Raw genomic sequence first — 142,306 nt, 5'->3', positions numbered from 1 at the left:
CCAGTGCCCCAGTGCCCTGGAGTCAATATATTCTGTAAACCCGTATAGCCCCTCACTTGCAACTTTCTACCTGTGCCTGTCTCATCTCCTGAAGGCTTCAATAAATCTATTGTTTCTGTATCAACGTCTGAGCAACTGATTTGGAGAAGCAAACTCAGAGAGGGGGATCTCTCACATTAAGTTGCAAGTCCTTGCCTCTCGGACTGCAGCTGTACCGCTTTGGACAGAATGTCAGCCGACGAGGACACCACCCCTAACCCCGATGCCCCCAAGGAACCGGACGAGCCGGAGAAGCCGGACCCGAAGGAGGAGGGAGCCAAGCCAAAGAAACCGAAGGGTCGCGCCCCCGACCAAGATCGGGACGAACGTCCCCGGGGGCTTACTTATTGGCTGGACTCTCCCAAGGGCTGGTCGCTCTCGCGGACTGCGGCGAAGGATCGCCGGTTGGCCTTCCCCAGCACGGGACTCGAAGGGGACCCGGCCCGCAAAGAGGCCCTCATGGAGGAAGAACGAAAGCAGTGGCAGGAAGACCGCCGGGCTATGCAGGAGCAGATGGAGACCATGCAACGCGTAATGGGTGAGATGGCCACGGCCCTAGATGCGCTGAAGTTGCAACCTCCAGCCGGTGCTCCCCCAGACGGGGCGCCGGTAGTTCCGCCCGCAACCCCTGCCCCCCCGGCCCGTCGGGACCTGAAAGTCACGTATGACGGGTCGGGAGACCAGTTGACCTTTTTTATGGTCCAAGTAGACATTTTTATGCGGGAACAAGGCCGAACCTTCGTTTCTGAGGAGTCCCGGGTGCAGTACGTGGCTTCCTTACTGCAAGGGGAGGCGGCTGCCTGGATGGTGTTGCAGTATGAACTCCGCTCGCCGGTGCTGCGAACCCTGGACGAGTTCATGGTAGCGCTCCGAAACCGTTTTGAGGACCCGACTCTGGGTGAGCGGGCTAAAGCATCCCTGATGCAACTGCGCCAAGGGACTAAGTCGGTGGCGCAGTATGCAAGTGAGTTCCAGTCACTGGCTAGCCGAATTCTGGACTGGAGTGAAGCTACCTTGGTACAATGTTTCAGGGAGGGTCTCAACCCAGACCTCCAACATTGGGCCTTCATGCAAGGGAACCCCCCGGATGTGGAAGGTTGGGTTCGCCATGCTGCTGACATCGAGAATCGCAAACAACTCCTGAACTTGTCCAAGCAACGGCTTGGGCGAGACCCCAGGCCCCGAGGTGACCGTGGCCGGGAACTCCGGCAAGGGGGTGGCGGGGGTCTCTCGGCCGCGGAACGCCGCAAGCGGTTCGAGGCCGGCGTCTGCCTGATCTGCGGGGGAAAGGGTCACTTTGCATCGCAATGCCCCTCTCGCTCCGGCCGTCCGACCCCCCCCCGCCAAACCCAGGCCGAGCCGACGAAACCGGCCGCCGACAGCCAGCCTCGCCGCAGAAGTGGACCACTGAGCCGGCGCTCCGGCGCACCCTCCGCTCTCCACGCGCGCCCCCAGGATGGGGCATCCGACTCTACGGTCCCATCGGGGTCCCGGATTACAAATACCGTCTTTGATTCGGACGGCTCCCCGGAAGCCACCACCCCGTCCCCCTCTTCCAGCGAGGAGGAAGAGTGGGAACAGCCGGCAAAAAACGCCGTCGGTCTGCTGTAGAGGGGGCTCCGCAGCAGACCGTCCCTATCGTTGTGCAAGGAGCTCCACCGATGGTAAGCGCCCAAGAGGACAATGTATTTGTGCGTGTTCATCTGTCCCTACCCAAAGGGGGTCCCCCGTTAGAGGTCCCCGCGTTGGTCGACTCGGGGTGTGCCCGCACCATGATAAATGAGGAAACTGCCAAGAAGTTGGGTGTCCGGCGCAAGCGGCTTCCGGGACCCCTCCGTTTTTCCCAAATGGACGGGAGTGACTTTAAACGGGGCCCTGTGACCCACAGAACTGCAGCCGTGATTATGTCCGTGGGGGAACATTGGGAACGGTTGTATTTCACCATCGCCCCTATTGTAACCCCTGTGGTGTTAGGGATGAACTGGTTAAGGGGACACAATCCCTCCATTGATTGGGTTAAACGGGTGCTTTCCTTCCCCGAAAACCCCTGTGGGTTGCATGACAAGGAACGGGTACTCAGAACTCCAGCCGCCGCACTGGTAGGGTCCCCCGCCCCAGTCTCTCCTCAATTACCCTCTGAGTACTCGCAGTTTACTGATGTTTTCGATGTTAGAGAGTGCGACGAACTGCCTCCCCACAGAGAAACGGACTGTGCCATCGAGATTGTAGGGGAGGGCAAACTGTCCAAGGGAAAGGTTTACCCCATGAGCCCTAGTGAAAAGACTGTATTGCGAGACTATCTGGATGTCAATCTGGCGAGGGGTTTCATACGCCCCTCCAAGGCTCCTTATTCAGCCCCAGCTTTCTTTGTAAAGAAAAAGACGGGAGATTTAAGACTGTGTATTGACTTTCGCAGACTGAACGCAGTCACCCAGTCTAATGCTTACCCCCTCCCTCTTATTCCTGACCTTCTAGCACAATTAAAGGAGGGCCGAATCTTCACCAAACTGGACTTGGTAGAAGCCTACCACCGCATTCGCATCAAAGAAGGAGACGAACCCAAAACGGCCTTTTCCAGTTGTTTTGGGATGTTTGAGTACCTGGTCATGCCGTTCGGACTTTCGGGGGCTCCGAGTGTCTTTATGCAGTTAATTAATGAAGTTTTGCATGATTTACTGTTTCGGGGGGTGGTGGTATTTCTCGATGACATTCTTATTTACTCTGAGACCATGGAAGAACATGTGCGCCTAGTGCGAGAAGTGCTCCAGCGGCTGCGGGAGCACAAACTGTATGCTAAGGTGTCCAAGTGTGAATTCCACCAACCTTCTATTACATTTCTGGGGTATGTGATTTCCCACCAAGGGTTGGAAATGGACCCCGCCAAGGTCCAGGCGGTGCGGGACTGGGAAACCCCCACTACCCGCCGTCAACTTCAACAGTTTTTGGGGTTTGCCAACTTTTACCGGAATTTCATTCCCAACTTTGCCCAAGTTGCGCTTCCCCTCACTGCCCTGTTGCGTACCAAGGACAGGGGGGCTAGCGCCGCACTCCCCTCAGCCCGTCTGCAATGGTCTCCCCAGTGCCAGCAAGCTTTTGAACGTTTAAAGCTACTTTTTTCATCCGAACCCGTTTTAGCTCACCCGGATTGCACCAAGCCCTTCGTGGTGCAGGTGGATGCCTCGGATGTAGCCATGGGCGGGGCCCTATTGCAGAGGGATGAGGGGGGACGGTTGAGGCCATGCGCCTACTTCTCCAAGAAGTTTTCCCAGTCCGAAATCAACTGGGCCATTTGGGAGAAGGAGGCAGCAGCGGTCAAACATGCCCTTACCATATGGAGACACTTCTTGGAGGGGGCCGAGCTGCCGTTCGAAGTGTGCACAGATCACAAGAATCTTGAGGCTCTCAAGGGAGCTAGAAAACTCAATGCCAAACAGATTCGGTGGGCCCAATTTTTTGCAAAATTCCGGTTCACCCTCAAACATGTCCCTGGCAAAGAAAATGCCCTAGCTGATGCTTTGTCACGACTTCCCCAGTATCGCAACGATTTCGATCGCCCCGTCGACTCCCTGTTCACTCCCGAACAGCGAGGGGAAGCCCCTGGCTTGGCCGTCACCACCCGATCCCAAGCCCGCCAACCGGAGACCCCCCCTACGCTCAAAGGTATCCCGGAAGCATTCCAACAGCGACTCCGGGACGCCTCCTTACAGGAGGAGGAGCACCATCTCCTCCCCACTGGCTTGGAACGAACCAACACTTGGTGGGTGCAAGGGGGGAAACTATATGTCCCATCTTCCCTTCGCAAAGAAGTATTGGGACTTGTACATGGGGCCAGGCTAGCGGGTCATTTTGGTTTCATAAAAACGCTTCACCTGGTTCGAAGGCAATTCTGGTGGCCCGGTATGAGATCTGATGTAGAGTTGTATGTGCGCAGCTGCCCCACCTGCGCCACAGCCAAGAAACGGATGGGAAAACCCCCGGGGCTTCTCAAACCGCTTGAGAACCCCTCCCGTCCCTGGGAAGTCATCGCCATGGATTTTATCACCGACCTACCTCCAAGTCGGGGGAAAACGGTTCTCTGGGTTATCACAGACCTCTTTTCCAAACAGGTTCATTTCGTTCCATGTGCAGGTCTTCCTTCAGCCCAGGGCTTAGCTAAACTGTTCATCACGCACGTCCTCAGGCTACACTCGATCCCGAGGAAGGTCCTCTCCGACCGGGGGGTCCAGTTTGTTGCCAAATTCTGGCGGGCTTTCCTAAAGTTAATGGGAGTGGAGGAACAGGGCCTTTCTTCCGCCTATCACCCCCAAACGGATGGTCAAACGGAACGAGTAAATGCGGTAGTAGAATGTTATTTGCGTTGCTATGTAAATTTCCACCAGGACGACTGGGTCGACCTGCTGCCATTTGCCGAATATGCGTACAACAATGCGCCTCATTCCTCTACCGGCTTTAGTCCCTTCCAAGTTATATACGGGACGGATTTTGGCCCTTTCGGTTCTGCCCCCGTCTCGCCAGAGCTCCAGTCTACCCCTGATCTTCAGGAGTGGATTCAGGTGGTTAAATCCACCTGGCCATGGTTGCTCAAAAATCTGGAAAGGGCAAAAAGCAAGTACAAGGAACAAGCAGACAAACACCGGTCTCCGGGATGGGAACTCAAGGTGGGGGAGCAAGTCTATCTGTCCACCAAAAACCTCCGCTCTCTTCGCCCCTGCAAAAAACTGAGCGACCGTTATGTAGGACCTTTCCCCATTACCAGAGTAATCAACGAGGTTACCGTGGAACTGAGTCTCCCTAAGACTCTCAAGGGAGTTCATCCAGTCTTCCATATAAGCCTCCTCAAACCTTATGTAGCAGCTCCCCAGTTCCACCCCCCTCCCGCTCATGAGATTCCTACCGTAGTAGGAGGGGATACCCATTTGGAAATATCCAAGGTTTTAGATTCCAAATGGAAGAAAGGGAAACTGTTTTACTTTGTTCGCTGGAAAAACCTTGGCTCCGCTCATGACGAATGGGTAGCCGCACCCCACATGGCAGCTCCTCGCTTGGTCCGAGAATTCCACCTCGCTTATCCCGATAAGCCTCGTCCTCTCGGAGGGGGGCCTTAAGGGGGGCAGAATGTGAGAGTCTCTGTCTTTGTGTCTCTGCTTTCCATCACCTGCGGTGTTATCAGTGAACTCGTAAAAGCAGTTCACACCTTCTGGTCTCAGGCGCCAGGCCTGATGGCCCATGTATCTTCCCCCCCGCTGTTCTTCCTGCCAGTACTCCCTCAGGCCGGTGCGGCCTTGGAAGTGTGATAGCCGCACCAGACTTCCTGGGATCCGTCTGATGTTTTGTATTATGCCAAGCTTGTAACTTCCCATAACAATAAGTGTGAACCCCAGTGCCCCAGTGCCCTGGAGTCAATATATTCTGTAAACCCGTATAGCCCCTCACTTGCAACTTTCTACCTGTGCCTGTCTCATCTCCTGAAGGCTTCAATAAATCTATTGTTTCTGTATCAACGTCTGAGCAACTGATTTGGAGAAGCAAACTCAGAGAGGGGGATCTCTCACACCTAGAAGCTAAAATGACTAAACTGAGGCTATCGTATTTTGGTCACATTATGAGAAGACAAGAGTCACTGGAAAAGACCGTCATGCTAGGAAAAGTTGAGGGCAGAAGGAAAAGAGGAAGACCCAACAAGAGATGGATTGACTCTGTAAAGGAAGCCATGGCCCTCAATTTGCAAGACCTGAGCAAGGCTGTCAAAGATAGGACATTTTGGAGGACATTGATTCATAGGGTCGCCATGAGTCGGAAGACTCTAATCTGGAGAACCGGGTTTGATTCCCCACTCCTCCACATGAGCAGCGGATGCTAATCTAGTGAACCGGCTTGGTTTCCCCATTCCTCCACATGAAGCCAGCTGGGTGACCTTGGGCTAGTCACAGCTCTCTTAGAGCTCTCTCAGCCCCACATACCTCACAGGGTGCCTGTTGTGGGGAAGGGAAGGTTATTGTAAGATGGTTTGATTCTTCCTTAAGTAGGGTTGCCAGATCCCTCTTTGCCACCGGTGGGAGGTTTTTGGGGCGGAGCCTGAGGAGGGAGGGGTTTGGGAAGGGGAGGGACTTCAATGACATAGAGTCTAATTGCCAAAGCGGCCATTTTCTCCAGGTGAATTGATCTCTATCGGCTGGAGATCAGTTGTAATAGCGGGAGATCTCCAGCCACCGCCTGGAGGTTTTTGGTAATCAAATGCAAAACAACTAATGCCCTGGAGGTTGGCAACCCTATCCTTAAGTGGTAGAAAAAGTCGGCATATAAAAACCAACTCTTCTTCACTACAGCAATCACTGGGGCAACTGGATTTTCCAGTGTGGACAAGGCAGTCCAACTTCAAGATTGCTGGAGCGCCATTGACATCACAGATCCAAGGAAGTGCAGACGCCGACCGCTCTAACCACTACACCACATGATCAGAGGCGACTGCAAGGGACCGGGCCAAAACCCGGCTCCCCAATAAATGATGCTACTATGATACCGGACACTACTTTTACTTATAGAACTTTTTTGATTTATGCCACCATGGCTGCTCGATTGATATATGCAGCTAAATGGAAGACAGTTGAGATACCAGATAAAAAAGACTGGATAAAAAAGATGCCGGAATTGACTGAGATGGCGAAACTTACAGCTCTGATAAATCAGAATGATAATGAACAATTTTGGGGGGAATGGGAGGCTTGGAGAACGTACTGTGAAAACTACTTTTTAACAGGACCATTTAAAGCACTGGTTCCCAACCAGGGGTCCGTGGGTCCCCATAATAAATTAATATTTTCAATTAAAAGTTCTCTATTATAAAAATATATATTCAAATATTATTCTAAGCTTAATGTTTAACTAACAGTTATGATTAAAGTTTATTTTCAAATTCTCGGAATTTTTATTTTGAACCTTGGGGTCCCTGCACTGAACAAAAAAGTCCTATTGGTCCCTGGTCAAAAAAAGGTTGGGAACCACTGATTTAAAGGATACCCGTTGATCTAATCCACTGGTTCCCAACCGGGGGTCCATGGACCCCCAGGGGTCTGCGAGAACTAAATTAAGGTCCGCGAAACAAAGTTATAAACTCATAATAAATTAATATTTTCAATTAAAAGTTCTCTATTATAAAAATATATATTCAAATATTATTCTAAGTTTAATGTTTAACTAACATGATTAAAGTTTATTTTCAAATTCTCAGAATTTTTATTTTGAACCTTGGGGTCCCTGCACCGAACAAAAAAGTCCTATTGGTCCCTGGTCAAAAAAAGGTTGGGAACCACTGATCGAATCCCTTGTTCACATTTTGGGTTAATTTTTATATCAGGTCCTGATTTCATAATGTTGGATAGGACAAGAATAGACAAATTAAGATAATATTGGGGTGAGTCCTGTTAGCAAAAGATTATACAATTTAATTTTAGACGGGAGAGGGAGAGGGGGAAGTCATTTGATTGTTTTTTTAAAAAAATATTTTTTTATTTGTTTATAAAATTTGGGGGATACAAAAGGAAAAAAAAGGGAAAGGGTAAAACATTAAGTAAAAAAAACACACACAATATAATATATAAAATATGACAGGTAACAATTTCCGTTGAAAATTAACTCATCGTGTTCAAAATATTAATCATTTGTAGAGCACTACGTCTAAACAGAAGTCATTTGATTGTTAAACTAGAAAAACATTTTTTTCCTCTTTATTATTATTATATTGTTTTTATGGATATATTAAATGAAGAAAAATTAAAAAAAATGTTTTAAAACAACAACAACCACCCGGCTCCCCAACCCATCTTTCCCCTCCACCCTACAGCACTGCATCTCCCCTTCCCAGACAGCAACTGCAGGCTGCAGCAGCAGAGACCATAGAGCTCCGCTTTCCTAGCGATCACCAGGAAGCAGCCCCGGAGGAGGACCAGGGGGGGTTCGATGGAACCGGGACCTTCCTGTGTTCCCAGCAGCCCCCCCCCCCCCGAGCCGAGCGCCGAGCTCCTTGCAAAGCGCTGCCGCCGTGGCTGAGCTTTCTTTCTCTGCCTAGCGGAGGGGGAGAAAGATTTAAAAGCAAAACCGCCGAGGATCTCTTGCTCCCTTCTGCAAGTGAGTTGTTTTTTTCTCCCTCCCCCTTTTGCAATCGAGAGATCTGGCGGGGTGGGGAAAGAGACAGGGGAAAAGCATCGCCTCGGGCTGTCATTTGCAAAAAAAACGGGATCGCCGGGCGGGGAAAGGAGCATCCGGAGGCAATCCTGAGTCAATTCCAGTGGGTAGCCTTGTTAGTCTGTCTGCAGTCGTAGAAAAGGGCAAGAGTCCAGTAGCACCTTAAAGACGAACAAGAATATTTTCTGGCAGGGTGTGAGCTTTCGTGAGCCACAGCTTACTTCTGCATCAATAGAAAAGGGCAAGAGTCCGGTAGCACCTTAAAGACGAACAAGAATATTTTCTGGCAGGGTGTGAGCTTTCGTGAGCCACAGCTCACTTCTGCAGTCGTAGAAAAGGGCAAGAGTCCAGTAGCACCTTAAAGACGAACAAGAATATTTTATGGCAGGGTGTGAGCTTTCGTGAGCCACAGCTCCCTTCTGCAGTAGTAGAAAAGAGCAAGAGTCCGGTAGCACCTTAAAGACAAACAAGAATATTTTATGGCAGGGTGTGAGCTTTTGTGAGCCACAGCTCCCTTCTGCAGTAGTAGAAAAGAGCAAGAGTCCGGTAGCACCTTAAAGACGAACAAGAATATTTTATGGCAGGGTGTGAGCTTTCGTGAGCCACAGCTCCCTTCTGCAGTAGTAGAAAAGAGCAAGAGTCCGGTAGCACCTTAAAGACGAACAAGAATATTTTATGGCAGGGTGTGAGCTTTCGTGAGCCACAGTTCACTTCTGCAGCAATAGAAAAGGGCAAGAGTCCGGTAGCACCTTAAAGACGAACAAGAATATTTTATGGCAGGGTGTGAGCTTTCGTGAGCCACAGCTCCCTTCTGCAGTAGTAGAAAAGAGCAAGAGTCCGGTAGCACCTTAAAGACGAACAAGAATATTTTATGGCAGGGTGTGAGCTTTCGTGAGCCACAGCTCCCTTCTGCAGTAGTAGAAAAGAGCAAGAGTCCGGTAGCACCTTAAAGACGAACAAGAATATTTTCTGGCAGGGTTGGGCTTTCGTGAGCCACAGCTTACTTCTGCAGTCGTAGAAAAGGGCAAGAGTCCGGTAGCACCTTCAAGACGAACAAAAATATTTTCTGGCAGGGTGTGAGCTTTCGTGAGCCACAGCTCCCTTCTGCAGTAGTAGAAAAGAGCAAGAGTCCGGTAGCACCTTAAAGACGAACAAGAATATTTTCTGGCAGGGTGTGAGCTTTCGTGAGCCACAGCTCACTTCTGCAGTCGTAGAAAAGGGCAAGAGTCCGGTAGCACCTTAAAGACGAACAAGAATATTTTATGGCAGGGTGTGAGCTTTCGTGAGCCACAGCTCACTTCTGCAGTAGTAGAAAAGGGCAAGAGTCCGGTAGCACCTTCAAGACGAACAAAAATATTTTATGGCAGGGTGTGAGCTTTCGTGAGCCACAGCTCCCTTCTGCAGTAGTAGAAAAGAGCAAGAGTCCGGTAGCACCTTAAAGACGAACAAGAATATTTTATGGCAGGGTGTGAGCTTTCGTGAGCCACAGGTCCCTTCTGCAGTAGTAGAAAAGAGCAAGAGTCCGGTAGCACCTTAAAGACGAACAAGATTATTTTCTGGCAGGGTGTGAGCTTTCGTGAGCCACAGCTCACTTCTGCAGTCGTAGAAAAGGGCAAGAGTCCGGTAGCACCTTAAAGACGAACAAGAATATTTTATGGCAGGGTGTGAGCTTTCGTGAGCCACAGCTCACTTCTGCAGTAGTAGAAAAGGGCAAGAGTCCAGTAGCACCTTCAAGACGAACAAAAATATTTTCTGGCAGGGTGTGAGCTTTCGTGAGCCACAGCTCCCTTCTGCAGTAGTAGAAAAGAGCAAGAGTCCGGTAGCACCTTAAAGACGAACAAGAATATTTTATGGCAGGGTGTGAGCTTTCGTGAGCCACAGCTCCCTTCTGCAGTAGTAGAAAAGAGCAAGAGTCCGGTAGCACCTTAAAGACGAACAAGAATATTTTCTGGCAGGGTGTGAGCTTTCGTGAGCCACAGCTCACTTCTTCAGATACAGCTAGAATGTGAATCCATCTGTCTCTAAGTAGAGGAGAGTGAATTCAGACAAGCATTAGTATGTAAATGTTAACAGTATGTAAATGTGAATAGCGACTTAACGTTGCATTGCCCAACTGGATGCAATGCAAAAGGACTGCGGTGACTTGTTATGGCTCAGTTAAACCCCCTTCCTGGGAGATGCCCTCCTCCCCCAGTGATGGTCGTGTCCTTCTGTCTCATCGCGATGCCAACGGGCCGGTTGGGTTTTCTATTTCGGGTGCAAGGGGTGGTTTGGGAGGCCCTCTGCAGCTGTTTCGCTCCTGGAGGGGGGCAGTCGTCGTCCCCCCCCTTCTCCCACCACCTGCCTTTGCTAGCTGCCCCAGATGACATTGCTGCTTTCCCAAGATGCCCCCCCCCCCGAGCGACAAGAGAAAACTGTCATTGCAAACAAAAATATTTTCTGGCAGGGTATGAGCTTTCGTGAGCCACAGCTCACTTCTTCAGATACATGAGCTGCGGCTCACGAAAGCTCATACCCTGCCAGAAAATATTTTTGTTAGTCTTTAAGGTGCTACTGGACTCTTGCTGGTTTCTACTACTGCAGACAGACTAACACAGCTACCCACTGTGAATTATTGTCATTGCAAAGTTGTAGATGTGGGGCTGCCGCTGGCGAGAGCCTCGAGTCAGAAAGGTTCGGGGGTGGAGCCGAGCAAGAAGGGGGCAATTCTTCTTTATCCTAGTGGGCTGAGGTTGGACAGCACCAGCCATTTGTGCCTGGGAGGTTTTGCCTTGGGTTTGCCACTCTCTAGATGCACATTTTGCCCGTCCGGATTCTCAGAACTCAACCATAAGCCCCCGTGCACAGTTTTGAGAACTCGGGTGGGGAAAATGTGCACCCAGAGAGCGGCAAACCCAAGGCAAAACATCCCGTGCATAAATGGCCATGGCTGAGTTAGGAGAATTGGGATGGGGAAAATGTGCATCGAAAGAGTGGCAAATCCAAGGCAAAACCTCCCATGCATAATTGGCCCATACAGGCTTTGGGGGGGGGGGGTACAGAAGGGATGTCTTGTTTGTTGAAACTTCTTCATCTTCCCCATGGTCCTGGCTTGTGTTCAGCTGCATTGAAGGATGGGATGGTTCACTGATATAGCAAGATCTCTCTCCCTCCTCCCCGCAAATTCAGAATATTTCTCTGCTCGTCCTGTGTGGCATCTGGGTTTATGACAGGCAGGAAGTTCCTTGCAGAAAGAATGGCTTTATCCTGCTGCTCCATTGAGCAAAGTTTGGAGCCTTCCTCTTAAATGAGAGAACCAGTATGGTGTAGTGGTTAAGAGTGGTGGTTTGGAAAGGTGGACGCTGGAGAACCGGGTTTGATTCCCCACTCCTCCACATGAGCGGCGGAGGCTAATCTGGTGAACTGGGTTTGTTTCCCCACTCCTTCACATGAAGCCAGCTGGGTGACCTTGGGCTAGTCACAGCTCTCTTAGAGCTCTCTCAGCCCCACCTATCTCACAGAGTGTATGTTGTGGGGAGGGGAAGGGAAGGTGATTGTAAGCCGGTTTGATTCTTCCTTAAGTGGTAGAGAAAGTAAGCATATAAAAACCAACTCTTCTTCCTCTTCCTTTTCATGGCGCTTCTTAGAAGATGAGCCACTGAAGCTGGAAGGTTCCTATTAGGCCAATGTATGCGAGTTGCTAGAAAGGGGGATAGATCACGATGGGGAGTCGTGTTAGTCTGTCATTAGCAGTAGAAAAGAGCGAGAGCCCAGTAGCATTTTAAAGACTAACAAAATTTCTGGGAGGGTATGTGCTTTCATGAGCCACAGCTCACTTCTTCAGATAGATAGATAGAGGCGTCTAAGTAAACTTGCATCTTTGAACGTTCTGTTTTAAAACATGTGTTTTGTGGGGGTGGGGAAGGGGCATGGGCAGGCAGCAAAGAGTAATAGGAAGCATGCATTTTTTTAAAAAAATCCCTTAACAAATAAAGTTGTTCTATAGCTATGAAGCCAGCTGGGTGACCTTGGGCTAGTCACAGCTCTCTTAGAGCTCTCTCAGCCCCACCTATCTCACAGGGTGTATGTTGTGGGGAGGGGGAGGGAGTAAGCCGGTTTGATTCTTCCTTAAGTGGTAGAGAAAGTCGGCATATAAAAACCAACTCTTCTTCTTCTTCTGCAACCCACACTAAATGTGGATTTGTTGTGATAAAACTGCTTCCAATACAGTGTCTTGTTTGCATGCTGTCAGTCCAATGTACATGAGAAATAGCAGACGCTTGATGTGAGCAGGCAGATATTTTCTAGATGCCTTCACTTAAGAGAGTCAGCATGGCGTAATAGTTAAGCACAGCGGACTCTAACCTGGAAAATGATGCCAGCGTGATGTAGTGGTTAAGAACGGTGGACTCTGATCTGGAGAACCGGGTTTGATTCCCCACTCCTCCACATGAGCGGCGGACCCTAATCTGTTGAACTGGGTTGGTTTCCCCACTCTTCCACATGAAGTCAGCTGGGTGACCATGGGCTAGTCACAGCTCTCTTAGAGCTCTCCCAGCCCCACCTACCTCACTGTTGTGGGGAGGGGAAGGGGATTGTAAGCCAGCTTGATTCTTCCTTAAGTGGTAGAGAAAGCTGGCATATAAAAACCAACTACTCCTTCTCCTCTTCTTTGTGTGAGGAACCCCAATAACATGCAGAATAAGCACGTGAATCAGTGTTAGTGAGACAGACCGGGACATGGAGAGCCAGGGTCGAATCACCCCTCTGCTATGGATGCTTACTGGGTGATTTGGGCCAGTCACAGCCTAACCTGCCCCACAAGATAGTTGTTGTGAGGCTAAAATGGAGAAGGGGGAACATTGTTGTAAGGCACTTTGGGTCCTTATTAGGGAGAGGATGTGGGGTATAAATTAAAACAATTCCCTAGCCTGGCCAAAGAAAGGTTGTGAAGGGACTTGAACTGGATGCTGTTGCCCTGTAGGTAGCCTGGGATTCTCCTTGCCCCTGGTTTATTTTAGTGAGGTCAAAGAAACGCCATCTACCTGCATCACTAGAGCTCTACGGGGTCCTTACTAGAGGTGATGGAGGATGTCCCTACTGCAAGGGTGAGAAGCTGCCCTTGTCAAAACTCTCCTTCTCTTCTGCACAGTGATGAAAAGTGAATTAGTTGAGTAATTTGGGCAAAATGTGTGGCCCAAAGCTCAGATGTCCCTTAATGATAAACGTGGGCATTTGCAGACCCCTCTACAGGCAGGCAGATTTGAGATTAGGGCTTTACAGCAACACAGTATTAAATATCAGTAGGGGCTGCCTGTTCATTACTTTTTGCTCAGGTCAAGTAATACACGCCTGTTTCCCAGAAGAGAAGGCAAATGATTTCACTTGCAAAAGAGGACGGCGGGAGAGAGCTGATGAGGCTGCCTGGTTGGAAAGGCAAATTAGTTTTGTTTCGAATTACATCCTGTCTTTATACGTACACAGATTTTCAGCTGTAACATTACACGGGAATAGGGCCTCTGAGATGTTCCGAAATGCTCCTGCTTTAGAACAGCATGGTGCAGTGGTTAAGAGCGGTTCTGATTTGGAAAACCAGGTTTGATTCCCCACTCCGCCACATAAAGCCAGCTGGGTGACCTTGGGCTAGTCATACTCTCTCAGCCCCACCTACCTCACAGGGTGTCTGTTGTCGGGAGGGGAAGGGAAGGTGATTGTAAGCCGGTTTGAGTCTCCCTTAAGTGGTAGATAGATTGTTTATTTGCGGCCCTTGGCCAGATAAAGCAAGATACATGGACTAAAATGGTCTTACCGACAAAGGTTTACAGTCCGAGTCTTAATAACTTTAAAAAAATGACATCCAAGTTACATCTGCCATTTGGACTAAGACTACTCTGTGGCAACAAATTTTCATTGCAGCTGTACAAAATTTTGCTACCTGAGAGATGATTGAGGGATTATCTCCTTGTAGGAGCTTTTCTGTCTTTTCTCTTTCCCTGTCCGGTTCCATTCTCAGTATGAGGGGCTCAATAAACTTAGGACGGGGTATAGTGTAAAAGTTACAATTCAGGAGAACATGTTCAGTGGTTTCTAAATCCCCGGATTTACAGGGGCATAGTCTCTCTGCCCTGGGTATCTTCTTGAATTTCCCCTCTAACATAGCAGAGGGTAAGGCTGCGCACCTAGCCAAGGTAAAAGCCCTCCTATATTTGTTTCTCTCTAAGTAACGGAGACAGGCTGCTGGTGCAAGGATAAATTTGGGTGGGTGGGGGAGCCATAAATAGGGGCACTCTTGCTAGATCTACTTGTCGCTTGATATCTTTAACCCTTAAGTGGTAGAGAAAGTTGGCATATTAAAAATTCTTCTTCTTTAATGATGGGTGACGTTTTCAGTGTTGTGGAGTTTGCAAGTACCTGTATCAAAGGTTGCTTTGAGGGGCTGCGGTTGAAAATTGTCTCTTATCTTCACTCCCCCAGCATAAAACACTTGTCGGCCAATCAAGCAGCTTCTGGGTGAAACTCATCCCTTACCAAAAGAAGAAGGTTCTTCCCCCTGCTGACTGATTGCCTGAAGTTAGGGTTGCCAACATGGGGTTGGGAAATTCCTGGAGATTGGGGGTGGTGGTGTTGAAGCCTGTAAAGGGCAGGATTTGGAGCGAGGAGGGACCTCAGCTGGGTATCTTGCCATAGAACCCAACCACCAAAGCAGCTGTTTTCTCCAGGGGAATTGATCCCTGTAGTCTGGAGTTCACTCATAATTCTGGGCCCTAGCTAGAGGTTGGCAACCCTACCTTGGGTATAGAGGACTCTTCAGCCCCAGAGATCTTTGAAGCTCAGATTAGACAAGCCCTTGGTTGAATTAGCTTCTTAGATGGTTGACCAGAGGGAGTTCTATCACACTGAGCTTAGTTTTTGGTTTTAATTCAAAAGATTTAGGCTTTGGTCCTTAGGCCTCTGTGGGGGCTAACAAAATTTAAATTGATTTTATGTACATGGCATCATTTCTTTTTAACACTGTATAAAAATAGGGTTGCCAGGTCCAAGTTGGGAAATGGGGGGTGGGGGCTAGGGTTGCCAGATACAGGTTGGGAAACTCATGGAGATTTGAGGATGGAGACTGGGGAGGACAGGGACCTCAGGTGGGGTACAATGCCACAGAGCCCACCCTTCAAAGCATCCATTTTCTCCAGGGGAACTGATCTCTGTAGGCTGGAGATGAGCTGTAATTCTGGGGGATCCCCAGGTCCCACCTGGAGGCAGGCAACTCTACATAAAACTGTAGAATTAAATTGATAGGGAACCAAATAAAGAGCAATGGACATACTGAATGGGGGAGAGAGACCAAAACTAAAGCAGCAGTTGAGTGTTTGAATCGGTTTTGGGAGACCCAGGTTCAAATGTATAGTCTTCCTACATGTACCCCATGTGACCTAGGGTCACTCACTTTCTTCTCTGCTTCAGAGGGTTGTTGTGAGGGAAGATTCCACCGCATTAGCAAAACCCTTTGCCTTAAGCCTTCTGTAGATGTGTGTGGACACTTGAGCCTATGTTATCCTTGAAATATAAAACATGGTACCTGATCCTCACATGACATCAGCCATATTCCAGTAAGAGTACAAGAGTATTGTGTGCAGTTCTGGAGGCCTCGCTTCAAAAAGGATGTGGACAGAATTGAGCGGGTGCAGAGGAGAGCGATGAGGATGATCAGGGGCCTGGAGACCAAGACCTGAGAGGAAAGGCTGAGGGTGTTGGGAATGTTTAGTCTGGAGAAGAGGAGGTTGAGGGGGGACCTGATTGCTCTCTTTCAGTATCTGAAGGGGTCACTTAGAGGAGGGCAGGGAGCTGTCCCTGTTGGCAGCAGAGGATAGGACTCGCAAGAATGGGTTTAAAGTGCTGGCAGAGAGGTACTGGCTGGATATTAGGAAAAAAATTTTTACAGTAAGAGTTGTTCGATGGTGGACTCAGCTACCTAGGGAGGTGGTGAGCTCCCTCTCACTGGCAGTCTTTAAGCAGAGGTTGGACAAGCACTTGTCAGGGATGCTCTACGCTGATCCTGCATTGAGCAGGGGGTTGGACTAGATGGCCTGTATGGCCCCTTCCAACTCTATGATTCTATGATTTAAAATACTGCTAGGCTTTCCACCTGCCCTGGACCAGAACAGTCATGCTGTATATTCTATGAGCGGGATATAATTTGACCTGGGCAAATCTTGCAAACTAGTAGTAAAGGATGCTTCCTAACATGGGCAGATTGGATATTTGATCACTACCTTATAACTTTCATCTGTTTGGGATTACAGGGCAGGATTTTCAGAGTTAAGAATGTTGTTTTCAAGCCTTGAGCCCCGTTCTTGGTATAGATATTACCCTCTGTCAGAGGGAGATTGTGGATGAGCAGGGTAAGGTAGACCTCTTTGGGTTGGCATTGGAGGTAGCAGAGCATGGTTGCGAGGGGGAGAGGCTTTGAGACCTCAGGATACAGTGACCCTCTGGTTCTCTAACCCCCTCACTTGTATACCCTGTTGCTGACTCCACAAATGCTCCCCAATGTCTGATTTCAGCTTCTGTCAACCATACGACCCCAGCTTGTAAGTTTCCCACGATGGAGTGCGAAGACCCAGGGATTGTGGAGATCCACGACTCGGACGATGGAGGGATCGTGAGGCGAGTCTACATAGGTGAGAGTTTTGGTCCCCCTGGGATGTCCTTGCTTGGATCCTTTGAGGAACTTTTCCATGCCCCTTGGGTTATGTGGACATCTCCTTGAAAGACAATGCTCGGCTTCGAACAGTGTATCTAGAAGGCACTTTAGGATCATTACTAGGGGTGTGCAAAAAAAAAATATGTCAGGAAATTTTGGAAAGTTATGCAGTGCAACCCTGCTCGGACTGTATCAGACCCAAGCCTATGTATATTATAAAAGGTAAAGGTCCCCTGTGCAAGCGCCGGGTCGTTCCTGACCCATGAGGTAACGTCACATCCCAACGTTTTCTAGGCAGGCTTTTGTTTATAGGGTGGTTTGCCAGTGCCTTCCCCAGTCATCTTCCCTTTACCCCCAGCAAGCTAGTTACTCATTTTACCGACCTCAGAAGGATGGAAGGCTGAGTCAGCCTTGAGCCGGCTACTTGAAACCGACTTCCGTTGGGATCGAACTCAGATCGTGAGCAGAGCTTGGACTGCAGTACTGCAGCTTACCACTCTGCGCCACAGGGCTCCTTTGTGTATATTAGCACAATGCATATTCAGCTGTTGGTACAGAATTTTTAACCTGGATGCAATTTTGTTTTTTAGTACAGTGCTTAAGATTAGTGGGCTCTTTTGTGGAAGCTGCGAGTGACATTCGTCTGGTTTGTAGGTCTTATTTGTGCCTGAACAACATGGGTCTCTTCCTCCCTTACAGCTGATAGAGATGTAGCGAGTGAGGGCGAAGATTTCCTGGAGCATGAGCTCAGGCAGCCCAGCTGGAAGGGAGGTTCACAGCAGGATGGGTCCGAAGCGGAACAGCAACGGAGCCCGCTACTGCCTGGTAGCTATGACGACAGTGAAGTGGCGGTCGCGACCTCGGTGGTCCCGCATTCCGGCAAACAGCGCCCGTTCATCTGCAACGAGTGTGGCAAGAGCTTCAGCCACTGGTCGAAACTTCTGCGGCATCAGCGTACTCACACCGGGGAGCGCCCCAGCACCTGCTCTGACTGTGGCAAGAGCTTCTCGCAGAACTCGCACCTGGTGCAGCACAGGCGCACCCACACGGGGGAAAAGCCCTATGTATGCCGTGACTGCGGCAAGAGCTTCAGCTGGAGCTCCAATCTGATCCAGCACCAGCGCATCCATACGGGAGAGCGTCCGTACACCTGCGGGGACTGCGGCCGCAGCTTTACTCAGAGCAAGAACCTAGCTAAGCACCGGAGGACGCACACGGGGGCACGGCCGTTCCGCTGTCCTGAGTGTGGCCGTGGCTTTGCGCACACCGCCGGTTTGGTGAAGCACCAGCGCCTGCGCCACGACAGTGACTCCCCCATTGGTCACCCTTGCCCAGAATGCGGGCAGCGCTTCCGGGCCCCTTCCGAGGTGGAACGCCACCGTGTCGCCCACCACGGCGTCGCCCCCTCTGAGCCCTTCATCTGCGTGGAGTGCGGAGAGTGTTTCGCCAAGAGTACCACGCTTGTCCGCCACAAGAGAGTGCACAAGCCGATCTTTGTACATTGACCTCTGGCTCCTGCGGGATGGGAAACGATGACCGCATGGCCAGGCTTGTAGTCTGGAGTTTTCAGATTGTGATACGAGGAGACCCTTTGACTCTAGTCCGGGCTCTCCTCGATCGAATCAAAGTGGGAGGGATGAGCAAACCCACTGTAGTGAGGAGGAAATTGGGCTGAGAGCATAGATGTCACTCACTCAGTGGGAGAGACTGCTTGGAGCTGGATGACTTGCCCGTGGGGGCGAGATCAATGCGGAGTACAATTCTCACCGATCTTCTGCAAACCAGCACAGCCTGGGCTCTGTCACTGTACATAATGTGCGGGATATTCTTTAGTTAGAAGCCATACTAGAAATTACCAAGGGGTGAGGTGGGAAGAGATCCACTCTCCAGACAAAATAATCAGACTGTAATGGATTCTGGAGGAAAAGCATTTCTTAGCTTGAATTAGGTTGCCCCTGGAAAGAACATGGATTCTTCGTAACCTGGTTTGGGCTAGTTGGAGGGGGCGCGGAAGCAAGAGAGAGGGAAATCAGATTTGTGAAATAAATGTTTTCTGCCTCTCTTTATCTTGATGGGTTAGTCTCTCTCTCTCTCTAGGAAACTTATTTCCAGCTTCGTACCCATGTGATCGAGGGGGTGAAAGGCAATAGAAAACTGATCAAATTTTGAAGAGGTGCTGGACTGACATTGAGGGAAAGACTAGTAAGAGACTGGTGTGGTTAAGAGGTCAGGAAGAAAGAGATGTGTAGGCCTAAAACCATCTAAACCCAAAGGCTCTTATAAGCAGCGTGGAGTATAGTAAACCTGCACATCTCAGCTTCTACATTTTCCGGTTTTTAAAACTCCTACTCCTCACAGCTGCGGAGACTGTCATAGGGGGCACACAGGGGAGTGGAGGATGTGTACATGTTCACTGCAACATCACCATTGCCATTCTTTACAGAGTAAAGACCTAGGCCTTTTATGCATGGGTAGTTTCTGCTGGATATGCTGTTCTCCTGATGCACAGTATTTGAACTCAGATTCTCAATTTACTATGCACAGGGGCTTTTTTCCTTAAAGAAATTCCCGGAGTACTTGGGGTTAAATGTATGCATCACCAGGGAAAACGCGGAGCTTCAGAACTTCTCACTAGTGTTCTGGCTAGATACAAAAAAAAAAAACCTGGTTGATCCGGCTGAGGTCTGAAACTGATGACGCTGTGAAACTGACCAAATAATCAGCCATATATATCATTTGTGTTTATGTCAGTGTTCTCCCTAGTCGAAACAAAAAAACTGTTGGATCAAGCTGAGGTCTGAAACTGACCATACTCTTTGTGAAACTGACCAAATAAGCACCCTCATAGTATTCCAGCTTCGAGAGGCGGGGTTGGATGAGGGGAAAGGCAAGAGAGAGGGAGAAGCAAGAATAGGCATGGGGAGAAACCCCCAAACTGACAAGTATGCCCAGGACCAGCATTCAATTTGGGATCGAGGCAGACTTTAAATTTGGGGTAAAACAGCATCCACAAAATGTGGGGAAAATGCAAGGGGAGAGCGAGATGACTTCTAGAGGCTGGAAAATACATGCATAATGACGGTGACGGAAACAACCCATGCAAAAAAGGCCCTGATCTGAATTCAGATGGCAGAAAGGCAATGAAGCAAAGGGTGAGGAAAGCATCATAAGGGATGAATGTAGGGAAAAGGCAACCTTCCCCTTCCTCTCCTTGATCAAAGCCCCCCACAGAAGTAGAGATAAGTCAATTTGGAAGGGAGAAGAAACCCCACAGACATGTTCAGCGAGAGGCAGCGATATTAAAACTGGAGGAGTGAAGCTGTAAGGGGAATGAGCGGGCTGAGATCATACAAGAAGAAGTGAACAACAAGAGAGGCGAAGGCAGCAGAGTTCTGGCTAGATACTGGAGGGAAGAAAGCACTGTAGCCATTTGAAATGGGAGACAACAGCCAAAGTTTAACTGTAGTGGAGGGAAAGGCTAAATGCTTGCAGGGTTGTACAAGCAAAAGTGAACACCGGAAGCTGGCTGATACTGAACCAGACCCTTGGTCCATCAAAGTCAGTATTGTCTACTCAGACCAGCAGCAGCTCTCCAGGGTCTCAGGCGGGTCTTGCACATCACCTACTTGCCTAGTCCCTTTAACTGGAGATGTCGGGGATTGAGCCTGGGATCTTCTGCATGCCAAGCAGATGTTCTACCACTGAGCCACAGCCCCTCCCAAGTGACATGCTGTAGTTGGTCCAGTGGCAGAATGTCTTCTAGTAGCTGGCTCAGAACACCGTCCCAGTAAGGGATCAGCTGTGGGGCTGAGCTGACTTGCCTATGGCCATGGGGAGAAGGCAGCAGTGCCAGGCAGGTTAGTCTTCTGTCCAAAAGACTGACCACCTCCAAGCCGATCTCCCCTTCTATGGAAATAAGGACGGCAAGGAAGAAACCCACAGCAGCTCTCTACTCTCTAACACTACCTCCTATCCGCACAGAGAACCAAGAGGCTGGAGTCGCTGATGGCTTTTGTCTTGATCGAAAGTGCAAAGGAAGCAGACAAGAGGAAGGATTGAAGAGAGGGAAGGGGCCAGAGAAGGAAAAGGCAAAAAGATGGAAGTCCGATGCATGGAGGTATTGCTGAGAGACACCTAGAAAAGAGGCTAAAAGACAAGCCCATCTGGGGCAAGTCGGAAGTTCACGTAGCGGAACGTTGTGCCACTCACAGTGGTCAGTCAAGGGCCCAGACAAACTCCTGGCCCGGGCCAGAAGAGGAAAGGCCATCCCATTTTGGACCCCGTTATTTGATAACTTGGAGCAACGCTAACTTCAATGGGCACAGCAACAAGTATTTATTTGTGCAGGTAAACAGCGTGGGGGGTTCAGAAGTGGAGCGCGTGGCTCAGAAGACCTGGATCCTCCCCCCTTTTCTTTACTGTTCTCTGCGGCTTTATGCAGGTTTCTCCCAGCACAGGCCCAAGACTAGAAGTGAGCCAGCCTAGGAGAAAAAGCCTTCAAATAACAGAGCACAGTAAGGTAAGGCAAGACAACGAGAGAGAAGGATAACGTGAGGAAACCGCCACGTTCAGAGACAGTTAAATCTCTGAAACCCAGTACTGGAAGGCAAGATCAAGGGAAGGCCTCGGCCCCTGTGGGTAACGGTGCCACTATAAGAGACGGGACACTGGACCAGAATGTCCTCTGGTCTGATCTAGCAGGGCTCTTCTTATGTTCTTCTGAGGAAGCAAACAGAAACTGACTTTCCAAGATTACTTGGAAACAAGTGAAAGACAGGAAACTGGGGTTCATAAGACACAGAATTTGGTTGCAGAAACTGCTGTGGATACATTTGGTATATTTTATCCCCTCCAGCGAGCAGAGAGTACACTAAGGGCGAAACCCAAAGCACATTTCCTACAGCATGAGCCTCATTAAATTCTATGGAATTTAATTACAGGTGAAGCTTAGGATCATGATGCTACCCAGAAAATTTGCAATTCATACAGTACGGGTGTAGAGCAGCGTTTCTCAACTAGGGGTCCGTGAGAAATAGTGATGAATAGGCTAATCGTATGTAAATCATATGTAATCACATGTAGGGGTTCCCTGAGACATGAATATTATTTCAAGGGTCAAAAGGTAGAGAAACGCTGGTCTAGAGCTATCCTCCATCCCATAGTGCTCTCTCCGCTACATCTAATGCAGCAGGAGCTGGCCACCCCCATAACCCAGTTCTTTATACTCACCACTCAAGTTTCTCAAAAATCACCCAGTTATACCAGTCAATCCATGAGGGTTACTTGGTCAGTCACCTCCCCTTGTTTATTTTGTACAATTCCATTTTCAAGTGACAAGAAGTTTTCATGGAGGATTAAAATTAAGAACAACCTCACATTACAGCCAGAAACACAACACCCACCGAAGAGGATACCTGAAAGCCCATGGAACTGAGCAGATGGGGTCTCGGTGATGTTAACCCCAGAAAAGCTTTAAAGAATAGAATTCCTCTTGTGTTCAAACAAAGAACGCCCCCCCTTTCCTCTGGGGTAAGTTGGAGTGCTGCTCCCGGGGGGGGGGGGGGTTACGTCACTAAATGATGTAACTCTAAAGGGCACGTGGGTGGCTTGGTGCATGCTAGGCCTTCGCTGCCGTTGTCTGGGAAGCCCCCACTGCCGTGAGCTGCTGAATCTTCTGGCTCATCATCACCACGGCTGCAAAGAAGACACAAAGAGTCAAGAACTCATTTCAGTTGTTGCTGCTACTCCCAGATGATAGCATTGGCCCTTCTAACAACTCTCCTGCCCTCGGGGCCCCCACCTTGCTTCATTGCGTGTTTCTCCTGCAGCGCTGGTTGGATTTTCTCCATCTGTTTCGTCAGGAAATCGATCTTCCTCTTGAAGAAGTCTCTGGCGTTTTCCACGGACTGCAGAGATAAAAGAGAGCATGACGACCATACACAGCACCAAAATGAGGTTCCTAATCGAGAACGGCTGAGCTAGAGTCCAGCTTCCAGTAAAAGAGAATATTCCTGATCCCTTCAGCCCTTAACCTCCCCAGCATAGTCAGTTATGGAGCCAGCGTGGTGTAATGGTTAAGAGCAGTGGACTCTAATCTGGAGAACTGGGTTTGACTCCCTGCTCCTCCACATGAAGCCTGCTGGGTGACCTTGGGCTAGTCACAGTTCTCTCTGAACTCTCTCAGTCCCCACCTACCTCACAAGGTGTCTGGGGGGGGAGGGGAAGGGGACTGTCAGCCAGTTTTAGTCTCCTTAAAAGGTAGAGAAAGTCGGCATATAAAAACGCAAGTCTTCTTTCTCCTCCATATTCCATTATATGCCCATGGATTCTAATCTGTAGGGATGCATGCATATCCCCCAAAGGCTTACCCAAACTCTTGGCTTCCTTAGAAGCTCTTCAGTGGGACCCTGAGTGGGAACATCATTCATCTCCATGGATGCCATGTCCTACTAGATGCTTGCAATGTGGTGGTGGCTGGGAAAATGTGGATCAACCCTCATTGCTGCAGACAGTCTATACAGCAGCAGTCTGCTAGTGTGCAGACTTCCCCAGCTATTGGTTCAGCCCATGTGGCAAGCCAGTTACAATCATTGGAAGCATGACTGATGCTGGCAGTAACTGGAGTTGGGCATCTGCTGAGAGTCCCACCGTCCATCCCCACCACTGCTTCCTCAGGTACACAGGTGCGATTCTCCATCCCCACTAGCAGCAGGAAACTTTGGTGTGACTTACTACTCTGTACATTCTCAATGGAATTCATTTTTTTTAAACACAGCTAGAGTAAAATGGGACTCGGAGGGCCCACTGATAGTCTCTACTTCAAGTATCGAAAACCTGCAGCCTGCTCTACCTGTAGCCCCCTTTCAAGCCTCTGCCATACAGAAGCAAATTCCAAAGCAACAGGTGTACTAGTCTAGTGCGAGTCTAGGTCGCTGCTCCCAATCAGCCACCACGGAATACAAGAGTGTGACCTTGCAAAGGCAGTTACAGAATAGAAACAGTCATGCTTGGCTCAGGGGCTGATCTCAGTTCACTGTCTTAGGTCAGAAAGTCTCTGGCAAAACATATTTGCAAAACCTCGTCTATCCTGGGATTCTGGCATCAGCCTAGAAACTGTTAAGCATTAGGACCCAGGAGGCCAGTCTCCAGGCTGAACCTCTTGGTACCCAGACAGTTGCCTAGGAGGAGGAGTGTAATAGTCCCTCATCCTCTCCCTACTCCATGGATACAGCTGCAGTTCAACAGTGAGACTGCAGCTCACAGAGTTCACAGCAAAAACACGGCGAACACCCCCACACACATAACCTGGTGACGGGCCAGAACACTGCACCAGGTTATGTCATGTGCTGCCGCCTCTGTAGAGAGCAGCTAGCCGACCATTCACTTTCATGCAAACCTGTAGCCAGAGAGTCTTACCTTTTCTACGTAGTAGCCGGTCCCCACGTCTATTAGCACCTGGCCAACGTCAGAGAGCTTCCCAGGGACATACATCTGGAGGGCGAGGGTTAAGGAAATGCACAAGTACCAGAGAGAAGCCACATGGGAAGAATCAAATTTCTGGTTCAAGGACAAAGTATTCTGCCAATGGCAGTTGATATATGGGAAGCCAGGCTGGGGGGGGGGGGGGGTGCGTAATAGTTACATGCATTTTAAAACACCCAGTTCCATGTGTTGTTGAGCTGCCCAATAATGCCATACAGATATATAGATATACCCAGAAAAGACTTTACCAGCATGGTTTAATGGTTAAGAGCAGTGGTTTGGTGGCATTTGCCTTCTAGTAAGTATGTTTAGGGTGGCCACTGTAGATATGGTTGTCAACCTCCAGGTGAGACCTGGAGGTATAGAATTACATCTGATCTTTAATCAGGAGAACCGGTTTTGATTCCCCACCCCTCCACATGAGCGGCAGACTCTAATCTGGTGAACCAGGTTGATTTCCCCACTCCTCCACATGAAGCCAGCTGGGTGACCTTGGTTTAGTCACAGCTCTCTTAGAGCTCTCTCAGCCCCACCTACCTCACAGGGTGTCTGTTGTGGAGAGGGGAAGGGAAGGTGATTGTAAACCGGTTTGATTCTGCCTTAAGTGGTAGAGAAAGTCAGCATATAAAAACCAACTCTTCTTCATAATTCACGTTCTCCACTGCGCACAGCTCTTTCAGTGGTAGAAAAATGAAAAACATGTTTCTGGCCCTGAAGGTCAGGATAAAACTAAGTGGGAAGGCTCAGAAAACACGGTCACCTGTGTGCACCCTATGCAGTTGCTGAAGGGTCATCTTGGCTCCTAATCTCTCTACCAGACACTACCTCTTCAATTTCTGGGGAGAAAACCCACCCCCCAGGAAAAAGTCACGCAAGGTGAAGTTTAAGCAGATGTGCCACATTCGCCCTGAGCAACTCATGCGGCAGGAGGAAGCAGAATCACTGGGGGGGGGGGGGCTTTGAGCTACAGAAAGATCAACAGGCAGTTTTTTCCAAAAATCCCAGCGCTTTTGGAAACCTTCCTTACACGCAGCTGCACATCAATAATGTTGGTCAGCAAATTTCTGTTAAAGCAAGCAGAGAGAAAGTGGCACTCCAGAGCTACCTAATGCTATCCTCTCTGTCTAAAAAACACTGATTTTAAACCCTTTGCAACAGCTTCCCCCGCCCCCTACATGAGGGGGAAACACAAGAGAGGTCAAGGAAGAGCCTTGTGATGGTTTCCAATAAAGCCTGAGCTGAACAACCCCAATATCAAACTGAAAGAGATGCCAGCGACAGAGGGGAAAAGTTCAGCATGGCTAAATCTGCATCCCTCTCTTTCATCACACTTCCCCCTTGGGGCAAGGATACGGAACTGGAGAGTGGGACAAGCAGCTCTTTACCTAATGAGACAGAAAGAGAGGCCTTTCATTATACATAATTATTGTACTTCATTATTCCTTTCATTGTACATCATTAATCCTTACACACAAGCCTAAGGCAGCCAGCAGTCTTGGGCGGGGGAGTCCTGTCCCTTTAACAGAAGTTTAATGGGAAGTCATTTACCCACTTTCCATCGAAAGTTTCAACTGCGCATTTCCACACATAAAGAGGGGGCAAGACTCCCCCCCCCGGTTTTTGGTAGCCCTACACACACCTCACACAAAAGGTGTTTAGAGTGGTAACTGTTCAAGTCACAAGTGCTGAGACAGAGCTCCTTCAAGACTTGTTTCATGGCGGCGTCGAAGGCGCTTTCACGCCTGCTGAATAATGCGCTTCCAATCCACTTTTGATGCACTTTGCAACTGGATTTTAACTGTATGAAATGGCAAAATGTACTTGCAAATGATTGCTGGAGTGCACTGAAAAAGGACTGATAGTGCACTATTTAGCACATGTGAAAAGACAGGAGCACTCAACCTCGTTTGAGCCTGCAAGCATTTTGGGAAGTTGGAGAAAAGGTAGTTGGTGCAACAGCAAAATGCCCACTGCCAAGGGCAGAAGGAGAGAGCTATTTCCTGACCCATACATGTTTCTGAAATAAAGATCTGATTTAATGAAACATTCAGGAAGAAAAGTGGAAATGGTCAATTTTTGTAAGGGGTTAAGAAAACTTTTGCCTCAGCTTAGTAGGTGGAAATAAATTGTGGTTGGTTGCTTTGGTTACTGTCTACAAGTCTTTGTGGGATCAGGGACTCTTGATAGGGGAAATCCAGCTGAAACCAATACTAGGGTGTTCCCAAGCCTGTGTACAGTGGATTTCGTTTAAAGTGTGTGTGTAGGGGCAAGCATTCCCAATGTGTTCATGTATCCTCTGACAAAGCATTCTTTGGAAACAAGCTTGCCTGGGTGCTTCCGTAGGGAAGGGCCACGGCTCAGTGGTAGAGCATCTGCTTGGCACACAAAAGGTCCCAGGTTCAATCCCCGGCATCTCCAGATAAAGGGACTAGACAAGTCAGTGATGTGAAAGACCCTTGCCTGAGACCCTGCAGAGCAACTGCCTGGGACTCCTGGGAGCGGGGCAAAGGGTGGGACAGGACCATCAACATCTCATCTGGCCAACAACCTGGATAAGACATCAGCTGATGCTCTGGAAACTCTAGAATTTCCAGAGTGACAGCTGATGCGCTGACATCACATCTGTGTTTTTGGCTGGACTTGATGTCAATGCATGGCATGATGCTGCTGGTCCGTAGACAAAAACTCCAGAACAGGGCAAATGGCATGCCTGCTGATGACAGAGTGCATCACCCTCCCCCCCCACTCCCAAATTTAAAATTCTAGGATGCTGTATTCAAGACCGAAAAACGGATCGCAATTGTTTTATGTGTGACTACAGCCATGGCATCAGATAGAGGAAGGGTAGCACTCAGTCAGTGTATACAGCATATACTTAAGATGCACATATACACGGGTATAGAGGTGTTTGAGGAGGAAAGGCAGCATGGTACAGCCCGATCTCGGAAGCTAAGCAGGGTCAGCCCTGGTTAGTATTTGGATGGGGGACCACCAAGGAAGTCCAGGGTTACTGTGCAGAGGAAGACACTGGCAAACTACCTGTTAGTCTCTTGCCATGAAAACCTCATAAGGGGTCGCCATAAGTCGGCTGCGACTTGACGACACTTTACAAACACACACACATATTCCTTTCCCCACTCCATTACTTATTATACATGTGCCAAGTCCAAAAATAGTCCAAAACAAGGCTAAGGCCAAAACATGACAGACACAGTCATTCGTACATGTTCATTATTAGATTTTGGAGTTTTATCTTTCCATTGCTGTAACCTACTTTGATTTTCTCTTTTTGGAAAGGAGAAACTCAGGCTATCCATTTTAAATGTTAAGAAGTCACCACTTGCCTTCATTGCTTTTATTCAATACAGTCAAACAGTCCTTCGCTTCCACGTATTTTGTCTGTACCACCTTCAGTTGAGCAATGGAGGAAGAAAGGAACTCCACTTCCTACAGAGAGGTGTACAAAAATCCACAACTTCAGCCTGTATCATAAACTATACATGGATCAGAAATTCTGGACCCCTGGCAGGTGACCCGGCTGCTACCAGGGGGCACTGTGCCACATGAACTACAGTAAATCCCACTTGATTTCATGAAAAAGCATTGACAACTTTGTATGACACCATGATCTGGTTAAGGAGCAAGATGGCAAGAAAGCAAGTGGAGCTATCACGTTGCAAACAGCGGCAATGCAAAAATTTCATAGAATCATAGAGTTGGAAGGGACCAACAGGGTCATCTAGTCCAACCCCCGCACAATGCAGGAAATTCACAACTACCTCCCCCCCACACACCCCTAGTGACCAGAAGATGGCCAAGATGCCCTCCCTCTCATCATCTGCCTAAGGTCACAGAATCAGCATCGCTGACAGACGGTCATCTAGCCTCTTCTTAAAAACCTCCAGGGAAGGAGAGCTCACCACCTCCTGATGATGCCTGTTCCACTGAGGAACTGCTCTGACTGTTAATTCTTCCTAATGTCTAGACAGAAACTCTTTTGATTTAATTTCAACCCGTTGGTTCTGGTCCGACCTTCTTGGGCAACAGAAAACAACTCAGCACCATCCACCATGTGACAGCCCTTCAAGTACTTGAAGATGGTTATCATATCCCCTCTCAGCCTCCTCCTCTTCAGGCTAAACATACCCAGCTCCTTCAACCTTTCCTTTTGTTTAACTTTATAAAAGGGGAGCTCTGAGCGAAGTGGAATGATATCGCTTTCCCATATGGTCCACCGGTTAGGATTCCTGGTTTTCACCCAGGCAGCCTGGGTTTGGCTCCTGGTATGGGAAAGAATAATTTTAGGGGAGGGGCTGTGGCTCAGTGGTAGAGCATCTGCTTGGCGTGCAGAAGGTCCCAGGTTCAATCCCCGGCATCTCCAGTTAAAGGGACAAGGCAAGGAGGTGATGTGAAAGACCTCAGCCTGAGACCTCAAGAGCCGCTGCCGGTCTGAGTAGACAATACTGACTTCGATGGACCAAGGGTCTGATTCAGTATAAGGCAGCTTCATGTGTTCATATGATTCTAATATAGTACAATCTGCAGGTGCCTTATCTTCCTGTGGCATCACAAACCCATCCAAGATCAGTGGGACAGGCTTCCTCGGGAGGTGGTTGTGAGGGTCTGTATGCCTTGCCTTGGGTAGGCCTTTGCCTTGTATGTTCCCCCCCCCCCCTTCCTGGGCTCGTAAAAGCAGTCCAGGCCTCTTGACTTTCTTTGGTTCAGGCGCAGGGTCTGACGGGCCCCAAGGTTGGAATGTCTTCCCTCTTCCCACGTCCCTCCCTTGCTCTCACTGACTCCCTTCCACCACTGTGGCCTTGGTGGGTAGATAGTACTAACAAGCTCTGGGTTCTTTGATGTTTTGTACCATGCACAATTATCTTGTAGATTCCCATAACATACGTTTGACATCTGCTTCCCTGTAGGGGTTATAATTCTGTCTTTGTGAATCTGTATTCACTTGCAACTTTACCAGTGTGCGGCCTGTATCATCTGAAGCTTCCAATTAAAGTTTCTTGTTTCTGCATGACTGTCTGAGCAAGTGATTTTATGGAGTTTGCACAGAGAGGTCAGGAACCCTCACAGTGGTGAGCTCTCCTTCCCTGGTTTTAAAGCAGAGGCTAGATGGGCCATCTGTCAGCAATGCTGATTCTATGACAAGCAGATGATGAGAGGGAGAGTATCTTGGCCATCTTCTGGGCATGGAGTAGGCATCACTGGGTGTGTGTGGGGGGGAGGTTGTTGTGAATTTCGATGACCCTGGTGGTCCCTGCCAATTCTATGATGTGGTGATGGCTGCCAACTTAGAAGGCTTTAAGAGGGGAGTGGACATGTTCATGGAGGAGGGGGCTATTCATGGCTACTAGTCATGATGCAGGCCTATTCTCTCCAAGGATCAGAGGAGCATGCCTATTATATTAGGTGCTGCATGCCTATTATATTAGGAAGACAGGCACAATAATGCTGCTGCAGTCATCTTGCTTGTGGGCTTCCTAGAGGCCCCTGGTAGGCCACTGGGTGAACAGACTGCTGGACTCGATGGGCCTTGGCCTGATCCAGCAGGGCTTTTCTTATGTTCTTAGCACCGAGTGAAATTGTGGAATTCCCTGCCCCAGGATGTGGCGGCGGCGGCTTCCAACCTGGAAGGCTTTAAGAAGAGAGTGGACATCTTCAGGGAGGAGAGGGCTATTCATGGCTACTAGTTGAAATGGCTACTAGTCGTGATGCATACCTATTCACTCCAGGATCAAGGAGCAGGCCTATTATATTAGGTGCTGTGGAACACAGGTAGGACAATGCTGCTGCAGTCGTGTTGTTTGTGGGCTTCCTAGAGGCACCTGGTTGGCCACTGGGTGAACAGACTGCTGGGCTTGATGGGCCTGGGTCTGATCCAGCAGGGCTTTTCTTACGTTCTTATTAACCTCCTTTGTAAAGGAAGCTGATGCAGAATTCTCGGCCCCTCCCTCGTGTTAACGGTCGTCTCGTCCGTCCCCCCTCCCCCCTCCCGCAACGGCTGCAAGGAAGTCAGGGATGTATCCTCCCCTCCCCCCACCCCCGAAACTTCCGCGCAGCCCTCCAGACCCCGCTAGCAGGCGGGGGATGACCAGGCTCCCCATCCCTGGTAGCGGGGCCAGGGCAGCGGTTCATTAAAGCGGGGAAGGAGGGCGAGAGGGGCCCCTCGCTCTCTCTCACCTGGTCCAGCTGGCTCTTCAGCACCTCCAGCTGAGGCAGGGACAGCTCCGAGAGGTTGACTTGCTGCGCCATCTTGGCCGAGAGGGAGGGCAACGAGAGCGCCCCCTCCCGTCCGTCGCCCGCCACGCCGGTGCCCGCTCTAGGCGGAGGCGTCTGTGGTCAGTCCGCCGCGGTGGCGTGGGCGAGGCCCCGCCCACTTCCCCGGGGTGGAAGGAGCGCGCTCGCGCGCCAAGAGGAGGGGGGATTCTGGTTGCCCGTCTGCAGAATTGAATCACCAACGTTAAAAAAATGTATTGTAGGATTGACAGATTTGGTTTGTTATAATGAATTAGAACTGAATACAAAGAGAGAAACATGGATATTAAATGGACTGAGGAGGGGGAGAGGGGAAGTTAATCATATATACTTGCTTAGAGTTAAGATAGAAATCTTTTATATTATGTACTTTGTATTCAGTTCTAATTCATTATAATCAACCAATTCACAAAGAGAGAAGCATGGATATTAAATGGACTGAGGAGGGGGAGAGGGGAAGTTAATCATATATACTTGCTTAGAGTTAAGAGAAATCTTTTATATTATGTACTTTGTATTCAGTTCTAATTCATTATAATCAACCAATTCACAAAGAGAGAAGCATGGATATTAAATGGACTGAGGAGGGGGAGAGGGGAAGTTAATCATATATACTTGCTTAGAGTTAAGAGAAATCTTTTATATTATGTACTTTGTATTCAGTTCTAATTCATTATAATCAACCAATTCACAAAGAGAGAAACATGGATATTAAATGGACTGAGGAGGGGGAGAGGGGAAGTTAATCATATATACTTGCTTAGAGTTAAGAGAGAAATCTTTTATTGTATGTACTTTGTGAATTGGTTGATTATAATGAATTAGAACTGAATATAAAGAGAGAAACTGAGGACTGAGGATATTAAATGGACTGAGGAGGGGGAGAGGGGAACTATATAAACCACCTCTGCTCATCTCACGCCTGGCTCATGCTGTAGGATGGGTTGCCATGATCTGGTTGTGTCTTCACAGCATACTGTTCGTTTTAGAGAAAGGAAAAGAGTGATGGTGTGAAACATCCCCGACTCTCAAAAACCACCCCACGCCTATTATAGGCCAGTCTGCCAAGATCTGTTTTAAAATGTAAGTGATTAACCTCTTTCAACCACCTCTCATTTCAGAGATAGGCGGGAATTAACCACACCCTTAAAGGCAAGGAACACGTGTTTAGAAAATAAACGTTTAGCTGCAGGAAGTAAATTCTGCTCCCAATTTCACACGTTATGGAAGCGCAGCACACCTGTGCACACACACAAACACATGCACCTTGAGTGCTCTAGCGTTCTGATTCAGCCTTATTCTCTCTTTCTCCTGTTCCTAAGTCAATTTCTATTGAGCTATTACAGTATCAAACTGGGGATGTTTACTCCACGGCCAAGATGCGTGTCCTGCTAAGTCTGGGGAAGCTCTGAGACCCACAGCGCCCTGGATGTTTGTGCATCAGACAAGCCAAAAGGGAAGGTTTAAAGACACATTAAAAGCTGGGTAGCTAAGCAAGCAGATCCAGAGGTCTGATATGGTGACTCTCATTGTGTGTGTGTGTGTGTGTGTGTGTGTATTAAGTGCTGTCAAGTCGCTTCTGACTCACGGCGACCCTATGAATCAATGACCTCCAAAACGTCCTGTCTTTAGCATCCTTGTTCAGGTCTTGCAAACTGAGGGCTGTGGCTTCCTTTATAGAGTCAATCCATCTCTTGTTGGGTCTTCCTTTTTTCCTGCTGCCTTCAACTTTTCCTAGCATGATTGTCTTTTCCAGTGACCCTTGTCTTCTCATAATGTGACCAAAGTACGATAGCCTCAGTTTAGTCATTTTAGTTTCTAGGGTCAGTTCAGGCTTGATTTGATCTATAACCCACTGATTTGTTTTTTTGGCAAGCCACGGAATCCGTAACACTTTCCTCCAACACCACATGTCAAAGGAATCTACTTTCTTCCTATCAGCTTTCTTCATTGTCCAGCTTTCACACCCATACACAGTAATAGGGAATAAAGGTAAAGGTCCCCTGTGCAAGCACCAGGTCATTCCTGACCCATGGGGTGACGTCACATCCTGACGTTTACTAGGCAGACTTTGTTTACGAGGTGGTTTGCCAGTGCCTTCCCCAGTCATTTTCCCTTTACCCCCAGCAAGCTGGATCCTCATTTTACCGACCTCGGAAAGATGGAAGGCTGAGTCAACCTTGAGCTGGCTACCTGAAACCAACTTCTGTCGGGATCGAACTCGGGTTGTGAGCAGAGCTTGGACTGCAGTACTGCAGCTTACCACTCTGCGCCATGGGGCTCCTTAATAGGGAATACGATGGCATAAATTAACTTGATCTTGGTTGCTAGCAACAAATCCTTACACTTAAGACTCTCCATTACTCAGAGCTAGATCTCTGGTTCATGTTCCAAGATCAGAACGTGTGTTTTTTTAAAGTACTCCACAAGTTAAACCTTAATAACTTTAACCTTTATTTAGATTTTTCAACATAAACACACAAAATAGATTTAATAATTTAATATATAATCTCTGGGAATGCAATTCATATGCTGTGCAAATAACTGTATTCCAAAAAACGGCAGTGGGGTTAAAAACACTCCTCATTAAAGGGTAACTCAGACCTTCCATGGAAGACATAGCAAGGCAGAAATGGATGAGAGACACCCGTTCGCAGAAGCAAACATTTATCTCCTCTCTAGCAGCTATTTGCATTTTTAAAGGCCGTTCCAAAACCCAAGGACGATGCATTCATGCCCATCAGAAAACCAGGTACTGGGCTCTTTCCGTGTTTCCTACTGCAGAGAGACAGGCAAACCATAGACTATGGGGGCAGCTCCAATCATGTACTTGAGTCTGGGAGCTTGACGGGACTGTATGACATACTGGAGCAGAGGCGCTCCAGAGCCTGCCTTCAGCCAGTTCTTCAGAAGCGCCGCCATATAGCGATCAATGTCTCGGTCCGTCACATCCCAGAGGTTTCCCAGAGCTAGGGGACTGAAAGATAAAGGTTGGGTGGGGGGAGACACACAAAGTTAACCACCAAAAAGTCACTTTTTTAAAAAAGCAAATGTAGTAAGTGGATGTTCTAACACGGTATGAAGTTTCCTGAACCTGGTTTGTCCTGAGAGAGCTACGTAATATTTCTCCCACCTTGCTCCCCCTTTCCCTTGGGATATTTGAGACAGAATCGGCAAGTTAACTGCATTTTTTTGCCTAATCTCGTTTTAGCAGCTAGACAAAATTCCTTTCTTTAGGGCACCCCTCTGCACGTACATGGATAGGTCTGCGTCTCAGTGCTGCATGGGATCTCCCTACACTAATTTATACAAAACAGTAGCTATGCCACACCAACAACTGTAATGAAACCTCAAAATACAAAAGTATGTGGCTGAGGGATTTATATAATTTATCATATACAAACATTATGACTACCTATATACACTGACTAAAATACATCCAAGGTTACAATCCACAATAATTCTGCTGGCATACAATCAAGCATCTGTTGCAATCCTTTAAGTTTGTTCTTCCCTATGTCGTGGATATTTCTTCGATGATACAACACCGTAGATCACGTCTTAAATAAAGCTGTAAATCACCTCTTCAGTATCGGTAGAAAAATAGCAGTCAATCATCTTCTTAACTACTAAAGATGATGATTTATTGCTATTTTTCAGCCGAGACTGAAGAGGTGATTTACAGCATTATTTAAGAACTGAGCTATGGCGTTGCATTGTCGAGGAAATATCCACGACAAAGGGAAGAACAAACTTAAAGGACTCTTGATTCCATGCCAGTAGAAATATTGTGGATTATAACTTTGGATCTCCCTGCGCTAAACATGATAGGGTGATGGATGCATCCCACATGTGGGGGCTTAGTTTCTCAAGGGTCTTCAGCCTCTCTTGTAGCTCACCAGTTAGCCCCCCTGCCCCAGGCACGAGGGGCAACGGATTACGCTGATCCCAAGTCCCAGAGAGTTAGCCAATGGAGGTCACCGCAGCTCACTCACCACCCTGCCAGGATGAACTTGAGGATGATGCCCGTCCCTTCCAGGTTGCCCTGCACGGCTAGAGCGGCGCTACTGCAGCCGAAGAGCAGAGCCACGGCCCTGCAGTCCACCTTCAGAATGGAGTCCATGAAACGGGCACCTGCACCATGCCCAGCGTAGCTATGACAGAAGAAAAGGGTTGCGATTAGGGGTGTGCGTCCAGCAAAGCCTAAATGAACCTCCCCCCCTAAAAATACCTTATCTATAGCTTATGTGGTATAGAAGTTTAGAGTGCCAGACCAGGATCAGGTTCAAATCGCCACTGTACCATAGAAACTTGCTGGGTGTCCCACTCTCATAAGAACGTAAGAAAGGCCATGCTGGATCAGACCAAGGCCCATCAAGTCCAGCAGTCTGTTCACACAGGGGCCAACCAGGTGCTTCTAGGAAACCCACAAAGACGACTGCAGCAGCATTGTTCTGCCTGCGCTCCAAAGCACCTAATATAATAGGCATGCTCCTCTGATCCTGGAGAGAACAGGTATGCATTGTGACTGGTATCCATTTTGACTAGTGGCCATGGATAGCCCTCTCCTCCATGTACATGTCCACTCCCCTCTTTAAGCCTTCCAAGTTGGCAGACACCACCACATCCTGGGGCAGGGAGTTCCACAATTAAACTATGCTTAGCCTACCACATAGGATTGTTGTGAGGATAAACTGGAGGAGGGGCAAACCACATCAGCTGCTTTGGATTTCCAGCAGGGAGAAAAGCAGGGTATAAATGAAGTAAATAAAAAACAGTAGTCATTAGCACTAGATTTTATGGTGCTTCTGGCTCTGAGAAACAGTATATCTCCAGAAAAATAAATACCTGCTTGGGGGGCACCTGGGGAGGATATTTATTTATTTATTCATTCTTTAGATTTGTACCCCACCCTCCCTGGCACAACCAGGCTCAGGTGGCCACCTCTGTGTTCTGCTCGCAAGCCTTCCAGGGGTACCAGGTTGATCCACTGTGGAAAGCAGAGGAGGAGGAGGAGAATCATCATCTCTATCCCCACTAACAGCAGGAAACTTTGGCATGACTGAAGAAGAAGAGTTGGTTTTTATATGCCGACTTCCTCTACCACTTAAGTGAGAATCAAACTGGCTTACAATCACCTTCCCTTCCCCTCCCCACAACAGACACCCTGTGAGGTAGGTAGGGCTGAGAGAGTGTGACTAGCCCAAGGTCACCCAGCTGGCTTTGTGTGGAAGAGTGGGGAATCAAACTCGGTTCTCCAGATCAGAGTCCATCGCTCCAAACCACTGCTCTTAACCACTACACCACGCTGGCTCTCTGGACAAGACAAGACTTTTGGTCTGATTTAGCAGAGCTGCTCTTATGCTTCAAAAGATTCTTGCCACACACTCCCTCCTCCCCAACAATAACACAACACATTAAAGAGCTAGTGGAGAGATTTAGCTAACACCCATCCTGTCCACAATTACACTAAGGTCCCAGCCACCTCCTGTCCCATTTGCCTCCAGCTGGCTTTCGTGTACTCACATGTAGAGATCCCGTTCCTCAAGAGCCGACGGTACTTGGTCCGCAGCAGGGGCTTCACCCACCACTCCTGTCCAGCCAGGCTCGCTGTGAGACAACAGAATCGGAGAGGTAAGCCACGCTGTGCTTTGCGCAACTGAGCCGAATGTACAAGCCCCCGTCTGCGAAAGGGGCATCTGCTGGCAGGCCGCATAAGCTACTAGCTTTCCCCCCCGTGCCCAGGGATGCGTGAGGGGCTTGACGTGAGAGACGTGCACCTAGCGCCCATGTGCGCCAATACGCCTACCTCTGGAACCAGTCTTTGAACAGCTTCTCCGTCCCCGAAAGGTTTCTCTGCGGGTTTAAGACGTAGAAGGCACTGCCCGCGTTTATCCCCCGATGGAAGACGGATTCTTCTCGGTACTGTTAAAAAGGAGACAGCAAACGGCGTTGTGGAAGCAAGAAGGGGAAAGCAGGGAATTTGTGCTACATGCAGAACTCAGCACGTGAAGGTCTGGGTCACCCCACAAAACCCCAAAGCTAGAGCTTCGCACAGAAAAGGGGCATTTCTAGTGTGCGGCGATCCTTTCCCCATGACTAGCAGAAGCCTATAGGAATCCAGTCAAATGGCTTTCCAGTAAGCTGGCTTTCACAGACCACAGATCTCAGCTGTTCTGAGCATGATCCTGTGCGGTTACTCCAGGCAGTGGGCTTAGACCAAAAGGTACAAACTGTGCACACCACCGGATCGATTCAGTTAGCAGTTTTCAGTGCCTTAATTCCAGTCATTTCCACATAAAAGCTTGGGTTTTAAAAGATAATCTTGCTTAAATGTTAAGTATGCTTTTAATTGCCCGTCCCCATAAACTAAGGTAAAGGTCCCTTATGCAAGCACTGGGTCATTCCTGACCCATGGGGTGACGTCACATCCCTACATTTCCTAGGCAGACTATGTTTATGGGGTGGTTTGCCTTCCCCAGTTGTCTACACTTTACCCCCAGCAAGCTGGGTACTCATTTTACCGACCTTGGAAGGATGGAAGGCTGAGTCAACCTTGAGCCAGCTACGTGAAACCGACTTCTGTCAGGATCAAACTCAGGTTGTGAGCAGAGCTTGGACTGCAGTACTGCAGCTTACCACTCTGCGCCATGGGGCTCTTCCCCAATAAACTACCCCAAATATATATATCGACTGTCGGCTGCCCAACGGTTAAGATCAGTACCAGAAGCCCTCTTTGGTGTGTTCTACTGGGGGGTGGGCTAGGAACAAGGTCTACTTTGTGGTGGCACAGAGTTCTCTCCTTGTATCTATCCGCAAGGCACCTGCTCTGGAGCTTTAAGGTGCTGCGTGAAGGGGTTTTAAATTTCTGAAGTCTTTGGCAAAACTAATTTACTGATGGTCTTAAGTGTTTGTATTTCAGAAGCAGCAGAACAGTTAAAATTTATTTTGGATATTTTAAGGCTGCATTTCATCATGTGTTCATATGATGCTGCTTCAGCGGTGATTATATAAAACACAGTTTTGCTATGAAATCCGTTCTTAGAATCAGGGAACGGACGTCTGGTGCATGGTATTAACCGGGCAAGTCGTTCTTTACCTCTTTCGTAAGCGAATAGCTGAGCAGGAAACGCAGAGAAGGTAATCGGGTCACCGTCTGGGATTTCAGGCACGGTATGTTTTCCCAGGGGAGTCTCTGCAGGTGCTGGAAAGGAGAACTGGGAGTTAAGACCCTCCTCTATACAGCTACGCCCATGAAACAGTTTAAGAGGCCGAGCAGGCAAGCAAACAAAACCAGGGCTTTTTCAGTGGTGGCGCCTTGTCTGTGGAATGTCCTTCCCTTTTGAAGTCCGCCTGGCGCCTACATTACGCACCAGGCCAAACGTTTCTTTTTACCCAGGCTTTTAATTGAGCGGTCGATCTATTTAAATAGTTTTTATAGTCTAGTTCTATCCCAATAATTGTTTATGAGCATTATTTTAGGCTGCTAGATGTCTGTTTTATGTGCTGGCTGGGTTCGTTAGCTTAAAAAAAAACCCCACAATTTTGTCACATTACAGGTCCTCTGAGGAGGCAGCTTATAAATTTTCTAAATAGAAATAAATGTCAGCAGTGGTTAAATTGTACTGGCGTGGGCAAGGGGGTCCAGAGCCCTTTCCCAATGAAGTCTCTCTTCTCCCCTCCCCAATACTGCCAAGCTAAAGAAAAAATGGCAGGCCGCTTTACCAAGGAAAGCAGGAAGTTACCTCAGAGAAGCAGCAAGCTTCCATTTCCAGAGCACTGACTGAACACTTTGAGGGCGGCAGTCGCCAGACCAAGAGGGGCGTACAAAGTGCCCCTTCTCACCTGGCAGGAGCTCCCCTTCAGTAGGGTACAAAACAGTCAACGGTACAGGCCGGTCTAAACTGGCATAAAATGTACTTTAGATGGTATATAACGCCTAAAGATATTGCAAAGGCAAGTAAGGAATCTGATGGAAAGTGTTGGAAATGTCCAAGCACAGGTGCAACATTCTATCGTATGTGGTGGTCTTGTGAAAAAAAGAAAGAAAATACGGGAAAATGATACACGATGAAACACAAAGAATGTTGAAAATCAGATTTGTCCTAGATTCAAAGACGTACGTTGTTAAATATTTTGCCAGACAATATGTCAAAAATATATAATGAATGATTTAAATATATGGTGACAGCTGCAAGAGTGGAGTATGCAAGAAAGCATAAAGCAGAAGACTACCCAGATGTAACTGAATGGACAAATAAAGGAGCAGAATATGAAACTATTGTTAAGTTAATGTCTTTAGAGAATAATAGATCAATCTGATTTTTATGAAAAATGGAAAGTATTTCTTCAATATTAAAAAGGTAAAGGTCCCCTATGCGAAGCACCGAGTCATTCCTGACCCATGGGGTGACGTCACATCCTGATGTTTACTAGGCAGACTTTTGTTTTACGGGGTTTGCCAGTGCCTTCCCCAGTCATCTTCCCTTTACCCCCAGCTAGCTGGGTACTCATTTTACCGACCTAGGAAGGATGGAAGGCTGAGTCAACCTTGAGCCGGCTACCTGGAACCGACTCCCGTCGGGATCGAACTCAGGTAGTAAGCAGAGCTTGGACTGCAGTACTGCAGCTTACCACTCTGCGCCACGGGGCTCTTACTTCTTCAATATTAACATAAAAAAAACAGAATGTTAAAATTTAAGTAAGAAATACATCATTGAAAGTGCAATTATAACATTCAAATATTAGAATACAAGTTATAAAGTTCCAATATAATGTAAGAATGTGATGTGTATGTTTATAGGTTTTGTAATATCCTTTTGGAAAATAAAAAAACTTCAAACTAACCCCCCCACCCAAAAAAAACCCCCACACAACAACAACCGTACAGGCCGGACACAGCTCTAATGGCCGTCAGTTGCCCATTCCTGATAAAAACAAAACCAACCAAGGAATTTCGCCTACTTTGTCCAGCACGAGGACCAAGTGGCCACTTGATGCTTGGAGTGTACCGGACTCCACTTTTTCTACTGCCTCCTGAAGAAGGTCCCGAGCTCTCTCGGGCTGAGCTGGGCTGAGCCCCAACGCCAAACGCTGTATGTCTTCTGGGGCCAGGAGATGCGAGCCGGTAAGCATGACCTGTTGGATCAGGATCAAAGTTCAACGCGTGCCATTTCTGGGCCCAGGACTCCTATGCAATGCTAGGACAAGTTTGCCACAGGGTTTCAGTTTAGGGGGGGAAATGGCATCTAGAATCATAGAGTTGGGAGGGACCACCAGGGTCATCTAGTCAAACCCCCTGCACAATGCAGGAAATTCACAACTGCCCCCCCAACCCCCAGTGACCCCTACTCCATGCCCAGAAGATGGCAACAAAACCAGCAACCCTCCAGATCCCTGGCCAGTCTGGCCTGGAGGAAAATTGCTTCCTGACCCCAAAGTGGCAATCGGCACTATCATGGGCATGCAAGAAAGGGCCAAACACTGATGCAAACCTTCCTGTCCTCCCTCTCATGATCTACCTAAGGTCACAGAATCAGCATTGCTGACAGATGGCCATCTAAGCCTCTGCTTAAAAACCTCCATGGAAGGAGAGCTCACCACCTCCCGAGGAAGCCTGTTCCACTGAGGAACAGCTCTAACTGTCAGAAAGTTCTTCCTAATGTTGAGCCAGAATGGCGCCGAGCCATGCTCCCTGGCCAGTGGCGCCCTGCGGGGATGGCACTCCAGGCAAGCTGGCTGTGCTCCAGCAACAGCAGCGCCCGGGGCCACATCCTGCCTGCCTGTCTGGAGGGACTCGTCGGCGTGGCGAAGGTCGCAGGCTCTGCCTGGCCAGGGGGAAGGGAGAGGCGTGGCGCGGCAGATCACAGGAGTGGGTGCGCTGGGGCGGAGCCGGCCACTCCCGCGGAGTTCCTGGCCGGGCTCTCGGCATGCCTGTGAGCCAGGCTGGGCCCCGCTGCCTCCTACGTGCCCGGGGCAAGCAGGAGGAGGAGGAGGATTCCCCACCCGGCCGGGCCTTGCCGCCGCCTCCCCCACACCCACCCCCTTCAGAGGAGCTATACAGGGGCCCACCGAGCTGGCGGGGCGGGCAGCGCGCAGGCCGGCAAGGCCCTGGTGGAACCAATCTCGGCCGCCCCCTCAGCGTTGGCTGCGGAGGGGTCGAGCAGGGGGAGGGTTGTATAGGGGCCCACCGAGCCAGCTGCGCGGCCAGAGCGCAGGCCGCGAGGCCCAGCGGCACGAGTGTCGGCCGCCCCAGCAGCATTAGTCCGCGGCACAGGGGTGCGGCCGGGGGATTGTCCCGCCACACAGGCAACCAGGGAGGGGGAGGGAGGTTCAGGGCTGGCATGCACTTCTGCCTCCCAGCAAAGCCTGAGAGGAGGCCCTGGCTAGCGGTGGCTAGCTCCGTGGAGCTCCCCGCCTCGGCAGGCAGGCCATGGAACTCCCAGCCTTGGCAGGCGGGCCGGGGGGCCATTTAAAATGAGCTCGCGGGCCGCTTCCGGCCCGTTGGCCAGAGGTTCCCCACCCCTGCTTTATTGGCATAAAAACACAATACAGAAGGGTACAAAAGGTTTGTTGATTCTGCCATCTAATTAACTGTTTGGCAGAACTTTTAAAACAAACTTTGGGGCGAACGATTGTTCAATAAATAGGAAATGTTAAAGGAATCTGAGACATTCTGTCCGTTAACCAACAGGGGGCTTAAAAGTTCGTCACGAGATTCTGTGTAAAAACTACAATAAAATTACACACGAGCAACCGTTTCAATACAATTGTCGCCGCAAGGGCAAAGCCTGTCAGACGGAGGGATTTTCCGAAATCTGCCTTCGAGCAGCGCAGATGGCAAAACATTAAATCTGGCCAAAGAAATGGCTCTGCGCTGAGAAGGATCATACAGGTGAGATAAAGTATTAGGAGGTGTGATAAAAGTCAAAAGATACCCCTAAATTTGATGGGGAGCATGTTTTATTAGCAACGCTATTTAAGTCTTGAAGTCCTATATCTAAGAGTCTGCATTTTATCCTTTGAAAAGCTTCTGCCTCAGTAAGCATAAGCAAGGAGTCGAAGTTAAAGCCAATAGATTTAATTTTGCTCTCAATATGTTGAAGCCACTTAGAAGCATGTGACTCCATGAGCATATACCGTATATACTCGCGTATAAGCTGAGTTTTTCAGCCCAAAAAGGGCTGAGAAAGCCGAATTCGGCTTATACGCGGATCAATACGGAAGAGGAGTGAGGGGGGAAGTTACCGCCGTCACCGCCGCCGGGCCTGCGCACCTTTCCCCGGCCGGCAGCGGCCTGCAGGGGCCTCCTGCGGGCCCAGGAAGGCTGCGCAGCTGGGCCCACGCGGCTTCCTCCGGCTGGCAGGGGCCTCCTGCGGGCCCAGAAAGGCCACGCCGCCGGGCCAGCGCGGCTTCCTCCGACCAGCAGCGGCCTGCAGGGGCCTCCTGCAGGCCCAGGAGGGCCGCGCTGCCGCTGATTCGCCGCCTCTCCCGGTGAGTAGGGGGTTCAGGGGCTCTTCCCCCTCCCCCCCTTGGATTGCACTAGGGTTGGGGGTCGGGAGGGCCCGGGAGGGCGACCTGGGGCAGGGGCGAGATCATCCCTGCGCTCTAAAATGGCGGCCGCCATTTTAGACGCAGCATTGCCAGTAAAGGGAATTTCTTATTGACCCTCGGCTTATACTCCGGTCAATAAGAAATTCCCTTTTCTGGCCTCAAATTTGGGAGGGTCGGCTTATACTCCGGTCAGCTTATACCTGAGTATATATGGTAATAGATAAGGGAAGAGGAATATGCCTTAATAAAAAAGGTAGTTATGAGGGATTAATCAACCCTCCATGTGCAGTGGCAGCGCACCTCTGTAAAAAAAATAAATAGATGCAGTAGAAAGAAGGGATGTCCTCCATGCACTGATCTTGGCTTCCTGGGCAACTGGCCAGCCTCTGTTCAAAACAGAAGGCTGGACAACAGAGACCTGCTCAGCTCCTCACCTTAAGCAGTGCCGGATCCACCTCACAGCCACACTCCCCGAGACGCTTCCGAAGGCTAAAGGCTTCCTGCGCCACGGTTTGGCCCTCGCAGCCTGGCAGCAGGGCACCCCTCCAGCAGCCCAGCACGTGCTTCTCCAGGGACTCTATCAAAGCCTGTTGAACAAGAGAAAAGTTGGTTTTTATACCCTGATTTTCTCTACCTTTAAGGAGTCTCAAACTGGCTTACTATCTCCTTCCCTTCCTCTCCCCACAACAGACACCCTGTGAGGTAGGTGGGGCTGAGAGAGTTCGGAGAGAACTGTGAATAGTCCAAGGTCACCCAGCTGGCTTCATGTGGAGGAGTGGGGAAACAAACCCAGTTCTCCATATTAGCCTCTGCCACTCATGTGGAGGAGTGGGGAATCAAACCTGGTACTCTAGATCAAAGTCCAACTCTCCAAACCACTGCTCTTAACCACTACACCACGCTGGTTCTCATTACTGTTTCCACTCATTATGGCAGCACATGAATGCTGCCCCTCTCAGAAAAGGGTCCAGTCTCACGATCAGCCTCACGCCTCTCATCCCTTTAGGAACAGGAAGCCAGAAGGTTCAGCATCCAGGAAACCTTTAGTGCAAACGCTTCCCCCCCCCACCCCTGGACAGAAACATGTAAGAACTCCCAACCTTCATCCTCTTGTCCAGGGCGGTCCGGCCAAGCCACCAATCCTCTTTCTCTGTGAGGTTAGAAATCTCTTTCTGTTCCTGCAGAATGGCATCAAATTCGCTGAGTGCCGTGCTCAAGGGGACCTGGGAAATGGAAGACGGCATCATGAGAAAACAGAATCTCACTATGCGCTCAGGAGGCTGGAACTCCGGGGGGTGGGTTTTGCTTCCCTGCCTCTTACTTTGCTGTGCATTGTCTGTATCTGGAGGGTCACCGGGACGGCATCTTTCTCCAGCCGCGTCAGCAGGAGGATGTCCCCGACAGTTCCCGGCTTGATGCTCACCAGGGTCAGCACACACACTGTGACCCCTGCGAGAGAGAGACAGCAAGGCGGCTCCAGTTTATAAGCACACACTGAGTTATCTATGTTTAAGGAACATGTGACAGCTAAAGAAACAGACGCCAGCACCACGTCCAGAACTTGGGTTGAATCAAGAAGAGTTGGTTTTTATTTGCTGACTTTCTCTGCCACTTAAGGAAGAATCAAACTAGCTTACAATCACCTTTCCTTCCCCACAACAGACACCCTGTGAGGTAGGTGGGGCTGAGAGAGCTCTAACAGAGCTGTGACTAGCCCACGGTCACCCAGTTGGCTTTATGTGGAGGAGTGGGGAAACCAACCCAGTTAACTAGATTAGCATCCACTGCTCATGTGGAGGAGTGGGGAATCAAATTCGGTTCTCCAGATTAGAGTCCACCACTCCAAACCACTGCTCTTAACTACTACACCACACTGGCTCTCAACAGAGGAAACAGGAAGCAAGGACCTGTTGATGATTCAGAACTCTGGGCAATCTCACTGTAGACTGCCTTGTCTCTCCTAGAAGAGGAATTGGGGGGGGGGGTCACATCCTGTGTGTGCGTGTAAAGTGCCGTCAAGTCGCTTCCGACTCATGCCGACCCTATGAATGAAAATCCTCCAAAATGTCCTATCTTTGACAGCCTTGCTCAGATCCTGCAAATTGAAGGCTGTGGCTTCCTTTATTGAGTCAATCCATCTCTTGTTGGGTCTTCCTCTTTTCCTGCTGCCCTCAACTTCTCCTAGCATGACTGTCTTTTCCAGTGACTCTTGTCTTCTTGTAATGTGACCAAAATACGATAGCCTCAGTTTAGTCATTTTAGCTTCTAGGGTCAGTTCAGGCTTGATTTGATCTATAACCCACTGGTTTGTTTTTTTGGTGGTCCAGGGTATCCGTAGCACTCTCCTCCAACACCACATTTCAAAGGAATCTATTTTCTTCCTATCAGCTTTCTTCACTGTCCAGCTTTCACACCCATACATAGTAATAGGGAATACGATGGTATGAATTAATCTAGTTTTGGTGGCCAGTGACACATCCTTACACTTCAAAATCTTTTCTAGCTCCTTCATGGCTGCCCTTCCCAGTCTCAATCTCCTTCTGATTTCTTGGCTGCAGTGTTCCTTTTGGTTGATGGTGGAGCCAAGGAATAGAAAGTCTTGAACAATTTCAATTTCCTCATTGTCAACCTTAAAGTTGTTTAATTCACATCCTAGCCCCACCTAATATCCAACAGAACATCTCTAGGAAGACAGCCTGCAAAAAAATCTAGGCATGGCAATGATACACTGATCTACTAACTTGCTTAATATGAAGCCTGCATCAACCCAGATGGCACAATTTGTGTTCAGTACTCGTGACCATCTGGGGTATTGCTAACTTATATGATAAGTTTCACCTTTCTGTTACGCCAACCAAGCTCAAGTGTCTCTTTTAATTTCTGTGGCTTTCCCTGCCACAGCAGCAGAGTTTCTGCATTAAGGTAACAGGGAGAAGGCCCTCCTGACTGTCCCATCAACCAAAGTTCACCTGGTGGGCACATGAGACAGGGCCTTTTTGGTGGCAGCCCTACAAATACGGGACACCCTCCCCAGGGTGGTGAGCCTGGCCCCCCCACTCTCAACCTTCAGGAGGCAGTTGAAGACTGTTTTATTTAGGACCAGTTTGGCTAATTTTGTTATTTATTTATTGACAGTCCTAATTGTGATTTTAAATTGTGTATTTTTTTATCATTGTTTTATTTACACAGTAAAGCCACCTTTGGTTCCTCAAGTTAGAAAGGCAGCTAATAACCGCCACTCCTCATTTCCCACATCAAAACCAATCCAATACCAGCGGGGATCTGTCGCAGCTGTTCTCGGAAGTCTTCTGTCTCCAGCTTAGCGGGACTGGGACAGCCAAACGCAAAGAGGTTCTGCAGCTCTGCGAGGCACCGGAGCAGAGGATCAGCGTTCCCTGTCCACAGGCTCAGCATCTCCAGCTGCCTTGATGCATTGGCCACCGAGGCCTTCTTCATTTTGCTGAGGGTGAAATGAACAGCAAAGGTCATTTGAGGCACTGGTTTTCACAGGAAAAAAGGAGGAGGAGAGTTGGTTTTTATATACTGACTTTACCACTTAAGGGAGAATCAAACCGGCTTACAATCACCTTCCCTTCGCCTCCCCACAACAGACACCCTGTGAGGTAGGTGGGGCTGAGAGAGTTCGGAGAGAGCTGTGACTAGCCCAAGGTCACCCAGCTCGCTTCATGTGTAGTAGTGGGAAAACCATCCCGGTTCACCAGATTAGCCTCTGCCGCTTATGTGGAGTGGGGAATCAAACCCGGTTCTCCAGATTAGAGTCCATCGCTCCAAACCAACCACCAGACACCACCAAACAGGCAAAAGGTTGGTTCATTTCAAACGCTCAAAACTCTACATTCTGGCAGCAACAGCAATCAAAACCTCTGCTACACCAGATTAATTTGGTAGTTTACGGTTTCTACCAGCAAAGATCATTAATACATTATCATTTCAGAACAGATGAAATGAGAGGGATGTTTATACTAGGGAGATCCTGGAGGAACAAGTCTGCTGGGACAGCTTTGCAGGTTCGTTTGAGTTTCTCTCCAAATGCTCTTAATACCACTCCTGTTTTAAGACCAGAGTGACCAAACTGCGCGCCAGGCACAGTCCGGTGCGATGACAAATAAAGTAAAAGCTCCAGAGAGCGTTGGGTATCTACCCAGCTGAGGCAACGGCTTGCCACATCTGAATGAGTCACTGCTCTGTCTTTGCCTCCTACTTAGCTTCACAGGGGACGGATAATTCTGCCCCACTGAGTGTGATTAGGAGTGACGGATCAGGAGTCACTGACCAATCCTCCCCAAACACACAGCCAACAGCTACAAGGTCCTGCGTGAGTCTCACTACTCTGGGATTACCACCGTCTAATCAATATGCTTGCCCAGATCAGTGAGTCATACAGGAACACAAGGCAAGCTCCACTCAGAAAAGGTCATTCTTTACTTGTACACCTGCTAGAAGTAAGCCTTTTCAGGCCATCAGCTCTCAAACATTAGCAACCGGAGGACCCACGTTCTGATGAAAAATTTCCTGCGGATCCTCTCAAGCCTTTCTCTCCATCCCTCCGTGCCACAATCTCCCAGGAAAGAGCTGTTGGTTCCCAGAAGCCTATCAGCAAGCTTCCCGACTAGTTCTCGGAGGCAGTCTGGAAGCCAGCTGACATTTCTATGAGCTCCCGCTGTTTGAAAAAGAGCGGGAAACTGATTTCATCCCCTTCTCCTGCGGCGGAGCATCCCTGACCGTGTTCTCAGAAAATTGAGGTGGCTCCGTTTTCATGTCAGCTGGACGGGCCCAGAAAAGGGCTCGCCCTTGTCCTTATGAAGGACTCTCCTCAGTTTAAGAAATGCTGCCTTAAGGGACAGATTTGTCTCCTAGATCAGACTCGTGTTGCTGTTCTCTCCCCTCTCCCCCAGACCCCTTTTGACCAGCTTCTGTTGGTTCAGTACCTTCAACAGCAAAAGCTGTCAGATTTGTTTGAAAAGCACACCTGTACAGCTGTAACAAAGAGATCCCAGCAGCTGTTCAGTTTTCTATGTATTTCCCCATATTACAGGAGATTATGCAGAAAGACAGTTTTGCTGTAAAGTTTGTCAAGGGCGATCTTTAGGCAAACCAGCCATGGCTATGCTATGTTCCCTGTTTTTGTACACACCAAACCCCCTCCCCTCTTGGTAGGGGCTCTTACTCGAGTCTTTTGTGAATGGTGCTCATTATCTGATGGCGAAGAGTGACAGCGACCGACTCCGAAACCAGGTAGGCAGTAACAACGGGGTCCCGGCTCCCGACACACAGTGCCATGATTTGGCAGAGACGGCTGTAGAGGGCACCTGGGGGGTTATGGCTGATGGAACAGAAGGCGGCTTGCAGGATTTCATAGACGGAGTCCACGGAGAAGGAATCTGCAATAATCACAAGGGTGTGTGTGTCTAAATTCAATGCGAGTTTTCAAGGAAAATTCAAATAAACTTTGAGGCATAACATTAACTCCAATTCTTGTTTAATTTAGGACAAGTACAGATTTCAAAATCTAGTGCTCCATCTCTCCTGGAATGAGAATGGTCCAATCTAAGTGCATCTCTTCCAGGACTGGTCCCATTGGAATCCGGATCTGGACCCGGGGGGGAGATTTCCTCTCTGCCCAAAAGACTGGGTTGCAAACCAGGATCCCTCTGGCTCAAAAAAATCTCATTTGTGCCATGAACTCACCAGGAGGTGTTAAACTAACTACCATCTCTTCTGTCTGTAATATGGGAATAACACTAGATTACACTTGGAGGTGAGTGGGTTACTGAAGCACTTTTGACTGCAAGAAATCCTGGTATTACGAACTGAGCACTCTTGTTCTAACAGAGCTCCCCAGGGAAGCCCATTGAGAGTCCTGCTTGTCTACCCAAGGACAAAAGAACAACGGCATTCAGCATCTGGGTAAGCTCACCTTCCATTTACAAAATGGAAAAAAGGCAAGTTTCTAGTTTTCACCCCTGCAAAGGTAACTACTGAAGTGCAATGCTTGAGAAGAAGGGGGCGGGGAGAACTCAGAATTCTGGAGATTTTTCAGTGTAAACCTTAAGAACATAAGAAAGGCCCTGCTGGATCAGACCAAGGCCCATCAAGTCCAGCAGTCTGTTCACACAGTGGCCAACCAGGGGCCTCTAGGAAGCCACTAACAAGACGAGTGCAGCAGCACCATCCTGCCTGTGTTCCACCGCACCCAAAATAATAGGCATGCTCCTGATACTAGAGGAGCATACAAGGACACATTTTTACGCAGTTTTTTTTTGGAGGATAGGGAAAACATCAAGAAGTTCTTTCTTACTAGCAGCTACTTCTAGGGAAGAGGCAAGAGTGTGCAAATCAAATGGGTCTGTGGGACTTCGCTTCTCTGAAGCATGGAAAGTCTCCTGCAGAGCAGCACTGGCATCGCGCTGGAGAACCTCTTGGTCCTCTTCTGTGCCATTCGGTTCAGGAACAGGTTGCTTTCTACGTCCTGTGGAGACGGGGGGAGGGGGAATCATCACACCAAACATGCCCTTCCCATATATTCCCTTCAACGTCAAACATGCCCTCCCCAAAGATTCCCTTCAACATCAATGACCATGGGTAGCCAATAGGCACAGAATTTTCCTGAGAAGCCTCATGAAACCTTACTGGTAAGTTATTATAGCACAACTTTACACAGATTTCATTACCTGTGTCGAAGCAGGCTGTCCCCTGCAAAAGCTTCTGCTAAAAGGAAACCTTTTGTTCTTTAAGGTGGCACAAAGCTATTTTCGCTTGCAATGTCCTTAATGTGACACTATCTGGTCACTGTCTGTCTGTAATTGTGCCTAAAGAAGTGCGCTACAGACCACAAAAAGCTTATGCTAGAACGAAACATCTTTTGAAGAGCCGCAAGACAGAAATACACACAGCTACCCCTCTGGAAGTACCAGACAGACCAGACTTACTCCAATATCTGGCTCAGAAGGGTCATGTTCATGTGCTCGCCACCTCAGCTTCCTTCCCGCCACACAGAAGAACGTCCTTCATATTTCTACCACAAAGCTGCTCTCGCTGCCCCTCCCTGTTCCCCAGTCTGGCTATTTCACTTGAAAATAATCTTACATCAACATGTTACCGGGCATCTCCAGGAGACCAAACGTTACCTTCAGCAGCTTCCTCCTCACCTGAACCCTGCAGGACCTCACAGCCGGCCTTGATGTCCTCGACAGTCCTCAGAACCTCCTTTTCCTCTTCCCCCGGCTCATTCGGTGTTTCCTCCTCACAAGGAGCTTTGCTAATTTCTTCTTGCTGCCTCCCCTGCTTAGCAGCTCTCCTGCCACCTGGCCTTCCACGCCGAGGCGGTGCTTTTGCAGCGTGGGGGTGGTCATCCGAAGAGCTGGCGCTGCACCCCTCCATTTTAGCCAGGCTCGCCGCTGACTGTTTTCTGCTGGGGGCCGCTTTCCGCCCCATCCTGCGGGAGGAGGCTGCTGGTTCTTTGGCAGCTGGGAGCTTAGCCTCCCACGTAGCTTCTGGAGGACCTTCCAGGTCACTGTCGTCGCTGAACACAACCTGGGGACAGACAGACAGTTGCTTTCCCTCCAAGTGGTTTTACGGCAGTTTTTTAGCCACCACAAAATCGATAATTTATCAAACCCTTCCCCACTGGGGTACAGCACAGAGCGAAATCTCAACAGAGAGATCCAAGCTAGGAAGACGTAAGGATGAGGGCAACCAAGAGGATCAAAGGGCTAGCACTTCTTTCCTACAAGGAAAAGCATTTCGAGATTTTTAGGGTACAGGTTGGGGGAGAGGTGAGAAGAAATCCACTCACATTTGCCAAGACTCTGCTGTAGGAATTCAGAATGGCTGCAACTGTCTAGTGCAGTGGTATCAAACATATCCAATCCCTTGAGAGCTCTTATCTGGCCCGCGAGCCAGCCAAGGCAGCCACCCCACCCCCCACTCCCTATCTGGGCTGGCGAGGCATGGCTCGGCCCGGCCAAATGACATTTATGTCATGTCCACTCCTTGTAACAAATGAGTTTGACACCCCTCGTCTAGAGGAAATCCATCCATGCAAAGGCCTTTTCCGCAGCCGGCCGAGCCCTTTGGAATTCTCTTCCCCTGCCTGTGAACCTCTTGCTGCTGACCTTCTGTCAACATTTAAGACTTGCCCCCCCACCCCCATATTCCCGGAAGACCAATTTCCCACCCCGGCTCTGTTTGCCTCATGATTTTCCATACAGATTTTTGTTTTCTGTACCTGACAAAGTTGCAAGCCACCTTGAGCGTTTTTTTTTTTAAACAGAAAGGAAGCATAACGGAGGCATCGAACAACCAACGTTGAGAGAATACCTAGAGACGTGTGTTTTCCCTTCATCTGTCCTTCTGCTAATTAAGATTATCGCGTGATGACCCCTAAGTTCCAGTATTACTGTACAGTTTAACTTTTAGAATCCACCGCTTCAGGTGATGGCCACTATTAGGTAGGTTTAAAAGGAGACGCAACAGATGGATAGAACTGCTGGACTTGTTTAGTTTCCACAAGACAAGCAAGGCTGAATTGTTTAGGTTGGCATGTGGAGTGTATTCCGCAAGTTTGGCGTGTTTTGTTAGTGGGATGGCGTTAGCCAGACATTTTAATATTTTAATGTTAATATTTTATATTTGTTGCCTGTTTTATGTTGTTTTAAACTCGTTTCTACTGTTTTAATGTTGTGAGCCATTGTGAGAACCTTTGGATGAGTGTTGACTAAAAAAAACAAACTAATATAAATGAATAAATAATAGAAGCCAGCTAGCTAATCGGAACCCCCAATTTAATGGGCTTGTTTTTTAATCTGTGCACAAGGGCTTTATAATAAATATATTTCAGTGTTTTATTTAGGTCGTGTTTCACCCATCCTTTTGGGTACCCAAATATACTTCTGAGTACCATATACCAGGGCCAACGGAAGATCACCATCTTCACACTGTGCTTCCGGTTTCTCAAAAGCATCTGGTGAAAACAAGGAACTGGAGTAAATGGTCTGCTCAAGGCAGCCAATTTTATATTCTCGGTATACCATCCACCGCCCGTCACGCTCAGCTCCCAGCTACATCTTCGGTTACCTTAAGACGAGACTTCGTTCTTCTGGACACTTTGGGCGCCTTCGGGACTTCAGCCTTCAACCTCAGAGAAGAAGATTCCTCAAAAATCTTAAAGGGGGCCTTGGAGGAGAGGGCTGGTTTGGCTGCCGCCGACCTGCTCGTCCTGGCAGCTGTAAAGGACTTCTGTGCCGGGGTGCAGGGTTCTACGGGTAGCCTAACAACAAGCGGAGCAGCCTCCATACCGGAGTCAACCAGGGCAAGCGGGGCACTGAGGTGGATCACAGGAAGGGGTTTGGTTCCTAGGGCTCTCTTAGGCTTTGCTTTCTGGACAGCTTCTGGCTGCCTCTTGGTGTTGTTACTGTTCAGGGCCGCCGAAGAAAGCACTTCGAGCATCGTCTCTGCAACCGTCGGCATATTTTCTTTGTCCTCACAGAGGGAAGGTGGGTACTTCCAGGGCCAGGCACTAGAAAATATGTTTGCAGCGTAGCCCTCGTGACCGGAAGCCAGAACCGAGATGGCGGCTACTGCTTTGGTAAGGAGCAGACTGGCCTTTGAGTATTCGAGCCCTGGCAGCCGGGGCCTCTTGGAAGACAGCGTGGCCAGGCCAGTCTCTAGAAGTTTCCACAGTTTTTTCTCTGGTCGGTTGGTGTTCATGCTCAGTTTTGCCAGAGACACGTAGATACTGGCCACCAGGTCATCCAGGAGTCCAACTGCGGACAGATCCTGGTCAACGGCCTTCCTGCCGTTGCTTTGAGATGCTGATGCCACCACGTTGCAGATGTACGCTGTAGCAGAGGCGCACCGTTTCAGACAAGCCTCCAAGAGCGGCAGCCCTTCTCCTGTGCGCCCGAGGGCCAACTCCCCCTCTGCAGAGGCTAACAGCCACCGGAGGCAGACGCTCGAGAGGACCACGTCAGAGCAGAGCAGGCAGCGGCATCCGTCCAGGTGGGTCAGGAAGCTGGGGCGCTTCTTCTGCTTCGGCTTCAGCACTGGCGAGTCCGCGAGAGGGTTCCCCTTCTGCGTGGAGACCGTGTCGATAAACTCCAGGGAGGCTTCTCGCAGAAATTGCCGCTCCTCTTCAGAGGATTCCGCGCATGGGCCTGGCGGCTTCTTGACCTTTGGCCTGCCTTTCTTTGGCTTAATTTTCACATCGCCTTTTCCCGCTTTCATTTCAAACACTGGGGGGCAGAAGAGATGGGCTGGTTTAGCGTTTCGTTTTACTCCTTGGCACTGAACTTAGCGACAACATTGCCCCTCAGCAAGACTGCCCCCCCAGAGGCTTACATGACTATAATACAAGGGTGTCGAACTCAATTGTTACATGGGCCGGGTGTGACATAAATGTCACTTGGTCAGGCTGGGCCATGCCTCGCCAGCCCAGATCAGGACTGGGGGTGGGAGTGGCTGCCTCGGCTGGGTCGTGGGCCGGATTACAGCTCTTAAGGGGCTGGATCTGGCCCCCGGGCCTTATGTTTGACACCTCTGCTATAATACAAGCCTTTGCATCTCCTCCAATGGAAAACTGAGGTCTGACATACTAAGATATTTCTCCTTTTAGCTACTATGTAAATTAGGAAGAAGGCTATTATTTATGACCCCTGCTGCATTGTTTAAGGATGGCTACTGGGGGAGCCCCATGGCGCAGAGTGGTAAGCTGCAGTACTGCAGTCCAAGCTCTGCTCACAACCTGAGTTCGATCCCGACGGAAGTTGGTTTCAGGTAGCCAGCTCAAGGTTGACTCAGCCCTCCATCTTTCGAGGTCGGTAAAATGAGGATCCAGCTTGCTGGGGGTAAAGGGAAGATGACTGGGGAGGGCACTGGCAAACCACCCCGTAAACAAAGTCAGCCTAGTAAACGTCGAGATGTGACGTCACCCCATGGATCAGGAATGACCCGGTGCTTGCACAGGGGACCTTTACCTTTACCTACTGGGGGTAGGGATTTCCTTCTCTATAATTAGAGCAGTACCACAGGCAGGAGACCAAGAGTGGGACTGTAGACTCCTCAGCCTCAAACTTAAGAGGAGTAATAGAAATTTACCTAATCATCCAATACAGGCCACTATGCAACTCAAGATTTACTTCATTTATAACCCTGCCTTTCTCCCCAAAGGACCCAAAGCAGCTTATGTTGTTCTCCATTTCATCTTCACAACAACCCTGTGAGGTAGGTGAGCTGGAGAAAGAGCGATTGACACAAGGTAGCCCAGGGAGCTTCCATGGCATGAGTGAGGATTCGAACCTGGGTCTCCCAGATCCTAGTCCAACATTCTAGCCACTACACAGCAGTGGCCTCTCTATGCATTGGTAGGTAAGAAAATTTGAGCTACAGCTGCATCTGGCCAGGTAGCAAATCGCTCAGACTCAAATGTATTTTCACTAGTTGTACGGGAAATGAATTTGAACTTAGAACATAAGAACATAAGAAAAGCCCCGCTGGATCAGACCAAGGCCCATCAAGTCCAGCAGTCTGCTCACACAGTGGCCAACCAGGTGCCTCTAGGAAGCCCACAAACAAGACGACTGCAGCAGCACTGTCGTGCCTGTGTTCTACCGCACCCAAGATAATAGGCATGCTCCTCTGATCCTGTTCTTTTATGATAATGTTTAGTGCTTTGAAGTTTGCTTGGTTTTTTGTTTTAAATCCTGTACAGTCTTTTTCATCTTTTATGTTAAGATTGCAATGGCCTTTGGCTATCAGCAATAAATAACCTTGAATCTGAAGACCTGAATTTAATTCCTATAGCAACACTTCTCAGAGGAGGACCCCCAGTGGTCTCAATAATCAGTGCATGCTTGTTTTTCTGGCTTTTCTGGCTATCATGCACTCTTTGGAAACTTAAAGTGCATCTAGAGATGGGCATACATTCTAGCTTACCAGGGTGCTGGATCCTGGTCTCCAGTGCGGAATTCAGAATTGGAAGAATTGCTACTCATGCCATCGAAACAGCGATTAAAATTTGAATGGATGCTTTGGAAACCAGAAAGGGCTTCTAGCCATTGGGGTAGGAACTGAATTGCACGGCACACCTCCCCTTCTCAATAGCTGTTTTTCTACCAATCCCTGTTTTCCAGTTCTCCTTACCCCCTCCCCCTGCAAGAATGCGGAAGATGCACACTGCTGTAAAAAAAATCTGCACAGATTTGAGAGCTGAATTCCTGCTGTCACGAACTGGGATTTATTCCCCCAAGCAGGGGACAGACTGCAAACCTCACAGTAGAAACTTGCAACCACAGGCTGCATGACTGTCTGTAATGAAATAATCCTGGTCTCACCACTTGAGGGCGCGTAGTGTAGAAAGGAGGGGGGGAATTAAGGCTCACCAGTGCCCGATTCCAGGAGAAACAGCACCTGCTCAAGATCAGAGCGACACACCTCCAGGTCGCCGCGCTTCAGCTCCAGCTCGCTCTTCAAGACCAAAAACCGAGCACACCTGAGATGAAAATGTAGCCGGAGACAACGTTAGAGTGGTCCTGATCCACAGCCAGCAGCGGTCACAAGACTGGGCTTTGCTCTCAGACTTACAGTTTGCCTTTCTCAAGGAGACTTGAGGCAGATTACAAAATTAGAAAAACAAAGGAACACAATGCCACTTCCTGTCAGCAGACCGTTGAAACATTTGGCTCATACGAGGCCAACCTGATGACCCCCTCCCCGAACCATGCCACAGCGTTGCAGTTCATTAACTATAGCCCTCGCTCAGTTTAGTTACGTGGCTCCACCTGTGGCACAGCTCTATCAGCCGACGCTTCCCAAAAAGTGAATCATGAAACATGAACCGGCCTCATACTGAATCGGACCGTGTCCATCAAAGTCAGTATTGCCTACTGGCAACAGCTCTCCAGGGGCTTAGGCTGAGTTCTTCAAATAACCTGCAACTAGATCCTTATTGGAGATGCCAGAGATTGAACCCAGGACCTTCTGCATGCCAAGCAAATGCTCTACCATGGAGCCCAACGTAGAATGCATGCTACTAACAAAACTCCTGGGTCTGTACATTTTAAAAAGGTAACAGCCATGTTGGGAAACATTTATTTATTTGACTTCTATCCTGCCCTCTGTCCCAGCCGAAGCCGGGCTCAGTGCGGCTAACAATTAAAATATCATAAAATACAATACAATAAAAACATTCAATTCGGTATTGATTTAAAAACCAATATGTCGATTCCAGTTTATTATATTTTCCCCTCCCGCGGTCCTATCTATGCAAGAAGGCATTTGTTAGAAAGTCCTTACCAGCGGAGGGACTGCAGCTTCATGGAGATTTTGAGAGCTTCCAGGCAGAAAGCTTTTGCTTCACTCACAGTCTCGATCTTGCCGAGGAGGGAGACGAATGTCTCGGAACAAACGAACATGTCAGCCAGAACTTGCCACTTTTGCACCAGGTTGTCACCTGAGAAGGGGAAGATTGGGTGGGTGGGGGGGGGGAATTGTGCAGAGCACCTTAAGCTTAAGGCACTCCATCCCACCTAAAGGGTTTTAAGGATGTGCTGGCCATTTTGTTAATTTCAAGTAGATTAGATGGATGCTGAATTCCGCAACAAACACCAGATTCCACAACTGCATTTACTCCAATTGCAGAATTGTGGATTTTTTTTTTTTTTTTTGCAGAACTCCCCACCACCACCACATTTTTTGGCCCATCTCTTACGCCAGGTTGTTTGTATACAACGGTCAAGATCTTTTCTTCAAAAACCTGACCTTTCAGAGTGAACAGTTCAGAAGATCAATGTAGGATAGACAAAGGTGACTAGTGGTCAACTTTTCTGCAATTTGGTAGCAGGCTCCATGTCAAGCACACATGCCAAAGCGTATTCGCCACCGTTATTTTTTTAAAAGCAAGTAGATCTGACAGCGTTTTATACCTTAAGCTTAGCAGGGGTGTCAAACATAAGGTCCACAGGCCGGATCTGGCCCCTTGAGAGCTCTTACCTGGCCCTTGAGCCAGCCGAGGCAGCCGACCCCCCCCCTCAATCTGGGCTGGCGAGGCATGGCCCGGCCCGACCAAGTGACATTTACGTCATATGCGGCCCTTGTAACAATTGAGTTCAACACCCCTGCCTTACAGAGGCTTTGCCATCGTTATGGAAATGAGCATGTGAAAGCAAGATTTTTACTTTCAACCTCTGTGCAAGGAAAAATTTAAGAGACAAGAGTCTCGAGAGATGTCAAGAGAAAACAGGTCTCGTTTTTACCATGATCTACAAATAGATGGTCTGGGACATCTTTAGCAGATTTCTCACTGCCGATCAGCAAGAAGTTAGAAACAATGCTGCGGTAGAGTTTGTGGGCATCGCCCAAAGCAGTTTCGGGGGTCTTCCACCCTGTTGAGAGGGAGAGAAAAGTGCAGGGTATATTAGCACCGCTGATTTCCAGCTTTCGCGCTTCAAGGGAATCCTTTCCACAAGGAACCCGTGCCACAAGTATGGGACCACTGCATGTTACAGAAATTTGGGAAATTGAGGACACTCAGGTAATCCACCCAGAGCACAAGACAAGTCTACTGGGCCTAGCCCTGGCTACGCAATGGCACATGCTCTACACATGAACACACATGAAGCTGAACACACCAAATCAGACCCTTGGTCCATCAAAGTCAGTATTGTCTACTCAGACCGGCTGCAGATCTCCAGGGTCTCAGGCAGGGGTCTTTCATGTCACCTACCTGCCTAGTCCCTTTAACTGGAGATGCCGGGGATTGAACCTGGGACCTTCTGCAAGCCAAGCAGAGGCTCGACCACTGAGCCTCGGCCCTTCCCCAAACAGTGCACGCTATTCTACAGTACCTGCCAACACTCCAAGTGGCTGTATGGGACAAGGAGCAAGCTGCATTGGTAGGAAGGTTTTTATACCCCGCTTTTCTCTACCATAAGGAGTCTCAAAGCAGCTTACAATCACCTTCCCCCCACAACAGGCATCTTATGAGGTAGGTGGGGCTGAGTGAGTTCTAAGAGATCTGTGACTGACCTAAGGTCCCCCAGCAGGCTTCATGTGGAGGAGTGGGGAATCGAACCCGGTTCTCCAGATTAGAGTCCACTGCTCTTAACCACTACACCACACTGGACTGGCATCTTCAATACAAACTTGTCTGCCGTTGCCATTCTCTCATTGAGAGTAACTTCCAAGCAGTTATCAACAGTCTGCCAGTCTTTTTACAGGTTCACAAGGCAGCTCACAATCATAAGAATATAAATTTTAAAAAATTGAACGCTAAAATGTTAAAGTTAAATGAGTAACCACCAACATAAAGAAGCCTGTAATCACACACACATACATACACACACACACACACACACTCTACCACCCTCAAAAGACCATTTTTGGCAGATATTTATGGGGCAAAGCTTAAGAGCTGGCAAACCTTCACTGTGTGTGTGTGTGTGTGTGTAAGTGCCGTCAAGTCGCTTCCGACTCATGGCAACACTATGAATCCATGTCCTCCAAAATGTCCTATCTTTGACAGCCTTGCTCAGGTCTTGCAAACTGAGGGCTGTGGCTTCCTTGATTGAGTCAATCCAATCCATCTCTTGTTGGGTCGTCCTCTTTTCCTGCTGCCCTCAACTTTTCCTAGCATGACTGTCTTTTCTAGTGACTCTTTTCTTCTCATAATGTGACCAAAATATGATAGCCTCAGTTTAGTCCACTGGGAGGGAGTTCCATAAACAGGGCACCACCACCAAAAAGGCCCTCTCCCTTCTAGCCACCCATCTTTTTTGGAAGGTAGAAGCAACCTAGAGAAGGGCTTGTCCAAAAGATCTTAATTGCCAGGCAAGAACATATAAATAAGAGTTGCCCTTGATCATCTGTAAGTGTGAGCTCCAAGCCCGGGAGCGCAGCTGCCCTCCAAGGTTGTGTTATTTAGAAGGTTGTTATGACTGCTTGCTCTCCGTTAGTGTGATAACTGTAATCTATCGTGGGAAGCAGGCTTGGCTTGGTATCCAACTGTGCCTTTGGTTTTCTGTATATGTTCCATCCTGCTTGTTTCCCCCCCATTAAAGTCCTCGTACCTTTCCCTGTAAGTTCCTGCTACTCACCTTATGCTTCCCAAATAAACTAGCCTCTTAGAATACCCTGTCTGAACGTTTGGTGATTGGGATTCAACAGGTGAACTCAGACCTTACATTAGGACTCTAATCCCTCCTTTATTCTCATTTTGTTTCTTTTCTTTGTTTTGGATTTTGAGGAAAATGAGGTTGAAGCCTCTTCCCTAAGTTCTGCATGGTGGCAGAGGCTGAATTCACCTGTTCCCTTGGAGGGAGGGATGACGGGTCTTCCCAGGAAGGGAGACCCAGGACAGTTACAGCCAGAGAAGTGCTTCGCCAACTCCTCCGAGAGAAGGTGAGGATACAGACCCTGCGTGCCCGAGAGGAGGATGCGGGAAGGGACTTCCAGCGATCCATCCTGCTGTTGTCATATAACAGCTCCGTGCTCACCTTGAGTGTACAGTTTTTGCCTGAGCGCCGGCGGGAGGGTGGAAGGAGGCAGACCGAGATACAAGGCCGTCAGCTGGAGAGCGCCGGCTCGGAGCAGGTACCAGAGTTTAGACGGCTTTTGCAAAGCTGGGTTTCCCAGGGTTTCTAGCAGCAGGCCGAGGCCTTCTTCAACCTGCCCGTGAAAAGAGGATCAATGAAGCTAGCCACTCAAAAAGCAAACAGCTCTTTAGTCTCTAAACCAGGGTTCCCCACCATGGCACCCAGTACTTCCCAGTGAGCTTGTTGGAAAGTGGGTGGGGCCACTGTAAGACCGAGCTTTTTATCAGCTGCCCCTCATTGAAATAAAATATTTTTCTCTGGAGGATCAGGAGGGACTGCTAAGTACGTGGGCTTGCGGTAGTGTGTAGCTCCATTTCCCATGCAAGCATTCCTTGTTTCTAGGAGGTGTGAGGAGGGAGGTATTCCATTTGGTTCCGCCTCCTGCAGCAGACATTTTGGGTTTGGCGCCCCCTCTCGTGGCAGCCAGTCTGGGGTGAAACTCGCCCCCCCCCCTGAAAGTTCCAAATGTGCCTGCAGGCTTAGAAAGGCTGGGGACCCCTCATCTAAACCAAGATGGCTAGTGTTTAGTCACACATGGACACATGAAGCTGCCTTACACTGAATCAGACCCTTGGTCCATCAAAGTCAGTACTGTCTACTCAGACCAGAAGCGTCTCTCCAGGGTCTCGGGCAGAGGTCTTTCACATCACCTACTTGCCTAGTCCCTTTAACTGGAGATGCTGGGGATTGAACCTGGGACCTTCTGCATGCCAAGCGGAGGCTCTACCACCGGGCCACAGCCCCTCCCCATGCAGCAACCACCTATGGATCAGCCTACACATTATATTACTGACACAAAAGAAATTCCCCCCCCAGAATTTGTGAAGTGACTATAACTCAAAAGGCATATCCAAAGGGGGCAAATCTTGAACGAGGGAGAAAGGCAGCTTGGCTATGAAAAGGAGTTAGGCCTCACTGCTAGGATAAATTCTACTGGTGCCCCTTCCTTGCCTTGTTCAGGATCCACTCAGTTTGGGTAGCTTTGCTCTCACAGGTTGGCGCTCCAGCGGCACACGGACTGAAGAAACGAGTTGACCCCCATGAAGGCTCAAGGCCCGAAGAAGTCACCAACCCAGAGGACCCCTGGAATCAAAAGCTACTTTGGCAAATGGATAACATTGGACTTGGATGGAGGAGGCTAGTGTTCAAATTCCTACTCAGCCCTGACAAAAAGTTTTCAAAGTAGAGCTCAAGAAGAACAAGATATTATTGGCAGACATCTGGTCTAGAGTGAGTAACTGGACTAAGGGATTAGTTTCAGGATAGTCTCCCCCAACCCCACTGAAGACTTCGGCAGAGGCCAAAAGAGTGCACTAACATTTTTTTCCAGCCTTGCCTCTCCCATCTTCCTCTTCTTATCAGACACAAAGTAGTGTGTTCTTTCTTAAAAGCAAAAATTAATACTTGTGCACTAGATTCAGCGCTGTCTGAGGCACTGAAGGCTGCCTATCGCAAAAGCTACCTTGCAATTTGCCAAGCACAATCTGCTTTGGAGGACAGCTAGCATTTGAGTCAACAGCAAGGCGCCGTCTTTGCTTCGGTCAACGCCTCGCAAGCAGGACTCTGCTTCCTTTAAGACCATCTAGAAGAACAGGACAAAAAGGACGTTACCCACAAAAAACAGGCCATCCATTGGGACTGTTAAACTCAGCCTTCGGTTGACTTTAGCAATGGGAAGATTAGGGAACATGACACCCTTGTACCCCCCCCCCCCCTGCGAAATTCCTTGGAGAAGGGTTGGCATGAAATGCATCGAGAACTTGGCTCCTATTCTGTTAACGGAGAACGGGCCCCAAACACAGGAACTTGGAGCACAGCAGTTGAAGAAGAGTTGGTTTTTATATGCAGACTATCTTTACTGCTTAAGGAAGAATCAAACCGGCTTACAATCGCCTTCCTTTCCCCTCCCCACAACAGACACCCTGTGAGGTAGGTGGGGCTGACAGAGTTTGGAGAGAACTGTGACTAGCCCAAGGTCACCCAGCTGGGTTCATATGGAGGAGTAGGGAAACCAACCCGGGTCACTAGATTAGAGTCCGCAGCTCATGTGGAGGGGTGGAATGAAATGGATTGAGAATTTGGCTCCTATTCTGTTAAAGGAGAACAGGCTCAAAACACAGGAACTTGCACTGGAGTGCAGCAGTTGAAGAAGAAGAAGAAGAGTTGGTTTTTATATGCCAACTTTATCTACCACTTAAGGAAAAATCAAACCAGCTTACAATCTCATTGAAAGGGTAAGTGCAGAAGATGACTTAAAATTCAACTTGGGAATTATGAGGGAGTGTTGGCTTATTTAGCATAAGTTAAAATGCTTCCCCGCCCCCATTGCCACCAAACTGTTTTCTCATAGCCAGTACAATGACATCACAGTGTGAATAGTATTTAAGGTAAACGTTGGTACAGGTTGAGTATCCCTTAGCGGGATACCAGGTGTAGATCTCCCGGTGGGGAGGGGGGAGAGGCTGTGTGATGTTAGACTCACACAAGGCAACTATTTATTTATAAACAGGACTGGGCAATGGTCTCTCGGTCCCTTCTTGGGAGACCCGTTATTATCCAGCCACTCTCAAGGCTTACCTCAGCGTAACTGCAACATTCTAGCTGGAAAAAGAGCTTGGCGATCTGACACAAAGCGCTGGCCGTCCCAAGAGCGTCTGCAAGGGCACCGGAGAGTTCTGAGATCAGGAAGTAGCTCTCAATGGCTCGCAGTGGCTGCAGAACAAGAGACAGGAAACAGGGTAATGAGAAGAAGTTGGTTTTTGTACCCCAATTCTGTCTACCTTTAAGGCAGGGGTGGGGAACATCAGGCCCAGGGGCCATTTAAGGCCAGCAAAATTATTTGGTCTGGCCCTTCATGGGTCCTGGCAGATCTCTAGCTCGGAAGGATCTAAGACTGGAGATCCACCTCCTCCCGTGGACAGGAATTGCCTCTATTCAAGGCAGATGTGAATTTGTTTTGCCCACAAAAGGAACCTTTTTCCCCCCTTGCAGAAGAGTCATTAGCTATGGAGCTGCTGGGGCTGCCCAAGAAACTGTGTTAACCCTTTCCCACCCGGGCCATGGAGAAATGTATTCCCTCTGTACTACAAGAGGGCTGGGGGCGGAAGTGGCAACAATGGAGGGGTTAAAGGGGGGCAGGGCCAGAATGCACGGTGTGTGTGTGTGTGTTCTTAGCCAGTGTGTCCTCATTTTATCCCTGCAGGAGGAGGTAGCAGGAGCTGGCTGTAGAATCCGGACCCGACCATGCAGAGCAGGAGCAACTCCAGCATGCGGCTGGACGGCTACGCCCAGCTGGTGCAACAGACCATCCTGTGCCGCCAGGTGGGCGAGTGCTCCACCGGCTGGATGCCTGCCTGCAGGGATCTGTTCCTGTTGGCAGAAGAACAGGACTCACAATAATGGGTTTAAATTGCAGATGGAAAAGTATCAGCTGGATATTAGGAAGAAAATGTTTACACTAAGAGTTGTTTGACAGTGGAATTGGCTACCTAGGGAGGTGGTGAGCTCCCCCTCACTGGCAGTCTTTAAGCAGAGCTGGGGAAACACTTGTCAGGGATGTTCTAGTCTAGGCTGATCCTGCATTAAGCAGGGGGTTGGACTAGATGGCCTGTATGGCCCCTTCCAACTCTATGATTATAAGTTCCAGGAAGCTGAAGGGAACCTGAAAAAAAAAAAAGTTACAGACTTCTTCCCAAGGCCAATGCCCAGATTCCGTTACCTTGCCCATTATCCTGTACAGTGCGGCCATGATGTGCAGGGATGCCATCGTCTGCTCAACACTCCGTACAGCTGGGGCCCGGCCTTTGCTGAGGAGTTGCTTCCACAAGTCATAGGCGTCGTCCAAGCACTTCGATTGCGCTGAAAGGGAGATGTGGTGTTGGCCAGAGGGACTGTGAGTCCAGTTACTTCCCTCGAGTGCTATGCCTCCACACCCGATTCTCTAGACAACAGCAAGAACCTGAACCATCACACCTGGGGGCCCATTTTGCCATTGCAAGCTGCTAAAACAGGCCTAACGAGCAATGGGTGGAAATTTAATATTACTTTTGAGCAGTAAGATTCTTCTGGAAGAGTCGAGACATAGGGTACCCCTTTTTTGGCAGTAAACATTGAAATTTTATATACACACATAAAGGTAAAGGTCCCCTGTGCAAGCACCGGGTCATTCCTGACCCATGGGGTGACGTCACATCTCGACGTTTCCTAGGCAGACTTTGTTTACGGGGTGGTTTGCCAGTGCCTTCCCCAGTCATCTTCCCTTTACCCCCAGCAAGCTGGGTACTCATTTCACCGACCTCGGAAGGATGGAAGGCTGAGTCAACCTTAAGCCGGCTACCTGAAACCAACTTCCGTCAGGATCGAACTTAGGTCATGAGCAGAGCTTGGACTGCAGTACTGCAGCTTACCACCCTGCGCCACGGGGCTCTTACATACACACACACAAAAATGTGATATGTGATTAATATCCCACATGCACAGTTTTTAGTTAGAAAGTGTCAGGCTTAAGTGAGTGTGAACTGTTCCCTGAATCCTAGGTTTGAAGGCTAAGGACTCTGTGCATGCTTAGTGGCCCTCGTTGCTTGGGGAGTGTGAGCTTGGTTTGGCAGGGGTGGGGAGAATTGGTTCTCCAACTAAATTAGTAGTTTCAAACCTGCCTTCTAAAGCCAAGCACAGATTAATGCATATAAAAATTGCACTTGAAGAAACAGGCTGGACTAGGATGACCCTTCCTGGTTTCTAATCTCCATTTACAATACATTATACATTTTAACCCCGTCTCCCCCGCACCCCAGCTTGGCGACAAGCTCCTCACCAGAATCCGCAGACAAGTTAAATGTGATGCCGAGATACAGGAACTTATCATCCTGAGTCTTGTCCTCGTAGCCGAGATCGTTCGTCTCCACGCCTTCAAGAAGCTGGGAATTCTCTTGTCCCTGGGCATGACTGTTTTTGGTTCTCTGTTCCTCCTTAGTGCTCTGCAGTTAAGAAAAAGAGAGCTTTTATATAATGGTTAATTTAATCTGGTTTAGGTACCTGGATAGCTTGGGCTAAAAAGGTAAAGGTAAAGATCCCCTGTGCAAGCACCAGGTCATTCCTGACCCATGGGGTGATGTCACATCCCGACGTTTACTAGACAGACTTTTGTTTATGGGGTGGTTTGCCAGTGCCTTCCCCAGTCATCGTCCCTTTACCCCCAGCAAGCTGGGTACTCATTTCACCGACCTCGGAAGGATGGAAGGCTGAGTCAACCTTGAGCTGGCTACCTGAAACTAACTTCCGTCGGGATCGGCTAGCCCGATCTTTATCAGATGTCAGAATCTAAGCAGGATCAGCCCTGGTCAGTATTTGGATGGGAGACCACCAAAGGATAACCAGGGTTGTGACATAAAGGCAGACAATGACTAAACCACCTCTGAACTTCTCTTGCCTTTAAAATCCCACGGGGTTGCCATAAATCAGCTGTGACTGGATGCCCCCCCACCCCCGCAAAAGGTAATTATGCTTTCATAGCAGAGTGGAGATTCCAAACCTGGGTCTCCTAGGTCCCAGCACAACATACCACACTGGCTGTGAACATTCCAACTGTCTCTGCCCAGTGCTCTAAGTTCTTTGTGACATAACCCAATGTAAGCAAGCCTCATGATGCCGTTACATGTACCGTGGTTTTTCAGGTCAGGAAGCATAGTGAGGCTTGCTTACGTTGGGTTATGTCACAAAGAACTTAGAGCACTGGGCAGAGACAGTTGGAATGTTCACAGCCAGTGTGGTATGTTGTGCTGGGACCTAGGAGACCCAGGTTTGGAATCTCCACTCTGCTATGAAAGCATAAATACCTTTTGCGGGGGTGGGGGGGGGCATCCAGTCACAGCTGATTTATGGCAACCCCGTGGGATTTTAAAGGCAAGAGGTTCAGAGGTGGTTTAGTCGTTGTCTGCCTTTATGTCAGGAAACTCAGGGCTGAGTTTAAAAATGGTTAAATGGAATTTAAAAAGTATTAAAAAGCTTCGTGCACTTACATACAGCCCACCGATATCAACAGGACTTAAAACAAGGCAACATTAAAATCGGGAATAGGCATTGTAACTCAGCATAGAAGCCTTAACTGTGTTAACAGCTCCATATAAGGATGGCCTCACCTGGACAGCCCCAAGCTAGACTGATCTCATCAGATCTCAGATGCTAATCCTGGCAAGGTTTTAGAAGGGAGACCTCCAAGGAACACCAGGGTCGTGATGTGGAGGTAGGCAATGGCAAACCACCTCTGAACATCTCTTGCCTTGAAAACCCTACAGGGTTGCAATAAGTTGGCTGTGACTTTACAACAAAAAAGAGAGGGGATGAGCACCATAAAAAATTCAGTGTTTTTCAGATCCAGATTTCATGGAGGGCATAATTATCAATATTTCAGATTATTTGGGTCTCGAATACCAGGTAATCTAATAGACAGTCTACTAGCAGATCTAATAGACAGTCAGGGCCTTCGTAATGACTGTCTATTAGATTTGCTTGATACTGATTTAGTCAATAATAAAAGCCGAATGTTAACTGCTCTACTGTCCGATGTCAGGCCTGAAACAACTGCCACAGTTGCAAAATTTTTGGTAATTTTACTGAGACGGGGATCTATGAAGCCTGCCTAATATTTCAAGTTGCTGCTGTGATGTGGTTTATCTAGAGATTGGTCAATGATCATGATTATCATTGCTTATTATATCACAGTCTGGCTGGATGGTTAAACTATTTTAATCTTTTATTTTAACCTTTTGTTTAATCCCAAAATATGGTACATTTTATATATTTCATACTTAATTGTATTGTAAACTCTGTAGGGGCCCTGGTTTGTTCATCAGGGATTTGTGTGATCTGTTTTCGATCATGAAAATTTGTATGAGCTGTCTTTTGTACTATGCCTATTAAAGGTTATAGAATAGAATCATAGAGTTGGAAGGGACCACCAGGGCCATCAAGTCCAACCCCCTGCATAACGCAGGAAATTCACAACTACCTCCCCCCTCCACACCCCTAGTGACCAAAAGATGGCCAAGATGCCCTCCCTCTCATCATCTGCCTAAGGTCACAGAATCAGCTGACAGATGGCCATCTAACCTCTTCTTAAAAACCTCCAGGGAAGGAGAGCCCACCACCTCCCGAGGAAGCCTGTTCCACTGAGGAACCGCTCTAATTCAATTGAATTGAATTGAATACCAGGTCAGTATTTGGATTTGGGGGGGAGGGGTTCTGAAATTATTCAAATCCGTTATTCTGTATGGGGAATAGGCAGCATCAGCGATGCTGCAACTTTGATGTCATTTGGTCAAAAAACTGCCCCTCCAGCCCCCCAGAAAGATTCCCCGTACAGAATAACGGATTTTGGCACAGTAGCAGGTGGCATTTTAGCCTTCAGTACTGGGACCTAACATCCCTTGGGGCAGAAAAGCAAGCGGGAGCCAGTGGCACAGACTCATCTTCTCTCACCATGGGGACCGTGAGAGAGGAGCTAAAGAAATACTTCAGAGGCTGGTCTTCGGTCCCTTCTTTCCATGCCATGAAGACAGCGGGCTTCCTTAAGAAACCAGCACCAAGATACCTTTGCATGATTGTTCTGTAACGTGATCCTCCACGGAGGAGGAAGTCTGTAGCGCTGTACGCATAGTGAGCAGCAGCACACCAAGGCATGGCCTTCTTGACCACCACTGGGCCTTTCTTGAAACAAAAGCCTAGCAAACATTGTTCTTCCTCTTACTAAAGCGGCTTAAAAATCAGTTGTCTGCATCTTTACTTTGATCTACATCCCAGTACTGAAGGCTAAAAAGCCACCTGCAACTGTGCCAAAATCCGTTAGGCTAGCAAAGATCAAATCAGTATCATAAAAACGACAGGTCCTTTCAATACAGAACCACGATTGTTAGTGTTACTCTTCCTTACCCTATGCCTACCGTAAGTTTCTCTCAGCAGTTAGCATGCCCAGATATTCTCGCTTAAGTGCTCACGTGCATTTTTACCTCGACTACGTCAGGATTCTAAGCAAGCGCAGAAAGAATGCACCAAGTCGAATCAATGCAGCATGCAGCTTCCTTAGAATCTTGGCCTTAAATAAAAATACCCATGGAAAAATGTTTCTAGGCCTCTTGACCACAAAAGTACGCCTGGAAGTAAGTATGTGGGCAAATATGGTGAGATCTTAGAAGCTTAAAGGGGTTGTTTCAGTAAGGCTGCCAGCGGTCACACGGTTCTCTTAACCACCTGTTTTGAGTAGTCTGGCACAAAACTTTCATTTCTCAGCATACAGTATACGTGACCCAGCGAAATTCTGTCCTGCTTTCTTTCCTTCCACACACCTCGTGCATTTTGCTCTCAATGGTGCAGATGTAGAGCCAGAGCAGGGCTTGGGCCTTGTCATCCTGGAGCCGTTCCTCATTCTGGGGAGTTTTAGGGACCAAGTCCAGCAGCCGCAAGGCTTCATGGATGGAATCCAGGGCAGAGCTAAGGAAGAAGAGACTCGGCGTTAGCCAAGCGTCTGGCAAACATAGCCGGCGAAGAAAAGGAAGAGGAGGAAGAAGAGGAGGAAGAAGAGTTGGTTTTTATATGCCGACTTTTTCTACCACTTAAGACTCAAACTAGCTTACCATCATCTTCCCTTCCCTTCCCCACAACAGACACCCTGTGAGGTAGGTGGGGCTGAGAGTGTGTGACTAGCCCAAGGTCACCCAGCTGGCTTCATGTGTAGGAGTGGGGAAACCAACCTGGTTCACCAGATTAGCCTCCGCCGCTCATGTGGAGGAGTGGGGAATCAGACCCGGTCCTCCAGATCAGAGTCCACCGCTCCAAACCACTGCTCTTAACCACTACACCACACTGGCAAAGTCCTTGGGCACAAGTTGCGATGATCATTCTGCAGATGCAGAAAGCTAACCGAATTGGGACAAGCTGTAAACAGTTTCCAGTACAACTAACAGCTATTACCTTTATAATAAGCATTTTATCCTTGTCTAAGAATTATACCAGCCAGAATGAGTCCAGGGCCTACCAACTGCTTCCTGACTTTCCTGCAAACAGTTCTGAAGTCATGCAAGACCTTAATCAGGACGTAAACTTTCAAGTGACGCAGGGCTCACCTTGAAGGTGAATGTTAAGGAACTACAGAGGACCGTGTGTGTGTGTCAGTCAGTGTAAATGTATGCCTGTATCAAAAGAAACTCATGACCCGTCAATCCACATTTCTACTCAAAGGCTTTCCTTTTGAGCCAGCGAGGTGTAGTGGTTAAGAGTGGTGATTTGGAGCAATGGACTCTAATCTGGAGAACCAGGTTTGATACCCAACTCCTCCACATGAGCGGCGGAGGCTAATCTGGTGAATTGGATTTGTTTCCCCGTTCCTCCACATGAAGCCAGCTGGGTGACTTTGGGCTAGTCACAGCTCTCTCAGCCCCACCTACCTCACAGGGTGTCTGTTGGGGGGAGGGGAAGGTACAGAGTGCTTTTCTTCAAGGCCAGATTAAACGCACTGCCATTGGGGGAGTTAGGCAGATTTTCAGGGGTCCCCTTTTTCAAGCAACTTTGTGATTGTGGATTCGGGAGTTTGGACACTGGCATTTTTTTGTAGATTGTAAAAAGCATGATCTTGCCAGAGACAAATGGATCACAATACACATTCAGAGGTGGGGACCTGCCCTAAAGCAAGAAATAGTTGCAAAGTTATTGGCTAACTAGAGGCCCTCTGTTACCTATTTCCGACCAACCACTTGCATTAGTGGTCTTAACAGAGAAGCTTATTAGGAAATATTTACATTTTAAGCAACTGTGCCGATCCCAGGAATTACCCTTCCATCTCTGATTCCATGCCTACAATTCCACATTCTCCAGTCTCTTATTGGTTAGGAGAAGGAAAGGAGAATTCGGATATGGGAAAGATAGGGCAGGGCTCAAGTGAGCGGCGACAGTCATTATGAGCACAAGCAACCCCCTCAGGCCTCGTTTTTAAACTTCAACCTCCTGAGCTCCCACACATAGATGAGGCGCACTGGGCCTCAAGCATAGGTGAAAACAGCAGGCCCAACTGGTCCAGGCCACTCACCATTCTGTCTGCTCCATGTAGTCATGGTAACACAGCACCTGAGCCAGTTCTATCAGGATCGCAGCCCGCTCGTGGACAAAGCTGCTGCCCTCCGAGCAGATATCCAGTAGGTCACAGATCACGTTGAAGCGCTCTTGGCTGGTGTCGGCTCGCACACCTTTGTAGGCCTTCAGTTCTTCCCACAACACTTCCAGCAGGATCTCAGGGGCCAAGTGGCATCCTTCCAGGCCCTCTTTCAGGGTCCTGAAAACACACAATCCAGTCAGGAACACAGGTTAGAACAGAGCCAGGATGGAGGAACCATCGAAACCAGGGTTTCTCAACCAGGGTTCTGCGAGAAATTGCTAGGGGTTTCATGAGAAACAGTGATGAAAAGGTTAAGGTAAAGGTCCCCTGTGTGGTCATTCCCAACCCATGGGGTGACGTCACATCCCGACATTTTCTAGGCAGACTTTGTTTACGGGGTGGTTTGCCAGTGCCTTCCCCAGTCATCTTCCCTTTACCACCAGAAAGCTGGGTCCTCATTTTACCGACCTCGGAAGGATGGAAGGCTGAATCAACCTTGAGCCGGCTACCTGAAACCAACTTCCGTTGGAATCGAACTCAGGTCGTGAGCAAAGCTTTGGACTGCAGTACTGCAGTTTACCACTCTGCGCCACGGGGCTCCTTGATGAATAGGTTAATCATATGTAAATCATATGTAATCATATGTAGGGGTTCCCTGAGACATGATTATTATTTCAAGGGTTCCACAAGGGTAAAAAGGTTGAGAAACACTGATCTAAACACTGCAGGCTGAATCGTTCAAAGAACTTTAATAGGCCTTGCTGAATCAGACCAAGGTTCACCTGGAAAAGCTCAAACAGCTCAATCGCAATCTTACTTCAATCTGAGATCATCAGCCCCACTTTTGCTGGCATCCACCTTGACTTTGAGCCAGAAGGAGACCGGTTCCGCCATCCGTTCCGTGATCTCACTGCGCTGGGTGACCAGCCACAATACCACAGCCTGGAGGGCCTCCTCCAAGGAGCCCAGCTTCCTGTAGTTTTCCACAAGCAGCCTGAAGCAGTTGTGTAGCTGAGAGGAAAACAAAAGAGCATTTAAAGGAGGAGGGGAGTTGGTTTTTATACCCTCTTTCCACTACCTTTAAGGAGTCACTCCATCCAGCCCCCCAAGGTGACTTGGCACTCAGTGCTTGTACTGAGGCTCTGTCCAGCAATGCACTGCTCTCCCCAATCCAGCTGACTCAGAAGGGTTTTCCCGCTTCTCTCTGGTATTTCCACTGCCACCAGCTGGTCAGAGTGTTACTGGCTAAGAGGGCCAGCACACATAGGACTCCATCTGCCATGCCATTTAAAGGCTACACTTAAGTGCCTGCATCTCCCACTAACCAACAGTTGGTTACTGCTTAGGTTACATCAGGTGCACTCCCAGGGAAATAGCAGTCAAGCAACCGACTCCCTTTCCCCGGTGCATGTTTTACATAAATTGTTTTGAATGATGGAGATATATCCGGTTCAGAGAGCAACTACCATCATTTAAAATAGAAAAGGATTAACTGAAAAACAAAGGTCCATGAACATACTCTGAAGTGCGGTGGATCAAGCAAGGAATACAAAGAAAAGGTGCAAATGTGCAGTCCTCTGTCCCTCAGCCCTATAACGTATCCTAGCTGGTCTAATTCTAAGGTAAAGGTAAAGGTCCCCTGTGCAAGCACTGGGCCATTCCTGACCCATGGGGTGACGTCACATCCCGACGTTTCCAAGGCAGACTTTGTTTGCAGGGTGGTTTGCCAGTGCCTTCCCCAGTCATCTTCCCTTTACTCCCAGAAAGCTGGGTACTCATTTCACCGACCTCAGAAGGATGGAAGGCTGGGTCAACCTTGAGCCGGCTACCTGAAATCGACTTCCGTCAGGATCGAACTCAGGTCGTGAGCAGAGCTTTTGACTGCAGTACTGCAGCTTAACACTCTGCGCCACAAGGCTCCTTTAGGTCTTATACCAGGTCAGAAAGCTCCTTCTTCCAGGTGAAATCAGTCAAAATGGTCCCCATTCCCTCTGTGCCTGGGCAATTTCTCCTCTGTCTCACACCCCCCGTGGGTCAAATCTTCCCTTCCTGAGGTCTCCAGAAGTTACATTCTAGCCTCCAACATCCCAAGTCTCTGTTCACCTTCTAAGCATCAGATTCCAGCTAAGGTGTCCACTGGCTATATCACCATCTTCTGCTGGGACAGCCATTTGCTTTTATAGAGCATTAACGGCTGCATACTCAACACAGCAGTCGACAGGACTGACAGTACTTGGGAGAAATCCCCTTCCCCCCTGCCTTCTACCAACAGGAGATAAAAAACTTTTAAAACCAAAAGTGTGGTTTTTGCAAGCCTCAAACCGCGAAGGCCATTTCACCCCACATCCCCCCTCAGGCCTTAGATGCCACTGAAAGATCTCCTAGCTGACAGAACTTCTGAGCTCTACAAAATCCCACCGGAACCTTCTGTCATGCCAGTTCATGAAGCTACAAGGACAACCTTGCTTACCTTTTCTGCAGAGAATTCTGGATTTTTGAACAGCTCTTCCTTGCTCAGCCTCCTGCAGAAGAGCTCTACTATTGAGTTGGATTCAGCATACATCTTCTGACAGTAGAAGCTGTAGCCCAGCCGGGACACGCAGTATGCTGTCGAGAGAGAAGGTGGGGAAAAGCCAGTCTTAGCCCAAGCACCGGGAGAAGCAGGCCTCCTTTTGAAAGAAAGCCACTAGATCAAGGTCTCTAACTCATTTGTTACGAGGGTCAGATCTGACATAAATGCCAGTCAGTTGGGCCAGGCCATGCTTCGCCAGCCCAGATCGGGAGCGGTGGGGTGGCTGCCTTGGCTGGTGAGCCCGCAGTGGGCTTGCCAGCCCAGATTGAGAATGTAGGGGGTGGCTGCCTTGGCTGGCGGGCCTGCAGCAGGCTTGCCAGTCCAAACTGGTAAAGTGGCTGCCTCGGCTGGCTCAGGGGCCGGATAAGAGCTCTCAAGGGGCCAGATCCGACCCACGGGCCAGATGTTTGAGACCCCATGCGCTAGATAAACAGGCTTCTCCTTCATCTCCTGAAGACAGCAGACCCTTCCACATGATCTGCTAACCTCAGAGGTTGAAACCTTCTATGTATGACATTTAATGTGCTGAATGACTACGCTGGCCCAGCCCCCACCTATGCATAACCATTGGCTTGGGATCACATAGGAAGTGTCTATGTGTAGGCTCTGTCCCCTTGGATGAAAAAGCTTTGGGTTTTTTGGGAAGCATCCCTGTAGTGAGAGAGGGACAGGGGAGCAAGAGATGTCTGGACAGTTATGGCGATGGAAGGCGGTCCAGGCGATGCTGTGGCTGGGGAAAAGGTGCTCCCAGAGCAGTAGTTGCCAACCCTTTTTTCACCTGCATACCCCTTGGCAGCCCATTTCCATAAACTGTACCCCTCATGTTACCAAAATGTTTGTAATTAATATAGTTGCTGTTTTTTCAAATGCCTTTTCCCGCCATTCCATTTTTTTCACAAACCCCTAAATGTCCTGGTTCATACCCCTGGGGGTATGTGTACCCCAGGTTACGAACTATTGTCCTAGAGCATCATTTTCCAACCACACACCAGCCCTCTGATGTGTTAACTCCTCTTGATTGGAGGGTCCAGGTTTGGCGGGCTGGAGCCCCAAGGCTTGGTGCCCAGACTGGCTGAAAGCCCTAGAGCACACATGGGGTGGGGGGGTCTGGAGCATGGCTGTCGTCCCTTTGCTTGGGGAGAGAAGAGAGAAACTCTGGGGAGAGACTCTTGGTTCTGTGGTTGAGCCCGTGTTTTACCGCGAAGGATGACAGAGGAGAAATATGCTAAAGAGAAGTGCAGATGTACCAGAAGAAGAGTTGGTTTTTATATGCCGACTTTCTCTGCCACTTAAGAATCAAACCTGCTTACAAGAATCTTCCCTTCCCTACAACAGACACCCTATGAGGTAGGTGAGGCTGAGAGAGCTCTAAGAGGGCTGTGACTAGCCCAAGGTCACCCAGCTGGCTTCATGTGGAGGAGTGGGGAAACCAACCCAGTTCACCAGATTAGCCTCCGCTGCTCATGTGGAGGAATGGGGAATCAAACCTGGTTCTCCAGATCAGAGTCCACTGCTCCAAGCCACCACTCTTAACCGCTTTTAACCACTATGCCACTCTGGCTCTTAACCACACCACCACCACAACACCAGGGATGGGGGCATCCTGCAACTGCCAAACACCAGATTGTAAGGACTTTAATCAGCAACTATCCTTTTGTTGATTTTCCTTAGTGCACCTAGATTCTGTCCCTTGCCAAAACCCTGAGTTTGTGCCTTGTAGAAATAAAGTTTGTTTACCTTGAGAAAGTTTGCACAAGTCCTTACCCAACCGCCACGTGGCATGCTACTAAGAGACACCCTGTGAGGCTGGCTTTGGGCAACCCACGTGAGAGCGAGGGGGGCTGAATTTTACCCAACGTGGTGGCAGCGACAGTAAAGGGTTGGCAAAACAGTGGCTATTCTTGCCTCACTACATGACAGAGACCACGACAGTTCCCAGACGTGGGGAGGGAGGAAGCATATGTGTATACGCTTCATATGCAGGTAGACTCTGCGCTCCTGAGACAGAGGTTGCTCCAGAGATCTGCTAATAATAAAAGCGCCCTCGTTTTGTATTATAATGGAAAACAACCTCCAGCTGATGAGGATACAGAGAACCCCCTTGCTAGAGGAAGACGGTCTCTGATGCCAACCTGAGACATCCAGGTATTCTGCCTGCTCACACTGCGGAAGACCTGCTTGCATATCCAGCATCCAGGAAGCAATCTTTTGAAGGGACACCACCAGCTGCAGCATCCCTGGAGACTGTGGCCCCTGTGGAAAAGACAAGCTTTAGGAGAAGGAAACAAACATAGGAGACCCACACGCGCACCCCCCTCCGGCAACACTTCACCACAATGAATCTGCTACAGACAGCAAACTGCCACCTTGTTTGCATAACATCTCCGCAGGTATCTGGGGCCAGTCAATAAAATCAGCAAACCAACGGCGGGGTGGGTGAGAAGATGTTGCATGTGTATATGTTCTCCATCAGAAAACTCCCTGCATGTTTCACAAAGATGGCTCAGCTGAACTTGGAGCATTCACATGCTCCCCCCCCCCAACCATGGTGTTGGAGGAGAGTGTTACGGATTCCGTGGACTGCCAAAAAAACAAACCAGTGGGTTATAGATCAAATCAAGGCTGAACTGACCCTAGAAGCTAAAATGACTAAACTGAGGCTATCGTATTTTGGTCACGTCATGAGACAACAAGAGTCACTGGAAAAGACAGTCATGCTAGGAAACGTTGAGGGCAGCAGGAAAAGAGGAAGACCCAACAAGAGATGGATTGACTCAATAAAGGAAGCCACAGCCTTCAGTTTGCAGGATCTGAGCAAGGCTGTCAAAGATAGGACATTTTGGAGGACTTTCATTCACACAGTCGCCATGAGTCGGAAGCAACTTGACGGCACTTAACACACACAACCATGGCACAGAACTGAGGTCAGAAAAACGCTGTGAATTATACATTCATACTAAAACTGGAATGAATATGTATTCAGCAAAAAAAAATGCCTTTTTTTTTTGCAAAATCTGTTTGGTACAGTTTTAGTAGGAATGTATAATTCACAACTTTTCTAGTCAGGGAGGTTTATATACCACATATAAACCTTTCAGGCTTTTTTTATTAGACTTTATTCAAACTGTACATTCCTTAACCAGTGTTTTTTACCCTTTGAATCAACCTTTTTGGTTTTTCAATCTGTTGTTTTGATTTGAGTTTTCTCCCCCTGATTTTGCTTTCCAGTACAGGGGTCCGTCACAGTTCTCTCAGAACTCTCTCAGCCCACACGGAGGCAGGCAATGGCAAACCACCTCTGAATGTCTTTTGCCTTGACAACTCTGCGGGGTCGCCATAAGTCATTGTGACTTGACTTCACTTTCCACCACCACACAGGGGTCTACAACTTATAGCTGGCAACAGCCAACCAACCAGCATTTGTGATGGCCAGAGTAAGAGAGAGAAGACCCTACTCTTCTCTGAGTGAGGGCTATTGCTCAGGCTAAAAGTTGCTAAGGGGCCTCAGGGCTTGAACACATGAAGTTGCCTTCTACTGAATCAGACCCTTGGTCCATGAAAGTCAGTATTGTCTCCTCAGACCGGCAGCGGCTCTCTAGGGTCTCAGACAGACTTCACTACTTGCCTATTCCCTTTAACTGGAGATGCCAGGGATTGGACCTGGGACCTTCTGCATGCCAAGCAGAGGCTCTACCACTGAGCCACAGCCCCTCCCCTAGAAGTGCCAGCATCCCTCTCCAGAAGTGCCAGCATTGGCATCCCGCTGTACCCTACCCTTGCTGAGTTATGTCAAGAAGAGAACTTTGTGGTACCACACAGCCATCTTCTCCAGAATAACCAGTTACTGGGCTAAGAGTGCTTCCATGCAAATACAGAGAGCCAGAGTGGTGTAGTGGTTAGGAGCGGTGGACTCTAATCTGGAGAACCAGGTTTGATTTCCCACTCCTCCACATAAGCGGCGGACTCTAATCTGCTGAACCGGGTTGGTTTTCCCACACCTACACATGAAGCCAGCTGGGTGACCTTGGGCTAGTCACTGTTCTCTCTGAACTCTCTCAGCCCCACCTACCTCACAAGGTGCCTGTTGTGGGGAGAGGAAGGGAAGGCGATTGTAAGCCAGTTTGATTTTCCTTAAAAGGTAGAGAGAGTCAGCATATAAAAACCAACTTTTCTTCTTCTACAGGAAGCCACCATTAGTAATTGATTGTCTTTCCAACTTGGTTGGTAGAAAACAAAAGCTAAATGTGCCACATTGAACACGTGTATACGCTAAGTTACAAATGATGACTCTTATATTAAAGCAGCAAAATAAGTTAAGACTTCATAAGTAAGTGTTGCATATATTTCCATTTCCCCTCAAATTTCCATTTCCCCCCCAACTACATCCTTTTTTTCCTCTGTGGCTTCAACATTTCTGGAAATTTCATTCATTCAGATCATGAGTCCCCTTAGCCCAGCATTGTCTCCTCTAACCAGCAGGCAGTAGCTTTCCAAGGCTTTTCCAGACAAGGAACCTTTCTCAGCTCTTCTACAAGAAATCCTTTGACCGGGGAGGTACCAGGGATTGAACTTCAGACCTTACGCACACAAAACACAAGTCCGACCCCTGAACCAAAGAGCCTCTGCAAAATCTAGACCCTAGACCATGGGTCCCCAACATGGTACCTGCTAGCACTATGGAGCCCCGACACCTCTTCTATTGCCCAAGTGTTTTTAGGAAGAGGACGGGGCCAGGTAAGGCTTTTGCTCAGCAAGGCTTCTGATTGACCATTGGAGATTTGACTGTCTGTGCAGGTTTTTTAAAATGTTGCTTTGGCAGTAGCTGCCACCGAAGCACAAGTTACTGAAGTCAAGCGGTGGCAATCATTTTGCGGCTGGCTCTGCCTCCTGCAGCAGCCGTCTTGCGGCAGCCATTTTGTTGCTGCCCCCACCATGCCGTGTCAGAATTCCAAAAGTGCCCAAAGGCTCAAAAAGGTTGGGGACCCCTGACCTAGACCAATTAAGGATATTTATCCTGACCCCCAGGGGCCAAAGATGAAAGTCTCAACCTTATTTCTACACAGACTGGAGGATTCTCTGTTCAAATGTTCACAGGGCAGTTGCCACCGCCGCGCCACCCTTTCGGTTCCTCATACCTGCAGAGCCTGAAGGGAGTCGTATACCAGGGTGGTGTACAGCTGGGCAAAGTGGTACAGCATCTTCTTCAGAGCTTGCTGCTGTTTCACATTGTCTGGTGGGTCCTGTAAAGGGTGGGAAGAGGAGCATGAGAAGATGCTTGAAGGGCCCCAGGCCCCGTCAGTGCCAGGTCACTCATGAACAATGCAGCCTTATGCAAAGTTACTCCGGTCCGGTGGCAACAACTGGAATAACCATCTATAAGATCGCACTCGAAGCCCCGCATACCTGCTTCACATTTCTTAGGAGCCCCTTTAATGCCACCTTTTGTACTTGCTCCGCCCCGCCTCCAAGTATCCACTCAAGCAAGCATGAAGAATCACAGCCACGGGGTTAGCTATGCAAACAACGATTGCTAATAGCTATGCAAACGAAGGAATGAAGGAGCAGGCGAGTGCGGGGGGCGGAATTTGTTTCTCCTCTTGCATCGGGACTGTGAATAGTCATTCTAAAGGTCAGAATTTTAAAAATCAGCACAGAGCGAGGAGCAGATTCAACCCTGCATAAATGACCTAAGAAACCTAAGCTGTACAGTTTAGGGTTTTCTCCATGTATCACAGGTAAAAAGAAAATGCAATACATTGAAGATTTACAGGTTTTTCTTTGCATGCATTTCATTTGCATAGAAGAGAACGGTAATTATAAGACACCCCTGGGGGGAAAAAACACATCCAAGACGTTTTTGTGCACTCAGGCAGGAACAGCCGATCGGTGTCCTATGGGCTAGATTAGCCCCACCCACACAGCAATGTAACAGCCCTACCAAATTTTAATCAATGCGATAGCAAGCAAGCCCGGTGTGTTTAGTGTGAGACCCAGATTCAAAACTCTCGCAGCCCAATAGTTTCTTTTGTTCTGAGGATAAAACGGAGAAGGGGAACAAAATGTTGTAAGCGGCCTTGGGGCCCCCATTGGGGATAAAACGGGCATAAACACCTAGAGAGCCAGCGTGGCGTAGTGGTTAAGGCGTCGGGCTAGGATCTGGGAAAACCCAGGTTCGAATCACCACTCGGCCATAGAAACTCGCCGGGTGACCTTGGGCCAACCACACGCTCTCAGCCTCGACCCTGGCAAGTATTTGGATGGGAGACCTCCAAGGAACACCAGGGGCGAGAAGCAGAGGCAACGGCAAACCGCCTCTGAACGTCTCTTGCCTTGAAAACTTTATGGGGTCGCCATAAGCCAGCTGGGACTTGATGCCAATAAATAAATAAATACCCAAAACAAATAATAAGTGCCTATATGTTTTATATGCATATAGTTATATGAACTGGTTTGCTTTCTCAAACATGCTTGACAGGGCTATCGCTAAATGGCCTAATCTGTTCCTCGGCTCAACCCCAACTGATGGTCTTGTAGCCAAGCGCTCCAGACAGGATGACCTCACCACTCCGCCCCTCCAACTACATTCTACAGCAGGGGTGTCGAACTCAATTGTTACAAGGGCCAGATAGAACATAAATGTCACTTGGTCGGGCCGGGCCATGCCTCGCCAGCCCAGACTGAGAGTGTGTGAGGGGGTGGCTGCCTTGGCTGGCTCGTGGGCTGGATAAAAGCCCTCAAGGGGCCGGATCCGGCCCACGGGCCTTATGCTTGACACCCCTGTTCTACAGCATCAGTAGCAGCTCAGATCACTCTAGATCCTGGATCAGCTTCATAAGAATACAGGTTCACTGCCTCTTCTCCAGCGGAATGAGCCTGCATGCTTAGTTTACCTTGGGGTGGGGTATACAAAGGAAGCCACCATGAACTTTCAGGCAGCAAGGTATGGCTGGCCCTTGAATTAAGGAATATTGTGGAATGAAAGCATGGAAAGGTGGAAAAGCAAAAGCAGCAGGGGGGAATTGTGGGAAGATAGCTGCCAGCTTGTACGATCTAGACCAGGGGTGTCAAACTCAATTGTTACAAGGGCCAGATATGACAAATTTCGCTTGGTTGGGCCGGGACAAGCCTTGCCAGCCCAGATTGAAAGTGGGGGTGGCTCATGGGCCGGATAATAGCTTTCAAGGGGCCAGATCCATTCCGCTGGCCTTATGTTTGACACCCCTGATCTAGACTGAATGTCTGTCTCCTTTTGAAGATATTTAAGGCCGGCAAGTGGCCAGGGGAGTGAGCCCATGAGCACAAGCAGAAGAAGAGTCAAAGGGCTTTTGCCCTTTGGCTCTGAGCCTGAGGGTTCAAGCTTAGAGCTAAAAGGAAGAACTCCTAGCAAACAGAGCATTTGGTAGCCTCCCCATCTCATGAACACATGAAACTGCCTTATACTGAATCAGACCCTTCATCCATCAAAGTCAGTATCGTCTACTTAGACTGGCAACGTCTTTCCAGGGTCTCAGGTAAAGGTCTTTCACACCACCTACTTGCCTAGTCCCTTTAACTGGAGATGCCGGGGATTGAACCTGGGACCATCTGCATACCAAGCAGATGCTGTACCACTGAGCCACAACCCCTCCCCTCTCCTGTTAATTTGCTTCTTCTGTATCATTGCACTATATTTCTTGTTGTGAGTTGCTTGGGTTCCCCTTTGGGAAGAAAATGAACTTTACTTACAACGTTTAGCAGTTTGCCAAGCAGCTCAAAGTATCTTTCCATAAAGGCAGAGATCCCCAGAATGTCATGTAGACCGAAGAAGCTCTGTTTACTCTCTTTTGCGTATCCGTACAGAGGCATTATGAACAACTGGCTGCTTTCGATCGTCACTTTAAGCAGATGTACGTCAGCATCCAGCAAGGCGCTTAGGATCTCAGCCGCTCGGGCAAAGAGGGGCCCTACCGAGCAGTCACGAAGCGCCAACGCTCTGTTTAGCTCGATGCCAGTGGAGAGAATATCCAAACCCATGCTGAAGAATTGCCTTCTCTTCTTACACCTTCTCAAACAGCCCCGGCACTGCTGGAGGGCTTCCTTGCTTTCCGCGAAGCAGCCGCTCTTGCAGAGGTAACGGGACCTCATCACGGCAATTTCAAAGATACAGAGCGCGTCCTGGAAGGGCAAAGTCTCGCCCGCGCCCCTCTTTTCCAGAAGGCCCGCAGCAAGATAGCCAAACAGCTGCTCACTGAGGAAACAAGCCTCCTCCCTGGGCAGCGGGCTCCGCTGGGCCTCAAACACAGAAGCGGCAGCAGTGGCATGTTGGGCCGCCACGGAGGTAAAGAAAGGGGGTTCTCTGAGCAATAGGACGGGGGAGCCGTGCTCCAGGAGAACCAAGAAGCGCACTGCTTGCAGCTGTGATGAGAGGACTGTCCGGAACTGGGCAGGAGTCCGGTCTGTTTTAGCTATGGCGTCGGCGCTCTTCCACAGCACGCTGAAGGCACTCTTGGCAACGGCCGAGAAGTCATCAGCGGGCACCTCCGGCGGCTGGTGCTTCAACAGTTCGGCGTAGAGGAGGCTCGCCAGCCCCAGTCTGGTCTCCGATGGGCCCCGAGAAGCAGCGCCTCTCAGCAAGTGGTAGAGCAACCTTTCCAAATAGAGGGGAACGTACTGCGGCCGAGCTTCAATGTAGCCATGGCAGGCCCTCTCAGCCAGAGTCTGGAGACATTCCAGGTGATCTGGGTCACCCGAGCCTTCGGCAAACCGGTGGATGCAGGCCCGCAGGATTCCGTCACACGCTGTTGCCCGTTTGGAAGCTTGGCTTGCAGCGTCTGCGTTTTTGGTTACCGAGCTGAGGCATTCCTGAAATTTAGTTCATTTTTTAATTTCATTTTATTAAGCTTATATCTCGCCCTCCCCAGCAAAAGCCGGGTTCAGAGCGGCTCACACAACATAGATTAAACAGTAAACAGTAAAACACAATAAAAACATTAACACAGTGATTAAAATCTGCCCCATAAAATCAATAAATGGAGAACGTGAATCAGTGCACTTAATTGTGACATATAGGCCACAGAAGAAGAAGAGTTGGTTTTTATATGTTGACTTTCTGTACCACTTAATGGAGAATCAAACCTTCCCTTCCCCACAACAGACACCCTGTGAGGTAGCTGGGGCTGAGAGAGTGTGACTATAAATATCACCCAGCTGGCTTCATGGGTGGGTGGGGGGGGAACAAATCCAGTTCACCAGATTAGCCTCCACCACTCATATGGAGGAGTGGGGAATCAAACCCCATTCTTCAGATCAGAGTCCACCGCTCGTAACAACTACACTACGCTGGCTGCAGGAGGGCCTGCAGGTAACCCTAGCCCCCCATTAGATAGAATAAATTAAAGGGAGTTGGTAGGGCAGGGAGGCCAGCATTGATGGAGAAACCATAGCTGGCCTCAACCATAGGCATGGTGGAATAGCTCTGTTTTGCAGGCCTTGTGGAAGCCCTTAAGGTCCCGCAGGTCCCTTGCCTCACTAGAGAGGCTCTTCAGCCAGACAGGGGCCAGGGCAGAAAAGGCCCTGGCCGAGGCCAGCTGGACACTCTTTGGGCTGGGGACCACCAGCAGATTGGTATTCGCTGATCATAATGTTCTTTGGGGAACATACCAGGAGAGGCGGTCCCGCAGATACAAAGTGAGGAACTTTTAGGATCTTGGAGGCAGCACATTGCTGTAGATTAAGCTTTGCAAAGCCCCTCCCTTTTTGCAGCTGGATGGAAAAACTCCCATCAAAATGTACAAACAACATGCAGTAGCGGGCCAGATCCAGCGCACTGTCCCCGTTTTATTTCTTCAGTTTACTCTCCGTAAGAGACCTACTAGAATAGTCCTAGCGCCTGTTTTTCAACAGCAGTCAACCAAATGCTTCTAGGAAACCTACAAGCAAGGCTTCTCCCCACAATGGATATTGAGAGGTAATGCTGTCTCTGAGCATGAAGTTTTTGTTTGGCTCTTATGACTAAGAGAGAGCCATCAGGGTGTAGTGGTTAAGAGCAGTGGTTTGGAGCAGTGGACTCTGATCTGGAGAACCGGGTTGGGTTCCCCACTCCTCCACATGAGCGGCGGAGGCTAATTTGGAGAACCGGGTTGGGTTCCCCACTCCTCCACAAGAAGCCAGCTGAGCGACCTTGGGCTAGTCACACTCTCTCAGTCCCACCTACCTCACAGGGTATCTGTTGTGGGGAAGGGAAGGTGATTGTAAGTCGGTTTGATTCTTCCTTAAGTGGCAGAGAAAGTTGGCATACAAAAACCAACTCCTCTGCCTCCTTTGAGCCATTGATAGGCCTGTCTTCCTTGAATTTATCTTATCCCCATTGGTCACTGCCATGTCTTGTGGCAGGAAGTTCTTGCATGATGTGAGAACACAAACTCTAATCTATCCAACCACATGTATTTAGCGACAAGAGGGAAGGTTCTGGGGTTACACATAGCCTCAAACTCCTGCCACATGCTAAAAATACTGTTTTCTCCCTTTCCCTCTCTGCTTCCCGATTCACCCCTCCCCTTCTCCGTTTCTGTAGCGCATCTGTCCCTTCTGAATGAATTCTTGCAAACTAAATTGCTGCTAGAATCCAGATCACGCACAGTAGGCCCCAAACTACCTTCCAGTCTTCAGAAACTGCTCAGCAAAGGTCCAAATACCCAACCTTTGTTAAGGGAACAGGGCCCCAGAAAAGTGCACCCCTTTAAGGCGACCCCTGGGGAACGCAGAGAATACGGCACACTCTCCAAATGCTTAAGAGATTGATACAGAACTGGGAACGAGCTGCTAGCCGCAGCACCAACAGCGATTACACTCCTCTGCTCTGTGGGAAGCCATCTGATAACAGCAAGTCCAAGAACTGCTAAGGATATCATTCTCCTTAGAGACAGCCAACCAAGAAGTTGTACCTTCAGCTCTGACAATAAAGCCAGAGTCTCTTGGGGAGTGCTGGTCCGTGCCACGAAGTCCGTGCCTTTGAGGAACTTCATCTTGCATCCTGCAGAAAGGAAGAATGTACTTTCAGTCAAGATCCTACAAATAGATTGTACATGCGCTCACTGTAACGTTTGAGCGGGGCTAGGGGCTCTCCCAAAGTGTCAGGTCTTTCGCATCACCTGCTACCTGGTCCTTTTAACTGGAGATGCCAGGGACTGAACCTGGGACCTTCTGTATGCAAAGCAGGCACTCCACTGCTGAGACACAGGCTCCTCTCACGCAGCTATCCATATAATGGTATGTTGGCAGCAGTTGGGGGACAAGCACAAGGGAGAGATATAGAAAAAGAGTTGGGTTTTGCATGCCGATTTTCTCTACCTTTTTAAGGAGAATCAAACCGGCTTACAAACGGCTTCCCATCCCCACAACAGGCACTCTGTGAGGCAGGTGGGGCTCAGAGAGTTTAGAGAGAACTGTGACTAGCCTAAGGTCACCCAGCAGGCTTTATGCGAAGGAGTGGGGAAACCAACCCAGTTCACCAGATTGTCCATTGTTCACATGGAGGAGTGGGGAGACAGACCTCCAGATTAGAGTACAAGCCTGCAGTTTCCTTGGTTGTGTGAATGTCCACTCAGGCGTTCCTTCCCTTATGGCCATCCCTGTTCCGGGAACTCCAAGCTCCTTCATAACAGTACCTCGACCTAGTCTAAACCCTCTATAAGAATTTTGGAATGTAGTTTGCAGAACAGGTTTTTTAAATCAATAAAAAAGTATTTCCCAAGTTACACAAAAACCCCTCTAAACCCCATTTTACCTTTAAGAGCCCTTGCTGGGCCCCCAACCTTTAAGAGCCTCTGGGCACCTTTGGAATTTTGAGGGGGTGGTGAACATCACCCCAAAATGGCTAAGGAAAGGCCAGCTACTTACCTGTGTCACATGAACTCATGAAGCTACCTTATACTGAATCAGACCATCAAGGTCCATCGAAGTCAGTATTGTCTACTCAGACCAGCAGTAGCTCTCCAGGGTCTCAGACAGGGGTCTTTCACATTACCTACCTGCCTACTCCCTTTAACTGGAGATGCTAAGGACTGAACCTGGGACCTTCTGCATGCCAAGCAGATGCTCTGCCGCTGAGCTTCGGCCCTTTCCCTAATCCTTTGGCAGAAAACCCTTTCATTTGAACTAAGGCAGCCAGTAACCCCACCATGAGGCGGAAGCGACTTGACGGCACTTAACACACACACACGCACACACACACAGCCAATAACAAGGCCTCCCTTGCAATGGCCCTACCCGCTTTCCAAAATGCTTGGCAGGAGCCACAGTGCCCCCAAGCACCACAATGCAGCATCCCACTCAAATTATATCACTTTCAATGTACGTTTATACTACTAAATTTAAAACCTGTTTAACCACTGCAGGTCCCTGTGTGCACACACACACAACCAGGGGACTATAGGTCTGTAAACAAGACCAGGCAAACTATTTAACGCAGGGTTTCCAGGTCCCTCTTCACTACCGGCGGGAGGTTTTTGGGGCAGAGCCTGAGGAGGGCGGGGTTTGGGGAGTGACTTCAACGCCATAGAGTCCAATTGCCAAAGCAATCATTTTCTCCAGGTGAACTGATCTCTATCGGCTGGAGATCAGTTGTCATAGCAGGAAATCTCCAGCCACCACCTGGAGGTTAAGCAATCAACATATACACCACCGTACTACTACTCACAGTCAGGAAATAAGTACAGATTCGGCTAATCCAATTTAAGTCAATCACAATCACAATTCAGTTCAAGGTTCTCAAAATTTATCACAATCTAGTGACTTTCAGCCAACAATTGAGAAGACTACTCTAGATAGGATTATGGAGATTGTTACTTTGTGAGATTGTTACCTTGTAGGATTGTAAGCATAGGATTGTAAATAGAATTGTATGTTGCATGTTGTATGTCTTTCACTGCACTTTTGCACTAGACTGTGATAAATTTTGAGAACCTTGAACTGAATTGTGATTGTGATTGGCTTAAATTGGATTAGCCGAATCCGTACTTACCACCTGGAGGTTGGCAACCCTAATTTAACGGGGGGTGGAGACCTTCAGCCGTACAAAGGCCTACTAAATTTCAAAACTTTTGGCCAAGGTAGGGGGACCATAGCAGCTGACTCTGTTTGAATTAGGGACAAGGTTGGGGTAGGCAGATACAAGTAAAAAAAAAACCATTACCACCAACCAACCATTAACACCCAATTAGTACCAAAAAGTCTCTTTCACATACGACCCCTCCCCCTCCCCGCAAAGCCCCCCTACCTACCCGGCACTAGCGAGCTTTTCCGTTACCCGCTAACCGGCCACACTGGAAAGGAGGAAAAAGGAAAAGCGGCCCCGCGCCACGTTCAAATCCAGGCCTCCGACCAATCACAGGAGCCACGCTTTAACCCCGCCCCTTTTTTTCGTCCACGGCCTTCTGGGAACTGTAGTTCTTTTTTCCCCCACGCTATGGCTTTGCAGGCATGGGAGCCACGCTATAACCCCGCCCCTTTTTTTTCGTCTACGGCCTTCTGGGAACTGTAGTTCTTCCTCCCCACGCTGTGGCTTTGCAGGCATGGTAGCCACGCTATATCCCCGCCCCTTTGTTTCGTCTGCGGCCTTCTGGGAACTGTAGTTCTCCCCCCCCCCACGGGGGTAACAGGCCGGCGTGCGAGGCGGGAGGAAACGTCCCACGGAAGACAGGGAGGCTCACTTCGGGGGAGGGGGGCGTGGCTCAGTGGTAGAGCATCTGCTTGGCATGCAGAAGGTCCCAGGTTCAATCCCCGGCATCTCCAGTTAAAGGGACTGGGCCATCAAATGCCAGCAATGCCCTTCCACAATCTACATTGGACAAACCGGTCAGTCTCTTAGACAAAGATTAAATGGACATAAGTCTGACATCAGAAACCACAACATTCAAAAACCAGTGGGAGAACATTTCAACCTCCCAGGGCATTCTGTTGCAGATTTAAGAGTAGCCGTTCTCTTACAAAGGAATTTCAAAGGGAGACTGGAAAGAGAAACTGCTGAATTACAGTTGACATTCAAACTAAAGTCAATGCAAAATATTGTCGGAAGGCTTTCACGGTCAGAGTTCATTGGTTCTCGTAGGTTATCCGGGCTGTGTGACCGTGGTCTTGGTATTTTCTTTCCTGACGTTTCGCCAGCAGCTGTGGCCGGCATCTTCAGAGGAGTAACGCTGAAGGACAGTGTCTCTCAGCGTCAAGTGTGTAGGAAGAGTAATATATAATAATATATTAATATATAATATTGAAATTCATAAACATCAGCACAACTTTAACAGAAAAGAAGAGAGTTTAAGAATGAATAAGGCTTGGCTTCCTGTCCTGAAAACCTCCAGAATAAGACTACAGTCCACAATAGCCATTCAGATTAGCTTTGGATTTCACACATTAACAGATCACTTCAGGATACAATGGTTCCATATTAACATACCACACACTCATTAGCACATTATCATGATACTTACAGGACAATGGTTAGCACATTACCTTTGTTACTTTTTGCAGGACAATGATTCAGCTCAAACCCAACCCCTTTCTGACTATATATTACTCTTCCTACACACTGGACACTGAGAGACACTGTCCTTCAGCGTTACTCCTCTGAAGATGCCGGCCACAGCTGCTGGCAAAACGTCAGGAAAGAAAATACCAAGACCACGGTTACACAGCCCATATAACCTACGAGAACCAATAAAGTCAATGCATTTACCTGGGCTGAATAAAGACCTTGCATTCATGGCTCATGACCAATGCTGATTTCTCCACACCCATCTCGCCCCTGGACATCACAGACTCTTCTGCATATCACACCTAATCCCATCAAGCCTGCTATTCACCTTTACATACTGTTCACATTTACATACTAATGCTTGTCTGAATTCACTCTCCTCTACTTAAAGACCGACGGATTCACATTCTAGCTGTATCTGAAGAAGTGAGCTGTGGCTCACAAAAGCTCATACCCTGCCAGAAAATATTTTTTTTAGTCTTTAAGGTGCTACTGGACTCTTGCCCTTTTCTACTACAGCAGACAGACTAACACGGCTACCCACTGTGGACTAGGCGAGTAGGTGATGGGAAAGACCTCTGCCTGAGACCCTGGAGAGCCTTGGAGAGGGGCTGTGGCTCAGTGGCAGAGCATCTGCTTGACATACAGAAGGTCCCAGGTTCAATCCCCGGCATCTCCAGTTAAAGGGGCTAAGCAAGTAGGTGATGTGAAAGACCTCAGCCTGAGACCCTGGCAAGCCACTGCCGGCCTTAGACAATACTGACTTTGATGGACCAAGGATCTGATTCAGTAGAAGGCAGCTTCATAGGGAGGGGCCGCTGCTCAGTCTCTGGCATCTCCAGTTAAAGGGCTAGGCAAGCAGGTGGATGTGAAAGACCTCTGCCTGAGAGCCATGGAGAGGGGCCATGGCTCAGTGGTAGAGCCTCTGCTTGGCATGCAGAAGGTCCCAGGTTCAATCCCCCTGTGCATGCTTTTTAGGGAGTAAACATCCCACAGAAGACAGCTCACTCAGTCCCTGGCATCTCGTTAAAGGGACCAGGCAAGTAGGTGATATGAAAGACATCTGCCGGAGACCCTGGAGAGCCACTGCTGGTCTAGGTAGACAGTACTGACTTTGATGGACCAAGGGTCTGATTCAGTAAAAGGCAGCTTCATGTGTTCATCTGTTATGTCAGAAGGTCTTAGGCATAACCTCTTTGCAAAACCTCATGTCTATCCTGGGAGGCTCTGTCTGAATAGACAATACTGACTATGATGGACCAAGGGTCTGATTCAGTATAAGGCAGCTTCATGTGTTCAAACATGCCAAGGAGTGGGCTGTACAAGATCGAAACATTTCGTGGACTACCTGTCCCTCACCCTCCATGCTGACTGTGAAACTGTGAATGGCGTTTGAGAGGTTTTTACAAAAATGGATAAAAGAAGCTGAAAACTGTTTGGGTTTCCTCGTCGCCACCTGCTCTGAGGACGTGGAAAAAAGACACTTGGTTTAGAAATAAACACATAAAAAAAAGAGTCACATAGGGTGCTATGAAGTGCGTGCACCCTTGGCTATGGTCTTGTGGATATAAAAATACAATGCACTTGTTGTATGGAGACAGGAGCACCGCGTGGCTGGAAGTGCTGATTTTGTACATTAGCCATTCCTAACATTCTGTCACAATTATAATGACAATACAGAAATAAAAGGTCCAGGTTAGCACTATGCAGATGAGAGGCAGGCTATGAAAATAGCAGCTGGTAGAGTTGCTAGTTCTGGGTTGGAAAATACCTGAAGATTTTGGGGGTGACCCTGGGGAGAGCTGGGTTTGGGGAGGGGGAAGGACTTCAGGGTTCACCTTCCAAAGCAGCCATTTCCTCTAGGGGAACTGATCCCTGTTGCCTGGAGATTGATTATAATCCCAGGAGATTCCCAGTCACCACCTGGAGGTTGGCAACCCTAGTAGCTGGCCGCCTACACCTCAGCCAAACAGTGACCCAGATTACCTCCTTTCACAGGTATATCACTAGTATTTGTGGTAAACTGTGGTACTGCAGTCCAAGCTCTGCTCACGACCTGAGTTCGATCCCGATGGAAGTCGGCTTCAGGTAGCCGGCTCAAGGTTGACTCAGCCTTCCATCCTTCCGAGGTCAATAAAATGAGGACCCGGCTTGCTGGGGGTAAAGTGTTGATGACCGAGGAAGGCACTGGAAAACCACCCCATAAATAAAGTCTGCCTGGAAAACCTTGGGATGTGACGTCCCCCATGGGTCAGGAATGACCCGGTACCTTTTTAGGTATCACAACTGCTGCTTTCAGTCTCTCCTCCCACTCTCCACTCAGCAAGCAGGATCCATTGCAATCTCTCTCATCTTCACCCATTACTAAGCATATTACACATACTATGTTAGCAACTGGGGTAGTGTTGCCACATCCTGTTTACAAAAATTCTGGTACTCAGGATTGAGGGCTTCTGAAGTTCCTTTTCTCGAGGGAACAATCTTTATGAACAGTGACAGCAGGAACCCCATAGGTTGCCAACCCGGGGTGGCAAAATTCCTGGAGATTTTGAAGTAGAGGGACCTTAACAGGGTATAATCCACACTCCAAAGTGTTTTTTTTTCTCCAGGAGAACTGATCTATGTTGATTGGAGATTAATTTTAATTGAAGAAGAGTTGGTTTTTATATGCCAACTTTCTCTACCATTTAAGGGAGACTCAAACCAGCTTACAATCACCTTCCCTTCCCCTCCCCACAACAGACACCCTGTGAGGTAGGTGGGGCTGAGAGAGCTCCAACAGAGCTGTAACTTGCCCATGGTTACTCAGCTGGCTTCATTTGGAGGAGTGGGGAAACCAATCCCGTTCACCAGATTAGCCTCCGCTGCTCATGTGGAGGAGCGGGGAATCAAACCCGGCTCTCCAGATCAGAGTCCACCGCTCCAATTGCAACAGTCTTTGGGGGGAGTGGTTCTCGGTCCCTGAAACGTCTTCCGTGAATTCTCAGGTTGTCTGACCAAGGGAGAAGCTCCCTTGCCAGTTCGTTCGCAGGGCAGCTGAGAGATCAGTTCATTATCAATCTCTCTCATCTTCACCCATTACTAAGCATATTACACATACTATGTTAGCAAAAGGGTCCCCGCCACCTCCACAACCCATTTTATTAAGGTGTGGAGGCATGCCAGAGGCAATACGTGGGTGTGCAATTAGACCCGCCTTAAAATGGAGGAGCAACCCCATGTGGCACAGAGGACACTGCTCCTTGCGAGGGCTTAGATCCTCTTACAAACCCAGCAGAACGGCAAGCATCCCCACACCCCAAGCATACAACACAAACGTGCCTTAACAAGCAAGGTCTTCCCAGTCTGCATTCGGGCAACGCCGGCTCTATTTCTAACCTAGGGGGATGATGGATGGGTGTGAAGAATGCGCCCAAACGAAAAGCACCCGCAGCATGTGGGCTGACAACTTCTCGTTGGTCAGGTAATACTAGTCTGATGCTAATTGAATGCGTATGCTATAAAAGGCAGCCAGCCGCTGCTGGCAGTCGGGTTCGGAAGCAAAGCACTGCAACACCCTCAGATTCTGGGCCAGGGGGGTCGCACTCAATTGTTACCAGGGCCGGATAGGGCATAAATGTCACTTGGTGGGTCTGGGTGATTCCTCGCCAGCCCAGATCGAGAGTGTGGGGGGGAGCTGCCTCGGCTGGCTCATGGGCCGGATAAGAGCTCTCAAGGGGCTGGAACTGGCCCCTGGGCCGTGTGTTTGACACCCCTGTTCTAGGAGCCAGCGTGGTGCAGTGGTTAAGTGCGGTGGCTTGGAGCAGCGGATTCCGATCTGGAGAACCGGGCTTGATTCCCCTCCTCCACGCGAGCGGTGGAGGCTAATCTTGTAAACTGGATTTGTTTTCCCACTCCTACACGCGAAGCCTGCTGGGCCACCTTGGGCTAGTCACACTCTCTCAGCCCCACCTACCTCCCTGGGTGCCTGCTGCGGGGAGGAGAAGGGAAGGTGACCGTATGCCAGGTGGGGCTCCTGCCCAGCAGGGCTTCTTGATGCGCCATAGGGGATCAGATCGGCTGCACATATTAAAATGTTGTTTCAGCGGTAGCTACCACTGCAGTGTTGGTTTTCTTCTTTCTCACACTCCTTTGTCCCACTGTATTTTTAAAAATTACTCCTCATGGCTCCTGTTGCGTCTGCGGGACCCCTGGTCTATACACTGAACAGACTGGATGGGGGCAGAGGGATGTAACAGGAGCGTTTAACACATGGCTTTGTAAGAATCACTACTGTAGTTCTGAAAACGGAGGTGAAAGAGGCAAGATTAGAGCCTTCCAAGAAGCACACTCTACGGTTTAGCACAGTGGTTCCCAAACTTTTCGGGCCACCCCCCCTTGGTTCCACAAACTCAACCCCAGCGCCCCCTACCCTATTAAAAACATTATTCAAAACAGGGGTTTGCATGACTCACTAAAGATAATAAAATTTCAAAACCGTAACAATTAATTGCACATCTATTCAAAAATTAAAACTTTTTAGTTGAAATGTATTCAGCAAAACTGATGAACTTGATCCAGTGGTACCAGCGCTTTCCAGACTTTGGTCTGGAATTTTTTTTTTTATAGTTTCCACCCAATTTGCCAGCATGGTGCCATAGCTTGAGCTATTGTAAACTAGCGAACAACACACTTGAAAGGGCCCACCTTTGGCACCCCCTGCTGCCCCCTTTCCTCTTAGTGCCCCCCTAGGTAATCCCACCCCCCCCAGGGGGTGGTACTGCCCACTTTGGGAACCACTGGTTTAGCACATTAGGGCTATCATTGGTGTAACTTCAGGGCACATGATGCTACTAGGAAAAGGCGCATGCGTGTCCTGTGATTTCCGCCACTGCAAAACGTAGTGGGAATTCTCAAGCTATATGAATGCAATTCGTATGAAATCTTAATAACCAACATCTACCTTAGGCTGAATGCTTCCGGGAGGGAGACATCTTTTAAAAAGCTGTCGAAAGAAGCCACCTTGTTTACTAGTAAAGGGAAAAGGGTACGGCGTGTGCCAGAAACGCTACCAAGTTATCGCCTAGCTAAAACTAGGAGATATCAGGCTCCTGAAATTACCGTACAATACTCTAGGCCTTAAAGGCTGCACTGAAGAAAATACACTGTAACCTTCCCCTTTGGGGGAAAAAATGAGGACTAGAAACACAGCTTTCAATGGTTGTTTTCCCCCCCAACTGGAAGCAGGGAATCTGAGGAAAGAAATTTGTCGACTGAGACCCACACAGGACAAACGGCACCTAATATAACTGCAAAAAGAGAAAGCATTGAAAGACAAACAGCCAAAAAAAAAGCCCCCAACAATTCACAAATCAAAAACCTGGTTCTTAATAACCTAAAAGGTAACGGTAGTCCTCTGTGCAAGCACAGGGTCATTTCTGACCCATGGGGTGACATCACATCCCAACGTTTACTAGGCAAACTGTGTTTACGGGGTGGTTTGCCAGTGCCTTCCCCAGTCATCTTCCCTTTACCCCCAGCAAGTTATGAGTACAGAAATGGGATGCCCGCACCTGGGAATTCAAAATATTGCAACGGCAAGGCGGTGGCTCAGTAGTAAAGCAACTGCTTTGCACGCAGAAGACCTCATGCTCAGTCCCTGGTATATCCCGTTAAATAGATCAGGTAGCAGATGCTGTGAAAGACCTTGACCCAAGACTCTGGTGAGCTGTTGCCGGGGAGGGGCTGTGGCTCAGTTTGTAGAGCATCTGCTTGGCATGCAGAAGGTCCCAGGTTCAATCCCCAGCATCTCTGGTAAAAGGGACTAGGCAAGCAGGTGATGTGAAAGATCTCTACCTGAGACAGTGGAGAGCAGATGCCAGTCTGAGTAGACAATGCTAACTATGATGGACCAAGGGTCTGATTCAGTATAAGGCAGCTTCATGTGTTCATGTGACTCCACCTTTGCCTGGAGGCAGTGCATCTTCTCCTTTATTTACTTAACTTATAAAATACCTTTGTTATAAGGTACAACAAACTATACTGGTCGTGGACTGTAATAATAAAGAACTTGAAGGTACAACAAAGTATTGAAAGACAAAATGCTAAAAAAAAAAATCCCAACCACCCATAGCTCAAAAATTTAATAAAGGTAGTTTTTATTAAGTTTAATAAGTTTTATTGGTTCTGTGCAAGCACCAGGTCATTACTGACCCATGGGGTGATGTCACATTGTTATAAGGGACCCAGCGTGGTGTAGTGGTTAAGAGCGGTGGTTTAGAGCGGTGGACTCTAATCTGGAGATCGGGGTTTCATTCCCACTCCTCCACATGAGCAGCGGACGCTAATCTGGCGAGCCGGGTTGGTTTCCCCACTCCTACACATGGAGCCAGCTGGGCAACCTTGGGCTAGTCACAGCTCACTCAGAGCTCTCTCAGCCCCACCTACCTCATAGGGTGTCTGTTGTGGGGAGGTGAAGGGAAGGTGATTGTAAGCCGGTTTGATTCTTTTGTAAGTGGCAAAGAAAGTCGGCATATAAAAACCAACTCTTCTTCTTGTCACGTAGATTCACGGCAGATCCCACAACTAAGCAACAACTCCGCCAGCTACAGAGCCTTTCTCCAGCCTACGCGGCTCTTCTGTTGAAAGAAGTCTTCCAACCTAGTGGAACAGGAGCACAATAGTGGGAGGGACGCAGCTGCCAGTCCGAGCAGACCACATCGACCTTGCCAGACTCAGCATACAGCAGCTTGACATGAAATATTCCTTCACACCCGACCACACATTCCCAAATTAACATCCAGCCAGAATAAAAGATTTATACATTTTATTTTTAATATTTTTTAAAAAGCACAGGATAGACGATACGGAATCCGGCTGATATAGTGACCCAGTCCAATACTGATAAATATTGATACCTATCACCCCCACTGCTCATTTTAATTTTCTTTTTTTAAAAAGAAACAAAAGAGGCTGTGTCCTAATTTGCCACCACCTATCCTCTACAGGAGCTAGTGGTAGGAGACGGCCCTGGGGCTTAGCTAGCAGAAGTCAAGAAGCTCTTGGAATCAAGAACTCCAAAGTGCAGAGGAAAGCAATGTTTGCCAGGGATTTGACCAGTCTGCAGTGGACCCCCTTTATAGGAAAGAGCAAAAAAAGAGTGTTTTTTTTAAAGGATTCCTCCCATATGGAAGATACACTGTATTCAGCAGAGGCTCAACGTTCTCTGTGTAGAGTCCTCTCCAATACCCTCTACAGGCACATCAACAGGCGGAAGACAACCGCACTATGGCCGAGTGCCAAAGTCTGTTCCCCCGGCGCCATATCTCAGCGCACGAGATCAGAGTTCAGGAGAAGAGGCCTCAGTGTGACCTGGTGGGCTGGGCATCCGGAGTTCTGCATTGTTACGGACCACGGTGAAGAGGCTCACCACTGCCAGGAGGGCCATCACCATCATGACGGAGCAGATGGTGAACATGTTCCTGGTGCCCGTCTTGTAGTCACTGTCGTGGAGGATGAGCAGGCCGAGGCAGGCCAGCAAGTTGAGAGGGACCCGGAACCAGTGCATCACGCCAGCCTGGTCCTTCTCGGGGATCACCTTCTGCCGAAGGAACCCCATGGAAGGGAAGTAGAGTCCGCAGGACAGCTCGATGAGGAGGAAGGCCAAGAAGGATTCCAGAGGGTTCTCCTGGCCAGGGTTGGTCGAGAAAGTCAGCATGAAAAGGGAGAAGAAGACCATCAGGACCGAGAGAGAAAGGATGTGCATGGGCTGGAGGTGGTACTTCTTGGAGGTGGCGATGCGGTAGAGTGAGGAGCCCACCATGCTGGCTGCCATGAAGCTGGAGAAGACGATGCCCAGCGGTGGGTTGTGAGGGTCCAAGACAGGCGTCCAGAGGAAGATGAAGATGTAGATGACGCTTTCGAACAAGGCCTGGATGGTGCCCAGGAGCAGGACCCGGCGGTCAGAGAGGAGGCACTTCAAGCCGTCAGTGCAAGTCTTGGAGAGGGCCCGCTTCTTGCCGTAATTCTCGTCCCAGTTCTTCATAGCCAAGACGCCAGCCATCACCAGGAAGGGAATGGAGACCATGAAGGGAGCCACCGGGCCCAGGCCCAGCCACTCGGCAAAGGCGTTGGCCACCACCCCTGCTCCCACCGCGATCGCGCTGTTCCAGAAAGCCGCCTTGGAGAACGTCGAGGGGATCCACTCCGCCGGGAAGTCATAGCGCTCCACGTGCTCGTGCACGTACCAGGCTTCGAAGGCGGAGAACAGCAGGGCGGTGGACAGCCCTCCCAATATCCTCCCGAGGATCAGCACGAAATAATCCCAAGAGAGTTTGGTGAGGCAGCAGACGGAGTACGTCAAGGAGAAGAGGATGCAGGACTTCTTGCGGCCCAAGCGGTCGACCAGGGAAGAGGAGACCAACCCAAACAGGACAGTGGAGGCAAAGCCGCAGACATAGATGATGGTGATCTGAGCCTCCAGGAAGTGATAGTGTTGGTACAGTTTGTAAAGGTAAGGCCCTTGCAACCAATCAGCTGCAAGAGCCAAGAAGTAGACCTGGTAATAGTCCACCTGGAACCGCAAGAAAGCTGGGTTGGAGCAAGACCTGCCGGTGAGCTTGGAACGGCAGGCAGAGAATTCGAGGCCGACGCATATTACCAGGAGGAAAACAAAAGCAACGTAGGCAGCGGCCAGCATGGTGCTTCAAATCATCATGTGCGGCTCCCAAGATCTTCTCCCAAAGCACCTGTAAGAGAGGAACATGTGAGGCATAAGAAGGGCTGTGGCTTACAGGTAGAGCCTCTGCTTGGCATGCAGAAGGTCCCAGGTTCAATCCCTGGCATCCCCGTCTTGTAGTCACTGTCCCCAGTGAAAGGGACCAGGCAAGTAGGTGATGTGAAAGACCTCTGCCTGACAGCCGCTGCTGGTCTGATTGGACGATACTGACTTTGTCGGACCAAGGGTCTGATTCAGTATAAGACAGCTTCATGTGTTCAACATAAGAAGAGCCCTGCTGGATCAGAGCAGTGGTCCATCTAGTCCAGCATGTTGTCTCACACAGTGGCCAACCAGTTCCTCTGGAGAACCAAAAACATGGCAGAGAGGCTGAGGCCTTCCTCAATGTTGCCTCCTAACACTGGTATTCAGAGGCTGCCTGCCTCTGAACGTGGAGGTTCCCTTCTGTCACCACGGCTAGTAGCCACTGATAGACCTACACTGTGTGAATCTGTACAAACTCTTTCGAAGACATCTATGCCTGTGACCATCACTATGTCCTCTGGCAGCGAATTCCACATGGAAGAAACAACTAAACCAGCGGGCATGTAATAAAACCAATTAGAGTGAGTGGCTTTTCAACAAGACACAGAGAAGGGCAAAACACAGTTGTGCATAGCACACTCCTCTTTCCTAGCAGCTTGGCCCCAAGAGCCATGTGCTTGGTGTGTGCTGTTGCACATGCTGGCCCTTGTGTTTGCATGTTCTCCCACAACCACATTTTGCTACAGAACTCCCCCCTCCTCGCCAACAGGGAGAGGGGGTTGCCTTCAAGCTCTGCTACTGAGTGTCCTACAGGAAATAAGCTGGAGGGTGCTGGAAACAGAATAGTGACCCTTTGAACTGATTTAGCCCAATGCTTACGTTCATAAGTGATTTTTAGCAGCTGTGAATTCATTTGCAAGGCTAGCTAAAACAGCTAGTGACGTGCATGTGTTAGCAAGAACAAAATAGCAGAGAGTTTTATTCAGGGGAAAGCAAGTGTAGGTTAGATATGGGGATAGAGAGCAATGTAGGACATCTATGTTCCCTTCTTTCCTGTAGGGGAGCCTGTCCAATGCTCTACAGAGATAGCCTGACTCTATGAGGAGGGCTTTTAAAAAGAAGGCTGAAATTTCAGGAAGCTCCATTTCATTCCAAATACCAGATCCTTGCCTCAGACAGATGGAACATGCCCTGCCCTCGATTACACTGAACGGCCACCAAAAATGCTGAAACGTTTGGAGGGGACTATAAAATAACCTGCCCTCTCTAATCTTGACAGCCAGGCTAAGCTTCAGATGACTGCGGTGGTAACAGAGACTAGCTCTCAAGGATGATTTGGTGGGGGCAACAAGGGCAATGATAGAGTGTAAAGACAACGAGGGAGCTAACCCACATGGGCCCTAAATACTTGAGGTTATTCAGTGATGCTGGCATCCAACAGCTGCCCCGTCAGGACCATATTTTGGGGTGAAGGTCTGAGGTCCCACTCCATGGTCTCAACAGGGCTCACCCAAAGCAGGCTGCAGGTTCGCTGCTGAAATGTACATTATAATAGGGAGGGGGGAATTAGACCATTCAGCCCAGAGTCTAAAATTACATTAACTGCACCACTAAGCATTCCTCCTGGCCATTTCCACAGTCTCCAGGCACCAGCAAACAAGAATTACCAGTCGGTCGAGCCGTCTCTTCTCTACATAATATAGTTTGAAAGTGCTCTATGCTGGTGTTTTGCTAGGTTATAACATTGTCTCCTAGGGCTTTTTTAAAAAGAGCCTATCATTAGGAGTTCTCTAAGAACGTTACAACCTGAAAGGAGACACCATTAAGAAAACCTCCTACCTGAATCACAGCTTTCGCAAAACCCAGCCAATATGCCAAGGGTTAGCTCATACGTTATCGAACCCTGTAGCCAATCACTTTCCACATGCATCTAGCTAAAGACCTCCTCCATTCAACTCCCAACAGCCATGAATGAAGAAAACAGAAAGAGGCAAGTCTTCACAATGCCAGAATCTGCTTCCCTTTCCATGAACATTTTATACTGAACTAATTCTCATTTGGATCTCATTTTCCCCCATGTGATCTACTTCGGAAGACAGTTTTTGGCAAAAAAAAAAAAGGGGGGGGGGTAAAATATTTTAAAACTAGTAGCAACACATCACAGTATAATGTGGCTATTATTCTTTAATTATTCATAATTAAAACTGGAAGGGACAGCTTAAACTCTTCAGCACCCCTTGCTAATAGTATTTCTCAAACATTTCTATTATTTTGCATTAATTGGCTTTCACCATGCAACATCACTGACTTCAGAGAATATTATGGGGAAGTCCTTTTGTTTACTAGTCCAAGGTCTACTGTCAAAAAGTTTCTGCACTGGACTGAACATTTCATCAGCATCTCAGACCATTGGGCAACACCACTCAAGTTGAAAACTGGGTGTCCTTGGGCAAGTAATATTTCAGCTTCTGCTCCTGTAAAATAGGAACCATCTCTTAAAGGCTTTGGAGGACAAATATGGCTTAGCCTTAAGCAAAGCTTGAAAGGGTTATGTTTGGCTTATGAAAGAGTTATGCTTGGCTTTTATGATCAGATACAAGAGAAACGGGCAAGACTGACAAGTTGAAAACAACTCTACTCCCCCAAAAGGAAATAAAGACTGGATGCAAAAAAAGCACCCTACTAAATAAATCTACAAGCCACCCGTTGCAAGATGAAAGGCCTACAAACAAAAGAACACAAAAGCCACACATATGGAATTAAACATTAGTTCATAGAGTTGGAAGGGACAACCAGGGTCATCTAGTCCAACCCCCTGCACAATGCAGGAATTTCACAACTACCTCCCCCCCCACACACACACCCAGTGACCAGAAGATGCCCAAGATGCCCTCCCTCTCATCATCTGCCTAAGGTCACAGAATCAGCACTGATAGATGGCCATCTAGCCTCTCCTTAAAAACCTCCAGGGAAGGAGAGCTTACCACCTCCCGAGGAAGCCTGTTCCACTGAGGAACCGCTCTAACTGTTAGAAAATTCTTCCTGACGTCTGGATGGAAACTCTTTTGATTTAATTTCAACCCACTGGTTCAATCTACTGGGGCAACAGAAAACAACTCGGCATCTCCTCTATATGACGGCCCTTCAAGTACTTGAAGATGGTTATCATATCCCCTCTCAGTCTTCTCCTCTTCAGGCTAAACATACCCAGCTCCTTCAACCTTTCCTTATAGGGCTTGGTTCCCAAACAAAAGCATCTTGGCAAAGGAATATGCTAGATAGGGAGTTTGTGGAATCCTGGAAACACACCCGAGAAAGGAGCCGAATCTATACACACACCCCTCAAGACTGAACTGACATCTAGAGAAGGGTGCACTAAGGGTCGGGATCCTTTGTCCTTCTTGTGCATGCATCAAATGCACCAGACGGCTCCTGCCCACGAACACACCTGAAGTCTCCTACAGGTGACGTGGCTTTAGGACTAAGACCTTTTCACGGAAGGGAGATAACACACCTGTACAACGCCGTTTGCAACAAAAACAAACATGCTGTTTGCCAGTGCCACAAAACTCGCTGCTTCACGGGTGCACTTTCCAGAGCAGATCGCCTCCGAGCGTCAAGAAACCCCACCTGCACCCTCTAAGCCTCATCAACTTTGCCCCAGAGCCTAGGAGTCTTTATACAAGTTCATTCACAGTGGGTAGCCGTGTTAGTCTGTCTGCAATAGTAGAAAAGGGCAAGAGTCCAGTAGCACCTTAAAGACTAACAAAAATATTTTCTGGCAGGATATGAGCTTTCGTGAGCCACAGCTCACTTCTTCACCTGAAGAAGTGAGCTGTGGCTCACGAAAGCTCACACCCTGCCAGAAAATATTTTTGTTAGTCTTTAAGGTGCTACTGGACTCTTGCTCTTTTCTCCAAGTTCAGATCGCCTTACTCCATGCATGCATGCCCGCCCCGTTTGCTCAGCAGAAATGTGAGGCTATTTATGCATGCTAGGAAAAGTTGAGGGCAGCAGGAGAAGAGGAAAACCCAACAAGAGATGGATTGACTCAATAAAAGAAGCCACAGCCTTCAATTTGCAAGATCTGAGCAAGGCTGTCAAAGATAGGACATTTTGGAAGACTTTCATTCCTAGGGTCGCCATGAGTCGGAAGCGACTTGACGGCACTTAACACACACATTTATGCATGGGAGGTTTTGCAGTTCTCCAGATGCACGTTTTGCCCATCCGAATTCTCAAAACTTATGGTTGAGTTTGGGGGATTCGGATGGGGGGGGGGAATTTGCATCTAGAGAGCAGCAAATCCAAGCCAGAACCTCCCAGGCATAAATGGCCAGAGCTAAAAAAATAAGCCCCCATGCAGAGTTTTGAGAATTCAGATGTGGGGGGGGGGATGTGCATCTAGAGAGCGGCAAATCCAAGGCAGAACCTCCCAGGCATAAATGGCCAGAGCTAAAAAAATAAGCCCCCATGCAGAGTTTTGAGAATTTAGATGGGGAGAAAATGTGCATCTAGAGAGCAGCAAATCCAAGCCAGAACCTCCCAGGCATAAATGGCCAGAGCTAAAAAATAAGCCCCCATGCAGAGTTTTGAGAATTTGGAGGGGGGGAAATGTGCATCTAGAGAGCAGCAAATCCAAGGCAAGACCTCCCAGGCATCAATGGCCAGAGCTAAAAAATAAGCCCTCATGCAGAGTTTTGAGAATTCAGATGGGGAGAAAATGTGCATCTAGAGAGCAGCAAATCCAAGGCAAGACCTCCCAGGCATCAATGGCCAGAGCTAAAAAATAAGCCCTCATGCAGAGTTTTGAGAATTCAGATAGTGGGGGGGGGGGAATGTGCATCTAGACTAGAGAGTGGCAAATCCAAGGCAGAACCTCCCAGGCATAAATGGCCAGAGCTAAAAAATATGCCCCCATGTAGAGTTTTGAGACTTCAGATGGGGGGGAAATGTGCATCTAGACTAGAGAGCGGCAAATCCAAGGCAGAACCTCCCAGGCATAAATGGCCAGAGCTAAAAAAATTAGCCCCCATGCAGAGTTTTGAGAATTTGGAGGGGGGGTAGGTGGGAAATGTGCATCTAGAGAGTGGCAAATCCAAGGCAGAACCTCCCGTGCGGAAGATGCGGCTCTTCCTCCTCGGCTTTCAAGCCCGGCTCGACCACGCAACTTCCCACCCCCGTCCTCCCTCCCTCCACCGACCTGCCTGGATCTCCCACTCGGCTCAGCCTCTCCTCCGGGCTTCGCTCACGCTGCACCCGAGCCCTCACTTCCGGCCATGCTGGAAGAGCGTGCTGCCGGTCACGTGAGAAAGGATTCTTTCCCCCCCCACTCGTTTCTAACTCCCTGCGAGTGCGCATGCGCGCGAGCGTTGCGTCTTTAACTGCGACCAATTTGCAGGGGTGGTTTTTTTTTGCGGGGGGGGGCGCTGACCCAATTTCGGTGCGGCGCTATTCCCCCCCCCCCGTTGTCAGATGGGTGCATTCGTTGCATTGGGGAAGAGGGAAAAAAAAGATTATACTGAATGAGTCTGGTTAGTCTTTAGGGTTGCCAACCTCCAGGTGGTTCAACCGATTAAACAAATAAAGGCATCGCTATGCTTGGGCCGAAATAGGTTTGGAAATCAGCACAGTCGAGATGCAAAATTGCAAAATTATTATTAGTGATTAGGACACATTGCAACAAGAGCCATACAACAAATACTATAGTGCATAAGATTCACTTGATGTCAACCAGTGTGAATCACACTGAATTGTATCCCTTGAGGAACTATGAACCTGATTTGAAATAGTATTGGATCAATGACAAATTACCAGACTTTGGATTTTATAATGGGATTTGTGAGTATGAAATTTTATGTAAATAGTATACTTTGGTGATAGGATTTATTAGCAATATTTACATTGTATATTTGAATATAGGATTGGACATGGGGCTGAAGAAAACATCTTGAAACGGCCGTCCCCCCGCTCATTCATTTTGGATTATACCAATCATTGGATATCCTACTTGAATTGGACTTTTTCAACCATACTACAAAGATAAATTGCATATTTGCATCTATAACACAAAGAATAATTGTACACCTGAATGGTTGACATCAAGTGAATCTTATGTATTATAATAGTATGATAAGTATTTGTTGTATAGCACTTGTTGTAACTTGTCCTAGTCACTAATAATAATTTTGTAATTTTGTACCTTGACTGTGCTGATTTCCAAACCTCCAGGTGGTGGCTGGAGATCTCCTGCTATTACAACTGATGTCCAGCCGACAGAGATCAGCTCCCCTGGAGAAAAAATGGCCACTTTGGCCATTGAACTCTATGGCGTTGAAGTCCCTCCCCTCCCCAAGCCCCACCCTCCACAGGCTCCACCCCAAAAATCTCCCACCGGTTGAGAAGAGGGACCTGGCAACCCTATTAGACTTTAAGACAGGGGTGGGGCACCTTTTTTTTCTGCCAAGGGCCATTTGGATATTTATAACATCATTCGAGGGCCACACAAAATTATCAACTTAAAAATTAGCAGACCAAACCCCAAGCAGGCAGCTGCCCCAGATGACCCCCCTGCACATTCTGACCCTGCCCCCTAACCCCTCCATTGTCGCCACTTCCGCCCCCAGCCGTCTTATAGTACAGAGGGAATACGTTTCTCCACGGCCCGGGTGGGAAAGGGTTAACACAGTTTCTTGGGCGGTCCTAGCAGCTCCATAGCTAATGACTCTTCTGCAAGGGGGAAAAATGGTTCCTTTTCTCTGCAAAACAAACTCACATCCCCCTCCTGTCTGCGGGAGGGGGCGGATCGCCAGTCTTAGATCCTTCTGAGCTAGAGATCTGCCAGGGCCCACGAAGGGCCAGACCAAATGATTTTGCGGGCCTTAAACGTTCCCCACCCCTGCTTTAAGAGGAGTCTAGGGCTCCTGTTCAGTTTTGCTGCAACACAAATTAATAGGTAGGGTTGCCAACCTCCAGGTAATAGCTGGAGATCTGCTATACCAACTGATCTCCAGGCGACAGAGATCAGTTCACCTGGAGAAAACGGCTGCTTTGGCAATTGGACTCTATGGCATTGAAGTCCCTCCCCTCCCCAAACCCCACCCTCCTCAGCCTATGCCCCCAAAATCTCCAGGTATTTCTAAACCCAGAGCGGGCAACCCTATTAATAGGGCTACCTGTTGGGAACGATGCTGGATGCAGACATTACACACCTGGATTTCAACTGTTTTAGACAGGAATAACTTTCCATAATATTGCTATGCAATGTTACGTAGAGTTGCTCTACTAAAATCCATGGGCATAGACTGGAGTAACTGTGTGTGTGTGTGTGTGTGTATAAAATGCCACAGCTGACTCATGGCAACCCCATAGGGTCCTTCCCTGCCTCTACGTAGCAACTGGGTAAGAACATACGAAAAGCCCTGCTGGATCAAACTGATAGCATAGGAGAAAGAGAAATCATTTATTAAGAAATCATTCTCTTTATTAGGCAAGGCAGTAAGAAATACAGCCATGTAAAAATTAGCCCTACTGATAGGTCTCTGTGCAGCCTTGTGTTATAGATGAGAAGAGAGGTTTTGAAAGAATGTGTTCTTATGCAGGCTGTGGGAAGAGTGTGTTCTCATACAAAACTGTTCTGGTTTTTCCCCCTGCCTCCGATGGGCAGAAAAGGCACGCTTAATCAAAAGGAAGCCCCGAAGCAGTCGGCAGGGGTGACCGCAGGGAAACATCCCTGCATAAAAGGCCCCCCCGTGCGTGCCTACTCTGGAGGTTTCCTCCGCGCCGTAACAGCCCTTGAAGACCGCAGCTGCGCCAATGGAAGGCACAGTGCAGAGTTACTGGCATCTAAATTCCAGCCCCAGGCTAGACCAACTCTGCATAAGATCAGATTGTTACCAGGCTAACTTTTGCCACCGACCTGGAGCTATAGGAGGGAAACCGATCACTGCCCAGAAAAGGGGGGCATTGGCCTCTCTCCACCCACCAGCCAAGGGATTTCCCCCCTTCCGTGGGGGTTTCACAGAAGGGAAAAGCCCAGCGCTTATGAACAAACTGTGGCAGAGGCCAGAAAACTCCATCACCTCACACTAGGGTTGCCAACCTATAGGCGGTGGTTGGAGATCTCCTGCTAATTCAACTGATCTCCAGCCGATAGAGATCAGATCACCTGGAGAAAAATGGCAGCTTTAGCTATTGAACTCTATGGCATTGAAGTCCCCTCCCCAAACCCCGCCCTACTCAGGCTCCTGGGACCTGGCAACCCTACCTCACACACACTCACACAAAAAATACAGACGAAAACACATTGAATCTCAGCAAGAAAGGCCTTCCTCTGATGTTGCTTCCTGGCACTGGTATTCAAAAGTTTACTGCCTCTGAATATGGAGGTTCCAATCCATCACCATGGCAGGTAGCCACTGATAGATAGGGTTGCCAACCTGCAGGTACTAAAAAAAAATTAAATGATATTTCACCTGTACTGTACAGTAAATGTTTAGAAAAAAGCCAGCACACGGCTCAATTATGCAAATGAACTTCAAATTGTATCACAAAGCGGTGCAATAGTGAAAGAAACAAGTAACAGTGGAGTATGATAACTACAACTATAAACATAGAGTGCCCATATATACAAGTGTAAGACAATGACAACACAAAATTACAGCAATCCAAAATTCTTTATACAAGGCTAGCAGCTCAAAAGTTCATATCTTTGGATGTCTAAACAGACTGTTCCATATACTAGCGTCCCAAAATTGATAGGACTGTCCAAGATAGATGAAGCAAAGGGATCGTTTCCCGTGGCGGGAAGAGCTGGATATAGTTGGAAAAACGTCTTCCGGAATTAGACTGTTTTTCGCAAAAAAGCTTCTTCAGCCTAGGTTATAATCATGGGGGTTACCGCACTTTGTATTCCCAGCGATGTATTAAGAGTTTGAAAATGTTATAAAAAAACATCGCTTTAAAAGGGTTTTTGGATACCACGGCTTATAAATGGTTGGAAGACGTCTTCACAGCTAAAGGGGCCAAACAAAGTGCGAACAGTATTTTTTTAGAACATTTTCAAACTCTTAATGCATCAGTGAGAATACATAGAAAGTGCGAACAGTATTTTTTAAAACATTTTCAAACTCTTAATACATCGCTGGGAATACAAGTGCGGTAACCACCAAATTTTAAGCGCTCCGCATCGGGCTGCAATGTTACTTTGAGGAAGAATGCAGCCCGATGCGGAGCGCTTAAACTATATCCAGCTCTTCTTGCCACGGGGAACGATCCCTTTGCTTCATCTATCTTGGACAGTCCTATCAATTTTGGGACGCTATTATATGGAACAGTCTGTTTAGACATCCAAAGATATTAACTTTTGAGCTGCTAGCCTTGTATAAAGAATTTTGGATTGCTGTAATTTTGTGTTGTCATTGTCTTACACTTGTATATATGGGCACTCTATGTTTATAGTTGTAGTTATCATACTCCACTGTTACTTGTTTCTTTCACTATTGCACCGCTTTGTGATACAATTTGAAGTTCATTTGCATAATTGAGCCGTGTGCTGGCTTTTTTCTAAACCTCCAGGTAGTAGCTGGAGATCTCTTGCTATTTCAACCGATCTCCAGCCGGTAGAGATCAGTTCCCCTGGAAAAAATGGCCGCTTTGGCAATTGGACTCTATGGTGTTGAAGTCCCTCCCCTCCCCAAACCCCACCCTCCTCAGTCTCCGCCCAAAAAACCTCCTGCAAGTGGTGAAGAGGGACCTGGCAGGAGGTAGACCTGTGTGCGTAAAGTGCCGTCAACTCGCAGCCAACGTATGGCAACCCAGGAGGGTTTTCAAGGCAAGAGACCAATAGAGGTGGTTTGCCATTGCCTTCCTCTGCATAGCGAGCCCGGTATTCCTTGGTGGTCTCCCATCCGAGTACTAACCAGGCTTGACCCTGCTTAACTTCTGAGATCTGATGAGATCAGGCTAGCCTGGGCCATCCAGATTTTTTTGGGGGGGGGGGAATAAAACATCGCATTTAGGGAAAGGGGATCCTTCATTGACTGAAAAATCCCAGTGCATTTATTATTTTTTTGCAACAAAATTTTCCATGTGAAAAGAGAGTACTGGCGACTTGTGTTGTTTTTGTTACCCAGTATTTTTGTTTGTTTAGGTATGCCATTGCCAGCTGAGCGTGTGGGAGCAGGCAAACCACCCATACGCACACCTCTGGAATTCAAAGCAGCCTCCGTGTCTCCAAAAGCAAACAGCTTGTGATGGGAACCCCCACCCGGCTCCGTCGTGCCAACCAGCTGCAAAAACTTAGACTTTGGTTTCCTTCCATGGCTGCATTCCAGCTGCTTGCCAAGCTATCTCCTTCCCTCCCCTTAACTGAAGTATGTAGGGTGCTTCTAGCAGCTAGCAGCGCCTAGTCACTCGAAACATCAGTGCTTAGTTCGTCAGACATCAATCAATGGCCACTAAAGAAGCGTCTTTGGCAATTCCACTGTATCAAAGCCCAGAGGGAAAAGCCAGAGTGGTGTAGTAGCGAAGAGCAGTAGATTCTAGTCTGGAGAACTGGGTTTGATTCCTCACTCCTCCACAACTAGCGGCGGACTCTAATCTGGTGAACCGGGTTTGTTTCCCCACTCCTCCACATAAAGCCTGCTGGGTGACCTTGAGCTAGTCACAGTTCTCTCTGAACTCTCTCAGCCCCACCTATCTCATAAGGGGTCTGTTGTGGGGAAAGGAAGGGAAGGTGTTTGTAAGCCAGTTTGATTCTCCTTTAATCAGGTTGAGAAAGTCGGCATATAAAAACCAACTCTTCTTCTGGAGAAAATGGCTGCTTAGGAGGGTGGACTCTATGGCATTGTATCCTGATGAGGCCCCTCACCTCCCCAAGGCAGCTGGGTGACCTTGGGCTAGTCACAGTTCTCGCCGAACTCTCTCAGCCCCACCTACCTCACAAGGTGCTTGTTGTGGGGGAGAGGAAGGGAAGGTGATTGTAAGCCGCTCTTATGCCTTTTATGCAGGGACGTTTCCCCGCAGTCATCGCCACCGACTGCTTCGGGGCTTCCCTTTGATTATGCATGCCTTTTCCGCCAGTCAGAGGTCACCTTGCTCTCCCCACACGTTTTGCCTGCATTTTAGCCAGAATCTGGAAAATGTGGGCAAAAACATATATCTAAAACATACATCTAACTAAATTACATTATGCTAGTTACTTTCAGAGGGAGCAAACACATCCCCGGTCCCCACATCCGGGTGAAGTGCTTGGTCGTTTATGCATGGGAGTTTTACCTGAGGTTCGTTGCTCACTGGACACACACTTTCCTGTTGCGAATCTATGCACCAGCAGTCTCCAAGCTCAAATCAGGAAGCATTTGAGTCCCCGCCCCTTGAAACACTGCTTTGTAATTGGCTGTAGTGCTTACTGTGAGAGGAAAGTCGTCCCCGCGGAAACCCAACTGTCGTATTAAAAAGCATTAAAAAAACAAAACACAGAGCTCTCTAAAAGGAATGGGGGGGGGGAGAGAAACCCAAGCCTCGTTTTTAAAATCCTTTCTTCTGCTCAGAAAGAACTCCAAGGAAGCAGGAAGCATTTGGATCCCTGCCCCTTGACACGCTGCTTTGTAATTGGTTGTAGTGCTTTCTGTGAGAGAAACATCACTCTCCCAAGCTTCCATGTCCCGCGCTTTGCCTTATGCATGGGGATTTCACTCGGGCTGATCTCAGAAGAGGTTGAAGAATCGGGCTAATAGAGGAATGGGAAGTCCTGGGATTTGCGAGGGCTGGCCGCGAAGTCATCTCTAATGGACGGAAAACTCATGCATAGCTCCAAGGCAGACTGGGGGCGAACATGAATGAAAGTACCCGTGCATAAATGACCTTTGAATCCAGAACAAAGGAAGAGTTAACCTTTTAACACTTCTGCCTGCTTAGGTGACCACCCCCAATCCAGAGTTAGGAATCCTGCCTCTCATGGGAGCTGCTCTGCTCTCTGCCAATGGGGTCCCTTGGCACATAGCCCTCATCTCTCTCTACCTCCCTGATCAAATTTTGTGATGCCCATCCATCAGATCCCCTTTGGCAGAGAGGCCCAAATGGCTGAGCCACAGTTCCTGTTTTCCTGACTCTCCCCTCTTGGGGAAAAAATAGTTTGCCATGGGTTCAGGAACCCCAATCATAACACCTCCTGTCCCCCTTACCCAATTCCAGCTACTCCTAACCCTTTCTAGTCATAGGCATACAGTATCAGGTGGCATTTTTGGTTGCTAAGGCAACTCAAAATGCCGTCTTGTCTACTCCCTTCCTAACAACTTGTCTAAATGCAGAGGTCTCACTTTAAACATTTGGGGGGGGGGTGTTTAAAGCTCCAATTTTGGGTTGTTTTTTTTCCAAACAACCTTTTTTTTTTTTTTTTTTTTTTGCAACCTGGGGTTTATATTGTATCCTGGATGGCCCCATTGTGCTGATGTATTGATCTGCAACGGAGTCACACATCGCTATGACTGACCTATGAAGGAAAACAAATCCAGATTTTTCAAGATTTGCCAGCGAGTGTACTTAAGAAGAGATTTAAGAAGTTAAGATTCTTCAAAAGAAAGAGATGCAATACCGCTGGTTAGTACCTTGTGCTTTGGAAATTTTCCTACCATCAGGGGAAAGAACTATATCTAACATTGAGCAAGCTGATCTACTTGCAAAAGAGTTAGCATCTCAAGAAAGAGCTGAAAGGAAAAGAAGAAACAGGAAAGAGGATTCACCCACACACAGTGAAACTGCGGATAAGGAAGAGAAACCCATTGTGCTGATGTTTTGATCCGCAAAGGGGTCACACATCGCTATTTGATATAAGGATAGGTATAGATCAGATGTAGAGATGTTAAGAGTCATCCACCCTCGAAGGAAGCCACTCCTTGTGTTTCCATGTAAGTCACTGTTCTGGGCGCATTTCCTGATTGGAAGAACTAATAAGATCAGAAGTAGTGACTCATGCAGAGTTGCAACAGACATCCTCCTCTGCCAGTGGGCACTTTTGGCTCGGAGGAGCCTTTAGTTAATTAATGAAGTTACTTCTGAAGGCACCCTAGCAATTCTTCATCGAACACTAGGGTGCTTCAGTGTGCTTCAGCACACTGTTTAGAAGTTAACTGGTTTGAGGTCTTGGTAGTACCTCTCTCCATTTTCTGCGTGTTTTAATCTTCCTAGAAGTCTTTACCTGTTGGAATTAACATGAAACCCTTCTGGAGATCACAGACTGTGAGAACAGTACAGATTAGGTTGTTCTGTGCAAAAGTAGCCTAGTGGCTTAGAGGATGAGCTGCGAGCCAGGAAATCCTCCTTTCATCTGTGCCAGCAGAATATGAGGTTGTTTTAGGGAAAGCCCTCTGCTTGCATCCATGCTAGACTTTTAATGTGGTGTGCTTGTTAAGCACTGTCAAGTCACTTCCGACTCACAGCAACCCTATGAATCAGTGTCCTCCAAAACGTCCTTATCTTTAACAGCCTTGCTCAGGTCTTGCAAACTGAGGACCATGGCTTCCTTTACAGAGTCAATCCATCTCGTTGGGTTTTCCTCTTTTCCTGCTGCCTTCAACTTTTCCTAGCATGATTGTCTTTTCCAGTGCCTCTTGTCTTCTCACAATGTGACCAAAGTATGTCAGCCTCAGTTTAGTTTAGAGCCAGTGTGGTGTAGTGGTTAAGAGCGGTGGTTTGGAGCAGCGGACTCTGTTCTGGAGAACTGGGTTTGATTCCCTGCTCCTCCACGTTAGCGGCGGAAGCTAATCTGGTGAACTAGATTTGTTTCCCCACATGTACACACGAAGCCAGCTGGGTGACCTTGGGCTAGTTACACTCTCTCAGCCCCACCTACCTCACGAGGTGTCTGTCATGGGGAGGGGAAGAGAAGGTGATTGTAAGCCGGTTTGATTGTGCCTTAAGTGGTAGAGAAAGTGAGCACATAAAAACCAACTCTTCTTCTCTTTTTTCCTCCATTGTGGGAGTGGGGTTGTGGGTGATTGCCCCTTCCCCAACACAGGGCCCAGTGCAGCTCCCCCTGTTGACCATTGGCTAAGAATACCCCTTCTTATTACAGACAATCCACCAGATGACACTTTGACCAGCTGTGACATTCTAGGGATTGGCAGTCCCATCTTGGGAGAAAGTCCAGCAAGAAATAATGTAAAATAAATACAATAAAGTCCACATTTAACTAATCAATATCCCACTAACCATGCCTATTTGTTAATATCACAACTGCTTAAAATCTGAACACTGGGTTGTTGGTTTTTTTTTTTTTTAACTGTTCTTGAACAGCAACAAAATTTCTATTGTGACAGCCAGCATGGTGTAGTGGTTAAGAGTGGTGGTTTGGAGCTGTGGACTCTAATCTGGGAAACCGGGTTTGATTCCCCACTGGATTTGTTCCCCCACTCCTGCACACGAAGCCAGCTGGGTGACCTTGGAAAAGTTACAGCTCTGTTAGAGCTCTCTAAGCCCCACCTACCTCACAGGGTGTCTGTTGTGGGGAGGGGAAGGGAAGGTGATTGTAAGCCAGTTTGAGTCTCCCTTAAGTGGTAGAGAAAGTTGGCATATAAAAACCAGTTCTTCTTCTTAACTCCAGTGGTTTAATTTCCTGGGGTAGGGGGACACAGAAGGGGCAGCAAAAGAAGAGAGTGACTCAGCAAATCTACGCCTGGCAGGGATGTTGTCCAACCAGAAATATCTGCCAATATTGCTGCCAAACAGACTAATCTCAAGCAGCATTTCTGTGGGCGATGTTTCCACCAGTCACTGGATCATTATGCTTGGGTAGGGCTTTCTGGTTTTATATAAGCACAGGTCCTGTTTGCCAGGTAGCCAGAGGGCAAAACTTTGCTTGTACCTGCAGGTACGTAGAGCTGGGTGACTGCAAGGAAAAACCAGTTACTAGCACTGTCTGGAATGCAGGCGCTTGAATCAGAGTCAAGTCACGTTTTATCCACCCCCACCCTGCACGATAGGTTAGGCACAGCAGTGTGTGTGTAGTAGAGAGGATCAGAGGAGCGATCATGGGAGAGCCGTGGCTCAGGAGTAGAGCATCTGCTTTGCATGCAGAAGGTACCCAGTTAAAATCCCAGCATCTCCCGATAAAAGGGTCAGGCAGTAGGTGATGGGAAAGATGTCCCCCGGGACCCTGGAGAGCTGCTGCCCGCCAGAGCAGACAACATTGACCTTGATAAACCAAGTGTTTGGCTCCGTCAAAGGCAGCGTTGTGTGTATTCATGTGGTGCCCCCATCAGGTGTGAGAGAGGACAGAGCGATTACACCCAAAACCTAATTTCTGTTAAAACTAATAGAAACGACTGTAGCATAAATTGTATTAATGTTAGGATTAAAGAAGCTGCCTTAAGTTTTCAAAAGAACCGAAGAATCAACTCCAGTCTTCCCCTACTTCGCGCGCACCTAATGCATTTCAATTATTTCCAAGTTACTATTTCACTTTTCTCAGAGGCTCGTTTATTGCAAAAAATAAAAAATATATACAAACACAGCCTAAGCTGCGTACAATCATCACACATTACAGCTAAGTTTCAAATCGATGTCAGCACTTAACAAGGTGTGAAGTGTCTGGACTTGTGGGTCTTTTATGCATGGCTGTTTCACTCACCGTCGCCCCTCCGACGACTCTGGATCTTTGTGCTGGTTATGCGTGCCGTTTCCGACCATCAGAGGTCTCCTCGTGTTCCCCCCGCGTTTTGAGGGACCTGTTTTATCTCAAATTTGAAAATGCGGGGAAACGGGGGGAGAGTGAGGCGACCTCTCACGGTTGGAAGCGGCACACATAATCAAAAAATGCATAATCAAAACAAAGACACGGAGTCATCAGGGGTGACCACGAAGGAAACATCCACGCATAAAAGGCCATAGGGCCATGTTGGCGAACCTATGGCACGTGTAGCCCTCTCTGCTGGCACGCGCGGCTCAGCTGGGCGGTGGGGGCTTTGAACTGCTTCGTTCAAAGCCCCCCCCTTCCCTGGACTGCCCGCGGCCCAGCTGGGCGGCGGGGGTTTTGAACTGCTCAGTGCTGCGGAGCAGTTCAAAGGCCCCCCCCTTCCCTGGACTGCCTGCGGCCCAGCTGGGCGTCGGGGGCTTTGAACTGCTCTGCGCTGCGGAGCAGTTCAAAGCCCCCCCCTTCTCTGGACTACCCGCCGCCCAGCTTAGGGGCTTTGAACAAACATTAATTGTTCAAAAGCATGCCAAATGCAAACTTACCTTTCAATAAAAAGTTGTTTGTATCATTGAAAGCTCTGCTATTGTGTTTTTCTTTTAAGGCAAAAGATGTTAATGTATGTGTTGTTTTTTCTAAACTAAAACCTCAATATTCAGGTTAAATTGCCGTGTTGGCACTTTGCGATAAATAAGTGGGTTTTGGGTTGCAGTTTGGGCACTCAGTCTCTAAAAGGTTTGCCATCACTGCCATAGGGTGATACTGGAATAATTGCTGCAAACTCAGCTTTTGTCCACTAGGTGGCACACGTGACCCAGCCAAGTAGTTCAGGTCAACCACTTCTGTGGGTAGGTTGTGGTTTTTCTCTCTCCAGAGAGCATGCAAAGGTGTGGGAAGACCGGTGCTCTCGGCTATGTCACTATCAGTTTAACTGGGAGTCAGTGCTGATCTGAAGTACTGATTGGGACGAGTATATGACGCGTCGTCTGCCTAGGATACCTCTGGGAAGGCATCTGCATAGGTGTGGTCCGTACTTTTACTTCTTCCACTACTGCTGATTGGGCGACAGAGATATACAAGTATAAGGATTGTTGCAGTCTTAGACAACATGGCTGTTATGCCTTTCTAGCAGTTCCCCAACAGGCAAAAAACCATCAGTCAAAGCTTTTCCCATCACTGCCTCTGCATGCTGGGTACAGACCCTGCTTAGCTTCCGAGATCTGACGAGATCGGGCTGTACCACGCCGCCTTCCCTTCCCCTGCCCCTTTAGTAAGGGTTTAATGTGAAGGTTATTTACCAGGTGATGTCATTTATCTCCATGCCATTAAAAACCGGACAAGTTCACAGAATAAGCCTCTATAGAAAGAACAGAGCATTTTCTTCTCCAGGCTGTTGGCAACCCTAGCCCATGTTTCCAGCGTGACCTTCCGTTTCCCTATCCGCCCTTTCCTCCATCTTTAACCTGTTACCCAAAGCCTGTCATGGCCACTCAGTTTTCCGGGAGGAGGGAATGCATCCTTCCTGATCTCCAGACGACAGAGATCAGTTCCCCTGAAGAAAATGGCTGTCTTGGAGGGTGGACTATGGCCTTATACCTCATTGAAGTCTCTCCCCTTCCCAAACCCCACCCTCCTCAGGCTCCAGGTATTTCCCAGTCCGGAGCTGGCAACCCTAATTATAACCGAATTCCAGACTACAAAGACCAGTTCTGCTGGATACAACGGGCTGCTCTGGAATATCGACTGTGGCAGGGGTGTCAAACATAAGGGCCCGCAGGCTGGATCTGGCCCCTTGAGAGCTCTTATCTGACCCATGAGCCAGCCGAGGCAGGGCCCCCCCCCCACACACTGTCAATCTGGGCTGGCAAGGCAAGGCCCGGCCGGACCAAGTGACATTTATATCATTTCTGGCCCTTGTTACATTTGAGTTTGACACCCCGGCTCTATGGCATTGTACGCTGCTGAGGGCCCCCTCCCCAAACCCCCCTCCCTAGGCTCCATCCCCAAAATCTCCAGGTATTTCCCAAACCAGAGCTGGCACCCCCCCACACACACACACACAACATAAGAACATAAGAAAAGGCCATGCTGGATCAGACCAAGGTCCATCAAGTCCAGCCGTCTGTTCACACAGTGGCCAACCAGGTGCCTCCAGGAAGCCCCCAAATGACTGCAGCAGCACCATCCTGCCTGTGTTCCACAGCACCTAAAAATAGGACACATGAACACATGAAGCTGCCTTATACTGAACCAGACCCTTGGTCCATCGAAGTCAGTATTGTCTACTCAGACCGGCAGCGGCTCTCCAGGGTCTCAGGCAGAGGTCTTTCACATCACCTACTTGCCTGGTTCCTTTTACTGGAGATGCCGGGGATTGAACCTGGGACCTTCTGCATGCCAAGCAGATGCTCCACCACTGAGCCACGGCCCCTCCCTGGACACATGTCCAGTGCTAAAGAAATAAATGGAAAACGGTCACAGCCAGGGTGCGGCTCAAGGCACGATGCACTCTTGCTCTTTGGAGCAAAGGAAGGAAGGAAGGGGTTAGGTGAGGTTGTGCGGTTCCACAACCACCGCCTGTTTTCTGCAGCAGCCTCCAGCTTTCATGCCTGACCCAGTTTTACGCTGTGCCCCAGATATATTTAGAATCCTCCTGTGGAGTGTGACTTAATATGCATGCTCCAGACTTGGATCCTGCAAAGGCCATGGTGGAGGAGAGCCCCTCTTCCACATCAGGTGAGGGAGAACAATAAAAACATTCTGTCACACCGAAAGCGTTGCCACTCTGAGCCCAAGGACCTGGGCCATGTGCAGAGGCTAGGTTTGCCAGCTCTGGGTTGGGAAATACCTGGTTGTTTGAGGGGGGTGGAGCCTGGGGAGGGCAGGGATTGGGGAGGGGAGGGACCTCAGCAGGGTATAATACACTCCACCCTCCAAAGCAGCCATTTTCTCCAAGGGAACTGAAATCTGTAGTCTGGAAATCAGTTGTAATTCCTGGAGATCTCCAGGTGCCACCTGGAGGGTAGCAGCCCTAGCAGAGGCTGTTGGGAAAGTCAACCAGGGTTGCATCCACATATGGTTGCAGTAGGGTTGCCAACCTCCAGGTACTTTGTAGAAGACTGACACAGCGGCCAACAAAAAATAAACCCAAAGTAATATGTCTACACAATGAGCCCCATGGTGCAGAGTGGTAAGCTGCAGTACTGCAGTCCAAGCTCTTCTCACGACCTGAGTTCAATCCCAACGGAAGTTGGTTTCAGGTAGCCGGCTCAAGGTTGACTCAGCCTTCCATCCTTCTGAGGTCAGTAAAATGAGTACCCAGCTTGCTGGGGATAAAGGGAAGATGACTGGGGAAGGCACTGGCAAACCACCCCGTAAACAAAAGTCTGTCTAGTAAATGTCGGGATGTGACGTCACCCCATGGGTCAGGAATGACCCGGTGCTTGCACAGGGGACCTTTACCTTTATAATATGTCTACACACTCAAATGCTGTCATTTATCCATACCTATAATACACAATAAATGCAAATATAATGACTGACTCACAATCAAAGAACCTACAGTTTTAGAAAGTGAAGTGAAAGCTGCAAATGAGAGCAGTTGGAAGAAACAAATCACCACAAGTACATGGGATATCAACAGAAGTATTCCAAGCCACAGAAATGGAGTCCATCAAAGTCTTAACAAGAATATGCCAACATATACGGAAAACAAAACAATGGCTCACAGACTGGAAATGGTCAAATTACATTCCCATTCCGAAAAAAGGAGACGTCAAAGACTGCAGCAACTATTGGACAATTGCATTAATTTCTCATGTGAGTCAGGTGATGCTCAAAATCTTACAACAAATACTTTTACCATATATGGAGCAAGAAATGCCAAATGTCCATGCTGGATTCAGAAAAGCTAAGAGGCACTAGTGATCATATCGCAAATTCACATTGGTTACTGGAGCATACAAGAGAATTTCAGAAGAAAATCAGCTTGCATTTCATAGATTACAGCAAAGCTTTTGACTGTGTGGATCATGAAAAGTATGGTTGGTACAACCTATACTCTGGACAAGAGGCTGCTGTTAGGACAGAATATGGAGAAACAGAATGGTTTCCCATTGGCAAAGGTGTCAGATAAGGATGCATTTTATCTCCTTGTCTGTTCAATCAGTATACAGAACATATAAGGAAAGCTGGATTAGATTTAGATGAAGGAGGTGTGAAAATTGGTGGAAGGAGCATTAACAATTTGGGATATGCAGCTGACACACATTACTGGCAGAAAATTGTGAAGCAAAAAGTGCCAAAGCACGATTACAGCTGAACATCAAGAAGACAAAAAATAATTACTACTGGGGAATTACAGCTTTGAGGCTGACGATGAAGAAATTGAAATTGTTCAAGATTTTCTATTCCTCGGCTCCATCATCAACCCAAAGGGAGACTGCAACCAAGAAATCAGAAGGAGATTGAAACTAGAAAGGGCAGCTATGAAGGAGCAAGAAATGTTCCTTAAGTGTAAGGATGTGTCACTGACAACCAAGATCAAGTTAATTCATGCCCCAGTATTCTCCATTACTATGTGTGGGTGTGAAAGTTGGACAATGAAGAAAACTGATAAGAAGAAAGTTGATTCATTTGAAATGTGGTGTTGGAGGAGAGTTTTACATATACCATGGACCGCCAAAAAGACAAATAGGTGGGCTCTAGATCAAATCAAGCCGGAACTCTCCCTAAAAGCTAAAGTGACTAAACTGACGCTATCGTACTTTGGTCCCATTATGAGAAGACATAAGTCACTGGAAAAGACAATAATGCTAGGAAAAGTTGAAGGCAGCAGGAAACGAGGAAGACCCAACATGAAGTGGATTGACTCAATAAAGGAAACCAGGGCCCTCGGTTTTGAAGCCCTGAGTGAGGCTGTTAACAATAGGTCCTTTTAGAGGTTGTTAATTCATAGCGTTGACATAAGTTGGAAGTGACTTGACAGCACTTAACACTAGGTGTGTGCATATCGATAAACCCGAACTGAAAATAAACCCGAAATTAGCCATTTCAGTAAATTTCCAGTTCAGGTTTACCGAATGCAGAAACCTGGGTAGAAAGCTGAAGCGGAATAGGCAATTCCGGAAAAAGCCGAATAATTATGCCCATATTTACTGGTATGGGTATTCGGCTTATTCCGAGTTTCCTGAAAAAAATCGGGCCCAATAAACCCGAACCTGAAATTTACCAATTTTCTTATTTTTTGCACAGCGCTACTTAACACCACGCACATATGCCTCCCAGCACTTGCCTTCAGATTTCATCAATCCAAACCTGCATCCTCCAATACTACCAATCCACAGGAGCTTCTGCATTGCACCAGTTTGGAGCTGGTATGGTCAGTCAACTGCCCAAATCAAGCCTGATTTAAACATGATGCCAAGGAGGCACAGAGATCCCCTGTGCAATTAGCATGGGCTTGGGCATCATGTTTATACTGTGCGACCCACGCAAAACAATGATGCATGCTTAGTTTGCAAGCCACAGATTTGTAGCCCTTGTGGCTGCTGAGTTAGCATACCCTAGCATACAGTATGAATAAGACCAAGAGCTATGGTTGCCAACTTCCTGATGGGGCCTCCCAGCATTATAACTGTCCTCCAGTCCCCATTGAGAAAATGGCAACTTCAAAGTATGGGCTCTATGGCATTAGACCCCACATAGGTCATTTATTCATGGGAGTTTTATGTGAGGTTTGTTGCTTGCTGGACCCACACTAACATGTTGGGAGTCTATGCACCAGCAATCTCCAAGCTCAAATCAAGAAGTATTTGAATCCCCACCCCTGGAAATGCTGCTTCGTAATTGGCTGTAGTGAGATAAAAGTTCCCTCCCCCCCCCAACCCAATTGCGGCATAAAAAAGCATTTTAAGAACATAAAACGAAACCAAAAAAACTCCCAGAGCAATCTGAAAAGAAGTGTGTGTGTGTGAAATCCAAGCCTCGGTTTTAAAAAGCCTTTCTTCTGCTCAGAAAGAGCTCTGAGGAACCAGGGAGTAGGAAATATTTGAATCCCCGCCGCTGGACATGCTGCTTTGTAATTGGCGGTGTGCTTGCTGTGAGGGAAACCAAGCTTCGCTGTCCCGCGCTTTGCCTTATGCATGGGGATTTCAAGCGGGCTGAGCTCAGGGAAGAATCAGGTTAATAGAGAGACGGAAAGTCCCGGGATTTGTGAGGGCTAGCAGCAAGGTCCTCTCTCAAGGAGAGAAAACTCATGCATAACTCCAAGGAACAACCGAGACAGAATGGGGGTGAACGTGAGTGAAAGTACCTATGCATAAACAACCTTAAGTTCCTCTTCAAATGCTGGCTTTCCCAGGCTCCACCCCCAAATCTTCAGGAATTTCCCAATCCAGAGCTGACATCCCTACATCACCCATACAGGGCCACAAGGAGAACATATGTGCCTCACCAGCATCATGTTTAAACCAGGATTCATATGTGCACTTTCGAGTCATTTCATGATCACGAAGGAATCTCTTCACTTCAGTTAAGGCATGTTACCACTGTTCAAAAAGTTATGCTTTTTACGCCTCTTTCAAAGTATTCTTGCTGTTACAGTCTGGTCTGTTGGCAGTCTGAGCATTAAGGTGCAGGGAAATTTCAATGCATTTGATTAAATTTTATTCTGTGCTACTGGGAGAGGTTAGCTTTACCTTTGGGAGAGAGTGGAATATAAATTAATGGCTGCATGAATAAAGGAAAGCCATTTAATTTTATCTTCTACCGTCAAGGCAAGGGCGGTTAAACCTCAAGACTCCTTTCAGATCTCAAGAGCTCAGAATAATGCATTTGAGATCAGCTGTTTCATTAGGAGCTAGCACACCACACAGTTAAGTCAGTCTGAAGCCTCAAGGATACACAGGCTAAACCTTTTGATCCAGTGAGATGATTCATGGCAGGCACCTCTTACGGACTAAATACATAAACAGCTGCATGAAAAAGAGAAATGCACAGAAGAAGACGACGACGAGTTGGTTTTTAGACCCCTCTTTTCTTTACCTTTAAGGAGTTTCAAAGAGGCTTACAATCACCTTCCCTTCCCCTCCCCACAACAGACACCTTGTGAGGTAGGTGGGGCTGAGAGAGTTCGGAGAGAACTGTGACTGGCCCAAAGTCACCCAGCAGGCTTCATGTGGAGGAATGGGGAAACAAACCCAGTTCACCAGATTAGAGTCCACCACTCTTAACCACTACACCACTCTGGCTCTTCCAGGTGAGCCCTCCCCCACTGTATCTCTATGCCTGGAAAAGATTCACCTGTTGATTTCTGCCTGTTACACAGCTGTTCAAGGCACAGAGCCTCTGTCTTTTTTTTTTTTAATAAGGCGGTAAGGCCCAGTTGGCTCCCTGGCCTGATCCAGTGAATAGCCAATATGCCCATGCTAGGGTTGCCACCTCTGGGTTGGGACATTCCTGGATGTTTGGAGGCAGAGCCTGAGGGGAGAGAAGAGAGCTCAGTGAGGATGTGATGCCGTAGAGTCCACCCTTCAAACCAGCTAGTTTTCTCCAGAGGAACTGATCTGTGCAGTCTAGAGATCCGTTGTGATTCCAGGAGATCTCCAGGCCCCACACCAGCAAGCCTTTGGATGGTGACCATAGTGTTAAGCAGAAGCCTATGTGGGCGGGTACAAAGGATTTACAAAGAAAAAGTTGTGCAAACTTGTCGCCTCAGGATCACCATGACTGATGAAGCTTAAGCCAAATGGGACTTCACCGGAAACCCATCTTTCTCTTGGAATCCGAGGATGTTATGAATTGATATTATTTTTGTAAAGGATTTATGCAGAACTTTCTACTTGTATTGTGGATTTTCAGATAGATTTTGTATTCTTTACTGCTGGAGTGAATTATTGGAAAACTTACATACATAAATATATTTGTTGCTGTTTATAGCAAGACAGTTCTTGTTAATAAGGCCATAAGTGCTGTTTTGTTTTGCAATACCCACCTGGAGGTTGGCAGCTAGGGTTGCCAGCTCCAGGTTGGGAAATACCTGGAGATTTTGGGAGTGGAGCCAGAGGAGGGGGGGTTGGAGAGGGGAAGGACTTCAATGTCATAGAGTCCAATTGCCAAGGGGCCATTTCCTCCAGAGGAACTGATCTCTGCCACCTGGAGATCAGTTGTAATAGTGGGAGATCTCCAGCTACTACCTGGAGGTTGGCAACCCTACTAAGAAGGCTAAGGGGAAGTGAATTGAGGAAGATTGTGGCTGGGGCTAGGGAGATGGAGGTGGTCCAGATTGGGTGGGTAGGCAGCGTTTGGTTTTAGTGGCATATTCTGCACTTCTAATGCCAGTCTTCTTTGTAATAAATCCCACCCTATAATAGGGTTTCCAGGTCCCTCTTCACCACCGGTGGGAGGTTTGGGGGGCAGAGCCTGAGGAGGGTGAGGTTTGGGGAGGGACTTCAATGCCATAGAGTCCAGTTGCCAAAGCAGCCATTTTCTCCAGGCGAACTGATCTCTATTGGCTGGAGATCAGTGGTAATAGCAGGAGATCTCCAGTTAGTACCTGGAGGCTGGCAACCCTATCAGCAGCCCTGCTTATAAAAGACAGAAAGAGAGGACAGGGCTCTTGGCCTCCTACGGCTCTTGGCCCGTGCTAAGCAGTGCAGTGAGCAGAGGCCGCGTGCTGGCTCAGACGGCTTTAGGAGCTGGTGCTCTTGGCCTTAGGAAGCTATAAATATAGACAAGGCCACCGTGTCCCGTGGGCCTGCCGGTCCTGTGCCTGCCCTAGAATCCTCCCTGAGCCAGGACAGGCTCTTGGGAGCTATGGGGCTTTCCACCCAGGACCGTTTCTCTCGCTCCAGCAGCAAAACGACCCTCTGAGTTGCCGGGTTCCCCACCCTGCTGCCCTCACCTTCTCCCCGGAGGGTGCCTCCTCTCCCATACGCTTTGCCCATGTGCAGCGTCGGCTGCTGCCCGCCTCCCTGCCCCATGTGCTGCCCCGGCTGCTTCCGACCCCCCTGCCCCGCTTGCCACCCGCCTCCGTGCTGCCCCTCTTGCTGCCGCCCCCCCTGCTGTTGCTGCCCCTCCTCGGCCTGTTTCCGCCCTGGCTGTTGCTCCGGCGCTTGCCGGCCACCGGTTCCCTGCTGCTACTCTCGGCCCTCCTGGGGGGGCTTCGGCTGCTGCCCCCCTCCGCCCCCTTGCCCGGCTTGCCGCCCCCCGCCCCGTTATTGCGGCCCGTCTTGCGCAGCCTGTCGGAGGCCAGGGGCCCGGCTCAACACCAAGTGAGCGGCCCCGAAACGCCCAGGATGCCTCTCTCCTCCACGCCTCCAAGCCACAGGCCCCATGCGACCGGCTCAGTTCGGCCAGGAGACGGCCGAAGCCATGGTAAGCGACCGCTGCATCCGAGAGAGGTCCCAGCATGTTTTGCTAAGGAGTAGGGTTGCCAGCTCCGAGTTGGGAAATACCTAGAGGTTTTGGGGGCGGAGCCTAAAGAGGGCGGGGTCTGGGGAGGGCAGGGACTTCAATGCCATGGGGTCCAATTGCCAAAGTGGCCATTTTCTCCCGGTGAACTGATCTCTATCGGCTGGAGATCAGTTGTAGTAGCGGGAGATCTCCAGCTAGTACCTGGAGGTTGGCAACCCTAGTAATCTAGTACTCCATAAACTGGTACAAAAGTAGGGTAAGCTGGTACTCAATACTGCTTCCAGGTCATGGGAGGGGAAAATATCGCCAGTTAATCTCTTTGTATATCTGCTTTGCTGGTCAATGACCGCCATAAATTGAATTGCTAAGGGGAAGTGAATTGAAGAAGATTGTGGCTAGGGAGGTGGAGGTGGTCCAGATTGGGTGGGTAGGCAGTTGTTGGTTTTAGTGGCATATTCCACACTTCTAATGCCATTCTTCCTTGTAATAAATCCCACCCTGTGATAGGGTTGCCAGGTCCCTCTTCACCATCGGTGGGAGGTTTTGGGGGCAGAGCCTGAGGAGGGCGGGGTTTCAGGAGGGACTTCAACGCCATAGAGTCCAATTGGCAAAGCGGCCATTTTCTCCAGGTGAACTCGGTTAGAGATCAATTGTAATAGCAGGAAATCTCCAGCTAGTACCTGGAGGTTGTAGAAAGGAAACAGTAGAGACTCAATTTGTAACAAACATTATATTCTATGCAACTAACTATCAAACTACCGGTAAGTGCAACAAAGACAATACAAGTGGTTACATGTAATATACAAATATATACAAAAGTAATTCAAAATTAACAAGGCAAAGGCGAAAAAAAGGAGGGAACGCTATTCCGGATACGTAGCGCTTTGCCATAGAGCACCTTTAGAGCAACTTTTGCCATCATAGACGCTAGGTTATTAACCATCGTCTTCTATTTGGACTCTCTTACCTTCATCTTCCTTTGGAGATAGCTATTATGCTATATGCGTCATTGCTTGTTAATTTTGAATTACTTTTGTATATATTTGTATATTACATGTAACCACTTGTATTGTGTTTGTGGCACTTAGTTTGATAGTTAGTTGCATAGAATATAATGTTTGTTACAAATTGAGTCTCTATTGTTTCCTTTCTACAATTGTTTGTTAACAGTATAGTGAGTTGTTTTTTTACAGTACCTGGAGGTTGGCAACCCTACCCTGTGAGGCTAAAATCTTAAACGAGTATAACTCTGTTTAGGACTACCCTGTAGCTCTTGCCTCTTGCAGAAGAGTGGTTGGCTGGGTTGCATGATAAGGAGAAGGCCTTTTTTGTGTGTGCTATAAATAAGAAGGCTGGAGGGTTTTTGCTTTAAAAAATAAAATAAATGTTCCTTATTAAGAGCTAACATGCAGGAACGGAGAGCCCCGAGAGACGGAGCAATATTCATAATGCCCTCCATAACTCCAGCAGGAGCTCTTGAATGCAAAGTGTGGATTCTATGAGCTTCCCGGGAGCAATGGCTAGGGGATACTCCTCTGCACTAGGTGGGGGATTGCTCTGGGATGTGTAATTCCACAAAGAACGGAGCATTGACTCAGAGGGACTGATGTGACCAGCACAATAGCTGCCCAGGGGGTGGGGGTGGTGAGAACTGTGGAGATTTTTACGAGAGGGGGAAGCCATTGCAAAGATCAGGGGTACCGCAAGAGCAGCAAGCTGTTTTTTTGTTTGTTTGTTTGTTTGAGGGCTTGGGAAGGGAGATTTGCACCTGCAGAAGGTGCGGCAAGCAAGGTGGTAGAGATGACTAAAATGCAGGGAATGGATTGGTGGCAACCTAAGTTGGAGGAAAGCGAAGAAGAGGAAGAAGAGTTGGTTTTTATATGCCAACTTTCTCTACCTTTTAAGGCAGGGGTGGGGAACCTTTTTCCCACCAAGGGCCATTTGGATATTTCTAACATCAGTCGCGGGCCGTACAAAATTATCAACTTAAAAATTAGTTTCTTGGGCGGTCCTAGCATCCCCATAGCTAACGACTATTTTGCAAGGGGGAAAAAAGGTCCCTTTTCTCGGCAAAACAAACTCACATCCGCCTCGAATAGAGGCTATTCCTGTCCGCGGGAGGGGGCGGATCACCAGTCTTAGATTCTTCTGAGCTAGAGATCTGCCAGGACCCACAAAGGGCCAGACCAAATGACTTTGCGGGCGTTAAACGGCCTCCGGGCCTGATGTTCCTCACCCGTTTTAAGGAGAATCAAGCTGTCTTCCAGAATCAGATCTGGCTTCTGCAGGGGGAAAAATACATTTATACAATCAAATTAACAAAACAGTATGCATTCAAATTGGAATGATAAAATTCACTGATACATCTTTTGAAATGACTCTTATAATGTACAAGGGACACTACAGGTGACAATGCAGTAGTCCCCGTTATTTATTTATTTTTTGCCGGCAAAGCCACACCTACTGTTATTTCTGCCTCCTGTGGAGCTATGAAAGCAAAACAGCCCAGCAAGGAGAAACCTAGAGGTATTCTCAGAAGTCGCTGCTCCACCACTGAAAGGGACAATCAATTAAAGCAATACATGAACACATGAAGCTGCCGTATACTGAATCGGACCCTTGGTCCATTGAAGTCAGTCTTGTCTGCTCAGACCAGCAGCGGCTCTCCAGGGTCTCAGGCAGAGGTCTTTCACATCACCTACTTGCCAAGTCCCTTTAACTGGAGATGCCGGGGATTGAACCTGGGACCTTCTGTATGCCAAGAAGATGTTCTACAACTGAATAGCAATACTGTGGACTAGAACTGCCACTGTTCCTTTCTGGGCAAGCCTCCCAGCCATTCCCAGCGACACGGCAGCCAGAAGTCCAACCGGTGTGGCTTGCGTGGTGCAGAAATGCAGCAACCGGGGGGGTGGGAGGGGAGAAGGCTGAAAAGAAGAATCGCCTCTCTGTTGTTCAAAGGCTCTGCGCCAAGGCAAGCAAAGTGAAGAAGAAGACCGTGGTCTTGGTATTTTCTTTCCTGACGTTTCGCCTGCAGCTGTGGCTGGCATCTTCAGAGGAGTAACACTGAAGGACAGTGTCTCTCAGTGTCAAGTGTGTAGGAAGAGTAATATATAGTCAGAAAGGGGTTGGGTTTGAGCTGAATCATTGTCCTGCAAAAAGTATCAAAGGTAATGTGCTAATCATTGTCCTGTAAGTATCAAGATAATGTGCTAATGAGGGTGTGGTATGTTAATATGGAACCATTGTATCCTGAAGTGATCTGTTAATGTGTGAAATCCAAAGCTAATCTGCATGGCTATTGTGGACTGTAGTCTTTGTTAGTCTGGAGGGTTTCAGGACAGGAAGCCAAGCCTTATTCATTCTTAAACTCTCTTCTTTTCTGTTAAAGTTGTGCTGATGTTTATGAATTTCAATGGCTTCTCTGTGCAATCTGACAAAATAGTTGGTAGAATTGTCCAGTCTTTGGGGTGGAGCCTGAGGAGGGTGGGGTTTTGGGAGGGGAGGGACTTCACTGCCATAGTGTCCAACTGCCAAAGCGGCCATTTTCTCCAGGTGATCTGACCTCTATCGGCTGGAGATCAGTTGTAATAGCAGGAGATCTCCAGCTACTACCTGGAGGTTCAAGAAAGCGGACACAGCAGCCACACAAAAAATGTTTTAGCACATATAATTTCAAAATGTAGTCATTTATCCATCAATATGACTAACAACTGTAATTCTAGTAATTGAATTACAACCTACCGGTAATTGCATGCAGTCATCTGCGTAAGTATTGCAAGAATCGCAGTGTAAGGTAAGTACAATATCACAATTACTCATATGCTTGTTTTGTATATTCACATGTAAATTTTATCATGTCCCGTTTTCTTGTCCAGTGTATTTAAGACATATATATGAAGTATAAGTTTCTTTCCACAGGGAGATCACCCAACCTTAACTCCGATGAATCATTAAGCCAGACGGCCGTTTCGATTCTTCAATTCTTCATCAGTTCTTTTTAGTGTCTTCTCAGTGTTACAATGTCCACTTAAACTCAATCCGTGGCACATACTGTGTCTTCCCTCCAGGGTTTCCCTTCCCCTCCCCACAGCAGACACCCTGTGAAGTAGGGCTGCCAGGTCACTCTTCGCAACCAGAGGGAGGTTTTTGGGGGTGGAGCCTGAGGTAGGTGAGGCTGAGAGAGCTCAAAGAGTTGCGACTCGCCCAAGGCCACCCAGCAGACACCCTATGAGTAAGGTTGCCAGGTCCCTCTTTGCCACTGGCGGGAGGTTTTGAGACAGAGCAGGAGGAGGCCAGGGTTTGGGGAGGACTTCAGTGAGAAGGATATTTGATCCCATCCAATGGAGGAGTGTGTTATTATACAGCCCGAGTTGGCAGCTGATGAAACCCCCCTAGTGGTCGAAACAGGCCCCCTGTAACGTTATGATCTGCTATTGCCACTCATGCGAGTTATTATACTCCACGAAACAGCAACAGAAGATAACTGCTATTCACATCAACAAAGCTTAGATGCTACTGTGACTGCATTGAAACGTCTCCTTGGCGCAAGTTGGCGATATATTCGCTAAAGACTTTTTTGGCTTTACTTTCAAACACTTGTGATTCAACAGCGCGTTTAACAAGTTGTTTATGATTTATTTCTATATTATTGTACTAACAATGAATATATAATTGAATGGTTATACAAGCCTAAATTGAACAAGTTTAATTTTGCACTAGTATTGTATGCTTGATTTTTGCTGCTATTTTGGGTTTGCTAAGTACCTGGAGGTTGGCAACCCTACCATAGCCATGTGCTGCCCAAGTTACTAATAGCTGAGATGCGTTTTCCCTCTGTAATTAAAATTCAAAGCACATGTCATTTTTACTTCTCTAAACTTTTATATAAGAGTAAGAATTATATAAGAGTAAGAATCACTATGCTTGGAAGGGGGCCACCTTTGTGTTTCTCTGTGAGTCAGTATTCTAGGCACAGCTTCTAATTGAAAGAAGGCAAGCTCAGAGCCGTGATTCATACAGAGATTCAACAAGCAGCTTCCCAAGAGGGCGAGGAATTCTGCTGCATCTCCAGATAGGGGCTCGTTGACTGGTCCATGGTTGCTCCCACATGGCGAGGGGCTCAGTTTTGCATTAATTACTATGGCAAACAGTGGAGCTTCCACAAGGGGTTTTTCTCCGCTATCAGACACCATTTCCCCAGGATTTTTTCCCAGCCGCAACACCAGAGGGCTTTTAAAGATCAATCATTGCTATTGCTTTATAGTAGTAATAGGATTATTAATTGCTTTATTTATACCTGCCTTCATCCCCAGTGGGGACCCAAAGCATCTCACGTTGTTCTCTCCTTCATATTTATCCTCACAACAATCCTGCAGGTAGGTTAGGCCGAGAGTATGTGACTGGACCAAGGTCACCCAGCAAGCTACCAAGTAGAGTTGCTAGGTTCCTCTTCGCCACTGGCGGGAGGTTTTTTGGGGGCGAAGCGTGAGGAGAGCGGGGTTTGGGGAAGAGAGGGACTTCAGTGCCATAGAGTCCAATTGCCAAAGCGGCCATTTTCTCCAGGGGAACTGATATCTATCAGCTGGAGATCAGTTGTAACAGGAGGAGATCTCCAGCTAGAACCTGGAGGTTGTAGAAAAAACAGACACCACTGTACTGATACTACAAAGTTAGGAAATAAAAGTTAGCACAGGAGCGAAACTATATAATAAAGTGAAAAATATCTATTTGTGAGCTACCAACATAACATCATTCATCACAACAATCTGTAGTCAATACATCAATATCCATAGTTCATAGCATGTCATAGCATGTTTCTTCCAAAAATATGCACAAGGCAATATCAAGCTGGTCTCTTCAAGAAGTGAAATCAAAGTAGAGATCTCCAGCTAGTACCTGGAGGTTGGCAACCCTAGGAGGGACTTCAATGCTATAGAGTCCAGTTGCCAAAGCGGCCATTTTCTCCGGGTGAACTGATCTCTATCGGCTGGAGATCAGTTGTCATAGCGGGAGATCTCCAGCCAGTACCTGGAGGTTAAACCCAAAAACACACAGAAAATCTCTCATGAAATTACAAAACAAATTACAAAATATGAAACAAATTACAAAATACGAAAGTACCATAGATTCAACGTCAAAATTCCAAAGGCGGTGTTTCAGCGTATGTTACAGTCATATACGTTAACAAGGTAAATATACATTTAATCATAATTCTTGCGCTAATATCATTAGATAACTGTTTATCTTTTTTTACAGAAACCAAATTCCTTGCTTTCAACACGTGTCCGGTCTTGTTACCTTGTTGATGTATATGACTATAACATACGCTGAAACACCATCTTTGGAATTTTGACGTTGGTAGTTTCGTATTTTGTTTCCAATATATTTTGGGTTGATTTCATTTGAGTGGTTTTCTGTGTGTTTCTGGGTTTAACTAGTAGAAAAGGGCAAGTCCAGTAGCACCTTAAAGACTAACAAAAACATTTTCTGGCAGGGTATGAGCTTTCATGAACCACAGCTCACTTCTTCAGATACCTAAGTGAGCTGTGGTTCATGAAAGCTCATACCCTACCAGAAAATATTTTTGTTAGGGTATGCGCTTTCATGAGCCACAGCTCACTTCTTCAGATACCTGAAGCAGTGAGCTGTGGCTCACGAACGCTCATACCTTACCAGAAAGTATTTTTGTGTCTTTAAGGTGCTACTGGACTCTTGCCCTTTCCTACTACTGCAGACAGACTAACACGGCTACCCACTGTGGGTTTAACTAGTCGGTACCCAAAAGTGTCCATTTTGACAACACCTGGAGGATGTGTGTGTGTGTTAAGTGCCGCCAAGTCGCTTCTGACTCATGGCGACCCTATGAATGAAAGTCCTCCAAAATGTCCTATCTTTGACAGCCTTGCTCAGATCTTGCAAATTGAAGGCCTTGGCGTCCTTCATTGAGTCCATCCATCTCTTGTTGGGTCTGCCTCTTTTCCGGCTGCCCTCCACTTTTCCTATCATGACGTTCTTTTCCCGCGACTCTTGTCGTCCCATGACGTGACCAAAATACGATAGCCTCATCCTGGAGCAGTGGTTCCCAACCTTTTTTTGACCAGGGACCACCAGGACGTTTTTGCCCAGTGCAGGCACCCCAAGGTTCCCAATAAAAATTCCGAGAATCTGAAAATAAACTTTCATCATAACTGTTAGTTACACATTAAGCTTAGAATAATCTTTGAATATATATTTTTATAATAGAGAACTTTTAATGGAAAATGTTAATTTAGGATGGGTTCATAACTTTGTTTGGCGGACCTTAATTTCGTTCTCGCGGACCCCTGGGGGTCCTTGGACCCCTGGTTGGGAACCAGTGTCCTGGAGGATGGCAACTATAAAACCACTACACCACACTGCCCCCCCCTTCTCTCTTCTCAGCCTCCTAGGCGTGCCTCCAGGCGAGGATCGTGGCCTTCCCTGCCTGGCAGGGCGCGGCACCCAATGCCAAGATCCGGGAGGCAGAGAGGCAAGGAGGCGCGGCCGGCTTCCCATCTTCCTTCCCCAACCCGCACATTGCGCCCTGCCCACGTGCGGCGCGGTCACGGTGCGCCCCTCCTCTCCGGCACATGGCCCGGCCACGCTAATCCTGCGCCGGCCGGGCGGATCTGGGAGGAATTAGCGCTGGGGGGCTGGTCCCTGGAGGCTGGGGGGACAGCTGGAGAGAGGGGCCCAGGCCCTCCCCTCCCCTCTCCCCTCCCCTCGGCCCGGCAGGAGGAGGAGGACCCCTGCAGATGGGGCTCCCGGGGGCGCACGTGGCGGCCGCCGCTCATCGGAGCCGGGGAGGTCGCCGCCCCCTCTGCTTGGGGGCGGGATCAGGGGAGAGGATTGAGGGCAGCTCAGTCCCTCCCCCTTAATCGCTCCTCTCCTCTCCCCCCCCTTCGAGGTCGAGAGCCAAAAAAAGGAAAGGGGGGGGGAACACACGAGGACGCACCTGGTTGGTTTTGTGCGTTAAGGCGCCTCCGCTTGGGTAGATTTCAGAAAGAAGGGGGGGCATCTAGGGTTGCCAGCTCTGGGTTGGGAAATACCTGGAGATTTGGGGGGGGGGGAGCCTGGGGAAATTGGGGTTTGGGGAGGAGGGAGACTTCGCCAGGGTACACTTAGGGCTGCCGTCCTCCAGGTCGTCAAACAGTATAGGAGCGAAAGACATTTACGAACAAGGTGCAATTTTTGTATAAGCGACTGAGATGCCTATAAACGTGCAATGTACAAATACAAGTAACCGCACTATGACCAACGCATAGTAGGTACAAAGTATACAACAAAGGAGCAAAAAATCTTTCAAAGGTCTTAGCAGAGTACCAAGTATGTATAAGTTCAAGTTCAATTTTCAGATGAATAAGAAGCAATGCACAAATACAAGTAACCACACCGTGACCAACGCATAGTATGTACAAAATATACAATAAAGGAGCAAAAAATCTTTCAAAGGTCTCAGCAGAGTACCAAGTATGTATAAGTTCAAGTTCAATTTTCAGATGAATAAGAAGCCACAATCTTCAATAGGATATGGCCGTTTCAAATTCACAATAGCGTAGAATCCTAACCTTTGGTATTAGTATAGAGGTGCCTGTTTCTCTCCCCACCCCCCACCTCCAGGTAGTAGCTGGAGATGTCCTGCTATTCCAACTGATCTCCAGCCGATAGTGATCAGTTCACCTGGAGAAAACGGCCGCTTTGGCAATTGGACTCTATGCTATTGAAGTCCCTCCTAGGGTTGCCAGCCTCCAGGTACTAGCTGGAGATCTCCTGCTATTCCAACTGATCTCCAGCCGATAGCGATCAGTTCACCTGGAGAAAACGGCCGCTTTGGCAATTGGACTCTATGCCATTGAAGTCCCTCCTAGGGTTGCCAACCTCCAGGTACTAGCTGGAGATCGCTTGCTATTCCAACTGATCTCCAGCCAATAGAGATCAGTTCACCTGGAGAAAACGGCCGCTTTGGCAATTGGACTCTATGCCATTGAAGTCCCTCCTAGGGTTGCCAGCCTCCAGGTACTAGCTGGAGATCTCCTGCTATTCCAACTGATCTCCAGCTGATAGCGATCAGTTCACCTGGAGAAAACGGCCGCTTTGGCAATTGGACTCTATGCCATTGAAGTCCCTCCTAGGGTTGCCAACCTCCAGGTACTAGCTGGAGATCACTTGCTATTCCAACTGATCTCCAGCCAATAGAGATCAGTTCACCTGGAGAAAATAGCCGCTTTGGCAATTGGACTCTGTGGCATCGGAGTCCCTCCCCAAACCCTGCCCTCCTCAGGCACCACCCCAAAAACCTCCCACCAGTGGCGAAGAGGGACTTGGCAACCCTATAGTAGCTGGAGATCTGCTATTACAACTGATCTCCAGCTGACAGAGATCAGTTCACCTGGAGAAAATGGCCACTTTGGCAATTGGACTCTATGGCATTGAAGTCCCTCCCCAAACCCTGCTCTCCTCAAGCTCCACCCCAAAAACTGGTGGCAAAGAAGGACTTGGCAACCCTAGGTACAATCCCATAGAGTCCATCCTCCAAAGCAGCCATTTTGTCCAGGGGAACTAATTTCTGTAGTCTGGACTCCGGCGATCGGTTGGAATACTGGGAGATCTCTAGGCCTCTCACGGAGGTTGGTAACCGTACATGCACTGGATCTCCAGAGCCCTCGGGAACACCACAAACGGGCGCCTTGTAGACTTCGGATTTGAAAACTACTCCAGGAAAAGGTGTAAAAATAAAGCAGGAATCCAGTGGCACTTTTTATTTCTTGCAGCAGCAAGTAACACGGCTGCCCTCAGATGGGATGAAGAGAGAGGCACAATGAGAGGCACCCCCCCGTACCACTCCCACCTTAGAAGGCAGGCCAAACTTTGTCCTCCCCCTCTAAGAGCCATACTTAAGGGCAGTAAAGGAGACCCTCACCGGCGGGTTATTTGAGCGCTGTTCTCCCCCCCCCCCCCCATTATGAAACTATAGAGCACTATGAAGATTGCTGGAGATGTAGTGGCGGTACCCTTAAATATGTGTTACTTAGTTGCCGGTACTTTAGGGAGTGCCTAAAGTACTGCTGAGAAGAACCGCTTCTTATTTCCTACCTACTCCAAGGTTCGGCCTTAGTCTTGAGAAGGTATTTCAGGGACAAGGCTCCCGCCCTGGAGGTTGCTCAGCAGTGAACGGCAATCTTTACATGCTTAGAGACACTCGGTGTTTTGGAAAGGTCAGTGGGCAAGCAGAGAAATGTTGCTTGTTTAGAAGAAGAAGGGTTGGTTTTGATACCCTCTTTTCTCTACCTTAAGGAGCCTCAAAGCGGCTTACAATTGCCTTCTCCTCACAGCACGCACTTTGTGAGGTTGGTGGGGCTGAGAGAACCATGAGCAGTGTTGCGGAAAAACGGAGGTTTGTGGAGGTTCGCTCTCCTCCACGAACCTCCGTTTTCCTGCAACACTACTCATAGTTCTCTCTCCTCCATAGGTTCTCTCTCCTCCACGAACCTCCGTTTTTCCGCAACACTACTCATAGTTCTCTCTCCTCCATAGGTTCTCTCTCCTCCACGAACCTCCGTTTTTCCGCAACACTACTCATAGTTCTCATCCTCCATAGGTTCTCTCTCCTCCACGAACCTCCGTTTTTCCGCAACACTACTCATAGTTCTCTCTCCTCCATAGGTTCTCTCTCCTCCACGAACCTCCGTTTTCCCACAACACTACTCATAGTTCTCTCTCCTCCATAGGTTCTCTCTCCTCCACGAACCTCCGTTTTTCCGCAACACTACTCACAGTTCTCTCTCCTCCATAGGTTCTCTCTCCTCCACGAACCTCCGTTTTTCCGCAACAGTAGCCCAAGGTCCCACAGCAGGCTTCACGTGGAGCGGGGGGGGGGGGATCCGAACCCGGTTCTCCAGATTAGAGTCTGCCACTCTTAACCACTACACCATGCTTATGAGAGAAAACAGAAGATGATTGGGGATAAGCGTAATGTAATCCCTTGGAAGACCCAGCGATCTCTGATGTCCTGTCAGATGGAAGGAAACATCTCATTCCTTGTACCTGATCAGAAATCCAGTGCTTGAGGGGTGAGAGTTTCCTCGTTTGGCACAGCAGTGACTGACTTCGCTTAGCAAATGCATGGTGTGGTAAATTACCCCTTGGGAAACGGCTGTTTGTATTGGCCTTTGTCGGCCTTCTTCTAAGGGTAGCGTAACTACCAAGAGAGTGGGAATATACAGACCATGTTCTGATCGACCGGAGAATTTCTGTTACAGTCCAACACCCCAACATCCCCCTGGTCATTTGGGCTGCAACAGTCAGGTAAAGGTAAAGGTCCCCTGTGCGAGCACCGGGTCATTCCTGACCCATGGGGTGACGTCACATCCCGACATTTCCAAGGCAGACTTTGTTTGCGGGGTGGTTTGCCAGTGCCTTCCCCAGTCCTCTTCCCTTTACCCCCAGCAAGCTGGGTACTCATTTTACCAACCTCGGAAGGATGGAAGGCTGAGTCGACCTTGAGCCGGCTACCTGAAACCGACTTCTGTCGGGATCGAACTCAGGTCGTGAGCAGAGCTTTTGACTGCAGTACTGCAGCTTAACACTGCGCCACGGGGCTCCTGGCTGCAACAGTAGGGGTAGGAAAAAGAGACATGTATGGAAATTGTTTCCGTGGAAACCCTCCGGTAGATCCACACCCATTTACCACCTGCCTGCGGCATCTTTGTTACTGAGGGCTAGGTAATGGGACCATATCATTCCCATTCCGACGTCTCCTCACTGGTTGCTGCCTAATGTATGGGTCGGATTCAAAGTGCTGGAGCTTATCTTTAAATCCCTTCATGACTTGGGGCCCACATATCTGAAGGTCTGGCTCTCCCTGCATGACAGGTTTGTTCTTCCCAGCAAGGTGTATTATCAGTACTTCCTTTATTTAAGGTACGTTCACTGTTCACGAACAGCGCGGACTCTGGCTTTTTCATTGGTTGCCCCATGTCTGTGGAACAGACTCTCGGAAGAGCTGAGGAGGTCTCTAACACTCCTGGCTTTCTAGCGAAGATGTCAGATGGAAATTTTGGGGTGGCCTGAGTTGAGAAAAAGAGGAAACATCCTCCTAGTGGGGCATAAGCTCTTTCTAGATAGGGTTTTAATGTATTGTTGACGATTTTCTATTCCTGTGCTCCCCCATCAATGAAAAGAGAGGCTGCAACCCAGAAATCAGAAGGAGATTGCGACTGGGAAGGGTAGCCATTCGGGGTATGCACCAATGTTTTCTTCTGTATTTTTTGGGTTCGGGTTTAATAGACCTGAAAATTTTCAACAAATCCAGAAAAAGTATTCGGCTTTTCTTGAAACCGAAAATTTGTGTGTTAATAATCCCAAACACAAAAAGTACGGGGCACAGAGCTGAAGGCTGGCCTCGGTGACCCAAATGCTCACCCCTACTAGCCATGAAGGAGCTAGAAAAGATTCCTAAGTGTAAGGATGTGTTCACTGGCGACCAAGATCAAGGTGTAATTAATGCCATAATATTCCCCATTACTATGGGTGGGTGTGAAAGTTGGACAACGAAGAAAGCTGACAGGAAGAACGTTGATTCCTTTTAAATGCGGTGTTGGAGTTTTATGGATGCCGTGGACTGCCAAAAAGACAAATCAGTGGGTTCTAGATCAAATCAAGCCTGAACTCTCCCTAGAAGCTAAGATGTCTAAATTGAGGCTATTGTATTTTGGTCTCATTATGAGAAGACAAGGTTAGAAAAGACAATAATGTTAGGAAAAGGTGAAGGCAACAGGAAAAAAGGAAGACCCAACATGAGATAGATTGACTCGATCATTGAAGTCACAGCCCTGTTTGTAAGACCTGAGGAAGTCTATTATCGATAGGCCATTTTGAAGGTCATTCATTCATAGGGACACCATAAGTCGGAAGCGACTTGATGGCACTTAACACACACACACACACATGTCTGTTTTTAATGTTTATTTTATCCAAATATTTTTATACTGCTTGGGTATTGTAGTGCTCAAGAAAATGGCAGGTGTGTAAATATTTTAAATAAATAAATGAGCAGTTTGGCAGGGCTCTCCTTACCATTATGAAGGATGCTTGAGAGAACTGCATTGAATGGACTGTCTCAAAAAATGTTAACTCCACTCATCCCAAACATAATGCGCACCCCATCAATGTGTTTCCTGGCACCCATTTTGCTTTCCCTCTCCAAAACAAAGACACGGTTCTATGTAATTTGAATTGTGTTCTGGAGTTCTGACATTTTCTTTTGGACCAGCATTAGCTGACAACAATTTTAAGAGCCACTATGCGCATCTCTAATCCATGCAGGTCTTACACTAGAATAAAAACTGGCTAGTCTTTAAGGTACCAGAAGAATTTTGTTCATATTTGCCACAACAGGCAAACAGTGCAGACCTGTGCGGAGTTACGCCACTCGAAGTCCGTTTATATCAACGGACGGATCAGAGTAACACGCTGCAGAGCTGCGTTGCAACACTGCTAACCACCAAAATGAATTTTGGTGGCCTTTGCCTTCTAGTAAGTATGTTTAGGGTGGCCACTGTAGATATGGTTGTCAACCTCCAGGTGAGATCTGGAGATAGGGAATTACATCTGATCTTTAATCGGGAGAACCGGTTTTGATTCCCCACCCCTCCACATGAGCAGCAGACTCTAATCTGGTGAACCAGGTTGATTTCTCCCCTCCTCCACATGAAGCCAGCTGGGTGACCTTGGACTAGTCACAGCTCTCTTCGAGCTCTCTCAGCCTCACCTACCTCACAGGGTGTCTGTTGTGGGGAGGGGAAGGGAAGGCAATTGTAAGCCGGTTTGATTCTCCCTTAAGCGGTAGAGAAAGTTGGCATATAAAAACCATCTCTTCTTCTTCATTATCTCCAGGCTACAGAGATCAGTTCCCTTGAAGGAAAGGGCAGCTTTATAAGGTGGAGTCTACAGCATCACACCGCTGCTGATCTCCTTCCCCTCCCCAGGCTCCAAATCTCCAGGAATTTCCCCAGCTGGAGTTGGCAACCTCAAGTGTACACCTTGTTTGGTGTCTCTCTGTTTAGAAATCAATCTCCCTGCAAGCCCTAGCATCATCTGTGAAAACAGCCTTTTGTGCATTTACTCCGAGGATAGATTCAGGTGAACAGCTGAGGAAGACTTGCTCCAGTTTTTATTTTAAGCGTCAAAAAAAAAAAAAAAAAAAAAAAAACTACAGACCTTCATGCCATATAACAAACATCACATGGCCTTTTTGTTGATATTTGAAAGGAGGTTGACTCTTTGCCTTCAGTTTGTTATGGCACAATGTCACCGCTCCATGCAGGAATCTGGGTCACCTGGAAAGGGTGGGAAAAACAACAGAGGGAGAGCTGTGGATTTCTCTGCCATGTGAGCAGGGACGTTTATTTTTGTGAACTGCCCCACAAACGCTCAGCGGGGACTCAGCTGGCTCCAGGAGGGTTTCTGTGTTATCCAAACATCAAACCTTTCTCCCACTCACCCAGTTCTTCGAAGCAGCGGGTTTGGGTTTTTTTTCCAAGTAGCGACAATGCCTTGTTGGAGGAACTGTAGGCTGTCTAACAGGAGGATGTCGGAGACTTCACAGAAGCTGGGGAGTGGGGGAGCTGACCCCTAGATCTGGTGGGGTGGCTAGCCAAGAAAGGCCTTAGCACAGATCAAATGTCATAGGCAAGGCCCTGGAACAACCCAACATCCCATAGCCTAGGGTTGCCAGGTCCCTCTTCGCCACTGACGGGAGGTTTTGGGACAGAGCCGGAGGAGGTTGGGGTTTGGGGAGGGGAGGACTTCAGTGCCAAAGAGGCCATTTTCTCTAGGTGATTGGTTGGCAATCAGTCGTAATAGCAGGAGATCTCCAGCTAGTACCTGGAGGTTGGCAACCCTACCATAGCCATGTGCTGCCCAAGTTACTAATAGCTGAGATGTGTTGTCCCTCTGTAATTAAAATTCAAAGCACATGTCATTTTTACTTCTCTAAACTTTTATATAAGAGTAAGAATTATATAAGAATAAGAATCACTCTGCTTGGAAGGGGGCCACCCCTGTGTTTCTGTGTGAGTCAGTATTCTAGGCACGGCTTCTAATTGAAAGAAGGCAAGTTCAGAGCTGTGATTCATACAGAGATTCAACAAGCAGCTTCCCAAGAGGGCGAGGAATTCTGCTGCATCTCCAGATGGGGACTCGTTGACTGGTCCATGGTTGCTCCCACATGGCGAGGGGCTCAGTTTTGCATTAATTACTGTGGCAAACAGTGGAGCTTCCACAAGGGGTTTTTCTCTGCTATCAGACACCATCAGGATTTTTCCCCAGCCGCACCACCAGAGGGCTTTTAAAGATCAATCATTGCTATTGCTTTATAGTAGTAATAGGATTATTATTTGCTTTATTTATACCCGCCTTCATCCCCAGTGGGGACCCAAAGCATCTCACGTTGTTCTCTCCTTCATATTTATCCTCACAACAATCCTGTAGGTAGGTTAGGCCGAGAGTATGTGACTTGACCAAGGTCACCCAGCAAGCTACCATGTAGAGTTGCTAGGTCCCTCTTCGCCACCGGCGGGAGGTTTTTGGGGGCGAAGCCTGAGGAGGACAAGGTTTGGGGAGAGGAGGGACTTCAATGCCATAGAGTCCAATGGCCAAAGCAGCCATTTTCTCCTGGGGAACTGATATCTATCAGCTGGAGATCAGTTGTAACAGGAGGAGATCTCCATCTAGTGCCTGGAGGTTGGCAACCCTACTGCCATGGCAGAGGGGGGATTTGAACCTGGGTCTCTTAGATCCTACTCCAACACTAACCATTACACAGCACTGCCTTTCACACTTGTTATTGATTTTTATTAATCCCCCAAGGGCCTGGTGGGAAAATGGCAGCCTCAAGTAGATCTGTAGGAGCTCTGCTCACGACCTGAGTTCGATCCCAACGGAAGTCGGTTTCAGGTAGCCGGCTCAAGGTTGACTCAGCCTTCCATCCTTCCGAGGTCGGTAAAATGAGTACCCAGATTGCTGGGGGTAAAGGGGAGATGACTGGGGAAGGCACCGGCAAACCACCCCATAAACAAGGTCTACCTAGTAAACGTATGGATGTGACCACTGGTCCCAAGCAGTCCTGTTAAGGGATACTCAATATGTATGGGGCCGGTCATTCTGTGTCAGTCGCAATCCCTTTACTTACTGCCCTCCAATCAAGGCAAATCTTGCTGTCAGGGTCAGGCGTCTGTCCCTAGCATCCCATAAGCAAACTCATCCAGGCAGGTAGTCCTGAAGCAGTAATATTATTAGGAGCAAAAAGACAGATTAAAGAACTGACTGCTTACTCGCAGGTAAGGCTGGTAATGGCGAAACATTGGAAGGTTACATGTTTGAAAGCATTACAGGCTACGATGGTAAACACGGTTAAGCATCCCCAAGATAAGCTATTCCCAGGACAGGCAGACTAAACATCAACGCAGCTGTGGGAGAAAAGAAGAGCGAAACTGTACACAGAGTTTACAGGCATGGGAACCAAGGACTTGGTGTGTAGCCAAGAGCTGGCATGCTCATGTCAAGAGCCTTTACCCGTGCCACCAGCACAGGCCTGGCATTCCCCCCGTAAAGCCCCCCCTTTCCAGCGATCAAGCAAGGTTCTGGGGGTAAGCATCATGAAACTGGTGAACCAGATGGGGGGCGGTTACATGGTGTTCGGCTACCCACTCATCGTGCCCAGGACCCAAGTGCTTCCAACGAACCAGATAGTAGACCACTTTACCGCGGATCTAGGAATCAAGGATCTTGGACACTTCAAAATGTCCCCCACCACCACCATCACTGGGAGCTCGGGAGTAGGATCGGGGTGCCATTCTGGTGCAGGCACGTGCCTCTTTAGCAAACTGATATGAAACACTGGATGGATGCCCCGCAGGGACTTAGGAAGGCTGAGTTCCACGGTGACTTCATTAATGAGCCGTGAGACTGGGAATGGTCCCACATACTTTTCACTGAGTTTCTTACAAGAGTGTAAGGAGTGCAGGTTCTTTGTGGACATATATACCTGGTCCCCCACCTTGACATCCCATCCTGGAGAACAGTGTTTATCCGCTTGTGTTTTGTATTTGCGTTTGGCCCATTCTAGGTTTTTTTGTAACCAGGGCCAAGTGTTTTATATTACGTTTACCCAGTCAGCCACCTCAGTGTCAGCCCCCTCCCCCGTAAGAGCCACATGTGCAAAGGGTCCAAAGTCTTTACCATATATTACCTGGAATGGGCTGAAACCTGTGGACTGATGGATGGCATTATTATAGGCATACTCTGCAAAAGGCAAAAGATCCACCCAATTATCTTGATGGTGATTTACATAGCAACGCAAATAACACTCTAGTACTGAGTTGGCCGCTTTCCAAAACTTTGCGACGTATTGTGGGCCCCGATCTGAAATCACCTTGTGCAGAAAAGAGTGATATTTGAAGACATGTGATACAAACAGTTGAGCTAGTTTTTGCACCGTGGGAAGTCCCGTGCAAGGGACTAAATGCACTTGTTTAGAAAAAAGGTCTGTGACCACCCATAGTACCGTCTTCCCTTGGCTAGGAGGAAGATCCATGACAAAATCCATGGCAATAACTTCCCAGGGAGCTGAAGGTGTTTCTAAAGGTTTTAATAGTCTGGGAGGTTTCCCCACCACCCTTTTGGCTGTAGCGCAAGTAGGGCAACTCGAATAAAAGAATCTAAGTCCGTTCTCATCCCTGGCCACCAGAACTGTCTGCGCAGAAGATGCAGGGTTTTAATGAAACCAAAGTGCCCTGCCACCTTGGAGCCATGGCCCCGATCCATCACCTCCCTCCGGTGGGAAGCAGGGATGTACAATCGGTTCTCTTTAAACCAGAAACCCCCACCCCCCGCTGAGTCATTTTTCCGGGTAATTTATTTTCAGCTCCCTCCACCTGGCAAGCTTGAGTCAGGGCTGTCTTGAAAGAGTCTGGTAGTCCTTCCAAGGGGGGAGACCCCCGCGCTTGGGAGCGGGTAACCACGGCCAGGCCAGGTGACTCTCCCCGCTGCCTGGGAGTAAACAACGAGTCTGTGGGACGATCCACCTTACTATTATACTGGGGGAGGCGAGAAAGCACATCAGCCAGCTGATTTTGCTTGCCGGGTACATGCTTGAGAACAAAACGGAACTTGGAAAAGAATTCAGCCCAACGCACCTGTTTTGCTGTGAGTTTGCGTGTTCCTTTTAACACCTCTAAACTTTTATGGTCCGTCCACACTTCGAATGGGACCTCGACCCCCTCCAGAAAATGTCTCCAGATCGTGAGAGCACATTTAACTGCCGCCGCCTCCTTTCCCCAAATGAGCCAGTTCAATTCAGATGGCGAAAACGTTTTTGAAAAGTACGCACAGGGTTGAAGCTGCCCCGCTTCCCCCATCTGCAGGAGTGCCCCTCCCATCGCTACATCAGAAGCATGCACTTGAACAATGAAAGGTTTCTCACAGTCTGGGTGTTTAAGTATGGGCTCAGAAGTGAACAGTTTTTTCAAAGTGTCAAAAACCTGTTGACATTCTGGCGTCTAATTCAACCGGGAGGAAGGCAGAGTCGCTGAACTCCCCTTCCCCTTAGTTTTTAACAAGTCCGTTATGGGTAATGCCACCTGCACAAAATTATTGAGAAACCCTCTGTAGAAATTGGCAAACCTGAGAAACTGCTGTAGTTGTTTACTCGTAGCTGGCAGCTCCCACTCCAAGACTGCCTTCACTTTCTCAGGATCCATGGCTAGACCCTTGTGTGAAATTACATACCCCAGAAAAGTTAATGTATCTTGATGAAATTCGCATTTGGACACTTTTGCAAACAGTTGATTGTCCCGGAGGCTTTTCAGCACCTCTTTGACCAATTTCACGTGCTCTTTGTAAGTTTTAGAATAAATCACAATATCATCTAGATACACAATCACCCCTTTGAACAGTAGGTCATGTAACACCTCATTAATCATTTGCATGAAGACACTAGGGGCCCCACTTAACCCGAAGGGCACAACTAGGTATTCAAACATTCCAAAACAACTAGAGAAGGCTGTCTTCCACTCGTCCCCTTTCCATATCCGAATGCAGTAATAAGCCTCGACCAGATCCAATTTGGTAAAGATGTGGCCTTCCTTCAGCTGGCTGAGCAGATCTGGAATCAAGGGAAGGGGGTAGGCATTAGACTGGGTGACTGCACTGAGTCTGTGAAAATCAATACACAGGCGAAAGTCTCCTGTTTTCTTCTGCACAAAAAAGGAGAGAGCTGAGCAAGGCGCCGACGAGGGTCGGATAAACCCATGGGCTAGATTCTTGTCTAGAAAGTCCTGCAACACCGCCCTTAGGACTCATGGGATAAACCTTTCCTTTCAGCAGTTTGCCCTCCCCCACCAACTCAATGGCACAGTCTGTCTTGCGGTGTGTGTGGGGGTAGCACATTGCACTCTTTTTCATTAAACACATCTGCAAACTGGGCGTATTCTACAGGCAGTTGGGGGGGGTATAGGATCCTGATTCTTTGCAGTCAAGGCACACCCCCACACAGCTACCTCTCTCTGGTGTTGGTCGCACTGCGGCTGGGCGAAGGCAATAGTCTGGGCTGCCCAATCTATTGTGGGACTGTGTCCTTGTAACCAATTCACTCCAAGCACCACCAGGTACTGGATGTTTGGAGTAAAATGGATCTGCTCCCAATGAGTCCCAACTCCCAAAGCTACTCGGCCCATGCGCCAGTGCACGGGTCCCCCCCTAAAGTCACTGCCATCCATTTGAGTCGATGGCTTGGGGCAAGTCCACCACTTTCACTTTTAAAGCATTAAAAGTCTCCTCATTGATTAAAGTTCATGTGCACCCTGAGTCAACTAAAGCCTCCACAGAAACTTGAGGCCCCCCCGCTTGTAACTTTGAAGGATAACGTCTAAAAATAGGGTCTCCCCCATCTCTCTTCACCATCACTAGAGCTCCCTGCTCATGGTCGGTAGAGGTCTGCTGCGGAGCCCCCATTACAGCAGACCTGGGATGTTTTTTGGCTAGCGACTCCACGCCTCTTCCTCCTCCGAGGTTGATGAGCTGTCCGGGCTTGGCACCGGCACATTTGTAATCCATGACCCCGTTGGGTCGAGTTGTGAAGTACGCTGTTCCTCTCGGCTAGTCTGTGCGAGGTTGAGAGCGGAGGGCCCTCGTCTTCTGGGAGCTGCACTCTTCCGACGTTCCTTGCCTCCAGGTTGTGCCGCCTCTTTCTTGGTCGAGCACTGAGCGGTCGGAGGCCCCTCGGGGCGGGAAGGACAAGCGGCAGTGAAATGTCCCATTCTGCCACAAACCAGGCATGCCCCGCTCTGAAAACACCTTGCTCTCTCTGCTGTCGGGGCGGCCGTCCTCCCTGACAGCTGAAACCCCCCTCTCGGGGCTGCCCGCACTGGCCACGGTCCCGAGTCTCGCACTTTGTGTTGTTTGGACAAATTCAATAATTGCTGGCGGTTTTCCACTTCGACCGCCAGTAAAATCCACCTCTCCAGATCAGGAGGGTCTCCTTGCATGAAAGCCCAGTGGAGAATCTCTGAATTCAGTCCTTCTCGGAAATACTGCACATGCGTGGCTTCACTCCAGTCCACAACTTTGCTTGCCAGCAACTGAAATTCGCCCGCATACTGCATCACTGACCTGGCTCCATGGCAAAGCTGTAAGAGAGTCGTCTTGGCCCGCTCGCTCTTGTAGGGATCCTCAAAACACCGCCTGAGTGCTACCATAAAGTCATCCAGGGTCCGGAGCGCACAGGAACGGAGGTCGAATTGTTGGACCATCCAGCTTACTGCTTCCCCTTCCAGTAGTGACGCCACGTACCTCACTGAACTCTCTTCCGAAGTAAAAGTAGCCCCCTGTTCTCTCATGAAACCGTCCACTTGAAGCAAAAAGTAGGGGAGCTTCTCCCCTGAGTCGTCAAAGGAGGCTAGTAGCTCCCTCCACGGAGCTGGCGGTTGAGGCTGGGGGGCGGGTTGACCCGGAAGAGCGGGCGCTTGCGGAGCTTGCAGTGGTTGCGGCGGAGGAGGCACTGGTTGTGCAACCTGCGTTTGATGAATCTCGCCCACCTCCTGCCAGAGTCCCTCTAACAAGCCCCACAAAGTAGCAACCTGTTCCACCAGCTCCTGGTTCTGGTGTTGAAGGCGTTGGTAGTCCTCGTCACTCTCCACCCTCGTTGCATTTGGCGTTGGAAGCCCGCTTCCTTGTCCCGCCAGTCTTGCATTCGGCGGAGGTCTGCGCCCCACACCAGAGGCTCCTCCGAAACCCCCGTGTCTCCCATCATCCTGCCGAAAGGGAGATCCCAGGGCCCCTCCCTGACGCCGGAGCTCACCGTCCACCGTCACCGGGTAGTCACACTGGAAGACTGCCCCGTCTGGTGATAGTGCATCAATGGTTGTGCGAGAAACCAGTACAGGCCTGACATTTGCTCTGCTCTTTAATGGTAGCCCCAGATCTGCCGCCAGAGCTTTGCTACTTTGCCTTGCCTAGTGTGTGTGTGTGGGGGTGTAGCTCAGCACTTAGCGGTGATGCCTTTTGCCAGTGGATGGGGTTGCCGGGTCCCTCTTTGCCACCGGCGGGAGGTTTTTGGGGCATAGCCTGAGGAGGGCGTGATTTGGAGAGGGGAGGGACTTCAATGCCATGGAATCCAATGGCCAAAGCGGCCATTTTCTCCAGGTGAACTGATCTCTGTCGGCTGGAGACCAGTTGTCATAGTAGATCTCCAGCTAGTACCTGGAGGTTGGCAACCCTACCAGTGGATGACTGTCCACGTACCCTCTGCTATACCACAGCAATGTTGTGGACTGGTTTGGGGCAGCATAAGGCCGTAAACGGCAGCTCTGGAAGGGTACAGCAGTTATGGGGGCTAATCGTGCTTGTTTAAATGCTGAAACCGAGGACGGGATCATGCATTTTTATTTGTTTATTTATTTGCATTATTTATAGCCCGCCTTTCTCACAGGGACTCAAGGCAGATTACGCATTGTGAATCAGTACAATCGACAAAATGGGACATTCAGTAACCAATGCATTAGGATTTCAGAAGTCTGGAACCACCCGAAAGAACTGAAGCATAGCATAAATATTCACACGGCACATTAAGTGGTACAGAAACGACATAACAGAAATTACCACTTGTGCGTGTGTGTGTGTGTGTGTGTTAAGTGCCGTCAAGTCACTTCCGACTTATAGCGACCTCATGAATTAATGACCTTCAAAACGTCCTATCCTTAACAGCCTTGCTCAGGTCTTGCAAACTGAGGGCCGTGGCTTCCTTTACAGAGTCAATCCATCTCGTTGGGTCTTCCTCTTTTCCTGCTGCCTTCAACATTTCCTAGCATGACTGTCTTTTCCAGTAACTCTTGTCCTCTCATAAAGTGACCAAAATATGA

At 48.5% G+C, this 142,306-nt stretch overlaps 4 protein-coding genes across 5 annotated transcripts; 1 reads left to right on the top strand and 3 right to left on the bottom strand.

The window, feature by feature from the left end:
• Positions 1-16,794: 16,794 nt before the first annotated feature.
• Positions 16,795-18,475, top strand: LOC130488694 (zinc finger protein 629-like). The gene is made up of 2 exons (XM_056862336.1): positions 16,795-16,874; positions 17,597-18,475. The coding sequence occupies exons 1-2, from the start codon at positions 16,799-16,801 to the stop codon at positions 18,400-18,402; spliced, it is 882 nt and encodes a 293-aa protein (XP_056718314.1). The 5' UTR covers positions 16,795-16,798; the 3' UTR covers positions 18,403-18,475.
• A 4,026-nt stretch (positions 18,476-22,501) lies between these two features.
• On the bottom strand, positions 22,502-30,652 carry PFDN5 (prefoldin subunit 5). The gene is made up of 6 exons (XM_056864293.1): positions 30,572-30,652; positions 27,724-27,826; positions 25,733-25,764; positions 24,314-24,388; positions 22,698-22,803; positions 22,502-22,591 (listed from the first exon to the last, which is right to left on the bottom strand). The coding sequence occupies exons 1-6, from the start codon at positions 30,641-30,643 to the stop codon at positions 22,515-22,517; spliced, it is 465 nt and encodes a 154-aa protein (XP_056720271.1). The 5' UTR covers positions 30,644-30,652; the 3' UTR covers positions 22,502-22,514.
• A 2,745-nt stretch (positions 30,653-33,397) lies between these two features.
• On the bottom strand, positions 33,398-82,522 carry ESPL1 (extra spindle pole bodies like 1, separase). The gene is made up of 30 exons (XM_056858296.1): positions 82,442-82,522; positions 79,245-80,360; positions 76,655-76,759; positions 73,652-73,772; positions 71,418-71,554; positions 69,765-69,958; positions 68,882-69,124; positions 67,146-67,290; positions 63,620-63,782; positions 62,525-62,664; positions 61,384-61,518; positions 60,269-60,388; positions 58,708-58,879; positions 56,470-56,598; positions 55,511-55,667; positions 54,598-54,707; positions 51,296-52,452; positions 49,369-49,753; positions 48,519-48,689; positions 47,388-47,601; positions 45,472-45,659; positions 43,521-43,648; positions 43,300-43,422; positions 42,634-42,786; positions 39,611-39,784; positions 37,746-37,850; positions 36,456-36,571; positions 36,173-36,256; positions 34,642-34,800; positions 33,398-33,623 (listed from the first exon to the last, which is right to left on the bottom strand). The coding sequence occupies exons 1-30, from the start codon at positions 82,520-82,522 to the stop codon at positions 33,422-33,424; spliced, it is 6,627 nt and encodes a 2,208-aa protein (XP_056714274.1). The 3' UTR covers positions 33,398-33,421.
• A 10,812-nt stretch (positions 82,523-93,334) lies between these two features.
• MFSD5 (major facilitator superfamily domain containing 5) lies at positions 93,335-99,993 on the bottom strand. 2 transcript variants are annotated; one of them, XM_056858025.1, is made up of 2 exons: positions 99,972-99,993; positions 93,335-94,754 (listed from the first exon to the last, which is right to left on the bottom strand). In XM_056858025.1, the coding sequence occupies exon 2, from the start codon at positions 94,703-94,705 to the stop codon at positions 93,347-93,349; it is 1,359 nt and encodes a 452-aa protein (XP_056714003.1). In that variant the 5' UTR covers positions 94,706-94,754; positions 99,972-99,993; the 3' UTR covers positions 93,335-93,346. The 2 variants fall into 2 exon arrangements, with proteins under 2 accessions (XP_056714003.1, XP_056714002.1); XM_056858024.1 differs by lacking the exon at positions 99,972-99,993 and adding an exon at positions 96,608-96,631.
• Positions 99,994-142,306: the final 42,313 nt, after the last annotated feature.

This window comes from Euleptes europaea, chromosome 1 (assembly GCF_029931775.1).
Source record: "Euleptes europaea isolate rEulEur1 chromosome 1, rEulEur1.hap1, whole genome shotgun sequence".
NCBI lineage: Eukaryota > Metazoa > Chordata > Lepidosauria > Squamata > Sphaerodactylidae > Euleptes > Euleptes europaea.
Note: the sequence above shows the minus strand (reverse complement) of the source record. Positions and strands in the feature narration are given on the sequence as shown.

Excerpts from the sequence above, each read along its gene's own strand:
- LOC130488694 (XM_056862336.1), top strand. The coding sequence starts at position 16,799 with ATGGAGTGCGAAGACCCAGGGATTGTGGAGATCCACGACTCGGACGAT. Across the intron at positions 16,875-17,596 it reads CGTGAGGCGAGTCTACATAG|CTGATAGAGATGTAGCGAGT; the intron begins GTGAGAGTTTTG and ends CCTCCCTTACAG.
- MFSD5 (XM_056858025.1), bottom strand. The coding sequence starts at position 94,705 with ATGCTGGCCGCTGCCTACGTTGCTTTTGTTTTCCTCCTGGTAATATGC.
- PFDN5 (XM_056864293.1), bottom strand. The coding sequence starts at position 30,643 with ATGGCGCAGCAAGTCAACCTCTCGGAGCTGTCCCTGCCTCAGCTGGAG. Across the intron at positions 25,765-27,723 it reads ATTGAATAAAAGCAATGAAG|GTAAAGAGCTGCTTGTCCCA; the intron begins GCAAGTGGTGAC and ends CTGTCTCATTAG. Across the intron at positions 22,592-22,697 it reads GAAACACGCAATGAAGCAAG|CCGTGGTGATGATGAGCCAG; the intron begins GTGGGGGCCCCG and ends TCTTCTTTGCAG.
- ESPL1 (XM_056858296.1), bottom strand. The coding sequence starts at position 82,522 with ATGAAGTTCCTCAAAGGCACGGACTTCGTGGCACGGACCAGCACTCCC. Across the intron at positions 39,785-42,633 it reads TGGATCCGGCACTGCTTAAG|GTCATGCTTACCGGCTCGCA; the intron begins GTGAGGAGCTGA and ends CTGATCCAACAG. Across the intron at positions 36,572-37,745 it reads GCTATTCGCTTACGAAAGAG|TACCGAGAAGAATCCGTCTT; the intron begins GTAAAGAACGAC and ends CCTTTTTAACAG.